This window comes from Enoplosus armatus, chromosome 23 (genome assembly GCF_043641665.1).
Source record: "Enoplosus armatus isolate fEnoArm2 chromosome 23, fEnoArm2.hap1, whole genome shotgun sequence".
Classification (NCBI taxonomy): domain Eukaryota; kingdom Metazoa; phylum Chordata; class Actinopteri; order Centrarchiformes; family Enoplosidae; genus Enoplosus; species Enoplosus armatus.
The window spans coordinates 12,118,186-12,262,364 of NC_092202.1; the positions used below are offsets into that span (position 1 = coordinate 12,118,186).

The 144,179-nt window shown below is 42.1% G+C and overlaps 1 protein-coding gene across 1 annotated transcript; it reads right to left on the reverse strand.

Annotated features, from left to right (window-relative positions):
* Positions 1-29,749: 29,749 nt before the first annotated feature.
* On the reverse strand, positions 29,750-88,338 carry dnah2 (dynein, axonemal, heavy chain 2). The gene is made up of 87 exons (XM_070929888.1): positions 88,306-88,338; positions 88,001-88,165; positions 87,504-87,738; positions 86,730-86,840; positions 86,085-86,323; positions 85,526-85,717; positions 84,401-84,558; positions 83,674-83,761; positions 82,803-83,008; positions 82,221-82,350; positions 81,667-81,849; positions 81,231-81,445; positions 80,783-80,929; positions 80,285-80,441; positions 79,641-79,750; positions 79,334-79,463; positions 78,831-79,019; positions 77,580-77,724; positions 77,198-77,390; positions 76,869-77,069; positions 76,336-76,492; positions 75,687-75,861; positions 74,521-74,684; positions 74,050-74,211; positions 73,671-73,774; positions 72,868-73,024; positions 71,953-72,035; positions 69,874-70,054; positions 68,952-69,090; positions 68,492-68,709; positions 67,638-67,730; positions 67,410-67,535; positions 67,005-67,115; positions 66,548-66,736; positions 65,905-66,008; positions 65,080-65,269; positions 64,408-64,588; positions 64,061-64,188; positions 61,226-61,378; positions 60,684-60,809; positions 59,068-59,286; positions 58,263-58,380; positions 57,428-57,564; positions 56,435-56,572; positions 56,162-56,320; positions 55,777-55,929; positions 55,183-55,274; positions 54,865-55,060; positions 52,904-53,128; positions 52,616-52,720; positions 51,807-51,995; positions 51,431-51,516; positions 51,105-51,235; positions 50,777-50,926; positions 49,848-50,015; positions 49,526-49,686; positions 48,761-48,900; positions 47,795-47,927; positions 47,076-47,215; positions 46,607-46,817; positions 46,278-46,394; positions 45,847-45,988; positions 45,440-45,609; positions 45,067-45,183; positions 44,809-44,973; positions 44,494-44,616; positions 44,177-44,325; positions 43,986-44,052; positions 42,631-42,781; positions 42,367-42,515; positions 42,049-42,182; positions 41,534-41,678; positions 41,084-41,283; positions 40,448-40,574; positions 39,995-40,181; positions 39,303-39,451; positions 38,900-39,083; positions 38,450-38,640; positions 38,147-38,338; positions 37,456-37,640; positions 36,380-36,614; positions 35,143-35,294; positions 34,627-34,741; positions 31,869-32,045; positions 31,304-31,378; positions 30,174-30,324; positions 29,750-29,904 (listed from the first exon to the last, which is right to left on the reverse strand). The coding sequence occupies exons 1-87, from the start codon at positions 88,336-88,338 to the stop codon at positions 29,750-29,752; spliced, it is 13,323 nt and encodes a 4,440-aa protein (XP_070785989.1).
* Positions 88,339-144,179: the final 55,841 nt, after the last annotated feature.

The window sequence follows — 144,179 nt, forward strand, 5'->3', positions numbered from 1 at the left end:
ACACAAAACAAGCTCCAAGCATAGGGGCCACCATGATGGGGGGGGGGACCTGGGCAGCTGCCTAGTTTGCCACACACACACACACACACACACACACACACACACACACACACACAAACACACATCTAGAAATGAACATAAATGCAGAAGCACAGAAAAGGTAGAATTCTGGGTCAGAGTATTGCAGGGAACCAAATTATTCCACTGTGCAAATATAGCCCGGCAAACAGAGTGGGAGATAGCTTTGTGTGAGTGTTTATAAGTGCGTGTGTGTCTGTGTGTGTGGTGTCATTCTGTCTTGCTAGCAGCAGACACAGGCTCGCTGGGGAGGCGTCACGCCTTTATTTATTCATCAACCTTCTGGGAACTGGCAAAGAGAGACAAGGTCAATACATTATTGCACACATGTGCGCACACACACCCCTTCAGTCCACCTACAGAATGACCAAATATTAGGGGAGTTAATGGTACACAAAATTCATGGTTCAGTATCTACAGTTTCAGTACAGCAGGGAAAACAAAGAAATATAGAAAAAAAGTATTTTTGTCATTTATTTTGAAAAATGTAAAGATTTAACTCCTTGGATGAATGATCGACATGTTACGAGAGGATCCTCCAGCTCAGGTCTCTCATTAGTGTTTGCCAGTCGGAGGCAGTGTCACAACATGAGCTTGGCTAACCTGGCTAACAGGGCTAAGCTGACTAGCATACTACAGCTGATGGACAGCAAATGGTGCACTGCCAAAATGGTCCGGGTAAAACTTGCGCTCTAAAATTTCTGTTCCATGCGTGTGAGTCGTCGAGATAAATAAACAATTCTGACAGAAGATGGAATCATGACTCGAGGCCGTTGACGTTTGGATTCTGTGTCGGTTTCAGATCCGTTACACCTCTACAGTTCATATTTTTCTAGGATACTTCTGTCAACACATATACTGTAATGACTCGTGTTAAAATGGTATCACAGTACACACACAAGCCACACACACTCACTGTTTTCAGAGACTCGTTGGCTGTGGGCCGTGAATCTGGGCCCAGAAAGCACACAGACCCTATTAAACGCTGCCGGATCTGCAACACACACCCTATTAAATGCTCCAGATCAGCTGAGTCAGCACGCCAAAAGAGAAAAGATTGGAGGTTTAGACAAAACAATGAGCCCTGTAACCAGGATACACAGAGCACACACACACACACACACACACACACACACACAAGCTCATGATTACGTACAGTATGTTCACATACTGCATGCCCACAAGTACAGAAACGTGCAAACAGTTAAAAGAAACACTCAGGAACAAAGAAAACCTACAAACACAAAGGAACAGGCACACACACACATATAAAATGCAGAATGACACAAGTACACACACACACACACAAGCATGTGCATGTGCTACTTCGCATCTGGCTCCTCTTAGACCAAGACACAAAAGAAGTAGTGTGTGTGTGTGTGTGTGTGTTCGTCATTTGGTCAGTGCTTTGATAGCTGGCGAATGAGGAGGAGGGCTCACCATGAGTCCAGACAGGAGAGAGAGAGGGGGGGGGGGGGGGGGGGGGGGGGGGGGGGGGGGGGGGGAGAGAGAGGGGCCAGCCACTGTCAGATACACAAACCACATGCAGCTGTTCATCGTCTACCTGAAAGGCACATGACACACACACACGCACACACACACACACACACACACAAAAAGACAACGTAGCAAAAGAGGCAAACATATATCTTTGTTACAAGTGTGCAAGACTTTTTCCCTGCCATGTGCATCTCAGTGGAAATCCTCAGGTTCTGTGTGTGTGTGTGTTTGGCTCGTAGTGACATGTGAGTCATCTAGCGGGTTGCGGGTCTGACTGTGGGGTAAAAATAGCCCTGTGTGTCAAGCATGGTTACAGAGTGATGATGAAACAACTGGCTGAACCAGCTGCTCACACACACATTGTTTTGGATGCATACAGCTCCATAAAGTCATTGTCTCAACTCACTGCACAAACACTGTTACTTGGCTGTGCCTCTCTAGTATCTGGGAGGTGTGTGTGTAAGGGCGTCAGTATGTCTAATCTTACTTGCCCCCACTTTATCTGCAGGACACTTCTGTGCTAGTCTCACCAGATCACAGAGAGAGAGAGAGAGGAGGGGGGTGACGGGAGGAGGAAGACGCAGAGATGAAGGGAGGGTGGGTGACCTGAGCGTTTGATGTTAAAGTTTGGAGCCGACCAAGGGAAAACTTCAAACACTGCATAGAATTAAAAAGATTACCTCCCTGTACACACACACTTCTCTCTCCACCAGTAGAGCACGTGCGCGCGCACACACACACACACACACACACACACACACACACACACACACACACACACACACACAGAAACTAGCAGTCCACAACAGGTCAGCATGCCCTTCAGTGAGAGACATAAAAAGAAAAAAGAAATTGATAGAAAGCCAGTTATCTGCCCCATAGTCACTCTCTCTTTTGTCTGTATAGGAACTTCAAAACTGATCCCAAGCCAGCGCCGTCTCAGTCAGCTTTGTAAAGACAGACTGACCTGAAGGGACAGAAAGTGATCCCATGTAAGTCAGTGAGGGCTGTAACAGAGACTCATGTCAGACTCATGTAATATGATGCACTACATTAGCCTCACCAGAATCCAACCGAAGCCTTTAATACAGAACCATATCATTCAATTCATTTGAACTATAATGCCATTTTACACCAGTACACCGTGAAGCTGTGGGTCTATGTGTTAATGTGTTAAGTGCTGATCAGCAGGCGTATTGTGACATGTATCTCGCACAGTAGCAATGGAAGAAACTGCCCAGTGTCCAAGTCAGACTGAGTTATGTGTGGCTTGGGTCTTATTTTTGTAGTTTTGGCCATCAACCCTGGTAATGTGAACCTTGTACTCATCAAGTGAATTCATTTCAAGTTAGACGAGAAAGAAACGTGAGTTAGATGATCAGACTTTTCTTATAACTTTCTTCGAGTTTGGCAATGAATCCCATCAGCAATAAAAACAAGCCCAACAGCACAAGGAGCTCAAGCAGTCAGACGATCATACAGGTTTTATACAAACTCCCAGGTTAAAACCTATTTGGCGGACATGCACAGGTAAACGGTAAAATTATTTCCCAAAAACATCCATCACAATTTACAGGCTAGCTGTGTGCACATTATTATTATTATTATTTCCTGTTATTATCGACATTTTGGTTTGCCATCCCTTTTTGATTTTACCTCCAAAATAAAGCGGTTTGGCTGAACTATTGAGCAGTTTTGTGAGAAGAAAAAGTAAAACAAAAGATTAAATTCATACTATGAGAGCAGGACCCACGTTTCTTTAAAGAAAGGCTGCTAAAGAAGCCTGTTTCTGGGTTAATTGGGAAGTCTGGTGTGAGGGTTAGAAGGGGTGAACAAGGTCGAGAGGTGAGGGTGAAGAGGCGAGGGGCAAATTCTGAAGGCCACATCAGTTCACAGCGAGGAATGCAGGTTTAGCAACGGTTGTGATGCCCCCATTTGTGTTTTGTGACTGAAGGAGTTTGTATGTGACCATGGTGTTTGTGTGTGTTAATCACACATCCACAAGGACGCACTCATTCACTTAAAATTACTATGTAGGACAGACGTAGCTACATCTTAAGAAGAATTCCAACATTTCCTATGTTTACATGGAAACATCAAATTATGTTTATATAAAGTAATGACTACTAAAATATGTACTTTGATGGGCTGTATCTAAAAAACAATTCTATATAGAATAACTAAAGGTTTTTTGGGTCATTTTGACCCACTATTTTGTCCACGGGACACTAACACTGCGTACAACAAGTTCACAAGTACAATGAAAAGTAGTTACGTGAAGATAAACATGTAACATGTCTATCGATAGATTACAGTTTCCTCTTTATGGACATTTTCTACAGTAACTCCTGGAGAATATGTTGCCAGATGAGGTGTTAAATGGTTAAAGCGAAAAAACACAATTCTACTGTCAAGCAGCCAGAGTCATGTATATATACTGTATATCAGTAGCCTGAGCAGAGAAAGTCAATCATGAATAGAAGAGACTCTGACACTGAAGAAGCATTTAAATCTAAAAAATACAATTCAGATTCTTGAAAAGTAGAGAGGGAATAAGGTTGTATACTGTGAGGTAGCTGTCGGTATGTGTACGCTCGTATATACAATATGGTTTGCACGCCAGCTTGAGTGCGTGCGTATTGTTGTTTCATGTGAGGTGTGAAGTTTGTGGTGGGGAGTCATTACGAGACCGGCAGAGTGACAGACAGAGAGGTGATTAGAAAGTTATGGAAAACACATAGAAAGAGAAAATGATGAGAATAAAAGAATAAAGAAGTGGAGGGTAAAAAAAAAGAGAGAAAAGAGAGTAAAGAAATGAAAGTTGAAAATGAGTGTGATGTGAAGGGAGAGTGCCAAAGCGACAGAGTGAGAAAGAACCACTCATCTCCCCATAAAGTCAACCAGAGTCGTTAGCAGCAGCACCGTGGGTGGTTGCAGAGGACTCACACTCAGTGAGTGATGCATGCTAGCCGGTCTGAGCCTGGTGGCTAGCACTAGCCTTTATTGGTTAGGCAGCTGGTTTGATGTGGAGCCCACACATGGCGACAGGATGACAGACGCACTGTAACACACACACCACAGAGAGAGGGAGGGGGTGAATGTGTGGGTGTGGGAAGGGGATGTGTTGAGTTGAGGCTATATGTGTGTTTATATGGGAAAACTGCAATAGTACATCTGTGTGTGTGTGTGTGTGTGTGTGTGGGGTGGCTTGAAGAAAATGTGTGTGCGAATGTAAAGTGGGTGGGAGAGTGAGTGAGTGAGTGAGTGAGTGAGTGAGTGAGTGAGTGTGTGTGTGTGTGCCTGTGCATAGCGGGATGGCTGATACCTGTAAATCTGTGTGTGTGTGTGTGTGTGTGTGTGTGTGTGTGTGTGTGTGTGTGTGTGTGTGTGTGTGTGTGTGTGTGTGTGTGTGTGTCTGTGCATAGCGGGATGGCTGATACCTGTAAATCTGTGTGTGTTTGGGTGTGTGGGTGTGGTGTGTGTGTGTGTGTGTGTGTGTGTGTGTGTGTGTGTGTGTGTGTGTGTGTGTAGAGGGGTTAAAGTTTGCCTATGAGCCTGTATATGTGTGCAGGTGTAAGGAACAATGACTGAGAGATTAGGAGCAGTGCACATATAGATAGAGGGAGATAGTGAGATAAACAAGACCAAGACATGAAAGACAGACATAACATGAATTTGTAAAGTAGAACAATAGTGAACGAAAGAAATAGAAATGTGGTGTACAGGCGGGAAAGATATGGGCCATTCTGTACCTTTTTTTCTTTCTGATTTTATTTCTTTATCACACAGACAGAAAAAAGGGACGGGATGACCCCTAATGATTGAGAAGGAAAAGGACAGAGAGTCTAGAGAGAAGGGGAATGATGGAGAGATAAACAGAGAGCGTGGAGTGTCTGGCCGTGTCCCAGCTTTGTCTTTGGTCTCCGGGGAGGGAGGCTGGCAGAGGCAGGCAGGCTGGCTGCTCTGGCCCAGGGCCAGGCCACACACTGTGCCACGCTGCCCAGGAAAAGCCCCGGCCTGAGAGGGACGGGGGGGTGGAGAGACCCAAAGTCCGGGCCCCCCCCGAGGCACTTCAACAGGCCCCGGGGGGCCCATTGTGACCCCGGCTCAACCACTTGACACATCTGGTCCCCTCAACCTGGTGAAGTCTTAGGACTGTGGGGCTACAAAGCTGTCTGCGGTCTAACCTGAGCTGGAGTGGCCTGGAGCTGACTATACAGACACAAGAATAAATAAATGCTGGGGCTAAAACAAACTTTTAGCACAGTATCACTATTGAAAGCTTAGGATCATGGGTGATTACTGGCTACTAAGTTAGGCAATGTTCAGAAAAGTCAAATTCAAAAAGGTATCCTGTGGAGTTTTCTTGTAAACAAACATGTTTACATTCAGTGTCTCATGCCTCTCCTTTTGCTGTGGTATTACTACATCCCCCACTGTCGGTGGAATAGCGTAAAACGTGTATTGCATCACCTGTGTACTTGTGTTTGGGTGATGCAATATATAAACAAGGACCCACTTATCAAAACATTGCTTCATGGTGCCACTGGTGGTCAAAATCTCCATGGTGCACAAGGGCTGCAACGAGCCCTTATTTTCATGATCAACTCATCTACAGACCATTTTTTCGATTGATGGTTTAGTCTGTAAAATGTCAGACAGCAGTAAGAAATATCCATCACAATTTCTCAGAGCTCATGGTGAAGTATTCAAATGTTTTATCCAACAGTCCAAAGCCAAAGTCTGTTCTGTAAACTGTTCTGTGATCATATGTGTGCACTACTTGGATATTTGGCATGCATCTCAGCCAATGAGAGCTGATCAACTGACTTCTAAATGCCTCCTGTGTCTGAGAATTATGCCAGTGTGTTCAACAGGTCACCAAGTTGAACCAACTCAAGGGAGCAGGACAGGCCGGGCCAACTCTGAGAAACTGGGTCAAGTTTTCTAAACTTCATGTTATACATCAGTGAAAAAGTGAAAAGGCAAAAGCCTCTGAATCAAAGCCTGAAAATAATCTTACTGGGATCAGTTCAGCAGTTCTGCAGCAGAGGCTGGAAAAGATCTGACTTTAGTTGAAAGTAACGTGAAGTCAAGAAAGAAAGTGCAGCATTGAGCCCAGAGCTGCTCACTAATGAACACTGCTTCACCATCACTTGCTATCACTGATTAAAACCCAATGAAAGCTCCCTTATATCAGTCCCTCTCTCTTTTTAGATTCCTCAAAGCTACACAATGCTTTCTGTATTCTTTCGGTCTCTTTTAACCTCTGTGTGTCTCAGTATCTCTCTGCCTTTCCTGTTTCTAATGAGTGAAGTCACTTTACTGGTATGCTTTTAAGCCACATTGCCAAAGCTGTGTGATGCCAAACCTTCCAAAAACAGACAAACAATCGTTTCATCCGTTCAAACCACGCTGAAAAGATTTATTATTTGGTTTGAAAACATGTAATAGTACATAATCCTCAACAGCCATAATAGCATCGAACAAAACTGAGATCATATGTTTCCAAAACTGAAAACATGCTGCTTTTTGCTTTGTTTGTTTCTACCCCTAATTATGAATCTCTCCATTTCCTTTTAGTCCTTCCTCCAGCTCATCTGTCTGTGTTGAGGCCATGTACTGTATGTATATTTGTGTGTGTGTGTGTGTGTGTGTGTGTTAGAGCATGGAGCAGCCCGAGGGAACAGAGCTGACTAAACTCCATTTTCCAGCTGCCTGGACAAGCCAATCAGCCACGAACCTCAGAGCCTCTGTTTCCGGAGGATGGGAGACGACAATCGCCACGGCGAGGTTGCACTGGGATTACATCACTGATAGGGCGAAGACATGATGCTTTTCAAATGTGTTTGTTAGACGTGTACATACGTTTTGGCACGGGGTGGAGACTGTTGAGTGTGTGTATGTGTGTATTCACTAATATCCAATGTCTCTAAAAATGACCTCTGTGTTGAATGCACAATCACTAAAGCTCAAGTTACTACCAACCCTTCCTCTGTCTTCCTCTCCCTCTCTCTCTGTTGAGATATAAGGTTACCACTGGCTCCAGACAGTGAAGCTAATACTCCTCCATCTCCTCCCTCTCACCTGACCGGAGGAAGGGAAGAAGGCAGGGAAAGTGGGACGAAATAAAAGGATGAGAGAGCAGAGACAGGAAGGGGGGGGGGTGAAGAAATTGAATGGGAGGGAGGGATAGTAGACACACACAGCCGGGCAGAGATTTATGGAGGGAGAAAGAGAGATGAGAATGAGTGATTGTCTTGTCCACCTGCGAGAGGAGAATGGACAGGAGATATAGACACTGCACACGCGCACACACGCGAGGAGACATGAGATCTGGGGTAGCCACAGCAGTCAATAGACGAAACCTAAGATGGCGGAAGATGGGGGGCCCATACAGCCCCTCCCTGCTTGTCTCCCCCTCTCTCAATCGAACTACGCTAGGGGCCCCATCAGGGTCATGCACACAAAAACACAGAGACACACACACACACATACACCCCTGACCCTGCCCGTCCCCCAAACGAGCCCCTTATTGATGAGGTTACTGGCCGAGAGGTCAAATCCCAGTGACAGAAAGAGATTGGAGAGTTTGAAAAAGTGGAGTACTGGGGGAGACAAAAGGAGGGAGAAGAAACTGCAAAAGCTGCTTCTATCTATCTGTTGAACTATCATGTACAGTTTCCAAAACATTTGTTATTAAGTATTGTTAAAAAAAATCTAGAAGTATATTTCCTGGATTCCTACATGTAACAATGGCCAACCTGAGGTTAACATGTGACAGCTGTCTCATATGAATGCATCTAACACGTGTTCAACAGACCTTCATCACATGTTCGTCTCCTATATGAAAGTGCTGTCAGACTGCTCACTGCCTTTAGCAATGAATGACTACTTCACGTGATGTCTTTGTGGTTCTCTTAGCTGAGAAAATAATCTCACCACAAGTTCCATATAGTAGCTTTTCTGGAGCTTTCAATCATATCACATGAGCTTCATCAGCAGATGGAGTTTGCCCAGGTGCAGTGGAATTGTGGATCATTTCTTTAAATGTGATATGATCAAAAGCGCCAGAACAGCTACAGCTGACAGTATTTCTCTCAGTTAATGCAAACAACATGTACTCCAATCTAAATTCCCCCAAACTATTGGCAAACAATGAGTTACATGATGGCCTCTCCAGCCTTGCTAATCTCTAGGCTGAAGGATTATATTTGTGGACGGCTGTGAATAAGGTGAATTGTTGCCCTTGATATCCTCTGCCCCTTAAACATCACATCTCAGTAACTCAGATGTCACAGAAACACTTCCACCTCCACAGTCCTATTTACTTCGTTTGTCTTCGTCTCATTCATGTGCAGTTCAACTTGTAATAATAATATTTTTGGCATATCAAAGGCGATCCAAAGTCTGAGTATTTTATCCTGTTTTATCTGCCTGCGCTTGAATTGAGAGTTTTTCCTTTTACTGAGACTTATTTGGGGGAAAAAAGAAAAGAATTGCCATCTACACCTTTATTATAAAATGTAGCTTGATACTTTCACAGGCAGCCAGACAGAAAGTCAGAGACAAAAATAACTCCATAACAGACACAGAGCAAGGGAAAGTAAAAGAGGCAAATGGGAGATGACAGAGAGAGAGTGCAGGTGGAGGAATAAAGAAAGAAAATTCATCTTTGTTGCCTTCCTCTTTCTTTACCTCCCTCTCTTCTCTCTTCAAAACCTGCATTATCTTAAACTGTATAATCATCTCCTCTCTCTCTCCTCCGCTTTCATCTTTCTCCTCCCTCTCTTTCCCTCATCGTCTCTGACATCAAATTTCTACTTCTTCATCACTCCTCCACCTCCCTCTCTCTGTGGAGGAGCAGTCAGCAGTGATCAGAGGGATAATAAACTGTCACTGTGCTGCATGGAAAACACACACACACACAAACAGAGGAGATGGAAAGAGGTGCAGAGTGGTGAGGGGAACTTTTCTGTGTAAACAGATAAATATTGGCAGTAACAGTGTGTTCTGTTATTCACCATGACACCTGCTCTATCCTCACACTAAATCTTTTACTTTTTCCTTCCGTTTTTTTCTGCCTCCATCTGACTTCATCAGAGAGAGAGATTACTGAAATTCTATCATCCAAAGTCTTGCTGTCGCTATCTACCACAGACGTTTCAATATATGCAGACTTTGCTGCTTAAACGCACACAACAACATGCTGAAGAGCATCAAACACGCACACACACACTTGCATGTGCCTATGACCCAAACACATGCACGTGGCGCTGCGGTGACGCAAACTTGGCATGTGTGATTCCCACGGCCGCTCGCTTTCATTTGAACACTTCTCTCTCGCTTTCGTGCTCACAGTGCTTTCTCTTACCTCGTCTTTGCTCTTTCTTCTCTGCTGTCTCCCTCTTTGTTTTCTGTCTGAGATGGAGTGTACAGCGAGTCGAGGGATTGAGGGGAACAAGCCAGAAAAGGACAGTTGAGACAGAAGGAAAAAGAAAAAACACAAAGAAAAAAAGAGAAAAAAGGGGGGAAAGAGACTGGGCTCGGCTACTTAGATGCTTTTTGCTTCTTCTATTTCTGAGCTGCAAGCCGAGTGTGTGTGCGAGTGTGTGTAAATGTGCGTGTGTGTGTGTGTATTATTTCTATTTTTAAACCGCTGCACAGAGTCTGGCTGCTTGATTCTCTTCCAATAAAGTCCCACTGACTGCACAAGTGCACACTAGGAAACTTTCTGAGTGAGTGTGCCCATACACATGTGTATAATGTTTTCCATTGTTACAGAGGTGGAAAACGTGCATGTGTGTAAGTGTGTTCTTAAAAACACACCTACATCCTGGCTATTTTTTGATTTTTGTGTTTCCATTACAAGTTGAACCTGCTATGTCAATGAGGAAGCACACATATATAACACACACACACACACACAGTATCAATAAGAAGATCATGGTGATAACCCAAATGAAACCAGTGGGAGAGCTAAGAGCCAGCTGGGACACACACACACACACACACACACACACACACACACACACACACACACACACACACACACACACACACACACACACACACACACACACACACACACACACACACACACACACACAGCTAACTCGACTAATAATGCCTGTAATTGCTTTGTTTTCACATGGAGTGAGCGAGTGCCACCCTCTCCCTCCCAATTTTTCACTCATCCCTCTTCTCCCTCCATCTCTCATTCTGAATAACTGATTATTATGAATGAATGATTGGGGGCTATGGGACGGTGTGTCTCTGTGTTATGTCATCTCAAAGCCAGCCATGCTCTATTAGTGGAGTTTGATTCATAAGTAGGAAGCCTCACTTCAGTGATTCCCCTGGCAGCCGTCGGCACAATAGATCCATTATACACACACACACACACACACACACACACACACAGAGTAGAAAAAAGAAATGACAGCGGAAGGAGAAAAAATGTACCCGTGAGAGAGAAAGCTGAACAAAGAGAGGATGAGAGCCAGGAAACAGGAAGTATTGAAGGAGGAAATGAGAGGAGGAAGGAAACAGGAGGGGCAGAGATAGAAAAATGTGTAGCAAGAGCGAATGCTTTGTTTCTGCTTCTGCCCACTTGTGGGATGACGTAAAATATTCCTGGCGTTCCAAAAACGAACAAAAAGGTCATTCTTTGGGTTGCTGCTGCCTCTTGGTAAAGTTTGATCATTGAGTATAACATGACTCAGTAACATACCTCAGATCTCCTTATTCTCCTAGCTTGATCATGTAAACTGCCTGGAGACCGACATGTGCTAATCAAATGCTGCAAAAATAATGTCGGACAGTTGACAACTCATCCATCAACTGTGTATAAATAAATAATTGATGATGACTCTATGTGACTGATGCTAACCCACTTTCTCATGAGTGCATGCACACGCAATACCTCAGCCAACTCCTAAACACAATGTGGGTCATTACCACACATAATGGCACTGGGGGCAAACAAAGTGACGTTAATAAAGTAGACAGATCTGACCCAGGCTACTGTTGATTTTATGTTCAATAGGTGGGAAATTAAACATTGAGAAGCTCGTTACAGCGGCATCAAGGCAATATATTTTCATTTATAAAGCTAAATATCACAAAATTGTCTTAGAGCTTTACCATCTGAACAATATATGACACTCTTATCCTTAAACCCTTGATTCATGTAAGGAAAATCTCCATTAGCAATAACAAAAACTACAAACCCACGTTGAAGTTATGACTTTAATACGCCACTTACTTATGCTTATGTACTGTGTATGTATACCAGTAAAGCTGTGGGCCAGGTTGCATGAAAAGCTTCAATAAATACCTGAGAAAATCAGCAAAGACACTTACACCTTGGTTGTAGAGTTGGCATGGCAACCACTAGAGCACACAAAGCCATGCATTATGGAAAGCATCAGCAACGAGTTGAAACGTGTCATTGACATGTCATCAGATTGCTTGAGACTAGCCATCCTGTACTGTATATCCAAGACACTTACATATCCTTGAAGCCACACTTTTACATGGAAGCTAAGAAATAAATATTATATATAGCTAAATATAGATTTTTCTGTTTTGCACAATTTATTATTTTGAATATTTCACATTGTGTTTATTTGTTTACGACACTGACGCAACATAACTTGTAGCAGAGGGGTCAGCAATTGTGTTGAGCAGGGTACAGATATAGGATGTGAAGTGAGTAGTGGTAATGGCCCAGCAGTTGGGTATGGGGTACTGAGAGAGTGGAGGGAAGGTGGTGGTGGTGGAGGAGGGGGTTCAGCCCTACGTGACGGCAGGCGCGTACCCAACGCTACCTGGCTCGCGTTCAAACACACCCCCACTTCAGCTGGAGAGCCCCAAGTCCCTGGAGAGCTCCCCGACATGAACCCACAGACATTAAACACACACAAAGACATGCTACCCCTTCACACACCTAGAAGACCAGAAAGATACTAACACTGAGAGCGAGAGACAGTATAAGTGCACATGAGAGCCCAAGCACATGAAGAAGGTACAAAGAAATAACACAAAATGAGCATGAACAAAAACACACAGACAAGGACAATCACACATTAACAAAAGCTCAGGCCAATGCACACACTCAGAAAACACACACACACACACACAATAAAATAAACAGTCACAAACATGCAAACTTCCATGCATGTAGGCAAACACACACACACTTTGTGTGCAGGGCTTCTTTGGATACGGACCCAGCCCCACACAACAAGCTGCATGAAATATTCAGTGAATTTTTCAACATGTGCTCTTTCCCCTTTTGCACGTGTAGAAGTGCAAGAAAAAAATGTAGGGGGAGAGGGATGGGGAGACGGGAAGGAGGGGGAGAAGGAGTCAATGAGGGCAAAGGCAGAGCGAGCAGCAGGAGAGAACGGACGAGCAAGCCAGAAACTGACTAGGAGACGCAGAGAGAGAGAGGAGAGAGAGAGAGAAAACCCAGCTGACTCTGTTCCAAGCTACTCCCCTTAGCAACAGCTCTGGCTCAGCCTGCGTCCCATTGGCCGGCTGACAGCATGCATCACAATCCCATGCATGGCTCCTCAGCCAATCAGGGGTTTCCTTGCAACTCTGCATTTTGGATTTCATTTTCACCATGGCAACACAACCCTGCTCTTGGCCCTGGATGTGGCCTATGTAGTGTATATACACACACACACACGCCATACTGTACATACAGTACAAAGTTGACCCACCCCTGATGAGCTCAGGCCAAGACAACTAGTCTGAAAGCACCACAGATATAAACACAACTCACATGGTAGGCAAGCTAACTCAAACACATCTGCTGCCTCTCCACTACTGTGAATGTGTAATCACATGTGCCTAAGTGTTACAGATAGTGAAGAACACTGGAGAGCAGGAGTAAGAGTTCATTCAACACAGACAACCCATGCTTGGATCAGTACCCTCCATCACTCATAATGAGGACAAGAAACACACTGTCACACTGTGTGTTCCTCCATCTGTCAGTCTGCATCCTCAAATAAAAGTAAACCCTCCTCACAGTCCTCACTCACATTCACTCTGAAGGTTGGAAGAGGAAGCATCAGTCTGAAGTTGCTTTCACGCATGTACATTGACTCTGTAAATCCTCTGGCATGTTGGTGTCATGCTTGAAAAGGGTCTAAAGTAGTTTTTCTATTTAAGTTCTGTTAGTTTGCCTTCCCAGGACCTGCTAACCTTTCAATAACTCGTTTTACTCTTTGCATAGGATAACTATTCTTTAACAATTTCTAAACAGCACGGCTACAAGGACACACATACAGTAAGTTCTGGTATGACGACTGCCTTTGATGAGTGCGTGTAAAATATATAAATCCCTGAAAATAAATAAGTGACAATAGAAGATAGAAATTGATATAAATTCACATTCTTTCAACAGCTTCAACTGTAGCTCAAGTGATCAGAAGTTGCTTGCTGAAAACACTTTTTGTTCAAACATTCTGGTAGTCTTTTTGTGTATATGTAATCTTCCTTGTACTTCTACTGCATGGCCTCGTTGATGAGATGCCATTATAGGAGTTGATATTAACTGAAGTGCTACAGCTACATAGCAGGTGTCTGTCCTGGCTTCTTAGACCTCTACAACACATAAAACACTAATAACTGTTCAAGTGATTTCTATGTCACTGCAGAAACTAGCTTATTGGGATGAGTCCTTAACAACGCACTTCATACAATTCAAAACACACACGCAGGCAGACAGACACAGGCAAGGTAACTCTTTGTTCTCTCAGTGAGGCGAGATATATAAAGGGTGCGAGAGAGGGAGGGAGAGTATCAAAGATATAAAGACAAGAGGAGAGAGGTGGAGGGGAGGCAGAAAGACAAAGAGAGGTGTAGCAAGAGAGGTAGAGAGATGTATGACACAGGCCGACTCCTGGAGGATAAGCAGGAGGAGAGACAATGAATAGCAGCTCCTCTACAGACAGACACATGATGAATGGGTCTGCTGCCTAAAAAGCCAGTGTGTGTCTGTTCACCCCACAGTGTGTGTGTGTGTGTGTGTGTGTGTTTGGAACTACAGAAGCGATCCATCTGGGCCACTGTGGCAGTGACCACACTGGAGGGTGATATCCAGTATCCCCTTCCCTTCCCACAAGACGAAACGCAACCATCCGCTCCACAAGCAGCACTCAGGGTCAGTTGTCAAACTTAACAGCAGGTAATTAAAAGTAATAGCAGAGCTTCCCCTTGGGTTCGACGATAGGCGATGTATGTATCCCACCAACAGCAATTAGTCAGCCAATTACCCCGGGGCCTAATTACAACTGCCATCCATAGGAAGGCTTTGGGAGGGACAATAATGGGTTCTTATGGTAGCCTGTATTTATCTAAGAGATCAATGATTAGCATGATCACTGGGAAAGGTCAGCACCTCACATGAAAGGCTGGCTGCCTAACTGGCATGTCTGCTTTGCTGCAGTTAATTGGTACAACAGTAGCTAAGTGCTGTTTTCTATTAACGGTTTGTAAGTACATATTAGGATGCCATCTCGCAGGCTACATTGGGTGTAATGACTTTAAAGGCCGACACACCGGACATTCCTAAAGACCTGATGTCATACTTTTCATGGTGTAATGTTTCTGAAATATGAATAATGAACCTATGTATTTTTATGGCCAAAGTGGCTAGCCAAGCTTGCTTTTTTTTTTTTTTTTTACATAATTCATTTGTATATTGCTGGGTTGAGCTTTTCTGGTTTTCTATATGTCTCAGGCAGCTTTCATATTATCAGTATAACATGTGACCACTGGAGCTTTATTGGCACAAGTGCAATGGTTATGATGTTGCATTAGTTGGAAATTCAATGTACTTTATTTTGGCTGATTCAATTAAATCTGGAGTAGGGGTCTTCCAATGTGTGTGCATGTGTGTGCGCATGTTACAGCTCTCAGAGCAGAGGGCTCGGCGGCAGAAGCTCCTCTAATCGAGTTAGCTGTGATAACAGGAGTGGCAGCTGGCTTTCCAGGAATATACTCTCCTACTGAGCATGCACTCCCTGCAAGTGGATTTCACACATACATATACACACACACACACACACACACACACACACACACACACACACACACACACACACACACAGATAAAGATGCGCACACACATGCAAATGCACCCAGCGTGACCTACCTTTCTGTTTCCTGGGTTTTAAAAATGCATGTGTGCTGCTGTGGGTCTTTGGATAGTAAATGCAAAATGCATGTACACATACTGAGACAAGCTTATTAACACATCTGTACATTCACACACCAGCTTCTATCTCTCTCTTGCTCCGTTCCACCCAAACACACAGACATGTCCCACATGAGCTTACAAATCACTATTTGTGTGTGCAGCTGCTGGCAGCTCTGGTAGATATTTAGGTAGGTCAGTAGGTGAATGACGCGTTCACTGTCTGGCCACCTTGTTTAGTTAACTGTGGATACACAAACCTTAAAACCCTCTTAGCCACACAATGGCCTATTTCCACTGTCTGAACTCAATGACCTGTGCCAAAGTGTGACATTGCGTTCATCAGTTCAGAATATGTTAATATACGGATATGACCTCAGGTATTTTTACAGCCCTACAATAGAATCTAAAAAATTAAGCAAGTCTACAGAGAGCTGGAACATCACATCAACAGCAGTTGCTCCAGCAGAAATAACCTCCTCCTTTTCCCACAATGCTTTTTAAAAATAGGTATTCTAACACAGTATGGTCATGTAAACAAATGGGCTGTTTGTGAATGAAGACCGCGCAAAGACACATTTAAAATTGGCCAAAATATTCCTTTTATACTCCTTTATTCAAAATATTTGATGGCATCCTTATAAGACAAATAAATGGTATTATAAAACGGATATTAGAACTTTCAGGTATGTAAGATTCTAGTTAGAAATACATATGGACAGACATACACAAGTTGTTCCCATAATATGTCATGCATGCGATGAACTGACTACACTGCTGTCAAATGTCCAATTATGCCATTAACATATAAACCTACTGTCTGTGTCCCTAGTATACAGGATCAGTATACTGTATCTGTGTCTGTACTGCTCTATATTGCCCCCTATTGAATCCTCCTTGGACATACATAAATACACTGGATATATATTCCCTCAACTACAGCTTGTCCATAGGTTCACTACAGCCAATCAGCTCTGTGTGTGTACAGTGTGTGTTTGCTTTACACAGGACACAGTAAGACCATTTTGTCTTTGCACGTGCTCTATGTTTGCAAAATACCACGTGAATGCACGCATTTAAAGTTAAACATGACATGTCAGTGCTATGTACACACCATCTGCAAATGTGGAAAATATGTGTGTATGATACAGCCTTATGTGTGTCTGCTTCAAAATAATCCTAAAGCATCTAAAGTATGTAGTATTGGTCTGTTTGGTCCTCACCTGCTCATTTGCCTGTGTAAAAATTGCATTCTCATTTCACAATCATTCCAACATTGTGTCCATTTTTCTCTGGTTTTGTAGTCCTCGACAGGACAGAACAAATACCTCTGATATAATTGAAATTGACGTATATGTAAAATTAAAGTTTACCACTTTACTTGTAGTCCTTTTGAAGGCCATTGGTTGATTCATAGTACAGTATACATCATTGTGAGGCCAATCAATTCAAATTACTGGAGCTGATGAGAAAACTATTACATTACTGTTCAGATGACTATGAAACAGGGAGAAAAGGACATTGACACGACTTCAGCCAGGTGAATGCATAGCCTTCACTCGATGTGCATAGCCACAAGTCAAGCAAGTTCATGTAAAAATAAAAGGCTACAGGCTCTAGTTTCACATGTGATCTATAAGATCCCTCTCTTCTAGCTGCTGTCTCTCACTCTCTCCTCCTCTGTAGCCTCCCTCTCCTCTCTCCCTTTGCTGGCCTCTCACACACACAAAGGCAGGGGGAGGTAGAGGGGGAGGAGGAGGGAGGGGGAGGAAGGCACAAAGGGGCTGGGAGCTGTGGGCTTGCCCTGGGGAGTGGGGGTGGATGGGGGGTAACAGGGGGTCAAAGGGGGGCCACGAGGGTGTAGAGGGCTGGGGGGGGGGTGGGGAGAAACCTGAGAATCAGAAAGCCAGAACAGGAGCTGGGGTAGAAAGATGGGGAGCAATGATGGGAAGGGAGGGTCTGAGGGTGAGAGACAGCTTATAGCTGCAGTGATTTTTTTTGTTTCCCCTTTGAAGGGGGGGGGGTTGGCAGTGGATTTGTTCAAGAAAGGGATTTAGTTTGGGACATGCACATCCACTATCTACCAAAGCCTGTGTAAGCGTTTTAGCCACATCTCTTTTTTTTAGGCAGACAGTGTTTACGTCTTGTGCCCTCTCAGCTTCAACGCAGGAACAACTGCGCCTACATTTTCAACCCATAACACAACATGTAGGCTGAAGGTGGTGACATGCTTACAGTGACAGACAAATGCGTGTGCACTTACAGCTTAGTATTTTTCTTGACTAAGGCAAATCTCTGAAAAAGCTGGGAAAACTGGTTTGTCTACGAGACAATACGACTGATCAAGCGATATTTGAGACCTATTAAAGATGATCACTGTGGGTGATGGTTTGTGAATTACTCCACTAGATTAGCCAGCACACTGCACATTGTGGAAGTCAATAGGTAAACTCAAAACCAAGTTTCAAGATGTACTTTTATGAACATGTACTATAGGTGAGACGTCATCAACTTTACATGTATGCTTCTCTACATCATGTGGAAGTCGCTGGAAGTTGTTTGGTGTTAATAACAAACCCTGCTTTAAAAAGGGATCAGGTATTATGGGTTTTAGGTCTCTCACACACCAAGCCAACTTCAAAGAACCAGTTCCAACAAGACAGACGGCTGCATTGCCTGAAGTCACCTCACGTCTTCAGTTAGAAGATGAATTTGAACACACTCTGCAAGGACTACAACTAGCCTCCATCTGGCCACTGACATGCATGTTTGCTTGTGCGTGTCTGAGAAGAAATTATGAGTCAGTAGTTTGTATTTGTCTTGTTTTTCTCTCTGCAATGTTCTTTGGATTACAAAGCCAACCATTTTTGCTCCACTATGAATCTGATTGTTTCCTGATATGCTCAGAATATAAAATGAAAAACTTTACCACGAAGCTAGCACTATAACAGTTTATTTTCTTGGTCTTTGACTTAGAAAAGAAGAAGAAAATAATAAAGGCCAACTAGAGCCAACCAGGGACACACACACACAAAAGATCAGCTGACGTTCTGCAATACTGCCATAAAGAAGACTCGTCATTATACCGGCTTTGCTTTTTTAAACTGAACCAAACAACGGCAGCATAATGCTGCCCCAGTGTGTGATTTTAGATAGCATGCCGGCACTCTGGAAGCAAAAAAGGCGTGACATGTAACAACAGCGATGGCATCTAGTGTGACTTGTAACATATGCGCCGTGTTAGGTGGATCTCGTGCCCTGCCTGAAGGGTAAGGAGCTCCCGGACGTCGTTGTCTCCTCAATTCACAGACATTTTCTGTAGGTTAGCTGCTAACTGCTGCTAGCTGCTTTTAAATCCACTGGTGGTGGGTCGCACACATAACACGTCATAAAAACGTCACACCCCTGTCCCGCCCTGCCGGCTCCCTCATTTTACGCAGCCGTCCATTTGACTTAGTTACTACCTCTGCTGCCGGCAAAACAGCGGAACAACAATGTCCCCCAATTCTATGTTTGTACGTTGTATACAACGACAGCAAGGCAGAATAAGGCTGTATAAAAGGTGCTAATGTATGTGTCAGGAAAATAATTTTTGGATGCATTTCTACAATTACAGAACACTGACTGTCTGGAACGTGATATGACTTCTGTGGGAACAGTATTACTATTCTATTACTTTTGTTTTCCTTCTAATATCACAGCTCTCCCAATTCATAACATTATTGTTTAATAAGGTTGTTTGGGGTCATAGTTGTTGTATGACATTTAAATAAGACAACTGCCTGCCCTCCATTGTTTTTTATATCAATGCACCCCTTCCACATCCCCACACTCCTCATTCCCTCCACCTCGCACTAATCTTACACCATCTAACCACCCCTAACTGCCTCCAAAACCACCGTGGGGCCTTAAGACGCAGGTGCACACATCAGCACTGAAACACTTCATAGTAACAGATGTCAGAGTATATACATAGCTACACTATTAAAACACAGTTACACACATTGGTGGATGTGCCAACACAGACACACACACACACACACACACACACACACACACACACACACACACGTTGCAAACACATAAATACAAGGCATACCAAGAGAGGCCTGTGACAGCTGGGTAACGCAGGCCAAACAACAAGCACAGCAGAGGACAGGAGGCATGTTGGGTATCTTCCTTTTTACAAACTCTGTCACCCGTACACACACACACACACACACAGACACAGACACAGACACACACACACACACACAGAGCCTACAAAGAGAGTTTACATGAGAACAAGCACGCACACACACAAACCCAATGCCCTCCTTCGCAGGAAAGTTATATAACCAGATAGGCAGAGGAGCTCTCTCTCCACACTTCTTTCTTTCATTACATCTTTCCATTCCTCTTGTCGTGAGCTCTGTTTGTTCTTCCATCCCTGCCTTTCTGTTCTTATATTCAGTGCCAGGTTTCTTTACATGGACTCAGCATTTCTTGAATGAGATTTTTTCCCCCTGCCAGCTGTTGTTTAAATGCATTAAAAGCCCTTTGATTGCATAAATGTGACTGTTAAAAGCTTTTATAGGGAGAATGTGGTAATACGCCCTCACAAACCTCCAGGAGGTGGATGATGTCAGCTCCACCTCTCCTCCTTCCCTCCCTACGCCACTCCTCCCTCGATGACACCGCTGATTATGACAGAGGAGGAGCACGATGAAGAGGAGCCTCCCCCACCTTCTCTTTCCTGTCCTCCTCCTCACCCACTGCTTCCTGCCATCACCCCCCCCCCCCCGGCATCCTGAGTCAGCTCTCACCAACTCTCTTCCTGAATCGCTCTCTACATCTTGCTCAAATCTGTTCTCCTTTGAACCAAAAGCATTTTTCTTTCTTTTCATCCTATGCCCGTCATTCTAAGGGTCTCAGATGATTTCACACTTTTTATTCACCATGAGGCAGCAGATAGAGGGAGACCGAGAGAATGAAGGAAAGAGGGGAAGTATTATGATAACTGATGTAACATCCACACTTCTTTATTACTGCTGTGACCGACAGAATTTAGAATTACATGAAAATTCGTATTTATTTAACTGTTATTTATTTAACACCTCTGAATGTTCTGAAAGCATAAACCCTTTCCTGTGCTGCCTCCACAGGGTGTGTGGCACACGTGGATGTAACATGGATTGGAGCATTCAGAAGAAAGAAGGAGGAGGAGGATGTAGTAGACAAAGGAGATGGGAAAAACAGATGCCAAATCCTAATGTCTTGTCTGACGCCCTGCACTGAACACTCACAAACTGTCACCTGCTTGTATGAAAGAGGGCATAATGCAAACTGGACAGTGTGTGGGACCAGTAAAGTGCAACTCATATATTCAAAGCTTAAATAACTGGAATGTTTACTATTAACTACAAAAAATTTTTTGAAAATCACCAGTTTTTATCTGTCAAGGCCGTCCCGTTTTTATATTAAATTTGTGGTTCACTCCTTCTATCAACATCTGCGGGACAGTATCCTTACTGTAGTCTATGGACTCCTACTGCTCTGCAAAGCAAAACTGTGCAGCTGAACATATGCCACTCATCTACCATGTCTTAAACTAGATCCCTGTCCGAATAAATCATCTGACAAAACTGGTCCCAGGTGCAGCATATGGAATTATTTCACTTACAAGCAGCCAACATCAAAACCCTGGTGTAAAGGGTGCTGCCAAGCTCTGCAAGTCAAGTAGGGTGACATCATCATAGCTTTAGATTTATTATTAGTATTAAAGTCAACGCTCTGGCATCGTAACAACACTAAAGGGAATGCCTCACATAAAGGCTGTGAATCGGACTCCAACCTACAACATTTAAGGTACATAATAAGCAACATATCTTACTCAACAGGATACAGTACTAGCCTTGTGGCATATGGCTAGCATTTATATCTGCAGCAGTGTATAAAAAAAGCTACAAGCTGTACTGATAGATGAGATACACTACGACAGTTGAACCCAAAGGGAAGGTGACACAAGTACCATGTCCAAGGGGGGAGAGTGTGCACATGTGTGTGTCTCAGAGACACGCTGATTGATGCCAATGCTCACAGTTTGTTTTACCAGAAAATGTACAGTAACACACTCTTTCTCTCTCAAACATATCAAGACATTCAGTCATTCAACATGGAGGTCATACAGATAAGGTATGACCTCCACAAGCTGTTTGTGTAAGAGACAGGCACCAACAGTGGGTGAGACACTACAGTTTCATTCACAAATCTCACTGACTTTTTAATATCCCCATAGAAAAAACGCATAATCAATGGATGGAATATAAACTACAAATTTTAAACTACATAGTATTGTAGTATATATAGTGTAGTATTGGACAAAAGGTTGTAGAGATTTGTAACAGAAGTGAAGACTGTAATGTAACGGTAAGTGTAATGTACATTCTTTTTACAGCCTCTTAGTCTTTTTCCAACAATCCCTCCACTCTCCCTCCTTCTTTCTGCTCAGCAACATCCCTTCTTAAAGAAAATCGTGCAGTCAAACTGTGCTTTATACGTATGTGTGTGTGTGTGTCCGTCTACTTGGTCTTGTGTGTATATGTGCATGTGCATTTATGTGTATAGTGGCTCTGATTCATGGCCAGCTGTAAATGTATGTAATAAAGCTGAGCAGGCTAAGTGATGGAAAACCCCAGGTGTGTGAGACCCGGCAGGGTCCTGGGAGACGCCGGCATTAGAGACAGAGTGTGTGTGTCTTTGTCCCTAAGAGGGAGATCAAAACAGTGAGTGAGAATGGTGCGGGGGTGTCTGAGATGTGTGTTAGAGAGTGTTTGAGGACCGCGTGTGTGAAAATGAAACAGAGCTGGTGTTAGGTTAGGTGTGTATACACCTAAGTAAGGGTGTTGAATGTGTACAGCTCAATTGAAGCGTGTGTGTGTGTGTGTGTGTGTGTGTGTGTGCGCTTGTGTCTGGCCCCAGTCCCAATCAATTTGGTAGCTGTGGTGAAAATGGCAACTCCTCTACTGAAACAGAGAAAGAGAAAAAAACAAAAACCTCAAAAAAACAGAGGTACATTTTGAACATTTAAAACCACAATCGTCAATAAGTCATGAATTTAATCCAACACCGCAGAGCCTTTATAGTATGGGACAACACTAATTCAACAGGTTGCATGAAAGCAGAGTAGCAGCTGGAATCAAACTGATTTGTGACATATAATGTTCGAGAAAGCATACAGCAGGCCAGCACAAACAGAAAATACAAGAAAACTTTGAATGTTCTACGTTTCTTTCAGGCCTCACAAGAAATCATCAGTCACAATGACTCTGGTTCAATCCATGAACATACTGTATCACAGAGGTAGTCTCTGTAGTCCAAACAAAACTACTAGCCAGTATTACAGACAGAACGGGTAAAAACAATAGTCTAACACGGTGCAAAATCATTGGAATTTCCATTCTAATGGTAACAGTCGAAGTGGATTTGCATCCCCTTCTTTGCTGAAACAGTAAGGAAAGCTGAGATGGAAATAGAGACGGGGAGCTTCTACAGTAATTTGATGTGCCTCAGTGAAAAGCTTCTAAACTGCAGATTGCACTACACAGTATCAGAGACTCCATGCGGAGCTAGTCAAACATTTCATAGCTCTGAAAGAAGCTCAGACAAACCAGGAATGACATACTGACTAAAAGGTCAAAGTCTGGGTAAGAGGTCAAATGTCTTACCTGGGCAGGTGGGTGCTTGCTGCAATATGCAGATGGCTCCCCTGCAGGAAAGGCAGTATGTAAACAATGGGTCTGATATGGATCAGTTTTGGGCTGCAAGTCAGTTGTGGGTTAGTACCTTTAAATGTTACTGAATTATGATGATGACACTGTGATAGAATACATGCAATTTTATTCAAAAAAATCAACTGCATTTCTGAGTGAAATGCCGTGAATTAAATACCGGGTCCAATGTAATGCATATTACAGTAGAGAGTTGTAACATTCAGTAAAGGCAACGCCATGGTGAAAAGTTAGTGGTACAGTAACCCATCCTGTTTCCACCTTAAATAACAAACCTAAAAATGAAGAAAGTCAAGGACCATGTCAGGGAATGACTGTGAAAGCTGTGTAAGAGCCTTGCTCTAAAATAAAACAATCACACATTAAAATATTAGTGGGCTATGTCCACCTTACCATCACTGGGAATGGCATCAGCGTTTTCCCAGGCTGTGCCGTCCATCTTGACAGGCTGTGCTGGTGATTCAACCTTGGCCCGTTCTTGCCCACCTCACTTAGTCCGGCGCTGGCGGTTCTTCAAACATAGCACAACAATGCTCGGCCATGTTCCTCACTGCTTCTCTGCGAATGGGAAAGATATATATTAACCTTTTTGATCAGGGATAAAAACAAATGAAGCACAAATCAAGTAGATCTGATAACACTCATCTACATGAAAAATAACTCAGTATGTCTGCCACGTGCATCTATGTGGCCATTTAGGTAATAATTTAATTGATGTTTTATCTACTGGTCAAATTTAGACAAGTGAACAACAATATATATTCACCACTGAACTGTGAGAAATCAGCAGCTGTTCACAAAGGACATACACAGACCAGGGTTGGACTGCAAGTGTGTCGCCATCTAGGGGAAAACACACACTCTTGCAATTTGTTATAATAGTTAATATAGCTTTGTCAACTAGTGCATATGCGTGGTGATAGAAAATCAGGTTAGTACTGGATACACTGCTTCAATATTGGCATGTAATTACTCCTGTCATGAAGTACATAGATGATGTCAATCTAGGTAAAAGGGTTATTACCTCATTGATTTCCCTCCTCAAATAAATGTATCATACAGATGAGGAGATGTAGATAAAGAGTAGCAGGCAAGTAACAGCTGGCCAGTATACAACTGAGGTGGGACAGGGAAAAGAAATCAGAAAATTGCTCACAGAATGCCAGCAAACCTTACAAGTGAGGTGATCAATGTATGTATGTACTGTCAAGAGGTGTGTTGCGTAGGTGCTCTTAAGTAATACTATTTACTTTCATGTGGACAAACAGTGCTTTTCCTTGTTGCATTTTCCTGACGCCACAGCAGGATAAGTGCCACTGTCAAATGTGACATGTTCATACTATACTGTAACTGTGTCGGCTGCATTTCATAGTGGTGTGACAGGAAACTATTTTGAAACAGGAAAAGGCCACAATTATTGTAGATATCAAATAGTGGGGAACTAGTGATGGAATATTGTTCCAGAGCCGCTTTGGCCGCAGAGGCATTGCTGTTGTTGCATTTAAACACAGCCAGTGTAACCTTAATAATTACTCAAGTACTACTTATATATATTACTTTAAGCTGCAACACGGGCCACGTATGTATAAACACAATTGTTCAGCATCACGCCTGGAAATATGTTGGCAGCAGACTTTCAAATACGTCCAAACGTGAACTCAACTGTATTCAGACCCGTATTATATCTTCAGCTGTGTACAGTAAAATGTTTGCTGTCATACTGACTTCACAGTTTTAGTGCAAGAAATAAATATTACCACTTTACCGTTTTGTCTAAACAGAAGGACTTCAAACTGCGACTTTGGAAAGATGTAAACCTCGGGAAATGACTGACAAAAATAAAATATATATTTATCCAAAAATGTATTGTTGTTTTGTTCTGCCCTCCCGGCGCTGTCCGGCCACTGTCTAATTAGTTTTATTTTTTGCAGCTGTGTGACTACCTCCTCGAGTTGCAATGCATTGTGGGAGAGGGATCCATCGACTTATTATCGACTTACGACTTATTATTCATACTGACATTTAAGTGGACTTGTTTTTGTCACTTTCTAATGACTCTAAAAGCAAAGTGTGACACATGAGATAGAGAGACCTGTTACTATCTGGATGACCTTGGTTCAACAGCCACGCCGCTGAAGTACTGCAAAGTCCTGAGCATACGTAGTCCGACCAATTCACTGTCCTGGGTCGCCACCTAGTGGCACAGCCCCCGAAGTGCTCCAGGATCAGCGAGCAGAGGGGTGGAGACAGAAAAAAAAACGAAGGGAAGAAAATTCAAACGCTCTTCCTGGAAATAGTAGAGAACCCGCCACAACTTCACCACATGACATTTCAGAAACAAAATGCGACACTCCTTCCTCCGACACCCGCGAGCCCACATTTCATTCAACAAGCCGCTATTCAGCCCCTAAACCTGCCACATAGCACGGCCACGCGCTGTGCAGCACGCCCACGGGCACGATCCGTCGCTTTCCGTGCGTTTAAAAACGCGTAACCCAGATCAACACGATGCGATTGCGACATCACCAACTCCCAAGACCTACCTTCCCGTAAACTATTCCTTCCTTACCGTAAAAAAACATGACATCACCGACACCAGTTTCACTGTGAATGTGGGGGAAACGGACAAAAACAGCTGTCAGCCAGGCAGAAATAAGAACCCGCTGCAGTGTCGAAACTTGTCGGCCCTATTCATGTAAAGTTGAGAGTTGTGTGGCCCATTACACTGTATTAGCAATTATATAATACGATCAAACCATCCCCTTAAAACCACACCAATATAACCTCCTGTTTTCATATAGATGCACAGTGTTTCTGCTCTTGAGTTTACTAGACTTACAATTGTCTCCCCGTGTCCATCGTGTCCTTTCAGATTTAAATTACAGGATGAGGATACTGTAGTTCAGCTTGTTTGCAATGGATCCTCATTGGTTCCTCTGTTACAATTAGGTAACAGGCTGCACAGCCTCACATGTCAGCATGATGACAGTCATACTAAGCGTTGTTGCTTACCTTTTTACGTGCAGTCCCCCAAAAAATCAGCCGGGGAGGTGCCGTGCCTGGCTCTCGCTGTAAATACAGTGGAATAGTGGAAAATCTGCAAAGCTGTCCATCTCCTCTCTCGCGGCGACGGATGACGCAGCCCCCTACAAGCCCTCTCCCCAAAAAAGACATGAAACCCCATTCAACATCCATAACGCGTTTAGGTGCAAACGTCGACACGGGGAGCTCTGTACACGCAGATAGATCACAGCCCGGGCTGTGTTCGCCCATGGGGGAAGGCATGACGGATAGACTCATCACTGATCTCGCATCTCTGCACAGTCATATCTTTCCAAAAGATTGCACAGCTCGTTTCTTCCTCTGAAGACCATCTGGTAGAAAAAATAAATTAAATAAAATCAAACCGCCAGTTCCGGTAGCCTCCGAGGCAGCGGGTGTTGCAATGGGCACGGATTCCTTAATCATCCAAAAAACCCAACTGATATCCATTTCCTAGAGAGGAACGGTCCGCCGCGATCAGAGCAGGCAGTCCTTAAAGAAATTGCGCAGTTTTTATTCCATTGAAACGGAGACTCTTTCCCTTCTGTCCCCGTTGAAAGGCTCTTTCCCTTCCTCCTCCCTCCCTCCCTCCCTCCTTTCCCTTTCTCTCTCTCCTTCTCTCTCTTCCCTCATGCAGGTTTATTTTCGGTGGAAGAGTCTTGGACATTAACTGCCCCGCCTCCATAGTCACTGGCAAACACACTGCACAACTTGCCCAAATTCCATTATTAACTACTACTGAATGGAGAACAACTGGACCCCAGGTTTCCCCCCAAGTACAAGTATTTGGTTCAAGGGTCGAGCTCTGGGTTTGGAGGTAGTTACTGAAGGAGCCGAGAGCCACTTGAGGAATCAAAAGTTGTGGCTTTGGAGGTGTCTGGTAATCTTGTCAGGTCCCTGTCATTTTCCAAGAAAATGAAAACTACATTTTCAGCATGTTGGGAAATGGAATGAAAGCAGGAGGCAAACCCATCAAAGCCAGTAGAGGTTCAGCGGGCTCCCCAGGGTGCTTGAGGTGCTGTCAGGGGGTCCCTAGTAAACTGCAGATTGATTCACTTTCACTGGTAATACATTCAATAGGAGACACTGTAATCTGATTAGACATTCCCCCATGGTTGTCTTCTAATGTGATAGACAACCTTTTCAAAGAGGGGTCTACAGGTCTGCAGAGAATAGTTTTCCTTGTAACATGAAAAACGGTTGGATTCCCTCCCTCCCAGATATTCAATAAATGTCCACATTTCTTCAAAATGTAGGAATTTAAGAAGCGGCTGTTTTACAGTTTCTAAGTGGATAAGCAGATGGAAGAAATTGGCTTCCAATGCCCTCAAGAAATGAATATTTCTGCGGACTGGGAGCTTTTGAAAACCTTGGCCCTAAAATAAGATATCCACCGTTATATCCAACACATAAATACCGCCTCTTACAAAATGATAAACACTTTATAAAAGCAGGGCAGCCACAAAACTTTGGATACTGTACTCCTGTGCTGCAATACGCAAATCCAATTCATGCATTAGACAGGAGGGTTAATTAGTTTCCACACCACATTTACATTCTAGTTCATTTCAGCTGAAGCTTTTATCCATAAAAACACCTCCCAAGTCTGATATTGTTGTTACAACCAGAATAAACCTATTTGAATTTGAATTCAGCATGTTGCTATGAGTGCCCCCCCCCATCTCCCACCCAGCCAGAGACCACCAGAGTACACACACACACACACACACACAGACCTGGGTCTGATAAAGAGGCTCTTAAACCCTGAGGAAGTCTGTGTTCAGTCTTTCAGGGGGACAATCCTTATGTCTGAATACAACCTTGAACTCAGGCCCCCCCCCTCTGGTTCCCCTCTCTCATTACTGGACCATTCTTCCTCCCGGCTCACTTTCTCCAGGGTCCTTCTCTTGTTTTTCTCTCCCTCCCTTTCAGGAGTTTGGGCCGAGTCCTTTCCAGCGGGGAAGTCCGGGCCTTCTCTCTCACGAAGCCGACGACTCCAAACGTCTCGCCTGCGAAAGCTTCATTAGAATTCATTTGTTTGAATAGCTTCATTTCTCCTTCAGTCGCTCCCTCCCTCCGCACTCTTTTCCAGCTTGGGGGAAACGTCTATTAGCATAAAAATATCCTTTACCCCACCTTGATTAACTGCATTGTTTGCATGTGTGCCTGCATGTGTGTGTGTGTGTCGTTACTGTGTCAAAGTATTTGCGTATGTGAGTGTGTCGAACCACGGATGAATCTAATTTTCACAAAATCAAAATATTATTCTTTGGTTTAAAGATGTAAAACTATCAGTAACTGTTCACACTACTACTACTACTACTTCAGAAAGATTTTAATTGATTTGTATTTCCAGGACTGCCAATAAGAGCACAAAGCCAGGAAGTGATATATTAACGGGTTTCATAAAAATACTGGAAATTCAGTGTATTCCAAAACTAAAGCACTCATTTCCTATTCTGTTATTTAGCACATATTCTTTATAGCCCAGGACTGTCTTCATGCAAGTGCTTTGTCAATTCTGTTACACAAAATAGATGACAATGCATAACAGCTCATCAGATTACCAGGGAATTAAATGAGCACAGCAGACACTTACATGACCAGACAGTCACTCGATCCAGATGTTGCAAAGAAGCAAGTTTCCAGTAAAACACAACGCTTCTCAGTAGGAGACTATTCCCTGTCTGTGTGTGTGTGGGTGTGTAAGTGTCTATGTTTGAGCAGGGTAAAAGGGGGTCAGCATGGAAAGACTGATGCAGGTCTGTGAAGAGGAGTGAATAATCGCTCAGCTGACAGCGAAGAAAGGAGGCAAAAAAGAAAGAGAAGAGAAAGGGAGCTTACCAGAATTGTGTCAGACCAACTTCAAAGTGTCAAAGAATGATTCAGTAGGTTTATTGTTAAGCCCCAGGTGTGAAAACTGGCTTTATAGAACGCAATACATTTGAGAAGTAACACAGTGTTGAAATTTAAGGCGTCCATTGTAGCCTTGTGGCCTTTAAAACATGAAGGTCACAAATATCAAATTCCATAAACAGCATATACAGTAATAAACAGCTTAAAAAATAAATAATAAATATCAGTAGAAACAAAGTGTCAGAATCAGTGTGTGAGTGTGTGTGTGTGTGTGTGTGTGTTAAGGCCTTTAGTTGTCCAGGCTCATGAGGAGAGCAGTCCCTCTCTTGATCCAGTGGTCTGGGGTCACAGCTCCGGATTTGAGTTCCACACCGACCACAAAAGACGCTCGGCCTGCCCCGCCCGAACGCACCGGGAAGTAGTAGCACGGACACAGGTACATGCCTACACACACACACACACACACACACACACACACACACACGCACACACAGAGACACACAGAGACACAGGGTTGAGACAGTGAAACCATGGAGCACGACATCACAAACTACATACAAACAGACAGAGAAAACAAGAAACCAAAGATGAATCATCCAAAATAAAATAAAACAAAAGAGGAGAATGTAAAAACAAGGAGAGGAAGACTGAAAGACAGTCTGTGGGATGGTTGGAGTCAGGAAATCCCTGACAAAAAGTCCCAAACAACTCACTCTTGGCCGTCTTCTTGCGGTTTTCCACAGGTTTGAAGTGGATGGTGGGGATGGGGCAGACCATCTGCATGGGTTCAGCTTCCACCAGACAGGAGTTCTTCTTGTCCCAACCAGCCCCCTCCAGGTACAAACCTCGGACAAACACTCCATCCTGAAAGGGGGGTTGGCAGAAATGGAAGGGGTAATCAGGGAAGGGTAAGGCGAGACATACAAACACTTGTTTGGAGGTGACATGCATTTGTATGCAGCTTTGAAAAAACATGTATATGACAAACAGCCATGCCAATTAGGTAATGAAACTGAGAAAGGAGAGATGAGGGAGGGCTGAAAACAAGGGAAAGGGGAGGTCTGCAGGGGAAAAGAAGGAGGGAGGAGAGAGGGAAGAGGCAAAGAGGCAAAGAGGAAGAGAGAAGGTAGAAGGAAGGAAAGGGGAGAGGAAAAAAAGTGGCATAAAAAAGGAGAACAGAATGGGACGCAGTAGGTCATGAGGGAGAGAGTAAGGGAAGGGGGCAAAAACTGCCAAGGGGAAAAGATGGTGGGGAGAAGAGTTGTTAGAGGAGGGAGGAGAGACAGGACATAGGAAGACAGAGGGAGGGAAGGAGGAGAAAGTCAGAGACGAAGGAAGAGAGGCAAAAAAAGATCAGTTTGGACAGAAGGAAATAGAGTCAGAAGCGAGAGGGAAGCAGCACAAAAGACAGGAAGGGCTGGAAGTGTGCATTCGTTTAGGAGTAGCATAGAGAGGTAAAATGGAGAGAGAAGGGAGGCACAGAGAGGTTGATACAGACAGGAGAGTAAAAAAAGATGAAGTGAGTGAGAAATAAAGAGTTACAATGAGTGGCAGCAATCTGACAAATGAAAACATTTTCCATCAATGTCAAAATCTGAATTGTAGCTTTTATTATTTGCTTTGTAAAAAGAAAATGTAAATGCAAGAGCAGATTTGAGGAATGGGAAGAGAGAGGTGCAAAGTTGCATCCTTGCTTGGAATGAAAATAACTTTTTTCATTAAAAACAAAACACAGTCAATGTTTGAGTAGAAATGATAAATGAGATGGAAAGTGGTGATGACAGCAGAAAGCTAATGGCTCAGAAAATGGCAAGTTTATGGAAATGTGTGCATAGGGAGTCACCTTGGGCGGGTAAAGAAGGTTGCTGTCGTCTACGGTGGACACTATAAACTCCCAAGACAACGTGTCCACTGATATCTGCGAGAGCACAACTGTTGTTATTATTACCGGTCCAAAGGTCAAACAAGGACACTTACATTTATTGCAGTTTTTTCCAAATAAACAGTGTAACTGACAGGTATGAATGCATATCTGTTAGATATGTTTCTTAATGTACAACATTAAGTGCGGTGGTTGTTGGCTGTGAGGTGCTGAGAGGCTGAGATTTATGAATGGACTCAAGAGAAAAGAGTGTTCAGCAAGTTGGGTTTGCCAAACCAGCACGGGGGGGGGGTGCTGCAGTGTATGTCTGAAAACCAGTGTGTTTCCCAGGGTGTGATTTATGTGTGTATTATGTGTGCTGTGAAATTTAAACAGAACAGAAACAGCTGTTGTGATGCAAACATATTGTAGTTGTGATTTTGTTCATTTTTCGCTGTTTGATCTTCAGTTGGAGAATCACATAGTTAACTGGGTTTGGCTTATGAGACCCTTTCAAGCATGTGCATGTGGTTGTGTGAACTCTCACGTTGTGCTGTCGAGCAGAGGACTGCAGCACAGCGGTGAGGAAACCGTTGGGAAAGGTGAAGCTGGAGAGCCAGAACAAGTTGGGGGGCTGGGCCGTCTCTGCCCAGCTCGCAAACTGATTGACTCGCTGGCAAAGATCCCTGGTCCACGCTGCCAGGGGCTTCAGTGAGGGGTACGCCTAGTGGACAGAGAGTGACGCAGAGAGAGAGTGAGAGAGAGACATGGCGAATCTACAGTCATTTCATGCTTCCAGCTGTTGGCAGCTATTCATAATGGGAGAAAGTTAAGTACAGTGCAGCAGCACAGAGGTCTTATCAACACACGTATAGGGATGCAGGGAGAATTGTGTCAAATGTTCTCACCTTGCTTTCTAATAAGACAACTTTTACTTCCTCTGGTTGATTTGACATTGACATGATTTGTAGAGAACCACAGAAGATTAACAAGAATAACAAATAATCTACCATCACAATCATGATGAAAGATTATAGGTAACAATTAGTGGTACCAATCATATCTACATAAAAGTAAAACAACAATGAACAATTCTTTTCATTATCAGTTAATCCATACATTCAGATTACATTTTCAAGTAACTGATTACCCACTTAGTCTATAATTCCCAAAACATTCCCACACAGTTCCCCACAGTTCTCTATTGTTTGAGTACAAAAATATAAATGTGATCACAACATAAATCATAGCTGCCATAAATCTGCCAGTAGGTCTATACTGGTCCAGTAGGTCTATACTGGTCCAGTAGGTCTATACTGGTCCCTCGTCACACAAACATTTGTAGGGGAAGTCATGTAGATTCCCAGAGTGGAGTCATTTCAGTGTTTATGTTGAACCATTTTAGAAATATGAAAACAAATTGGACAAATACTGAGTTTATCCTTATTATTTGATTATTTGTCACTTGCTTTCATCACATCTTAATTGTTGTATATCACTAGGCTCCCTTTAAAAAATGAAAACAGACTTCAAAATGCAAAATGTTGCCGCTATGCACTAATTAAAAGAACAGATCAGGTCATGTCACTGCCGTTTGCCACCCAGGAGGGAATGATCATGGCATCAGTGACATGTCATTACCCTTTATACATTCACATAACTGATATGTACATCTCTTTCAAATGCTTTACATGCACATATGCAATACAGGCCCTACAGACAAACACACACACACACACACTGAGGAGCGAAGCCCTGTGAAGAAACCAAATACAAAATGGCCGGAGACAGAGAGGCAGGCAGGCCAAAAATTAGAGCCATGAGTCTGTGAGCTCAGAACTAATGACAGGCTGCCATGCCAAGGAGGGGCGGAGAAGAGAGGGATGAAGGGATGGAGGGATAACTGAGCAGGACAGAGAGTCTATGAGGGGCTGTTGTTGCTGCTTAGACCAGATGAGGCACGAGGAGAGAGCAGAAAGGAGGGAACACTAGATGGAAGATAAAAAAGGAATGAGATACAGTCGAAGATGAAGTGGAGAGTGAGTAAACCAAAGTACGCAAAAAGAGAAGCAGAGCAAGTGGTCACTAGAATAGAGAAGCTCAGCTGGAGGCAGCAGCCCTAATAGCTGTCCAATACTCCTATAAAAGGAAATAGATACACACACACACACACATTCCACTCACTCATACACTACACACACTCACACACACACTCACACACACACACACACACACACACACACACACACACACACACACACACACACACAAAGATACATGCACACACACTTGTAGCCAGAATCTTTTCTAGCCCCTTGACCCAGTCTGACAGCACCCTGTGTTCTCTCCCCACTGTAAAGAGAGGTCCAGTGATAATGAAGCCAGAATGGAGAGTTCGGACAGAATTACAGCTGGCATGCTGCCAGAGCCCCATCACTCTGTGTGTGTGTGTGTGTGTGTGTGTGTGTGTGTGTGTGTGTGTCTGCGGTTGGAAAGAGGAGAACAATAAGTGTGTGTCTGTGCAGCCAGGCAGAGTGATGAATAAATACACCTTTAATAACAGATCAGTGAGTCAGTACAGAGACAGGCCTGCAGCAGCTTGACTGGCTGAAGGGAGCAGAATAGATTAGCGCTGATCAGATCACAGTCACAGAGATCAATACACAAAGAGTCCCAAGTGAAAATCGGAACGGTCTCTGATCAATCTGCAGCACACCATCATATCTGTAAGTGACGGAAAAATAAACATCGCTGTCTGTATTGAAACATTATCTGTGACCCTCACAACGAAATGTTTGGTCAATGCTTGATTATCCAGTACAGCACAGCCAAACCAATAAAGGCTATATTTGTTTCACTGTTTACCTTGGCTGTTTTCATGCTTGGCTACCTTTTTCAAAGCATTCTTTTTATAATTTGAATCCTCACTGAGCATGAATCGTTTTGTCTTATGTTATTCAAGTCCACTCAATTCTCCAAAGAGCAGCTGTCTCAATATTATTGATCCTGGCAACACTTTAGTCTGTCTGCCCACTTGAAGTAAGATAGAAAGAAGAAAAGGAAGGAAGCAGGTGCAGTCTCACTTCACAAGGTCTCACCTCTCATACTGCATCAGCATGTGTACTGCATGTGCATCATCTATACATTACAAGAAGTTGAGAATTACGTCTCAAGCAGCAGAGAATGAAGAGAATAAATTGAGACAGTAAAGCATATTTTTTTCCTGTAACCTCAAAACAACTTGTTTTGGAGGAAGACTAGAGAAAATTGTGTGGGTTATTGTGGGTGCTATGTGTGTCTGGCACCTTCTCCCACAGTGGTGGTACACGGGCGTCATAGATGCAGTGGAAGGTCTCCTCCAAACTGGATGACATCACCACTAAGCCTTTGATCCCTTTCTCCAGCTCCACCAGAGACGAACTAACACACAAACATACACAGTTACAGCAACAAATCATCATTTTTACCCCCTATTACTGAAGGCGTTTATATGCACTCAGACATAGCGGTACAAACAAACAAAAATGACTGGTTTCTTTTGATTTTTTATCACTGCAATCAGATACACTTGTGTGATTGGTTTAATCACCCAAATCTGACCACCACATCAGGGCAAGAAACAACTCAGCCCTCTTTTCCTTGAGAGTTGCATCATTTCTAATTAATAGCATATGACAAACACAGCCCTATACTGTTAGTTTCAAATTACATACACATTGAGGTACAATACCTATGACACACATAGCCAACTGAGACAAAGAAACACGCACACATACACACACACACACACACACACACACACACACACACAGAGTTCATACATGATGGTGTCTAGCAGAGCGTTGTATCTCTGGATCTCTTGCAGCAGGACCACATTAAGAGGTGAAGGGTTGTCCTGGAGGAGGGACCGGGTGCCCTCGTAGTCAATCAATGCTGGGATCTTCCCACGAATGTCTGCCAAGAGCTCTAATACCTGGAAGCACAGATGGAACGTTGTACGAAAGCAGATGAGACAGGTTAACTTACAAAGGCACTGCACACAAGTATTTGCAGTGAAGAAACTGCAGAGACAGATCATGGAGCTGCGTACAAGTGGGGGACTTAGAATAGTTCAGGCTAAGTGATCCTTTCCGTAACACACACATATTACAACAACCACAATGATAATTTCTGGCTTAACTGCAGTGGTTATAAGCTCAGGGATATATCTTTTTTTGAATTTAAGACAAAGTCAGGACAAATTCCTAATAGAAACAAAAAAGATTCAGTTCTGAAGAATCCACGCCTAAACATGAAAAACATGTGGCTCACTTCAAGTCGCAGCTGAGTGCAATTATGTTGCAGAAATGTACGGTATGATCCGGAAAAGGGTTGGGTGATACACACCATCAACCATCAGAGCTTTCGTCATACCGTTTATACCAATGTAGCTATAGCTTCAATACCTCAGGGTGTATTAGCCCGTTGTTGCCAATGTTTGAAATAAAACAAGTCTGGTTGTTTTATCCACAAACATTTTTTTTCATTGATTTTCCAGAAAACTTACTGTATCAGAATCACAGATTGGTGAACACGTTGGAAATAACCACAAATGCCATAGGTCAGGACTAATTTAACGGACAGAAGCGAAAAGGACAACAGCGTCAGGCACACTGGTGACAAAACAAGCCACTTTGTAGTTGTAGAGCAATCGGCGTATTGTTACATATTAAACTATATACTTGTGTATACTGGTAAGTGTACTGGTATGCCTATCAGAGCATGCAGGAAGATGGGGGCTGAGCTGCATAGCATGATATTACAATATATCCATTCTTGTTACAATTGTATACAATATACGTCTTGGGCAGTTAAATACTTGAAAAACTGGTGAGTTTTTTGATAATCTAATAATGATTTGTATTTTTATGGAGATGATTTAGTTATATTTTCTTCATGCAGTGCTGATCTTCAACAGTTATTTTGCATATGCTTCCAATATGTATATAATATTGTTGTGTACTTCCACTCAACTAGTCATCTCTGCCCTCCTCTTCTCCCACCTTGCTCCCCCCTCACCTTATCTTCTCTACTGGGCATGGCCCCCGCAGCAGTGGGACTGGTGACCTGGGGCTGCAGGGAGAGCAGGGTGTCAAACAGCGTCCTGGTCTCAGCGATCTGGCTGGCAATGTCGGCATTAGAGTGCTGGCCAAACACCTCGGGGTGCTCTGTGGACGGCAGCATTGTGATATATTCCTTGTATGAGGACTGGGGACCGTCACGGGGGATGTAATAGGAGGTTAAGGAGGACAACCTGACAGACAAAGGGGGTATGACAGAATACAAAGTCAGTGCTATATATCGGTATTTATAAACACTGGTTACTTTGGCAATAACACAATAGAAAATGAAAAATCTGCATGTTCTAGACTTACTTTATCTGCATATATCATTTTATTTCCTGCTAGTACAATGAACCATGACCCAATTTCCCCGTAGAGATTATTTTCATCTCATCTAATGTAATTTGATGCAATATGTAATAATAATTCAATACAAAACCCTTACAATATAAAAGACAAAAATATACTGTTAGTGTATTGACAATATCTAAATGAATGTTGTATTTGGGAGCAGCTGCTGGAAGTGGTGGTGTACCGCAGGACAATTACTGTCCCTCACCACAAACACCGCTTAAATACTTTGAGAGTGGTTGGTTGGTTATGTGAAATGAAGGGAGTGGACACAGCACAAGTAATAAAGCAAACAAAAACAAAAACTGAGGACTAAGGGTCCTTCACAGTGTTCAAGTGCAACAATGTGTCTGCATTTCTTCAATTGTAATAATCTGATTGTCCACTTGGTGGTGCTGGGTCTCTGCGAACTGCGAGGATCTTTAGCAGGGAGTTGAAGTGGCCTCTGCCAATTTGCTTCCACCAGGGAAAGTGTCTTTTCATATCGACTGTATGCTTTTGAAGACTAAAACACGAAAACGTCATCATTCGCCATCATGTGTACATCTACAATACATACTTTTATTTAATGAAACTTAATAAATAATTTGCAGCATGCGCTTGAATTTATATAGCTTATTTAGTACTAGTACACAAAGATGTGGCAGAGTAAATGTGTGTGTGTGTGTTACAGTGTCTCACTTGAAGAAGGGCTGGTTTATGGCAGCGTCACAGAAGTAGTCATTTATATATGAGGTTAGAAGACGTCTGTCCCAGTCGTCTGTGACATGACCTCCATAGTTGACCCCAGCAATGAGGTACTTCAGTGCATCCCAGGGAATCTCCTCATACTCATCCAGGTACAGACTCAGCAGACTCTCACTCACCTAGGGGGGCATCAAGACCATAATCTTAACAGACTGACTTTGAAAGGCCAGACAGCGCACCAAGGGCAAGTACAAAATATCTACTGCAGAAAGTAGACAGTAAAAATACTTGACTGGAGACTGGAGAGGTAGAAATGTTAACAAATGCAACAAGTCGGATACAGTTTCATGCATTTGAACTAGATTGTCATTATTCATCAGTCTAACTGGCCCCCACTCTGACAGGGTATAAAAGGGCCTTTCTGATCGAGTTAAGTCTATATTTGTAACTTAGAGCAGATTACTGACGAAGAAAACATCGACCTTAACACAGCATACATTCCAGTCAATCAATAATTTCCATCATAACCACAACCACATCATGGCCATCTATCTTCACTGCACCATCCACGAAATGTCACCACCAACATCTTCACTGCGCTGTACAAGAGAGTCATCTTTCTGTTTTTGCTCTGTTCTTTTCATCAGCTGTAACTGTTTCATTCAGGATCAGATGAGGCCCTGACCTCAAAGTCAGCATCGTTGAAGCCATAGACAATATTCCAGCCCAGCTGTAAAAACTTCTTCCTTTCCAACAGGATGCTGTGAAAAAAGCAGAGGGAGAAGAGCAGCTTCCTGTAGAACACGGGCCTTGAGCAGCGGTTGAACTGAGCCTCCGTCACCAGCTGGTACAGACGCTTCATGTTGGCTTTCACACCCTGAGGACAACAGGGGACAGTGTTAACACTATGGAGGGTGTTACATGTAGGATGTAAAATAAAATAAAATAAAACTCAATATACAAAGAAAATGTGTGAAAGCACACGCACTTTTGGTGGTTCAGTGGTCATCTTGATGCCCGCCTGCAGGATGGTAATGGGAAATTCGGGGTGTGGTGAAGAGCTGAGCCAGAGTCTGAAGTTTGATTGGGGCTTCTGCACCTGTAGCTGCTCCACCAGCTTGTCCAGATCAGGCATCCATGAGAGAGAGAGGTGACAGTTGGCAAGGAACACCCAGTGCCCTGGGCAGAGAAAAAGAGGGCTTGAGATAAGCTGATAACTTGTTTAGATTTGTTACGTCATGTTGAGTTGTTTTTGTGTGTTTGGGTAATCTTGTGGTGACCATAGGAGGAAGAAAATGCATAATTCAAGTACTTTGACAAGCACAAGTCACTTTAGAAACTAGAAGAATCAGTCGTGGGAGAAAAAATACCACTGCTAAGAAACAGAATGATTCAGAGACAGAAGAGCAAAAAGAAAAAAGAGCAGTTGGTGTTGTACCGTTCTTGACGCCCTCCTCTATCATGCTCTTGGCAATGGGGGCCTGTCCTTGGCCCAGAGAGAGAGCATGGAAGTGCTTGCTCATGCCAGAGGCCTCAGCCAGCTGCAGCAGGGCTCCTGTGGGGTCCACCCCAGGAGACAGAACAAAGATGAGAGGAGTCCTGCAGGTGGATTCCTCCACAACCTGAGGAGAGGACAGAGAAAGTGAGAATGGATGAGCCAACACAGTGTAACTCACTGGACACCTAATCGAAACACTGTGGTGGGCTTTGTGAAAGTGAGCTACAATCAAATAGAATTACACAAATGATACGTATGGAACACTTATTTCATTCAAATTCAAAGCTTCAAAACTAATACTCAAGACAGAAGAAGCAACATGGACTAAACAGCTGACACTCACAGCCTTCATGTCGAGAACAGGCGGCTCCACAAAGCGAGAGCCGAGGTTGCTAACAATAAAGGAGGTGACACACAAGGAGACACGGTCCTGACGCAGGGAGCGTACTATCAGCATCTTCTGGAGCTCATTGCAGTTATTCTCCCAATCACCTAGAAGGGATAACAGAGAGGAAGGGTAAAACCAGGGAATTCAGGGGTGAAGGGGGGCAGTTTGGAAATGAGAAGGGGAGATGTGTGATTAACATGATGCGGAGTATTAAGAGAGTTGAGTAAAAAAGCCCTGAACAGGGGCTGTAGCAAAATCCTCCTCTTATCATATTCATACTGAGCCAAACTGAAATAAAGCAACAGAAGACACACATAAATACACACACATGCAAACCCACACACCCTCTTGCTCTCTTCTATCTCCTTAGTGAACCAACCATTAATAGATTTGTCTCATTTGTCATAAATAGCAGAGAGGCCACATATTCATCATCACATTATATACTGTATACACACACACACAAATCAATTACAGAAAGCATCTCAAGGTTCTCTATTGTCACAGTGTCATACAAGTAAAAGCTTGAAACACGTCAATGCACAGCGGCATAAACAAGCTGCCTTTCTCACACACCAATACACCCATCCAGACGCTTCAACATCATTGTTCCTCGTGGGAAGCAAAGTCCCATAACACATACAGACCTGGTAGTGTGGCATTCTCTGGTTCAGTGCTGGTGAACCAAAGGTTCCACTCTCTGGGAGACTGCTCAAATGAGGCCATGATCCCATGGAAGTTGGGCAGCTTATCCAGCTCTGTGATGTTGTCCCAGCTGGAGTCTGCCAGCCAACTGGTACAGGGGTTGTCCATCTGATCCTCTTTATCAAGTACCTACAAACACACCCATCAATAAATCAGTAGACAAACTATCCCTCCATCAGTGTATCAATAAATGGGCCAAACAACCCATAAACACATGAATCATACAGTATCAGGCATGTCTCTGAGATATTAAGAAATTAACTGGCAAAGAAAGGTAGTAAAAAAAATGAAAAATGTATTTCCTAATGGCTCTTGGACGTGTCCTTGTTCCAAGCCTTTGAAAATAAAAGCTTTGACCTGTTGGATTATCTTAAATCAAATAAGGTGTTTCTTACGAGTCCTCCTCGGAGGAAGAAGCTGTACTCATCCATGTTGAGTTTGCCAGCCACCTCCAGGATTTTGGCACACATCTGGAAGCTGAAGAGCAGCTTGTGGACCTCAAACAGACCACGACACGTGTACCTGCAGAGGATAAGACACTGAGTTATTGAGCGTAACCCCACAGTTAGTGCATGTTTCTGATCATATCAGATCATATCTTCTTTGTACATCATAAAAAGGCTCCAGCAGCTGGCTCAGGAAGTAAATTGGGTTATCAACTATATGCAAGGCTGGCGGTTCGATCCCTGGCTCCTCCTGTCCACATCAAAGTGTCCTTGAGCAAGACATTGAACTCCCAAGTTACTCCCAATGGGCAGGCCAGCGTCTTGCATGGCAACTCTGGTGCCATCAGTGTGTCAATGTGTGTGTGTGTGAATGGGTGAATGAGAGGCAAATTGTAAAGCGCTTTGTCTGTTGAGGTAGAAAAGCGCTATATAAATGCAGTCCATCCATTTACCATTTTATACAGCTTCTTTGTACATAAAAAAAAAGCCCATGGTCTTTCTCTGTCCATACAAAACATACGAATACTTGCATACAAACAGAACATGATTCATGAAAAGGGCCTCTCTTGATTCATCCTTGCTTACTTGTATACTGCGTATGTGTGGTAGTCATTGAGGTTGGTGATCCTTTCCTCCAGCTTGTGGCTGCGTTTGCTCTTTTCTATGCTGAGGTTGAACAGGTTAATGTAGGCATCCAGTGAAAACTGGTACATTGGGTCAATTCGGCCCATGTTGTTTAGAATGAAGAAGAGAATGGAGGCTCGTTGGGCACATGGGCGGTAGGCCTGTTAAGAGAGAGCACCTTAAATTAAATACATATACTGTATGCACTGTAACTGCAAATTAACCATTTTCATTATCAATTACTCATTAAATATGTAGTCTAATGCACAAACAAATGCCCTTCACAACTTTCCAGAAACCCCAGTGATGGCTTATAACTGCTTACATTGTTTTATCAATGGTCCAAAACCCTAAAGGTATTCAATTTATCATAAGACCCAAATCCCCAATCCCTTCATCCATACACCTGACCTCTCTAGCAGAGTCGATCTTAATCTCGGTCTGTTCGCTGCTCTCCAGCTGCTCTGAGACCTCAGTGGCTGTCACTTTGGATGTCTGCAGGGTGTTTACCAGCTGCACATCATCCAGCAGTGAGCCGGTCGCCTCATTCAGCAGCCTGGAAGGGTAGACACACATGCATATACAAGATAAAAAAGCCTATATACATAAATCCAAAAAACACTGCCACACTATTCTTAAATATCTATTCTTTTGGGCCTTTAATAAATCGTCAATACATTTAACCACTGGTTCTTTGCGAGGTGGGTCTTGCTGCTATCACTACTGCTACTTGTAATGTGCTTACCAGTACCAGGACGACAACCAACGCTACTACCGTTACTCTTATAGCAGTAACAGTATTAATTCTATACTACTAAAATTAAGAAAAGATTGGATCTTTCACCTTAATTGCAATTTGTCCACTGTGTGAAGACAATATGTGTGAAAAAAGGGAAAGGTCACAATGTCTGAAACAGCTAAACAACCTGAGGATCTCATCCTCCAGCTCCTGCAGGCTTCTCTTGCCAGAGGCAATGCTGATCACCAAAGAGTCCTTCTGTTCTTCCAGCTCTGGACGCTCCTTACGCACCACAGTTCCCAGTAGTTGGGCTTCCAGACCCTGCACATACATACATGCGCACACATAACAAACAATCCCATACACAAACAATTTAAGACAGCGGCTCATAGGACAAAAATGAGGATATGAACTCACAAAGAGAAGTAGAGTCAAAACATGCAGAGGACACACATTTATTCACACACACACACACACACACACACACACACACACACACTCCGACCTGCTCCTTGACGGCAAAGTTGACTATGGTGGTCTTTGTAGAAATCTCTGGTGTGTAATGGGGGTTAGACAGCTTGGTGGTGATGTAGAAACGAAACTCTGGACTGTACTCCACCTCCTTGTCACCCAGCTTCAGCAGCAGCCTGCCACCTGGAAAAAGCACACACAAGTGCACAACCACACACACAATGGATTCAGACACCCCTCATATTTAGCTGAAGATTTACTTTAACAGTTGTTATTTTAATTTGTGTGTGTGTCTGACCTATCCGTGTCAGGGACTTGTTAAGAATTGGGTTGAGAGAGGGGTCCAACTCCTCCTGGACATTCTGCAGCAAAACAGGATTCCCAAACTGGATGGCATTCTCCAGCACCCGCAGGTAGTCTGGCATTTGGAAGTCAATTACTTTCAGACCCTGCACATGTGGACACACACACACACACAGGTTTATATATCAAGATTATATATCGCCTTTATTTAATCAGTAGTCTCATTGAGATCAAGATCTCTTTTGCGGGAGAGACCTGAGTACAGCTGGAGAAACAGAACAGAGATAAGACACACAGCAAAACACAGCCTATCACACACAGGTACATACAAACAATACCATAAACAATCACACACATCGCTAATGATGTTCAAAATGTCATCTGAAGTTCAACTTATATTGTACAAAGTCAGTAATAAGGAACTGGTCAGAAAAAGCAAAGGACAGAGAGGAGAGGTGAAGTCTGACGTTCAGTCACAGTAGTTTAGGGAAAACAGTATATATGATCATGGGAGGTGCAAAGGTATAGTCACATTATCATGGAAAAACAGCCAATCGCTGTTCACCCCTGCTTGAACTGAAATGTGGATGAAAATCTAATCACTTGTGTTTCTGAATGTCCAGAACTGCCGTCATATTAAGACCAGGCAAAAAAGATATTCACTTGGTGAAATATCAGCATGTAGATGCAGCTACCAGGTTTGTTACAAAAACACTGTTTGAGTCTGAAATGTAGCGAACTACTGCTAGCAATGTTAGCATTGTAGCTCAGGTGGCGCCATTGAGTACAGCGCCATCAGGAGTTCTGGAATGGGAAATATTGCGTCCATGAACATGCAGTGCAAGACCTTTGTTTTTCTGCTGTAATGTGAACATGACTTCAGGCAGAAAAGCAGAAGTTAGTATGATGTTAAATTGTATGATGTCCTTTGGGACAACAAAGAAATGTTTCCTCCCAATTATGAAATACATTTACAGCACCATCTGCATAACATTGCTGAGTACAACCCAAATCAAGTCTTTCCAGAGGGTTTTCAGGGTTTTACACACCAAACATTTCAAGATAACTCTGGATAAACCTGCTTCTTAGAACCAGTAACCTGGTGTGTTTGTGATGTACTTTATCTCTTTGCTATATTTTAAGTTGAGGTAGCAACTTACCACATGCACATAGTAAACGCTACCTGTGTTGCTCTGTATTTACTACTCAGTGTACAGAAATCTGCCATTTATCATCAGTGGCACTCAAATACCCATGATTGTTCCAGACATTTAACTCTCCAACAGTAAAGACACAATAAGAATGAATAAGAAACAGAACAAGATTGGCCAAGACTTAGTCAAGACTTACTCTCTTCATCTCCATATTCTTGATCCACTTCAGAGCTTGGCCTTGAGGGTCCACCATCAGCGGCCATCTTGAAAGAAGTCAACTTGTATTTACAGTTTGAAACACATGTGTGAACAAAAACAAACCAATAGTATTTACTGGGCGACAGTTCATCTTAGTTAATAAAATCTTGAATAACAAATTGTGTCTACCGGTTGCCACGGGTGACGATAACTCCATTCTCAGTAGAGAATGCATCAGAGGGAAGGCCCTGAATGTTCCAGTCCCTCACTGCTGTAGGTTTGGACAGAAAAACTGCAAAACTGAACCCTGGTGTGCATGGGATCTCCAAGTCCCGTACCTGGGGGGGGGGGGGGGGGGGGGGGGGGCGCACCAGGGAAAGAAAGAGAAAAAAAGAGTGGGGTAAAACACAACCATAAAATTGTACACTTCAATTTCAGTTTAACATTTTAAGAGGACACTTCTCCTTCACGACTTGCTTTATGAGGGGTGTGTGTGTGTGTCTCACCTCCTTCATCCAGATGGCAAGCAGCTCGTCTCTATAGTTGGAAAGGAAAGGTCCCATGTAGGACAGGAAAGACGCTGCTAACAAACAGTCTCCTACCAGGTATCCCATGTTTTCTTCAAGACCCTGAAGCACACACCCAGATTACATAGGTACGTGTGTGTGAGTTATGAATTGTACGATCTTTTTGTTTCTAAATTACCCCAAACAAACCCCCAGAAAGATGGTGACTTCAAAGGACCAATTTTCAGGCCTGAGTAGGACAGGGGTTATTATTTTTGTTGTGTATCTGTGTGTGTGTGCATGTGTTTGGCCTACAGCAACTCTCTCCTCCCAGCGGACCCTTTCTCCAGCAAGTCCAGTCACCAGTTTGTCAGCTCGGTCCAGTTTCACCTCCATCTCATCTGATTTCTTCCTCAAACTCTCCTTTGTGGCCAGCTTCTCACCATGCTGCTTTTTCAGCTGGTCTAGCTTCTCCCCAACCTGCTCACACACAGGCACAGCAATTATATTAAATTATCATATTGATCTTGTCATATTGATCAGGCAGGCTGCTAGATGCTCTGGGGTCTGTACCTCTTGTAGTTTGTTCTGGGCCTCAGCCAGTGCAGCCTGTTTCTCTGCTAGCTGGGCCATGGCAGTGTTCAGTTGGGCCCGCTTCGGCTCCACCACCCTGTAGATACGCCCATAAACCTGGAGGAACAGAGTACACATCCATGGATTTAATTTTGTGTCATATTTTCCTGTTAATATAATGACTTAACAAATAGAAGTCTTATTGTTTTGTGATTGCTCTTTTGCTGTGCTCATTTTTTGGTGAACACTGTCGTGTGTGTGTACACTGTGCCAAAATGAGTACCGTAGTCTGCATGCAACTATTCAAACAATAATTAATGACTAACTACTATTCATATCTGTAAGCATGTGTGAGAGTGTGACACCCTCTTACCTCCATGGCTCTGACCCACATGCAGAGGGACTTGGCAGCCAGTGACACTTTGCCGATGATCTCTGGCTGGAAGTCTACCTGTCTGCAGTACTGGCCGATCTTCTTCAACACTCGGTCCGATATATTGTCCTTATCAAAGTGAACTAATGTTTTGATGAAGTTGGACTCACCTGCCAGAAACATTTCAAGGTCATATAAGTCAGAAAACCATGATAATCATACTTTTTTCAATTCCTCTTATATACAGTTTGGCTCTCAGTTTGTACAATTTCCACCCGGGGATCAATGAAGTATTTCTGATTCTGATACATTTCCTAATCATCATTTTCAAAGGGAAAGAAGTGCTGTCCTGTTTTGCACCTTTGTTTTCCCAACAAAAAGAACTCTGCCCTGCTGCAGTCTCTCACCCAGCTGTCTCTTGGCCTCTGCCCAGGTAGGCTCTTTGCCCTGAAGGGTCATGACAGCCTGCATCACTGTCTCCACCAGAGTTGGGGGGCGGCCATACGACTTGATCTCTGTCATGTCCTTCTTATTCAGAGACTCCAGAGCCTATGTGCAAAAAGAGGAGGGAATAGAGATTGTGTGAGAATGTGTAGTCATGTTTAATTCAAATTTAGACAGACAGAAAGCACACATTCAAATGACAAGGTGCTCACATCAGTGCAGAAGAGAAGTAGAGTGGTCAAATATACTGTCAAGGATCATTACTCATCAAACATCAAGGAAATAATTCAACCAGACATAATAATGAAGAAAGAGAGAACATAGAGTAAAGACAAAATGACCAACACAAAGAGGGACTGGCAGGATTCAAACAGTCAACAGGACAGAGATCTACCTTCATGGCCTCTTCCAGGGCAGGCAGGGCCTCGTCCAGGTCTCTCTGTGCATTTTCAGCCATGGCTTTACACTGTAACTCTTCTGCCCCAATTTTGTCACTGTTAGCACTGACCGCCTTAAGACAAACACACACAAACATACACCAAAGTGTCATTGACTATTATATGCCTCCTTCCTATTAATCAACTACCACACACCCTTCCAAACATTAACCACTTATGTAATCTATCTAACCCAATAGGATTATTGGGTAAGTCAGATGGATGTGAATCATGTAAATGCCTTGATGAAATCAATACTTTGTGTGCATGTAAACATGGTGCTTACCTTCTGCTGCTTGTCAGCCTCTATCTTCTGCTGTACGATGACGGACAGGTACTCGTCACACTGTTTCTGGAACTCGGCCACCTGCTTCTTGGCCTCCTCTAGCTCTACAGACATGGCCTCCACCTTCTCCCGTGTGTCACTGATCTTGAAAAGGCCGTTACGCAGCTTGCTCACCTGCTCCCCCAATTCACGGTGTTTCTCTGCCAACAGCCTGGATGGACACACACAATAAGAAGAGTGACATAGTGATGGTAACAGAGGCAGGTGTTTAGTGAATTGAATAGAAAATTAGACTATTATAGATGCACACATGCATATGTTAAGTGTGACTCAGGACACAGCTTAGTGGGTCTTTGTTAACCTTCTACATGTGGCCCTCAAGACACATCTCAAGTGTTTGAAGATGGTGTGAAAAGAGAAGAAAAACAGAAGCAAGCATAATTGAAGGAGAACGTTATATGGTGCCTACTTCTTGTATCCAGACACCAGCTCCAGGTAATTGGTGGGTGTCACATAATTATGTCTCTTCAGCTCCAACTTCATCCTTTGGGAGACCTGTGCAACCGACTGGTGTGTGGTCACAAAAACACTGGCAACCTTCGTCTGGATCTACAACATGATGCAGCATATGTAAAAATGTTGATCTTCAAACAAAAATCAAACCATAGAACTTCCAGAGTCAAATTATTTCATTGATGGAGTGATTGATATACTGCAAAGTCCAGTGCAGTTCATGGTAAAAAGTATAGATTTTAATTTTCTAAACTTGTAACTTTCTCAGTTTCAAGAGTACTATCAAACATTTTGGAAAGACTTGGAAATACTAATAATATGGAACCAGCTGTTTAAATTCACATTTTAAATGATACTGAAGGGGTATCAAGTTAAATCAATCCTCTAGAAAAGGATTAGAAAACCCAGTGTGAATGAGGTCTGGTTTCGAAGCTTGTACTGTAAATTCAATTTGGGGTGGACAATGTTTAGTGGGCACAAAAATTAAGACTTTAATGTGAAAAACTGGAAAATAAAGCTCTCTGTCACTCTTCAGTAATGTTCAGGTGTCTGCCTTCATTCCAAACAGCCATCCATTCCCCTCTATTTTTCCCACGTGTGAGACTGCATCACAGTGTTGGACACCAGTGTGAAGTGACAAAAATGTGTGTTTATGCATGTGCGTGCATGCCTCACCCCCTCCAAGGAGCCCAGCTCCAGTCCATCCAAGTACCTCTCAGCTACCTCCAGCAGAGCATCTCTGGGCCACTCACAGAACCAGTCAATGGAGGTGCAATTGACGAGTGCTGGGTACTGGAGGATGCGGTTCCTGTTGGCAAACAACCATTTATGAATTTTATCCAGATATAATTTGTTGAAATAATGATCCCTGTTATAGGCCTGTGGACTAGGTCTGTAAACTGGTGCATATATTTTGAGTTGCAGTTGGTTAGGAAAAAACTACTTATAGAATAATGAAGCAATTGTGCACCCGGGACACATTCAAAATCATGCTGTTTTTGTAGCAAAGGCTGTCTTTTCAGATGGGTACCTTAAAACAGATAAGTGTAAATAACACTGGCTAGCTTTAGGCAGTATGACTCAAAAGCACTTAACAGACCCATTTTGAAAGAACCTCCTACAGTAAGGTAGAGCAGAGTATGCTTGAGAGCTCCAGTATGAGTCAGTGAGTTTGGCTGGTTAATTGGTGCAGCAGGGCTCCCAGAGCTCTGGCAATGTGATATGGATCCTGCTAGCAGCTAGTGGTCAGAGGGCCAGGACGCCTCATCACCCAGAGAATGGTGATTAGCTCTGGGTAATGGTGCCTGCCAGCCCAATTAGCAGCATTATGTGTGACCACTACCCTGTGCCACTAATTACAACCAGGCCATCAATGCTTGAGGGAGAAGCTTGAGGTGTTTTTGTGAGATGTGTGTGTGTGTGTGTTCATGTGTGAATGTATGTGACAAGGAAAAGAGAGAATGAGGAAGAGAAAATGTGTGTCCATCTGTGTACACACTATATCTGTGTGTGTGCAGACAGCCGGTCCTCTCTGTAACAGCATCCACGCTGTTTGTAAAGCCTCAGGTCATTGCTACAGAATCGCCCGTTACTAGACCTCACAGCACACAGTGTGCTGCAGGAAACAGTATCAGAATCTACCTGAAGGGCTCTCCCACTGGGCTCATACAGAGAACTATGTGCAGGTTGTTCCTCACTCGCTCTATCAGGTAGCTGAACAGGGAGTCAGGAGTCTCCACCACATTGTCTTTCCTGGCAGACTCTGACAGAGCATTGCATACCTAGAGGTAGAACGACAACAGCTACATGTTATGAGAATTGGAATCAAGTTGGAGCTGACTTGAGACATGTTTTTAATATAAACTATAATGATCTATAGATGTACATGATCCTGCAGTATGCGAGTTAAATACATATCGGAGCATATTGAACATCTGCAATAATAAAATGAACAAAAAAATAAACAGTTTCTGATTCTGATTCTGATTCTGCAAACATTCAGAATTTGGATATTTTACCAAGTCGCAAAATCTGGATTGCCATGATAAAATCAATCTTAACTTTACACATAATTCATATTTAGGGCTTAAATATAGATATATATCTAAGAACTAAGAACACTGCAACATGTTAAATGAGCTGCTTTGACCATAAAACCTTGCCTTTGTCCAGCAAAGATGTCACTAATTTGACAAAGTATAACACTTTTGAAGGAACCAATGCATTTCAAGTATGTTCAACCCTCAAACCTTGACTACCTTTGGATTGAAATTGAGTTAATTTATACCACCTGTGTGTTAACTAAAATAAATATGCAAGTATACCAATAGACATGAAAACAGACAGAAAATAGAGTTAGATAGTTGGACAGACAGGAGGCCAAAAATATTTGAAGACAATGCAGACCTCAACAAACTCATCCTGCTTGTAGAGGTTTGGCACCTCTCCAGAGCTGAGGATGTTATTGATGTCCTCAAGGAAGGACTCGTCTACAATCTGGGTGTCATTGAACAGGAAGACTGTGGGCTTGTTGTCCACACCGGTCAAACGGTACAGCCTCTTCATGTCTGAGAGCAAGGACAGAAAAATGACTGTAATGTAGCTGACTGAAGATGGGATGAGAAGAACTGACTCCAGACGACAGGATTACTTCCAGAGTGGATGGCTTTGGATACAGTCATACTTTCCCTTTCTCAAACATCTGTTATTGTAGTGTGTTTGATCTCACCTTCTCTAAACTCCTGTTTGCGGTACTGCTTGGTAACTTCCACCTGGAATACCTGGTACTCACAGATGGAGGCAGCCATCTTAGACAGGCTCTGTCTACCAGAGCCCCCAACACCCACCAGCAGCATGTTGCCCCTGAGCTGACTGATCACCCGAACTGCACGGGTTACTGTGGAGGGAACACAATGATAATACATTTAATCGGAAATCCTTTATTTACAGTATTCTTACAATTGCCCCGTGTGGTTTATACATCTGATTAGAAATATTCAGATACTTAGTCCTCATCATTTCAGCTGCTGCTACACTGCTGGAACATTCTTATTCTGCAAGTGACAAAATCTTCAGCCATGCAGTTTTTTATTTCCACTACCTTTTGATAATGTGCAGTCTGTTCTAATATTGACATAGAGCTTCAAGGAGCCTCTGTGTGCCTGGAAATCCCTGCACACATGTATAAACCAACAATACATAGTGTTGATCCATGTTGTTTCTATAGCAATGTAGTGCTACTGATTTGCAATGGCATGTGGTAAAGTGGCACATTGACAGCAGCGTGTAGAGAGCTGAGTCTGGTGCTGAGAGGCCTTCTCTCTTTCAGCTACAGGGTAGCTTTCAGTTGCGCCTCATGCTGTGTTTTTCAAAGGAGCTTCAAACTGGGCCTGAATCTTGAAACTGGCAAACAGTGAACACAGCAAAGACACATCAGAGTACAGCAGATGAGGACCTCTTATGTTGACTGTGTTAATGTACTGCATTGACTGGACAAAATGGAGTGGAATTGACGCTGTGGGTTGTTCGATGGCCCAGTCTATATATTGACTGGACAAAATGGAGTGTAATTGACGCTGTGGGTTGATGTGTCAGGGGAATTTTCTGCACTGTGTCAGTTTAAATGTGTATGAGAGTGTGTGTTGTGTTCAGACGCACTGTGTTCGATGGCGTCTCGGAAGAGCACCAGGCTCATGGGCACCACGCCCGGTGTCATGTTGTAGTCCTCCAGCTGGGTTTCCATGAACTTCTTGAGGCCCTTCATGTCCAGTAGGTCCTCATACACAGAAGACTCACTCAGGAAATCACCTGACCCACACCCAGAGAAATAAACCCACGTAAACACATTCATATCCTCTAGTGTAGTCTATCAGTTTCATAATGCTTAAACCATAGTCCATTACCAATCCATTAACTTAACTACACTCATTGTTGTGACATTGACATTGCTGTGTGCTTGTATGTGTGTGTACAGTAATAAATGTACCAAATATTGGCAGTTGTTTGTTGGGGCAGATGTTGTGGAACGTGAGGTCAAAGAGTGAGGCCAGTTTGTCCCCCAGCAAAGCAACAAAGGCCTCCATGTCACTGTGATCCACAAGCCGGTCTGAGAAAACCCTGAAATCATCCAGTATATACACAAATGGTATGGTGGCTAATGTAAAATAAAGTAGAAAACCATTCACAACTGATATCCTTGGCTTCAGCTAAGGGATAATCATGCATAATAACATTGCCATAATGAGGCTATGGTAAATATGCTATACGACTGTGAGAAGGTCAAAGATTTGGTGAAAAAATGTCCTTAGTTACCTGAAGCTCTCATGGATCCACAGTCTAGTGATGTTGTTCTTGGTATCATGGAAGTCTGGATGAGCTCTTAGCAGACCCTGAAACACCTAGAAAAATATATTTTAATTTGCAGATTACTTAAGTATTAGAAATAGAAATCTACATAACCTAATAACCCTTGTGTGAAATCGCATAACTAAACTGGTCAAGTTACATAAGCCTTCAGTTCATTTCAAGGAAATTTATGACCATAGCCAGTGATACTGGTTATGTGAGGCTCATTATAGAGTGCTTTCCTAAGTTGAACTCCCTTTGTGAATTTTCTTGAAAACATATCTTAGTACTGTACGTATGTGTGTGCCGTGGGTTTACTCGTAGTGATCTAATAATTGCATACCTTGGAGATATCCCTGAGGTTGAAGAGGTAGTGTATCTTGGCTGGAGTGGGTAGAAAACGAGCTGAAACAGCATAATACAGTTCTAAGGTGGCCTGAGTCAGAATCTCTCCAATGGGCTTCACCTCCTCCTTAAAACCTTGTAGCTTTTGGTTGATCATAGTGCTGTAGATCCGCCTGATCTGGGACTCCTGCGTGCAGAGAGAACAGGTCTGTTCTAGTTTGGTACACTGTGTAAATGATACAGCCATGTCAATAAGATACTGGTCAAGAGAAATAAAAACAGAATAGGAATTTTCTAAAGGGTGTAACAATTCAATTTCATGTTGTCCACTTCACACATTCAAGAGTCAAGGAAACAATAAAGTGTCACATTTTCACAACCCGAATGCAATATGTTTGTTTGTCTGAATGGAGCACAATAGAGATGAAAAACGTCCAGATAACTGAAAAAGACAGAAGAGGTGATCTGGAGAGAGAGTGAACGAGTGGCGAGAGTACAAAGTACAAAAATGCCAAATAATATAAAACAAGACAGAGAAAAACAAAAACAGCATTGCTAAAATGGGTGTGAGTATCTTGAGTCAAAACTACACAATTTATCAATTCTGGGTATTTGTATTGAATTTCTTATTTATCTATGAACATTTTCATTGCATGTTTAATATATTTCAATGCCTCTTTAAGTAAAAATCTATTCATTATTATAATGTTGTCACATTTAGTCCTCAGTGGTAAAGGATAAAAGTCAGACAGGACAGGACAGAACAGGAGAAAGGACAGGAGAGGAAAAATAGGCAGCAGGACTTACATTAGGGAAGGTCATATTGATGAGGTTGAATCGTCTCTGTAAGCGACCAGAGATGTGAGTCCTCCCTCCACCAGGGGGCCCCATGGACGCCAACAAGAACATGTCCTAACAGACAGACACACACACGCACACACAAACAAACAGCAGTTTTACGGCCTCTAAGTAACACACACCTATGAAATGAAATGTATTTGTAAAGCTTGTCTCACAAACTGAAAAAGAATGGTAATTAAGAGGTAATTATGAAGGAGGCAATAAGAAGGCATTCATTAAAATGCCCTTTCTCACCTTGACAAACTTAAGGGTCTGTTTCTGGCGGTCATACCAGAAGCCATAGTCAATCCAGAGGCGCAGCAGTTCCAGTGGTGGCTGGGAGCCAAAGAGGTCATGGGCTGGCATGTTGAGGTCGTCCAGGAAGCACAGCAGGCGCTTCCCACCTGCTGGCACAAACACGCCTTTGGTTCTCTTCTCAATGCGGCTCTCCACAATGGCCTGAATGTTATTAGAGGTGGTCTGGACAGTGACGGAGACACAGAGAGAAAGACAAAAGATACAGAAAAGATAAAATGGTATGTTTCATCATGTACCTTTGAAATGTGGCTATGTTATGAAACAAGCTAAACAATGTGGCAATACTGAGAAAATATATCAAAAAGTTCATTAAAAAATGTGTGAATGTGTGTACAATTATGTATTTGCGTAGGTGATTTCAGCTTATCAAGCAAATTAGACAGTACTGTGGCCTGTTAGCTTGAAACGACGACATCTACTGTATCTGTATAATACACTTCATGTGACTGAGACAAAATAGGGAGGAAAATCTTTACACTTACCCAGTGATACCAAAATCAGTCAATCAGTTTTGCTGGTGTCAAATGTATTGTAGGGTGAACGATGGAATTTAGCAAGTAGATTCATAATAAGACAAACTGTTTTGAGAACTAATGGCATTTTGGACTACTGTTTTACATCTATTCCTCCCCTGAGAATGTTGAAATCCTGCTATGGAGAAGAGAATCAACTTTGCTGGTAATTTTTTTGTTACAAGTTCGTGAAATATTGACACGAAAATGATTTAATGATGATAATGATCAATGTGGCAATAAACTGTCCACTGACAGAAAAAGAGAAAGATGGGGGACAGTCATCCGTGCATAGGCTATTGAACATTATAGATGTTTTATATATGAATATATATATTTTATATATGATTATATATATATATGAATCAATTAATATCGTAGGGAATGGGACAGATGCAGAGGAGAGAGGAGGGAAAAATGGTGGAGAGAGAGCTGCCAGGTTAGAGCCGTGCAGTGGGGGTGATGGTTATGGTGGTGAAAGGTGGGAGGGCGATGAGTGCCTCCATCATCTCTGGCTCTCTAATAGCCCTTCATCACTGCTATCCAGCACTGATGTCTGCCTTGTGGCAACGCAGCACTTCTAGTCTAATTGTAGTGAAGGCCAGATGGAGGCTATTCAAAGCCATGATGTGGTGGGATGGAGGCAGCTGCACTCACACAACACAGAAACATACACAAGCACATGCACACTCAACACCTGCACTCAATCTCTCGACATGACTGCATCTCATGCTGCGAGTGAGGGCGGTTTGTCCAAAATTATATTTAGCTTACAGATGAGATGTATGTGCTAGCCTGTGCATATGGGGGTGAATTTTGTGCATGTGTGTCATCTCTTGAATATACTCTATGACAGCATGTGTGTTGCAGTCTGGTGGACGAACAGGACATTTAATATATAAATCCATATCCTGGTAGTCTCCTCTCTTTAATGAGAGCAAGACAAGGGGTAGGAATGTCTGGCACAGGAGGACAAACCTGGGCTACTCCAATTATAACTTTAAGCTTCATGGAAAGACAAGAGGGCAGACCCACATGCTAATAAAGAGGGACAAAAAAAAAGACCTAATTCAACCACTTACTCCGTCTCTGCTATAAAATACACAAGTTTACTATTCTTTTAACGACACTTACTTACTGTAAGTCCCTATTGCCTATACCTAACTTTAACCCTCATGACTATATGCCTTTATTCTATCTAAACCTAAGTCTAATGCTAATGATATTTCTAACCTATGTGTTAATCACTACTGGGACCTTGAAAAAACGGAGCATCAGCATCTAATGCTTTTGTTTCTAAAGGCAATCTGGTTTTTACAATAACAGAAGAACAAGTATACGTACCTGACATACACAAACACTCACAGACCATGCGAAGGCACCAACCTGTGAAGACATGTTGATGGTGAGGGCAGTCCACTTGTTATCCAAGCCCTGCAGGACGCTCTGGGCCACTGAGGTTTTACCAGTGCCCACTGGCCCGGTGAGCAGCACCGGGTACCGACCCGACACGAGAGCCTTAACCAGGAAGTTGTAGCGAAATGTGTCCATGGTAGGAACCATAATCTTATAGAATGGAGCACTGCAGGAGAGAGCAGAGGGAGACATATTGCTGTATTTTTAGACAAAGTGGATAAAACATTTCACACAAACAGTATATGCATACAACAGCTGTCAGGTACATAAGACCACCGGGTTACTTACTTGGCATTGTAGCGCCAGCCCTTCTGCAGCTTATCTTCAAAAGAAGCCCAATTTTTGTTCTTGGTGTCCACATAGTACTCATAAACCGAGTGCTGAAAGAGTTTACATAAAACGTTCAGAGAATGTTGGTGCCTGCTAAGACAGATTCATTCAGTTTGCTGATGGAAAGTGGGGGTGTACAGTATAATTGTAGAACCATTTGCACATCATATTGATAGTGTAGTGGTTTGTCTTAGGGTACGACAGCACAAAATGTGACTAACTTCCTAAACTCTCATGGTATCAAGCTATGTTTGCAATAAAATCTGTTGTAGCTGAATTTTTGTAGTTGTGGATGCTCAGAAGAAAAGCATCTTTCACCTTGTCTTTCAGTCTAATAAATGCCCCCTAGCTTGCCAAACGCTACTCAAACATAATTAACTCTTGTAGCCTGACCTGTATACGTTTTTGCAAAACATAGATTAGTCACAGCAGTTGCAACCTACAGTATACTTAACACTGGTCAAGCAAGCCACCTAGTGAAGAGAGGGAGTGCCATTTGACTGACTGTGCAGGTCATGAGTGTGTAAACCAATATTATGCTCTTCAGAGGACCTTGATGGGGAAGGTGCCCTCCATCTCCCGTAGGAAGTTGTCCATCTTCTTGCGTCCATCCTCGTCAACACAGGCACAGATGGACCAGATGAGGCTGAAGATGAACCAGAGCTCCACCATCCTACCCAAGTTTTCTGTGTCTGAAGTATTCACCTGGAGAAAGGGAGAGAAAGACAGTTATATTGGTTGTCATACTGGGGATGCTAGATAATGTATGTTTGGGGTGGAGTGGGTTAATTTATGGCTTCATTTCAGTCACACGTCTTAAGTCAGTTACACCAAATGCCACTAAGGATCAACATTTAAGGTGGGTTGGAAAATGGTTATCCATGGGAGGGATTAAAATGTGCAGTGAAGGTTACAGATTGTACTTGACTTGTCATACCCCATTGCTGGATGTGGCCAGGGAGTCATAGAGGCGGCAGAGAGAAGTTACTCCATTAAGCTCAGTGATGGGAATCAGCTCCTTACAGTTGTTCTTCTTAAAGTTCAGTGTGCTCTCTATATATTTCTCAATCAAATGCTTTAAATGGTCCACTTCAGCCTGTGGAGAAATGGGGAAATGGAGAGATCAATAGATGGAGGATCATTCAGGATGGTTTTCTTATGTTCCTCTTATGTATTATTAACTATAACTATGATTATTAGTGCATTGTACCTTGGGTCGCTTGTCCAGCCAGGACTGAACAAAAGGCTTCCAGCCCAGATCAGTATAATCGTTGTAGACCATCCCACAGCGAGACACTGTTGCTGGAGAGGCCATTGCCAGGTTCTCCACTTCAAACAGCAGAGACACCTGTTGTATATATACAGTACAATACATGACTGACTACGATACAGTAACATATGGTAATTAATTGGATTTATCCGGGACCATAAACAACATCATATTACACCAGATTACTGCCATTGTAAAAAGTACATTTCAGTGTTACTATGTTATGTTCTCAGGAGACAGAATGCTGACCTCAATTTCAAAGAGGTAATTAACGTTAAACAACGACTTTTTGATCATGCACATCAATGCTTATTGTCAGTATGTCTAGAGAGGACAATTGTGCTTTTCAGCTCATTAGCTTGTACAGAGCTCCTTGCCACTTTTAATCAAGTAAAGCACACAAACATGTTGGTGATTTGTTGGCTGTCACTTTTCTTATGTGAGCCAGACTAAATGGATCAAGCCACTTGAATGCCCCACTCCCTCTCAGTTTTAAGCTATTAATCTTACCCTCTCATTTATTTCCTTCGGGGAACGTTTATTTGCGGCCCAGAACTGAAGACATTGTAGTCATTGCATATTCACTGCTTTCCATTTGGAAACTGGTGAAAATTGGCAATGCCATGTTCCCTCTTGTTCCCTACGTGTTCACCATAAAACCACTGTAATACTTAACACCATGCGTACATGTTTCTACATTAAAAAGTCTTTTTAATGGAAGACATTTTGAGATATAATAGTAGGAAAAGCACAGGTTAAAATAATAAAATTATTGATGCCTGATTTAATTTTAGCTGCTTCAGATTCAGGCTTCCGGTATTGGCTCACTGTCACACTGTCATGGCTTACTGAGACACGAATAGAATGAAGCCATCGTGAACTATGAAAAGTCAAAATGTCTGCTGTGTAAAATGCCCATGAGTCTGTTCTCACCTGTTCAGGCATGGAGATTCTCTCTCCATTGATAAGTGTGAGCACCTTGTTGTCGTCCATAACCGAGTTCATACTCTCTATCCACAGTGTGTCAACAGGCCCGTCAAACACAATCCACTTCTCATCTGGTTTCTCATCTAAAGAATGGAGAGGAGGTACAGAGGAGGTGTGTTTACTGCATGGCAAAGTAATGCTGTGTACAAACATTTTGGAACTACAGTGTTGTGTGCTGGATCAAATGAAACTATTTTCCCAGTAGCTGTACTACAACAGCCAAAAAGCCTGGCGAGGTCACAATTTAGTCAGAATATAAAAAGAGCCTTACAATTGTGGGCAAAAGAGGCCTGAGGGGCTAGTGCCATCACGACAAGTGAAATCCCATATCTGTTTGTAATTCAGTAAACCTTGGGTAAGAAGGATTCATTCACAGCACAGCAACATATAGCTTCCCTGTACTCCATGATGTCAGCTTCCCAAAGCAGCAGCATGCATAGTATTTTTATAGTTTTTTATGATAACAATTTTAGATGTACTGTCTGAAGTAACTGCTTACTAAGTGAAAGGCTGTAGTCCGGGCATAGTAAGAAGACAAAGAAGTTTTGTTCCATATTAAGATGCTCTTTTCACACTACACGTTTACCTTTTCATTATTACCTCTTTTTTTAAATAAAGCTTGTACACAAATGAATGCTCTATGAGATGTGATTCAGTTGAGCTGGAGTTTAGAAATGGGAATGGGGTACGGCCAGAGGAAGAATCACCAGTCCCTAGTGTGTGTTCACTTATATATACAACATGTAGTATGAACAGCAATGTGTGTTTTTAGTGTCAGCACCTGCGCAGGCTGATCTCATGAGGGAAGACAGCACTCCGTCAGTCCACTCATTGGTGGAGAGGTCATTTTCTCCATACAGCTCTCCCAGACTCATCGCCTTGGGGTTCAGAGGATACTCCTGTTGTGCCGCAAGGAACGAGGCATGAAAGGGAAGATAATAAAAAGATGACAAAAAGCACATTATAATGGATCATAGGTCATAATTACTGGAGGCTGTTTGTCAGCTACAAAGCTTAAAATGATGAGAACACATGAGAACAGTAGCTTGCGTGCATGCATCTTGTCCGTATGTGTGTGTGTGTGTATCTCTTTGTCAGTGCATGTGTTTGCATGAACATGTAGGTGGGACAAAATCAAGAATAGAAGGTACAGTATCTCAGTGGAGACAGGCTATAGAGAGGAACAGAGGGACAGATAATGAGAAACAGGCAGAGGTGAGATTGGCACGAGGAGAGACACCAGAAATAGACATGCAAAGAGCACTGAGGGAAAAGAGAGAGCAAGTGGTAAAAACAGAGACAAATAAGTAGGAAGAAAGCGAGATGAAAAGGAATAAGTAAGGACAGAGAGGGCAGTAAGAGGGAAACATGACTATGATTCTGACTGTTTTTTTTAAATGAAATGGTGCTGGATGAAAACAGAAACTATGTTTGGCTCTGGGTGCAAATACAAAGAAGTAAATAGAAAAAAAAGATGGAAAGGCAGACAGTAGGGCGGTTGCAATTTGGTGGCAAGTGCACCTAAATAAGAGCAGCAGTATTAGCCAATAAATTATTACAGTTTATTCTAGTCTATCGACACCCACCTGGACCAGCTGGAAGCCAGGCACTCCCTTGTGGTGCAGGGCAGTGAGGGCCCTCTGCAGGGTCGTCCAGGTAACACTCTTGGCGCTGCCTGTCTTGCCCACCAGCATGGAGGAGTGTCGAGAGTTTTTGGTCTCATAAAGTTGGATGACTTTGGTCATAGTAAAAGGAGTCACCTGCAAACCGCTCTGACGAAGCTCCACCTCTATAGCCTCCTTCAACTGCAACAAAGTGACAGCAAATATAGTCAGATAGTCAGTGATGGTGATACCCTGTGTGATACTGTAAAGATACAGAAACTTATAATATACTGACCACGATGTACCAGGGTTAAGTTGTGTTGGTCAAGTTTTCTTATTTGATCAACACACAAAGAAATTGAACAGATGATCTGTTCTCTAATCATAAACACCCCCACACTGCAAGATTAGAAAATAATGGCGCATCAAATTCTACTGAGATTATCTTGTCTGTACCTTTAGTTTTCTCTTGCACACATCGACAAAGACAAACAGCCTAAGATATTCTTGCCACATTTCCACTTTTATTTCAGTTGTCCATCTAACCCATAGGCTACACAAAATCTAGCTCCTTTCACTGGCGATTGTAGATACTCTCAGAAAGCATTAGTGTTACTGTCCAGAAGTTCAATAATAACTTTCAGACACAAAAACACTGACAAATTGAAATAGATTGTTGAGATTCTACAAATGTTATGAGAGGAGGCTGCAGGCAAGCAAACCAAAAACAGTGGAGAAGGTAATGATGAAAGGTAAGAAGGATAGAGTAACAAATATCTGTATTTGTTAAAAGAGATGCCGACTGAGGTACAAAAGTGACCGTAGATATAGACAGGCTGATGACGGACAGTGAGCCAGACAAACAGACAGGAGGAGTTGAACCATACAGCAGCAAGGGATGAACCCCTCCCAGAGCCTCCACACAGAGTGGAAAGATGTCTCCGCTCGACATGGAAATGGGTAACCAGTGGAGTCAGTCAGAGCAGATGGCTGAGAATCCATTAGCTACTAATGGAGGAGTCTCCCAGCCAAACTAATGAAACCCTCGTGACTACACCGCATGTACTCCCGCCCAGCCAATGGACTGCACCGGGATGCACAAACAGGAGAACACACATTCACAGACACATGGCAAATATGCATGCAAACACAGACACAGACGCATAGGAAAGGGCAGAGAAAGCATTTGAGGCACAAACCTTAGACCCTAAAGACTAAAAATACATAAAATATGTGTAGCAAGACAGTATCATATCCATCTTCTTTCCAAATGACCGTAATCTGTAGTAGGCCACAGAGTTGTTGTCTAAATGTTGTCCAACCTTGCTGGGCATTCCGGTTTCGATATTGGTAAGAGCTGTTTATGCATATACTGGTGCTACAATGAATATCAAGAGCAGCTGACCGTTCTTAGGACAACCTCTGAGGCAAATGAACTACAGTTGAACTAAACTTCTTTCTGCATCTACTTTCACAGATAGGAAATAAATGTTTTGGTATTTGGGGATCAAAGAAGAAGGAACACTGTCATACATTCAGTGCAAACATTACAAAACCCTGGCCCTCTGCAGGAATGCTGATCTGGACTATTGACTTACCTGGCCGTAGTCTATAATGGGTGTTTCCACAGCAGGGAACAAGTCCTGGGTGATCCCATTGAACAGTGGCACGTCAGTCGAGGTCAGCTTAGCGATGTTCATATCCTTCATAGCCATTAGCAGGATCTGAGGACAGAAATACAAAGGCAGGTTCACTCACAAATACACTTCCTATTGAAGAGTTTAGTTCATTTGAAAGGGACAGTTAAATGTAAAGGTGTTGGTTTGGTTCTCCTATGATTTGACATCGTAGTTAGACAGGACGCGAGCGGGAGACAACAGCTCCCTCTTTGGGAGATTCCCACTAAATCATGTGACTCTGTAGTCTGACTAACTCAGACTGCTGAAGCCTCACACTAGCGTCATATAAACCTTTGAATACTTTAGGATTTTGAATAAATGTTCATATGGACACCTGACTGATATAATGAGCCCTTAGCAAGTCCTCAAACCTATTTTGTGTGTGTGAGAAAGTGAGATAAATAGAGAGAGAGAGAGAGAGAGAGAGAGAGAGAGAGAGAGAGAGAGAGAGAGAGACCTACTTCTTCATCAGGAACGTTGGGGCAAGAGCGGCGCTTCTTTCCGGCATAGCGAAGCAAGGAGGTGAGAGCGCGCAGGCCAAAATCATAGTGGTCCTGTTTAGACAGCTGCTGCACTGCCAGGGAGTACAGGGTGAACACTTTCTTAGCCAGGAGCTATGAGGACAAAGACAGAGACAGAGATGGAGTGACATAGAGTAACATAAAGACAGAGACAGAAAAGGAAGAGACCAAGAAGAAGGACAGAGGGAGAGGGGTGAAAGTCAGCTTCAATAGGATTCAAATTTGCAATGTAAAAACCAGAGATGAGCCAGGGTGATTTAGCAGGGCAGTGTGCCAGTAAAGCATGTCACTGAGCATAAATCCATCACTTCCCATTCCCTGCCTCTGTGGACATCAAAGACTCAAATCATACATCCGTTCACCCATACAGCATAGGGTGTAACACAGTGTATGAACGTCTACTGAAGTAGTCCCAACCTGCTGTAGCTTTTTTTGGGCAGGTTTAGTGTCTATGTGTGTGTATCTACTGTACAGCATCTGAACATTCATAGAGGAATATTCACAGCTAATGGCCGTTATAATACTTTAGTTGACGTTGTTTTGAACATTACTTATTTCTCTATATATTATATACTTTTTGCAATTTCAACAATTTAAAATTCATCTACCCTTCATTAACATTATTAAGTTATGAACCATTTCAAATATTTTCCCTACATATTAAATCTACAACTTCAGAAAGCAACTGCAGTGGGCAAAATCCATAGTCCCAGAGTAAACATTAAAAGTCTACTAAGTGCATGTTTTATGCATTGCTCTTTCAAAATACAGAAAATCAAAAAGAGGAGACAAAAGGGGTTAGATTCAGAGCTTAACAAATTTTACTAACTTGGAACCAACAATGTTGTGGTTCTTCATGTATTTGCAATCCTTTTATTGCATAATTCTTGTAGCATTCTAATGTATGCTGGTGTCTTTTATGTATATATATCTGTCCATCTTCAAAAGCATTGCAAATACACAGCAACATTGGGTACTGAGAGGCTGTGTTGTTTCAGTCTTAATCCCCTTGCACCGCTGCTTGGTTAACACTTCTAATTCTCTTTCTGGCACATAATTATGGGATTCAGCATGGCAAGGAAACCACTGAGCCTAGTATGTGTGTGTAAGTGTCTGTCAGTGTTGGCAGCAGTGTTGGATTTTGCTGAAGTAGAAGCATGTTCATGTTCAAGTGCAAGACAGCGTTAGGATCTTCTTAAACACGCGCAGGTTAAAAGCACACACACCATTATCACTGAGTCTGTAGCAAGCAAATGCTGCTTGCACACTAACGCGCACCAACTCTGCCACCCCCTCACAATAAACACACATATATAGTGGAGTGAAGCTGCAAGAGCTCCCTTGTGAGTCAGCAGTAATTCAGCTCCAGATCTGGTCACCACCCACCACTGATCAATGTTCAGCTGAGGCTCCAGATACTCACATTTTCCAACAAGATCACTTTAAATGGCACATACAGTACAATAAAAAATCTCTAGGTTTGTAACTTTGACATGAAAAGGCAAGATTCTTTTTATGGGTTTTTTTTGCCTTTAATTGACAGAGAGATAGAGGGGGTGACATGCAGAAAAGGGCCCCAGGCCGGAACCGAACCCAGGGCCGCTGCAGCAAGGATTCAGCGTTTATACATGGGACACCTGTTCCACCAAGTGAGCTACAGGGCACCCCAAGCAGGGTATTTCTAATTGAATCCATCCGATTGATTGGATGATATTGCATCTCTATCAGTGCAGAAGAACTCAGTCTCATCTGCTGATTGCCTGAGCTCTTCACATAAAGGAAGCGAGAATGTTTCATTAAAGCTGCGACAATTCAACAAGATATACTTTAGAAATCAGTGTGTATTCAGAGCTGTGTACAGGGTAAAAATAGCACCCACACGGAATTTATAAATGGATACATCCACTATACAGACAAGTCCTTGTTACTGAGAAGTGAGAGAGTTGAAGTGAGGTTTCCCTATAGTTACATAGAGTAATACAACATCTCCATGTTCCTGAATAAATTGCAACTCTACAACTAGCAGACCAATCCTGACTACAGAAGTCAGTGACTGCGTTTACATGCGCACTCATCCTGTCCTGGTTTTGATCACATTTGGGATATGGCGTTTACATGGATCATATGAAACCTGGTTATTCATATACCTGTATACATGATCATATCAGTATCTGGGTTTCTGATCTGTGTGTAGTTGTGTCTTTATTTCAGCCACTATGTTCTGTACCAACCAAGAGTGTCCAGAACCCTAGAGAAGGTGTTTACATACCACAGTGTCCTGGTTTCTATCAAAGTACTCCAGGTAATATATCCAGGTTTCTCAAAAACGAGATAAGGCCTTATCCAGATTTCTGAAACCAGAATAGGATGTTTACATGCTCAACACATTACCGAGATACACCAAAAGTCCAATCACAACCAGGATACTTGTGAACGCACTCTGCTGTTCAGGGTTTTGCACAGCATCACCATAACACTACACTTGTGTTTCTCAAACAACTTCAAAAGCACTTACAGATGAATAGAACGCAATAAAACATTTTAGCAAGCAACAAACACACCGTACCTAGATCAACAATTCAGTTTATTTAAAAGATGATAATTCTGTATCACCTGTAGCTGAAAATGTCTACTGTCTTCAACTTAGAACACTCTCAAGTCTTTACCCCAACACTAAGACGAAACTTACTGCTGTTTTTTTGTTTCATCTGTTCCATTTCATTCTTTTTTTCCCCCAGCACACTACCAGTATAACATTTCATTGAGTGGTAGTACCTTGCAGTTGTTGAAGCCCTCTCCAAACAAAATGATCTCAGCGATTAGAGTAGAGTCTGGCACCACCATGGAGATAGGTCTGAACATGGACTTGAGGTTGTCTGGAAGCTCAGTACGACCAGCGTAACCTAAGAAAAATACAAATGGAGAGAAAAGATAATAATTACAAACACTGAAAGAGCCAATTATAACAATATATTTCACAAATATCTCAAACTATTTCCGCATCATAATCCACTTTTCTTATGTCTAATCACATGCTTCGTATGATTCAAATGTTAATATTTCCACCTACATATGGTGACATAAAATGCAGTGTATGCATTTGCACCTTTGTGTTGACCTACCAGGATTCATGGTGATAAAGATGCCACATGACCAGATCAGACGTATGTGCTGTCCGTCAAAATGGAACTTGGATAGTCCAGCTGAGAGGGCGGACAGGATGGAGAGGATCTGCTGGGCCACTACCGACAACACCTCGATGTTGATACGGTTGAACTCGTCGAAGCACCCCCATGCTCCTGTCTGTTCAGGGTGGACACAATGAAATACATGCAAATTTGAAAGTTAAATCACGCAAGAAAAATCCACTCCAGCGAAAAAAGACATGCGATTTTAGACCAAATGTTTTGTATAGCTTATTTTTTCCCGAGCTGAATCACTAATCATTTTACCATGTCTTTAACACAGGCTTGTTGACTATCCTTAAAATGTGCACACACGTCAATCAACACACACAAATAGAGAGAGGAGGCAACCCACTACTTACTAACCCAGAAAAGGTTTCAGTCTAAATGAAGTGTTTTTGACCTTGGCTAGCATGAGAGCAGTGTTTGAATAACAACAAATATCATCCGTAACATACACACACCCAACTCATGTGTCTGGATATAATGTTGTCTCTCAAAGGTATGAAAACTACTATTGTGCCTCTTGTTATTTAGGTTGACATCATCATAATTATTATGATTTTATTTATAGTCGTCATCATCATCATCATCATCCTAATCCCATACCTGTGCCAGGCCAGAATACATGCGTCCCATGGATTTGTAGTCCAGTCCTTCAGAGCAGTTGACTACAATAACATACATGCCGAGAGCTTTGCCTAAGTCCTTGACTGTCTCCGTCTTCCCAGTACCAGCTGGGCCTTTAGGAGAGCCCCCCCGATGGAGATGGAGCGCCGTGGTCAGGGTCATGTAACACCTGGACAGAGTCAAACATTGACATTTAATCATACAGAGAATCTGTATAGAAAGATATATTCACTATATGCATACACATATGATCAGAATATCTTTGGTATTAAAGCAATATTAAACAAATTACATAAACATATACTATAACTTTGAAAAACAATGGACTTGGATGTAATATCCGTCCAAAACAGAAATACAGTACGTTTGTTAGCTTTGTATGCCGTACCTTAAAAATGGGTTCCAATGTGAACTTATATAATAAGACATACAACATACAATAACATAGTTTTATACATTGCAGTCACTATTCAACCCAGTGCGATAACCATCAACACAATAACTGGCACTAATCATTTTATCCGTAAATATACGAAGAGCCAAGGTGTAACCTAGTGATTATACTAGCGTAACAATGCTAATGGTAGCTTCTGTCTGCTCTGATGTATTTTATTTTACATTTAATTACACAAGATACTGACACAGTGAAAATCTGTCCTCAGTATGCAGGAAGGGGGGGGGGGGGATATAAAAATACACAAAATTGGATTAATTACTAATTAATTAGTAATTAGTGACAGATTGATTGATGTGTTGAAGCATTTGTTGGTTGGAGCACTTGCTGACTGAATGATTGATTGCGACCTGTCAGTAAGTGGAGTGATGACGAGACGTCCAGAGTTGCCCAGGTACTCGTAGCCATACTTAAAACGTGTGTTGGTCTGTCGGATAATGCAATCATTCACATCCTATAGAGAGAACAAACAAAACAGGAAATAAAGACGTTTATTGGATGTTTTCTTGGTCTCGTTCCACCTCATCTCAGCAAAATTGATCTATCGCTGCCATTAGACAGGTCAGCAAACTGAGTGGTGGAGAGTGAGAAGTACTGATAATGTGGACAAAATGTGGAACAGAGAAGAGAGGGTATATGTACTGCAGAAGTCTTGTAAAGTGTTCCTTTAACTGCCACAAACTAGAGAATAACTAAAAGCTATTTATCTATAACCATTTGTTCTATCACAGATTTGCTCTCAGCTTTTTAACTTAGAGTAAATTTAATTCTGTGATGGGAATGCTCTCATGGAGAGGATAAGATGTATTAAGGTGTATTTCCTCTGCCGGGATCCCTGCCCTCATCATACAAACCACATGGAAACAGCCACGAAAGAAATGTTACTGAAATTGTGGCTTGATGAAACTTATCTTATGTGCTCTTCTTTTTTCCAAACTGTCCCTTCTCCATACTGTGTCCTGTCTGTTGTTACTTGCCTCTCTCAGAGCATACCTTTTCCCAGTATAGTCGCAGCTGGGAGAGCCACTCAAAGGCATTGATGTCATTGCAGCCTGCCTTGGCCAGCTTATCTATGACATCCCGAGCATGAACCTCCACTGTGACCAGCGCTACAATCTTCAGACGTAGGACTTTGGACAGGTTGCCACGGATGGCCTCTGAATAGCTGTGAAGCATGGAGACCTGAGAAACAAAGACAGTTATAGAAAATGCTCAGGTGTTTATTAGAAGCCTGTTAATATATTGAAATACATACAATTCTAACCCTATCAGACACAGATGACACTAGACACATTCTACAGGCTTAGAATCATCATGCTGAGTACAGAGCGTTCAGCTTGCTGTATGGAGACATACTGATGTGTTAACAAATCATCAAATGAGTACACAAAAATATTTTAAAAAATTAGTTCCAGAAAAGTTTTGTTAAGTGACAAAACGTCAATCAAACCTGTTTCTTCTTCATGGACTTAAGTGAGGACTTGTCAGCTCTCTCCTTGCTGGTAATGAGAGATTTAGTGACATCAGTGGTCCACTGGATCTGACTGGCTGTGATCAGCATCTAAAACGAAAAGAATACACATTCAAGATATAACTGAATCCTTGAGTTTAAAGAACATAGTAACTTCGTTTTAATTGTATTTCAACATCAAGATACTACTGTTTCCACTCCACAAACAGGAGGAGATTCTATGAATTTGATGTTAGGGAATATACAGCTTGTGTTCCTTAAAGCAAGATATTAACACAACAACCCAATGACATGGACTGAGTAAAAACCCAGTGAAATTGAAAAGGGTCGTTTTGAGTCAGCAGGATGGGCAATCAAAGAAAGGAAAGCCAAAGACAACTGTACCTGTCCTGGCCAATCTCTGACCCATTTGTCTCTCTGTCCCGTCATCCTCTTCAGTGCTACAAGGCAGTCGTTCAGACAGTTCTTTAGTGTACTACGCATGGTCTTCTCCACATCACACAGCCAAACCTACATACACACAAAACAAAACCAATGCTATCATGACTACACTCATTTATCAACATAACACCCATATCAACATGATCATGGTCATAATCATCACTGCTGTACCTCCACAGGTCTGTCCAGTTGCACTGGCTGGATGAATGGAATAAGCTCCCCATCAGCAGAAGACATCTCGACAGCGTCTGGCTTACCGCCGACCTATAGAAGACATACATACACAGTGGCAGCTTTCTGTATGTACTGGTCCATCCCAGTCTGATTCTGTATAATCTGAAAACAGTGTTTTGAGCCCAGTTCAACCTGAACATTTGACTTTTTAAGTAGTTTTCTGAACCAAGGCAATAAATGTAGCAAAATGTAACCCAATCAATGTAGCCTCCAGCTATTTTTGCAGATAAACGCTACCATCTAAGATGTTTCAGTCACTTAGCACAAGGTTCAGTTTGAAAAGATGTTTCCACAGCACATAAGGTGGTTTCATAAGCGTAAAGCAGGTCTGGTGTACCAGTGGATTGCACACCTTATTATGTCTTGTTTGAGGACTCTGAAAGATTAAAATGGGATGTAACAAATGAACCTGCATTGAAAAAAAGAAACATCTCATCTTCGTATCTGGCCTGATACCTACTTTGAAAGCATTTTTTATTTATATTACCTACTAACGCACAGGGCACACTTAGCCCACAGTAAGAATACATTCACACTATTAAAGCATTTCAAATATGCTTGACAACTGAAAAAAATGAAATAAACAAAGAAAATATAGCCTGCATAATAGCTTTTCTATATTTTGTGTCCCATTATACCCATAAAGTAAAACTTCAGGTACAGAAACACCAGTCATGTAAATGTATCATGTTTAGTAATCTAATCTTGACTAAATGACCTGAAATAACTCTCAGTAGTAGTGTAGCACTGGCCTCTGAGTGTATGTGTGCCTGTGATTGATTTTTCCCTGCCTTTTCAATGCGCAGGCTCTTGATGTTGTCGAAACACTTCTTCAGGTGGGGTTGCATGGCTTGTGGGTTCTGTGACTGCCCCAGAATCTCCAGCACATCATCATTGGACAGGAAGTAGAATCGTGGGAAGATCTGTCTCTTGGTCTCCAGGTACATGTCCAGGGCCTTCTGGATCTCCTCCAGCTTGGCACTCATCTCTGACAGCTTCGCCGGCAAGCCTGAAAGACAGAGCAGAGAGGCTGATTGAAGACTTTACTAAATTCTGAATATTGTTTTTATTCATTTATATAAATAATGTATATTTAATTATAATTCATGAATAAAAAGTCACTTGGTGCTGATGTTATCATCATAGGTTTGTTTCTTATCACACTAAAATTCTGTTCTTTAACGTGCGACTCCATGTATGGTTTTGTTAACAGCATGATTTTTTAAAGAAACATGAAGTAGGTTATCATACCGGGGTGGTGTGTTCCCTGCAAGGCGTTGTTATCCTTGTGGAGTCGGCCCATGATGGTCTTCCAGCTAAAACTAACGTCTTCAAACTCTTTGCACTCACGAGGCAGCTGCTCCCTGATGTCCTTTCCTTGGAAAATGTTCTAGAGGGGTAAAAAAATAAAAATGGAGAGTGACAGAGAAAGATGGTAGCAAAAAGAGGTCAACTGTATAAGAGGTGGAAAAAAGGAGGTGATGGTGTATTAAAATTGATAACAGTAAGAAAGCAGAGGTGAGAAAACCAACACCAGAGAGAGACAGACATCAATTTAGTAGGACTGCACTCAAACTTAATGACACTTTAATCAATGTATGAACTTTTCAGCCAGATGCCCCAAGTTCATAACGGCATGTCTACACAGGACGCGTTCCAGACGTACTTTTCAGTCGTCTGTCTCGTGCACGTCTGACAGAACAGATCTATTTTAATCAATCTAGTCGTCTACACAGGCCGCGGAGCACTTCCTCTGTTTTATGTGTGTAACTACAGTAATTGTGTATTGGGCTCTGAGTGCTGCCAAATGCGAGTGACCTTCACTCAATACTGTTGAGCTGCTGCTGGTCTGCTAGCGTGCTGCTCACGCTATGCCTCCTGTGTAGACGTGGTGTAACACTGAAAAGCAACAATGATGCCAACAGGGGGTAACACACTGTGTGATAATTGTGCTCCAATAGAATTTACTGTATATTGTGCCAGAATCCAACAATTAATCATCACGTCTACTGAAATAAACTCAAACTGTCCAAAACAGATAATAAATGTGCACTCCATGAAATGATGAATCATCACAGACAATAATGAAGAGCCAACCATAAAGCAATGAATATCCATCTATAATAATGAATCCTATGACTTAGTACAGTATATGAGTGAGTGTTTCCTGTACCTCCAGGTAAATCCACTGACGTTGCACAGTGAGGATCATCTCAATGACTTCCAGCACCTGGGACAGCTGGCGTTCCCAGCAATCCACCTCGCGCTCAAAGGCTTTGACAAACCGAGAAGCCTTCATCGTGGACAGAATAACCTGATTGTCCTCCAGGGCCTGGAAAACCTCCTCTGTGCCCCTGGGAGAGAGAGGAAGGGGAAATTAAACATGACTGCTGATGATTGCTTATAATGGACTCCAATAGTGACACATCTTCACAGTTGAAAAAGTCAGTAAAGCATACAGTGAAGTTACCAGTTTATCAGGTAAGCCTGTACATTTTATTGTAATCCAATGTAGTTGCATAATTTCTGCAATAAATCCCATTTTTGTGAGGATTATTATGTTCTATTAGGTTTTAATTCACCTGGCAGTTTTTGAGGCTTTAGTTATTGTTACATATTTTGACTGCATAATATCGGGAGGTATTTGACAACACAATTGCACTGTACAAGAAGGGCCAGAGCAGACTCTATCTGCTCAGGAGACTCAGGTCTTTTGGAGTGCAGGGGGCACTCTTGAAGACCTTCTTTGACTCGGTGGTGGCATCAGCCATCTTTTATGGAGTGGTCTGCTGGGGCAGCAGCATCTCAGCTGCTGACAAACAACTGGAACAAACTGGACAGAGTGATTAAGAAGGCCAGCTCTGTTCTGGGATGCCCCCTAGACTCAGTGGAAGTGGTGGGAGAAAGGCGGATGATGGCTAAGCTATCATCTCTGAGGGAGAACAGGTCCCACCCCATACAGGACACTCTGGCAGCACTAGGCAGCTCCTTCAGTGACAGGCAGCTTCACCCACAGTGTGTGAAGGAGAGGTACCGCAGTTCTTTCCTCCCGGCTGCTGTCAGGCTCTACAATCAGCACTGCTCCCGATAGACCACGCACACCGAAATGGACAATCCACATATTTCTGAATATATAACGAATGGTTCAATATCTACATCTCTCTATGTGCAATACAGTATAATTCCCTTACCTTTATTTCTTTCGTTCTGTGAATTTGTAAATTTGTAAATTATAGTTGTTATTTAGTTTTAGTAGCTTTTTTACAACAGTCTTTATTGTTTTTATTTATTATATCTTGATTTTCTACTTATGTCTCTTGTTACTGCAATACCCTGTATGCTGCTGTAAGAATGCAAATTTCCCCGCTGAGGGATTAATAAAGGATTATCTTATCTTATTTTGTCTTATTTGTAATATTCACTCCCCCTTGAAAACATGATGGGAGGCTATTTATTAGATGTTTCAGCGCTGTTGTTGCATGACTGTGCTGGCCTACTTTGTATCAGCCATAGTCTGAGTAGGCCCAATTCATGGAAAAAAAATCTGGTGTGCTCACCCACAAGATTGCTGGATACATTTCTCATGTGACCTCAGCCATATACGCCAGCCAATATGGTTATTTATATTTCGTTTTCTGACATTCGTATTCTGTGTATTGTTAAGCTCTTTTTCATTTGTGGTTAATTTCTCAAAATAATTTATTTGTTTATTATGTGTTTTCTGTACCTTTCACTCATTCTCTCTATGTCTCTCTCCCTCCCTGCCTCTCTCCATCATGTTTACTGTGGGCCAGTGGCTGGCTGTAGCCTTCCCTCCTCTGTCAAATCAGTGGTAATGGCTCGGGTGGCTAATTAGACTGGGCCTGAGGACTGACTATATTCACTTTTATATGCAGCAAACGGCATGGGCATTCCTGCTTTCCCCAGCCAGGCTGTCACTTGCTTAACTCTGTTCTGCTCACTGCTCACGACAAACAAACACACTCATTCCCTTTTTCTAACTTCTTCAACAAGGCTGTTAAAAGACAAATCATTCTAGCATCAATGCCATATATGCTTTCTACAATACATTACATTTATCTATATACAAACAAAGCCAGATTGAGACGTCACCGGATGGCAGTATTGAGCTGTATTGAGCTGTGGGATCCAACGATGCAGGTAAATAAGACATAATGAAGACACAAACCTATGAATACGTTGGAGTGAGTTTCAGCCTGGGTTACTATACAGTTATAACTCGCTTTCTCACCTCAGCCTGTAGTGGCCTTCATCTTTGTAAGGTTCTATTTCCAGGAATGTTTCCTCCCATGTCTTGGTAATGTCCTCCAGACCCTTAAATATCAAACACAAAGAGTAAGGTTGACAGACAGAACACACCACTGAAAGGTGGCAAAATGAGGGGGCAACGTTTCTATTATTTGTCTTTTCCACAAGCTTACATTGTCATCTTCTACTGCTTGCTCTCTACACAACAAGACTTGTCTTTGCCTGATCTTTTGTGCTCTTATGCTTCTTTTCATGTTATTCTACATTTTCTGTTTTCATTCATGGGCGTTTGTATAAGAACTAATACAGTATATACAATATACTGTATTTACAAACATGTCTGTAAAATGATAGTTTTATATCAAAAGTCATTTTCCAATAGGCACGGCCAGACACCACTTATTTTTGTGAAACCTTGTCGAGTATTCAACTGAAGAATCTGACCCACCACATGGGTCACCTTTCAGGCTCTCCTTCACTCACAGAATGTGCTTAGAATGCATTCAGTTTCTAATTGCACAATAACCTGCTGTTTAGTAAATTGGCTGCTAATCACATGCAGATTGCAAGTGCAAATTGAATGAAAGGCACAAAATACATTTGCACTGTGCTTCCATGTGCATTCATCTGGTCCTAAAGCTGCCCTGATGTAACCTCTGTGAGTGCTGAGGTGCATGGTAAGGAAGTATGTAGGGGCTAGGGGCAGGATTGATGCTGACAATGGTTGAGAGGGAGACACTTCTGCTCCATGAGCTGGCAGCGCTGCCGAAGAACAGCAGGCCTGAAGGCAGGATGGAAGGGAGCCAGTCAGTTACACTTCCGACTGTGCTTACCAATTTCCTGGGCGAGACCCTAGTTAGAATGAATAGAGGCAAGGACAAGCTACAAAAATGCCCACCTGTTCTATGGAGAGTTCCTTGCTGGCGGCTCCAGAGATCTCACAGATCTTGTCAGCATACATGTCAAGGCCCAGTGATATGATCTTCTCCAGGGTGAATTCAGTGCTGGTTTGGTCAAAAGAGCACTGCAGCTCTTCACAGATCTGCTTCCAATGCCTGAAAGAAGGGTGGTATTGAAAGTCGGGTATGTCTTAGTCTCAAATTTGCCAGCTTAAAAAAAAAGTAAGGGTGAATGCTTACCAAGTTAAGTCAAATCAATTTTATTTATGTAGCCCAAAATCATTTACTAGATACTAATACTTTGAACAGTTCTCAAAGTAAAACACAATAGTACAACTTTAGAATATTTATTTCTATTCATTAGACAGTGCTCCACTACATTATAACTCAAACATTGTTTGTACAAGTTTGATAGCATCCAGGAATGCACAACTGACCTTCTTATTGCCTAGTGAAGGACATAAACAAAGGACATGTCTCTCTTAATGACTGTGGCAAGAGTGATGTACTGAAGCGAATGCCTCATGTGTGTTTTTCTTGTCTAAAACGTATACAAAACTAGGATATTTGTGGACTGCTTACACATAAATACAGATATATCTGGGCATGAAAGATGTTTCACTGCGCTCTGAGCTTTGGCTTCTTTCCGTTTGTTGTTTCATGATTCAAGGATTCAACGTCCATCTTTTTAGTTAAACTTCTTAACACTCCCCTGTACAACAAACTATTGCAAGACAACAGTTCCAAGATATACTGAAATGACAAGTGTCATATGACAAATAAATACATGTAGATACAGTACCTGTCTCTCATGGCTGGGCTCCTCAGATCAGCAATGAGAGGGATAATCCGCTTGAACTGCTCAGTCTTGTTCTTGGAGAAATCTACTATGTCCCACTCCTTATCCTGCAATCATACAAAGATTAGGTCCTCTCTACTGTGTAATGTAAATGCTGTGTATCCTGAGGGAAAGCCATACATTTAGCTGAAATGCATTTCAGTTAAAGTTTGTGGGTCTGAAGCTAAAAAATACCTAATGATTAAATGTATTGTTTGGACAATGTATTTGGATGAAACAAAACCTATACAGGAAATACATTACAGCTAAATTGTGACTGTCTCACCGTAACAGGAAGCCAAAATCTGCACCTATTTAATCAACTCTGTGTGGCAGAACTGACCTTTAATTCTCTCTGGAGTTTGTGGAGTTTTTTGAACATGTCCTGTGCGGTGCTCTCCATGCTCTCCGTCTGCAGCGTTGCAAACTGACCAACCTTCCAGATCTCCCAATTGGCATTCCATTCCTGTGTGATCTCCCAGACCTGCTGCAGGTGGTCTATGTCCTGTAAAACATACAGACATAAACAAACATGTGGGCAAACAAAACCTCAGTTATTAAATGCGCCTTGCATTACTGTTAGGCTAGCATTTGCAACAAAAAATATTCCTTTAAAATCCATCACAACATTGTGGTTTGAATTCAGTGTAGGACCTTTGATGCATGTCATGCCCTCTCTCTCATGCCCTGTCAATTTCCTACTACTATATACGACCAAATACTTGTAAAACCTTCTCTTGATTAATTATTATAATCATTATGTTGAGTTTATATAAGCTTATGGCAAGACAACAGTATGTTAGAACTATGAGACCTTCTCCAGCATCCGGATGCTTTTGTAGGGGGGCTGTTCTATTTTGAAGAAGCCCAGCCCATGAAGGATGGTGCCCTCTTCCTGTTTCAGAGCCTCCAGTTGGCTGCGATTCCCTGCTATCTGCTTTAAAGCCAACTCAGTGCTCAGCACACTGTCAAATGGACCTGGATATACACAAGCAAAAATGTAGGGAGATACACACATGAAAAAACATACACATTCATATGTCCACGCACAAAAACAAAGGGCAACATATTATACAATGCCTACTGTATCTTCAGCAAGAAAACACACTGATTTGAATATATTGTGAAATCATCGACCAAATCATGGATGGCCAACTGACAGCTCTGTAATACAGATATAAAAAAACAAATATAAAACACAGGTCATTACTTCCAACACACTCAGGTTGGTATATGCCTTTAGAAAGTAGAGATTTGTTAACCATTAAAACATTTAATTATACTGTTTCTACAAAGGTAATATCAGTAATATCTGTCATATCTCTGGTTATATAAGTTGATAGGCTGTTTAATGGATTTTTTTTTACATTTACAGGATTATAGATTTTTGCATTCATGTTACCAAGCCCCTTTGTTTGGTATTTAATTCACTGTATTGGCAAAAAAATTAATTCCCATCTTGTTTTCTTATGCATAAAACACTAGTGTATATTCAATATTCAATACATGTCGTAGATATAAAGAGACAATTGCCGTTGTTATGTAAAATGACATATATTTTGATAGAAGGTTTAATCATATCAGCCACCCCTATAACACAATAACGTGAAGGGGGAAGTAAGGGACAGAGGGGAAGGAAAGATGGTAGAACCCAAAAACAGAAGGGAAATGATGGGAGTGAAAAGGAGTGGGAAAGGCAGAGAGAAGGCAGAGAGGAACAAGTGGTGGTGATGATGATGATGGGGCAGGAAATCAGTCATTATGTGTCTTCCAGTCAGGGACATCAGTTTTTGCATCAGGGGCAGGAACAGATTAGACACAGGCTATTGGTTCTAGAGAGGCTTTGTATAGATCAGTAACAGCTCAGTAGAGGCAGAAAGAAACAGAGAGAGCAACAGTAAGGTGCACACACCATGGTGATGAAACACTTGGTGATAATATTCATGAGTGTGTAAAAGAGAGAGTAAGAGAGAGTATGACCTGTGCTGTTGAACTCCAGCAAAGTGGTCTGGATCTTCTTCTTGAACTCCTCAGAGGACAGGATGAGGCTGTTCTTAAACTTCTCTTTGTGCTTCTGCAGCATGACGTCACTGTCAATCAACACCTGCTGGAACCACACCCACTCCCCATTCAGCACCTGACACAGATCCTGCACCTGTGGGTCAACCAAATGTCAGGAGAGGAATGATGAGGAGGAATATTCTGAGTTTGTTTATGTGTAGATATGCAGTGTCCATGAATACCAGAGAAGTCAGAGTTTTGACCATGTCTGTATCCTGCTGACACCCTGAAGGTATACAAAAATCCCACAGATTTCATTATTTTACTTCAGGGAGGGTGAACAATTGACACGTAGATGCATCTTTGTTTATAAACTCTTTATCAAGTGAGCAAATTTCTCTCTCTGCATATCAGCACAATTATTGTAACCTGTAACAAACCTGTAAAGACATGATGAGTATTTTACTTGTTGCTCCATGAACAAATTACAACAACAGTAGTAGGCATCTTCTTTCACTAACTGAGAGGTATTACAGGGGTGCAGACACAAGGATAAAGCCACTGTAGTTCTGCATTGTGTTCACTGTATATATGTATGCATGCGCTTATTAGTGAGCAAGGTGCTTACAGCCTGTTCCACTGGGACCTCATATTTGTCCAGGATAGAAAACTGATCATGGATGAGAGGAATCTGAGCCTCTGTCTTGGCCAAATCGCCCTGGAGAGTCTCCAAGAGCTTCAGGCTCTCACCAAGCTCCACCAGTGTCTGGGGGGGTTGTCTTAGCCTAAACACACACATACAAACAAAAAAAAGTGACGCAACCTTAAGCACAATATATATATCAAATGTTTACAGGATCAAAACCTTCCTTTCCCCTCTCCTCTTCCCTTCATCTTCCCTCAATGACTGAAGACATCAGGATGGGTAAAATCAATAATTCATATTTTTCACCTGAATTCACCTTGTTAGTCAGCCAGTGTGGGCTGGCCTGTAGTCCCACAACACCTGCAGGCCTTGCGCTGGCAAGCACTGACAATCATGCAGTAATTTATGGTCAAGGTGCGGGCTGGATAGATTTTTTAAATGATCTTTTTCACAAATTATAAACTAAATACAGTAGGTTTATGTGACAAATGAAGTCCTGTCACTTGACTCCCCACCTGTTTGCATTGTCTTGCAGTGAGGCATGAAGTTCTTTTAGGCGAGTGGTGGCCATGTGGCTGAGCAGCTGGGTGGACTTGGTTTGCCACTCGCTGCAGTGCTGCCCCAAAGAGGATTTGAGTGGTGAACAGTCCAGCATGACAAACCGGATATTCAGTACTGTCTCTTCCTGTTGAACACTGTTGGCCTTTTCTGTGTACCTGGAGGGGAACCAGAGAATGGACATTGTGCAGAAATGCAGAAAAGGGAGATTAATGTGCCTGCATGCTTCATTATTAGTAATATATTACTAAGATATTATATATTATTAGTTTTTATTGCACAGTGCCTGTGTATATCTGCATCAAAAGTTGTGACTGGTGGGTTTTGTCTCTGGTAGCGTTGTATAAAGGAGTCCTTGTTGATCTCCCAGATATCCCTGTATTTGTCCCAGGCCTTCAGATAGGCCTGCAGGTGGCTGGCATTGGCTGTCATCCCTGTGGAAACTGCCGCCTGAATCTTCCTTATCTCCTCGTCTTGCTCTGAAGGATCAAAAAGGACAGGGTGACAAAAGTAGAAGCTCAGACAGATACCCATGGTCACATACTGCACACATACACTCATATACAACTGCTTGATAATCACGGTCTGTAGTAATGTACAAGGATTTTATATATATACATGCAAAAACAAGTAAAATGAAAGAAAGCTTTTTAAAAAATAGCTCTAACCTATGTTGATGTGTATGGGATTCCCCTGGGAGCGTTTGCAGGAGAGAAGTTCAGGCAGTCGTTTAAATTCTGAGATTGTGTTGATGAGCTGAGGCAAAACGTTCACAATCTGAGCAAGCTTTCCAAGCGTCGGCGAGAACTCGATCTGTCAAAACAGAGGCACACACACACACACACACACACACACATTTTAACATAAACAAACACACAGACACTCACTTTTAACAAATCACCAGCCAATAAATTGTGAATTGAAATGAACTGCTGCAAGGGCAATTTACATACCTGTGTGTGGGTGAGTGTGTTAACGCAAGTGTGCACCAAAATAAAAGTCATACCATAACCATGCAGCGGAGCCTCACAGCAAGTGCACAGTGAACACCATGCTTCAGAATATGATATATAGTGTGTTGTCATGGTCACAGGTTGTAATTTGTCTGATTCATTGATTGCTGAAAGTTAAGAAGGTGGATCTTATCTGATATGAGCCTGTCAAGGAAAAGATACCAGGGGAAAGAAGAGGAAGAGAGAGGAGGAGGAGGAAGTACACACAAATGGCAAGCTGCAGAGGAGCCCTTTTGTTAAGACTGTGATGGATAATGAATAATAACCCACATCCCTTTTGGTTTAATTTCTGTTTGTGTTTATGAGTTAACCTAAATAAACAGAACCAACACTGAGGAGTACTCCCAGTATTCAAGTAAGATAGAAGTAAGCATCCCTTCTCTGGCATTGGCAACCAAAGCCACTCAATCTATGTTGTGGCCTGTTAGTAACCACAAAGCCTAGTGTTAATTAATTCCCCTAGACATAACAACAAATAATTTATCCAGTAATAGATGCCATGATAGTATGTGACAAAGAAGGGTTAGAGAGAGATAACCAAACATTTATGTTGGTTGCAAACCTCCTGAGTAGAGCATGTGTGCATGTGTTTGTGTGTGTGTGTGTTCTATGCTGTTTGATGTCTGCATGGAAATCTCTGATTGATCCAGATGGGGGAGCAGAACAATGAGAGGATGGATGGCTGTGTGTGTGTGTGTGTGTGTGTGTGTGTGTGTGTGTGTGTGTGTGTGTGTGTGTGTGCGTGTGCGTGTCTGAGTAAGAATAAGATTAGCTTCCTACATCAGTGAGCACATGCCAGTTCATGTGATACAACTTTGCCATGCGTGCAAAGCCGGTCAGCAGGTCAACATATGTGGACATATCATTATCACATGACCTAATTGGATTAAGAGAGGTTGCTGGTACCTTTGGTGTGGATTGGGGAGTTGCCTGGCGCAGTGCTACCAGGACTTTGAACAAGGGATTGGGCGATGTCTTGCTGTCTCCATTGATGGCCTTGGATAGCTTTTTCATGGAGCGCTTGATGTTGCTCCTAAGAGCTTCCTCTACCATGTGGTCCACCTTCTCTGTGTAGATCACCCAGTGCTCCTGGACCTTAAACACCATGGTAAAAATGAACAATGTGTTTTTACTAGTTTAACCACTAGTTAAACAACTTATGTGGGTCAATACATATATTTTATCCAGCAATGTTTTGTACTGCTTTAAACTTCATCTCCAGAAAATGAACTAAACTACTGACCACTTAACAGCTGCAAGTGCTTGCGTCTCTATCCTCTAAGCTTCTGCCTCAACCTTGGACATTTACAGTATATCAAGTCTAAAATAACAATCTTATAAAATGAGCCAGATTACAATTTTCTTAAAGTGCAGGAACATTTCTGATGACAGAAAAAGGAAGCACAGACCTCGGGTCCATCATTAGAGAAGGTGTTGTGGATGCGGGTCATGATATCAACAATTTCCTGGTGTGCTGAGCGCAGTATTTGGAGATGGCTCTGCTGATGAGCCTTCTGGCCATCCTCGAACTCCAGGTTCCTAAGAAATTAATAATGAAGAATGAATAAGAATGAATGTCATAAGAAGTGACTATAATAAATATTATCTGCACTTTATGTGTATATAAATATCTACACACTTTATATTATTTATTTTGTGTATTTACTGTTCTAGACATCCCATGCAATGAGGAAGAAATCACATATCTGTCGTTACCTGTACACAGTCTTTCCATCCAGTCTGACCAGTAATGCTTCACTCATCTGGCGACAGAGGGTGGAGATGGATAGATTGGATACTTTGTATCCATCAACTATCAACTGAACCTGGAGTGTAATGAAGAGGACAGGAGAGAGTACAATCCAATGCGTTCTTTGTTCTGGACAAAAAATAGGTTCAAGATCTGTTGAGAGCGCCTTTAGTTACTTTGGTATGTTCTCTGAAACATATTGCCTGATGAACTAAAATCCGTCACACTTTGTCCATGTTCTAAATTAAACTGAAGGGAGTAGAAAAGTGTTGCACACTCTGGCTCCATATGCCTTAACTAATGCATTATGCATGAATGCACATGGGGCCAGAGTGTGCAACACTTTTTTTTCTACTCTCACGTCTACTTCCAGTGATCAGCACCTGTGTGTTATTTTTTCTTCTAAATTAAACTGAAAACAACTATTGCTGAACACATTTTGCAAGCCAGTCAGGGGATTGAATCCACACCACTCTCCATTCACCCACATTTCTAACCTATAGGCCACCACAGCCGCCTGTCTGAATCCCAAAAGACAGGAAAAAAAGTTAATACAGTAACAATAATACTGTACACATGCCCATATCAGTAAGTGGTGAACTGTGTCAACCTTGTCAACGTGCAAGAGACAGTCACGGATGAAGATGTTAGAAGCTCCTTTAGACAGCCACAGGAGCTTGGTCAGCCCTGGCTGAATCTTCTTATCCATGAAACGAATTCGCTCCTGAAACAGACCCAACTCGTCAGGAGACAGCCCTCCAATGATCCTGAAACACACACACACACAGATGAGAAGGGCATTAATTAAATACTGGCGTGTTTACTGGGTGAGTACTCATGGAGCAGGCAAAATCATGAGTGTGTGTGAGTTTTCATTTTAAAGTCCACTGTAAAGTCTTGCCATTGCCAAGTTCCTACAATAACAATGTCATTTGATTTTTTTGGGGAAAAGTACCAAGTACAGAAGGAAGTTAAAGGCACAGTATCTTCCCAAAAATACATTTGGATGATTACGATACAACCATACATCAGGCCCCTGATATCGGAAATCATTATTCAGTTAGCATGCATGTTTGTTCTCCTCTGTGTGTGTGTGTGTGTATAAGACCTGTTATAGTCCCTGATCAGCAGCAGTGATCTCTCCCTCAGGCCTCTGAGGTCCTCCCTGTCCTGGTAAACGTCAGACACAGACTGGGGGATCTCAAACTTTAGTCTATCCCAGTAGTGGATCTCAGAGAACAGGGTCAATAGGTTGCTGGAAAAGAAAACGCATAAAAAACACAAAATAAATAATAAGCACATTTATGTATATCTTTGTGTTTGAGTCGAATTGTTTTGGTTCTTCATGAATATATTGAGTAAGAGCATATCTCTGTATCAAGCTAATGGTGAGAGTGTATCTATACCTCTGAATGCAGAGTTAACACACAAAGTATGGGTTTGTGTGTGTCTCAAGTACACAGACACCAATATACAGTGTAAGACACTACATGTACGTATACTTTAATGTGAATGACTTGTGTCTCTTGTGTGTGAGTCGTGTTTGTGTAACCCACTTGTCAAAGTTGATGTCCAGCTTGGCGGTCTTGTCCTTGCAGCGCGCCATGAGTGGCTGCTCCAGTCTCTTGAGGTACTGTCCGTCCAGGTTCTGGCTCCACTCGCTGAAGTTCTTCCTCACCATCTCATCCAAAACCTGGATCGTCTGGCCATAGGTGAAAACTACCTGCTTACGGCTGTATGACTCAGGCATGAAGTGGGCCTTCTGAAGCACCTGGACAGGAAGGAAAGGGGACAAAGGAGGAAGAAGTCAAGGAAGGAGCTCCAGGAGGAGGGTTCACTTGAGACCATGAATACTACTTGTTAAAAACAAAAGTGTGGACAGAGTTCTTACTACTACTCTTTACTTTGCACACTGCTTATGTGATGGCGTGAAGTAACTGGTATGTAAGAAGACTAAAAGGAATAGATTACTGTGTAGCCAAATGGACTCACCTCCATGGGTCTCTCTAAGCGATGTCTGAGGGCCCTCACCCAGTGAGCCTGGCCTGCTATCCGTGGCATATGGTCAGGGGAAGACCTTGTCCTCTGGTTCAGCTCCTTGTTGACCATTTTGAGCTCCTTGTTAAAGATGTTGTACACTTCCTCCACCTTCTCTTCTGTGGTGCGCTTAATGGCCTGGGATGGAGAAGATGGGAGGGAAGACACAAATGTGAAACAAATGTGGGGGCTCTCAAAGATATCCAACAAAAATAAACTACACACAAAGCCTAATATGGAAAATCATTTTGTTCTCAATGGATTCAAGTAATAGAAGAGGAGTTCTCTATGAACTTAGGGGAGGGATATTGACTTTGGTGTGGGTTAGCCATAGCGAACTGCAGAGACCCCAGGCATCCAACAATGAACCTATATAGCAATATGAACTGTAAAGGTTTAGTAAATAGGAGGCAAGAGAATGTGTTTAATCAAGTAGTGCATGTTTATTAAGTGTTGTAAAAGCAAATTGAGGACTTGAATGTGTGTGTGTATGTTTGTGAGAGAGACACCTCTCGAGTGGACATAGGCCTAAAAATGTCCAGAAGCCGAACTCCTTCCTCCACTGTGTTCACCGTCTTAAACACTGAACTGATCAGGTTCTGCATCATCATTTCCAGATCCTTTATCAATGCACGAAACCTGTGTACGCACACACAGCAGAACATATCCACACATGAAAACCCATATGCATGATGATCAGCTGATAAATACACACTGCATTTGTGCCTTATGCGCATGAAAGCGGGTCCATATAATCAGTACCACCACAAAATGATCCATCCTACATGCCGCGAACAAATAAATAATGTTAGCATGTATTAAGATAGCAAGCATGTACAGGTAACATCAGAACAGCTGATACATTTTCAGGTATCAGTGGATTCTTTCATTAGGACATTGTATTTTTGTTTGTATTTGTGTAACTTTGTGGAGTGCGATAGACCATACATCAACTGCATCATGACAATTAATCAACATTTCATTGCTTTATACCAAACTGAAAACATTTTTGGCTTTTTAAATCATGCCAAATACTTTGATTCTATTATATTTAGTCTTAGTTTGAATGTGTTCAAGAGCAATAGACCTACCTGTTGAATTCATTGCACCATGAGGTGTTCTCGACATCAAGGATGCCCTTGTCAACAGAGCGCAGGTTCTGTAGGCCACGGTGGAAGGTGCCTTCTATCTCCAGAAGGGAGCGAGTGAACTCTGGTCCCTGGCAACTGCTGAAGCATGGCAGGGCCCTCTGCTGACCATCCTTCCAACGGGCAAACTGATGCTGGCAGTCACATACCTGAGAGAAGGAAGAGAAAATAATATCCCAAATAGCAAAAATGCATACTGTATCACCACGCAAGAAAAGGATTTAGTGAAATGAATGTACGGTTTGAAGACTTAATATATTGGAAGTCATATGCCATTGATTTACAGAGGACAATATCCACAAAGAGGCTTGGTCAACAATAGCAGGGATAGAGGTAAAGATATGAATACAAAGTGGAACAAAATGGGAAAAGAAAGCCACCCTTACAGTATACTGTATTTGACTCCAATCTGTTTAAATCACAATGAAAACAACACATACTAGAAGCCACTACAAGCGCAGGAAAGCACCATGTGGCCTCCATTCCATTTGTAAACTTCTGCATGACAATCCTGTGTGTAATCTCTTTAGTATTGTTCTGTTGCACAGGAAGGTTGACATGATATCATTTATTGGCAACAATAAAAAACATTATTTACAGGCAGCATCCTTACTTCATAAGGAACGCTTGCATTGGCTATAGCCAGTCATACCCTGTATGATTATATGTGACAAATAAAGTTGTATTTGCTTACAGGGGTGGTTACTTGGTCTGACATGGATTTCAACAGCATGAATTTACAGAGTTGTAGTGTGCAGATGTATGTCTGTACATTTGTTAATGTCTCTGTATGTATGACTAAGGGAAAACTCACCTCAAGTAGGTCTCTGAACCTCTGAATGAAGGCATCAATCACCACAAAAAAGCTGGTTTGGTCCAGGACCCAGCCTTTTGGAGAATACCTGATGTAAAAATAGAGGGGGAACAAGAGAGACAAAAAGAGGAGGACAGAGAAAGGGGAAGGTGGTAGAGAGTCGGAAACATAAATGAAGATTCAGATGAGCACCTCGGTATTATGGAACTGGGTCTACAGCGGTAACTTAATTGTAAAATGTTCAAAACCAAAAAAGCAGGTTGTTACAGTAGCAAACAACCATCCATTCAGGCTAAGCCCTAATCACACAGGACATATCTGATCTGCTTCTGAGTTAAAAACCCTCCAAATCTCTCAGGTTTTCTGGGATTGTTTTGCGTACTGTTCCAAGGTTGAAGCATGGTGAAACAGCTTTCAGTTAATTGCAACACATATCTGGAACAAACTTCCAGAAGATCTGAGATCACCTCCAGCCTAAACTCTATCAAATCAAGGCTTTTCTGTTTAACAATGCTCTTAAAGGGTCGATATATTTCTGCATTGAAACCACAATGACATTTTGACCAACTTAATATCAATTCAGTTTTACACTAAACCCACATAAAGCAGTGAATGACGATAGTTAAAATCAAACACATTCACTTTTGATAATTTAAGACTTTTAAAGTCCCCAGGGGTACCCAGATGACAATATACTGAGTCCCTAAACAGGTGCGATTTCTCCTACTTGTGCTGAATCTGTGAGGCATGCAGGTAAATTTCCTTCCAGGATAGGCAGCACTGGATACAGTCGGTGAGGTTTTGCTTGCTGGATAACACATAGCCCTCAAAGATCCTGTCCAGACAGATGCTTTGGAAGCACTGGCGGATGATCTCATTACTCATCTGCAACACAGCAGAAAACAAACACATTGTCACAAATATAGTATCGGGAGACCAAGTTATAGACACTCATATTCATCTTCTGCAGATGTGAAGGCAAAGGATATCAGACTGCTTGTAATACTGTATTAAACAGAACAAAGACAACATCAGCTGCAGCTACAGACATCACAGAGGCAACTGACTGCAGAATGGTCACTACAGCAGGTATCACCCGCTAGGGTCATTATTTTCTCTCCCCTCTCTTTGATATTAGCTGGAGCAGCCCAGTCAAAAGTCCTTGCCCTGCAGCCTTCAGAGATTGGAAAATGATATTAAACCAGACATTGTGTTCCCCAGTGATCTACATTGTAGTTGTGTGGGTTAAAGGTGCAGCATTAAATCCAGCACTACACAGGTCTGAAGAAACACCAGCCGCTCTGAAGGGAGCACCACTGCTTTTGCTGTCAGATCACTGCAGCCACAGGTACACACTCGAACAATAGACCTAATGTTTTGTCAGAGCAAGTAATGTTCATGTAATATCAAAGGCATAAGACAGAGTGTGTGTGTGTGAGAGAGAAAGAGAGAGAGAGAGAGAGAGAGAGAGAGAGAGAGAGAGAGAGAGAGAGAGAGAGAGAAGATGAAGAACATTAGGAAAATATCAAAATATAGGGACACAAAAAAGTGTAAGAAAAACAAAAGTAATGCAGTGAGTGGTGATGATGATGCCTTATCAGAAAAAGACAATGTAATCCAACTGGAGAGCTGATCTACAACTGAAAGGATATTCTGACAGCAAAAGGTTATCTGTTAATGTTGCTCCACTTATCTGTGGAATACATGATTGCTTGTGTAAAGGAACGAAAAGTAGTTTGCAGCATGTGTCTGTGTATGCACAGTAACCGAGACAGAGCAAAGGAGGTCAATAAAAGAAACCAGGTGAGAGTACACTAGTCCCTGTTACTCTGATGTAGTGAAATGCATGTACCTTGCGGAAGAGACCAGTGATGCTCTCACTGGTATTGTAGTGGAAGGAGTTGACCCAGATGATACGAATGAGACTGACAATGTGTCGCAGCTTAGGAGCAACTTGGCTAGGCTTGAGCTGGGCAAGCTCTTCACAGGGCTCCTTCAGTATGGACAGGTAGGACAGGTTGGATTGGGCCTGCAGAGAGCAATCCTGAGAAACACACACACACACACACACACACACACACACACACACAAAGGAAAGATGATAATATTGTGGTTATTATTACGATTTTCCAACTTTCTAGCTAAGAAGCTAGTGGGTCGCACAGATGCAGTAATGTTGCAATAATGCACCATTGAGTAGCACTCAAATCCCTGAGTAAGGGAGTAAGAAATGATCAAGACTACTGAGTAAAATGGAATTCTACCATACTCCATCAGAGTATACATATGTTTGGTGGCATGGAACTGCAACATATTGCAACAATACACAGTATTGTTCTTTAATCTAAAGAGTAACATTATACCTTTGTAAAGAGATGATTTCAGACGTGAGACTTGCAGACTTCCTGTACCTGTATTTCCTTGGCCAGTTTGCAGAAGCGCTGTACATAAGGAGACTTGGAGAGCTGCAGGATATTCTGGATGTGCCTGACCCCTGGCTTTTGCAGCTGCTGGCTGATGTCCAACAGCTTGGCAGAGCGACTCTTCCAGAAGGTTATCTCCTGCAGCGGGCCACAGTTGTCCATCATCTTCATTATTCCTTGGGCATTCAGAAGCTCCTTGATCTGATCTGTCCAGTTGATCATAACAGCTAAAACAGGAAGAACAAGTGAGTGGATGAAAAGGGAAATAGGGGAAAAGAGAAAAAAAGAAAAGGACAGAGGGGTGCAGAGAGCAAAGGTTGGAATGATGTGAAAACCACTAAGTATGACAAGGAAATGTTGGAATAAAATTATGGAATTGAGGAGAAAAAGGAATTGAAGGGAGAAATTGCATAGAATACAAAAAACAATAAACAATTTGAATGGATGCAGGTGAGAGGTTATGAGCCCAATGCTTCATTAAATAAAATCTCTAAAGAGTGTGTGTCTTTTTAAGAGAAACTCACAGACCAAAAGTCTGTGAATGTGACCTATTAGATACAGACCCAACAGAGACAGATGGAAAGATAGAAAGGCACCCACACCCCCCATGCATATAGAGCTCCTCAGGCTTACTCTCCATTCTCTGTACCAGCTTCTTGTCCTTGCTGGCGCTCTCAGGGCTGCACTGTAGGCCTTCCATTGGGATGTATAGAACTGTGTTGCCCACCTTCTTATACACATCATCTGTTCAAAAATAAAATTATATAAAATATTACACGGCAGCAAATGTGTATGTGTATCGTGCTTCTTATGATTCTTACTGCACCTTCCTGGCATAGAGCGCAACCTGCATACCAGGGCCTATAAAATACCTTAGTCCACCATTTATATATGTATACTGTAAACTCATGATTTGCCATCATAGAGGAGCTTCACTGTTACTGAATGAAATCTTCTTGCTACACAAGAGAGATGTGGGAGTCTAGGAATTGATTCTTGGTGGATTGACTGACTAATAGTTGTGTGGTAAAATGAAAAAATAATGGCAAAGCACACTTCAGGCTCCAGGCTGACTAATACCAGAAAATCCCAAATCTACTGGTCTATCTAGGTGTGTACTCTCTCTGCATTGGTATAAAGTGACAAATTTGTAGAAATAGAAGTGTTTCTGACACAGTGAGGGACATCTAAAATGCTTTAAACGCACCTCACAAACACTGTATGTGTAGATAGCTCTTTATTGATGTATTGTATAGAGGAGGCTCCTATAGGGTCTCAAAGTCAAATCATAGTCAGGAAGGCAAAGATAACACCTTTACAGGAGTCAAGAAGTTTCTTAGAACTACTATCTTGTGTAATGCTGTTAACTGTTCACTGTCTCTCTCTCTTTTCCCCCGAGGTACCCACCTGTGAGGCTGGCAAGATAGCAATGCATGTTGTTGGTATAGTTGTCCTTGATGCTCTTCTCCCTGTATGTACTGAGGGCAACGGAGGGGGCATGCAAACAGGTCATGTCATGAAGCAGCCTCTGGGTGGGGTCGCCCCGCACTGTGCCAAACTGTACGGCAGCATCGAACGTCTCTGCTGTGATTATGGCTCCTGGCATGCGGCTGAAATAGGACAGCTGCTCTCCCACCTGTCCCTATAAATGCATTTTAGATATGGAGGTCAAGAGAGATAGAAAAATAATACAGTGAGGGTTAGATTAAAAAAATGAAACATACTGTAAGAGAGGAGAAGAGAGTATACCAGCTCTGCCGACAAGGTGGACAATGATGCTTTTTAGGAGTGTGAACAATTGCATTTGAACACATCTCTCTGACAGGATCGTGCAAATACCTGTACATTAAACTAATCAAAATTAGGATTTTAGGATTGAGAGTGGAGAGGAAAGTGTGCTGTACCGGTAAAGGCATGGAGTACTCCACCCGCAGGCTGCCGTAGGTATCCACATAGACCACAATGGTTGTGATAGACGTGTCCACAATAAATTGATCCACAGCCCTCTCATTCTCCTCTGTCCACAACTCTTCAGTTACACCAGAAAGAACCACACACCGGATAAACAACTTCCAGTAGATGGAGAGATGAAAGCAGGGGTCCAAGGAGAAAAGAAGGGAGGGAAAGAGAGAAAGGTGGTTATTTAGAGGGATAATGGAATGGTAATAGAAGTAAAAATTACAAATTACAATCAATGACCCAGTCTTACCAGACGAATGGTCTTGGAGTATTCCTCTTCCATTTCATCCACAGCTTCCACCTCCAAGCTTTCTTCTTTCTCTATGGTCATTGAAGCACTTAAAGCACACACAGACACAAACACACTGAAATGCAGTGACATATAAAGACACCAATATACAATTTTAAACTTCAACGTCAATATAACTACCTGTGTCCTGTTGTTTACTGTTAAAAAAGACAAAACGTTAATTATAAAGTTATTTTAAGTTTAACTATCCGAATTAACTTAGTAAATCAACCTTTGTATGTAGACTGGGTAACGTTAACGTCAGAGGAAACGGCTAACGTGGCTCTCGGGTGTTACCATTGACTATATCTAAAGATATAGCTCTTTAATATATCAAGTCTATGGGTGTTGCAGACTAACGATAGCTTAAAATACTGTTACGTTAGCGAGCTAGCTAGCAAACTTTTAGCAACTAACATTAGGTTAACATTACTTACTCTCAAGTAAAACGCAGACGTTAAGTCCCTTCGAGCTGAAATACACGCCAACAGCAAAAGTCTTTATTCTTTTACTACTTTTTACAGGTCGGCTAAAACAAATGTATGCGACTATTTATTCAAGTCATTCTTTGCCATAGCTACGTTACTTTTCTTTCATGGGTTCCTTTACATCCTTTCAGTCAAACCTTGGGGCAGAGTGTGTATGTCTCCATGGAAACGTTTGGTTGCCTGGGTAACCCCGGAGTGGGGTTGGGCTTGATACGAGCTCGTTCACGTGAGCGACAAGGGTTATGACGCACGAGTGGTTTGTGGAGTTTTTGAGGAAGTTTTAGATCCATTACTACAGATACATTTTGAAGTGAGAAGCTAATATTTTTTAAACCCTGCCATGACTTACTCACTTTCTTCAACATTTCTCTTTTATTTAGTCGTCATACGGTTTCATGGCATCTTTCACAGTATTCAAGCACATACAGTGACTGAGGGAAATGCCATCTACAAATAAATCGCCCCTGCTCCAGTCTGTCAATCTATCCGTCACTGTAGTCATCTGCAGTGCATTTGATGTGCATTTGATGCAACTGAAGTATGTTGTTAATATTTAATAGGTGTACCATAGATTTCCCCACGTGCTGCTGACCTTCCCCGGGCTTTGATCCAGGCCCGAGCCACCCCGACACAGATGGTTTCCCGGAGCATGATGTCCCAAGGCAGTGGTCTGGGGTGTGAGGAGGCTCTGCGGTTTCATGGATCCAGTGTTGCAGAGAGCCAGACGCCGCACTGTGTGGTCGCTCCCACGCTGCAGTGTGAATGATGGAAAGTGCTTGTAAAAGCACCAATTACGAGCGGAAATAGATTTGAATGCACACTTACTGATTTACTCACTTGAATCTGAATGTCATCGTTGATACAGAGATGGATTTGAAGATATTTTGATTCATTCCACACTATATGTTCACTCTAAAATCACATGTAAAATACAGAAAACATAGAAACAAGAAAGATAGCAGGTGCTTAACATCACATTTTATTAAGAAATTCACCACAGAAATACTGATTTTCAAAAAATCAACACAAAACATTTTCAGTATATATATGTACATATATATATATATGTACATTACACATTCATAAAAAAAAAAATCTTGAATTAAATCGGTTGAATTTGAAGTTATCATCGCACACCCATCTTTCTGCAGTCTTCCAATCTCAACGTCAGCAAACAGCAGTTGTCCTGGGTCGCCCTCCAGCGGCAGAAGGACTGAAATGCTGCAGGGACATAAGGGGAAAGAAGTGGTGAGAAGACAAAAAGTGAACTTTACCATCTACTGTACATTTCAGAAAGGAAATGGGACACTCTTCTCGCACCACTTAACAACTATCTCATTCAGTAGCCTACATATATGAAAGTTAAGTATATAATATAATATATAATCATTACTGTGTGGTCGCATGGTGTTTCTCTGCTTTAGGTTTATCTTACCTTTCATGTGCAATGCAAAATCTTCCGGGGGAAATCTTCTGGCTCTCGCTGTAAATACAGTGGAATAGTGGAACATCTGCAAAGCTGTCCATCTCCTCTCTCGCAGCCACGGATATAAAAATACATGAAACCCCATTCAACATCCATAACGCGTTTAGGTGCAAACACGGGGAGCTCTGTACACGCAGATAGATCACAGCCCGGGCTGACAAAATGTGACCCTATTGAATGACTCTTTGCCTTTCCACTCCCTCTCTCCTCACGCATTTATGTTTGGTCTTGGACATTAACTGCCCCGCCTCCATAGTCACTGGCAAACACACTGCACAACTTGCCAAAACTACTATTCAGTGGAGAACAAGTGGGCCCCAGGTTTCCCCCCCAGTAGGTTCAAGAGTACAGACGGTGGTGACTGTGAGCCAAGAGTCACTTGAGGAATCAAAAGTTGTTCTTTGAAGATGTCTGGTAATCTTGTCAGGTCCCTGTCATCTCCCTAGAAACTGAAAACTGGAGCAAGAGCATGTTGGGTAAAACTGGGTTGGTTCAAAAATGAAAGCACATGGAAAACCCATCAAGTAGCTCCAAAACAGAGATTCATTTGGCTCCTAGGGGTGCCTAAGGGTGATGTCAGGGGGACTACCAGAAAACTGCAGACTGGTTTAATTTCAGTGATCAACCCTTCAGTAGGAGACAGTATAATAACGATTACCCTACTTTTCCACTGAAGTTATCGACAACATTTGCATCTAAAGGTCGGAAAACATATTAATCATACAGTATTCTTGTACTGGGACACACAATTCATATTCACTTATTACACATGAGTGTAAGTTAATTACTACCCCATTATAAATAACACGTTTTAAATGTTTCCACACCACATTTACATACTAGTTCATTTCAGGTGAAGCTTTTATCCATAAAAACACCTCCCAAGTCTGATATTGTTGTTACAACCAGAATAAGCCTATTTGAATTTGAATTCAGCATGTTGGTATGAGTACCCCCCCGCCAATCTCCCACCCAGCCAGAGACCACCAGAGAACACACACACACACACAGACCTGGGTCTGATAAAGAGGCTCTTAAACCCTGAGGAAGTCTGTGTTCAGTCTTTCAGGGGGACAATCCTTATGTCTGAATACAACCTTGAACTCAGGCCCCCCCCCTCTGGTTCCCCTCTCTCATTACTGGACCATTCTTCCTCCCGGCTCACTTTCTCCAGGGTCCTTCTCTTGTTTTTCTCTCCCTCCCTTTCAGGAGTTTGGGCCGAGTCCTTTCCAGCGGGGAAGTCCGGGCCTTCTCTCTCACGAAGCCGACGACTCCAAACGTCTCGCCTGCGAAAGCTTCATTAGAATTCATTTGTTTGAATAGCTTCATTTCTCCTTCAGTCGCTCCCTCCCTCCACACTCTTTTCCAGCTTGGGGGAAACGTGTATTAGCATAAAAATACCCTTTACCCCACCTTGATTAACTGCATAGTTTGCATGTGTGTGTTTCTTACTGTGTGCAAGTTTCTGTGTATCTGAGTGTCAAATCAAGCCGATGAAAATATTCCTCTGTGGTTCAGACATTCAAAATTACTAGTAACAGAAACGTTCTTGTTGACATCAAGTGGCGGCAGTGAATTGCCTACCCAGCGAGCAAACTGTTACCCTGATCAATGATGCCTGCCATACGGTGAAAAAATGATGGTGTGAGAGTGGAATAGAGGCGTGCAGGTATCTGGTCACTGGACAGATGCACAGCCAGGACTGAGGTCAGCACATGGATACATGTGTGGACAAGAGGGAAGAAAGCACCTATGCATGCAATACAGCCATAATGGTTATGCCACATAACTACTGAACACACACACACACACTGAGGAGCGAAGCCTTGTGAAGAAACCAAATACAAAATGGCCGGAGACAGAGAGGCAGGCAGGCCAAAAATTAGAGCCATGAGTCTGTGAGCTCAGAACTAATGACAGGCTGCCATGCCAAGGAGGGGCGGAGAAGAGAGGGATGAAGGGATGGAGGGATAACTGAGCAGGACAGAGAGTCTATGAGGGGCTGTTGTTGCTGCTTAGACCAGATGAGGCATGAAGATATACAGTAACAGTATCACTTACTAAAATGAGAAAAGATGGGGGGATTTTAAAAAGACACAGAGAAACAGAGAGTCGTCTAGTTTAGGAGTGGTGAGTACAAAAGAGAAGCTCAGCTGGAGGCAGCAGCCCTAATAGCTGTCCAATACTCGACTACAAAAAGGAAATAGATACATACACACACACACACACACAGACACACACACACACACACACACAGTACATCGAGCAGTAATAAGCCTCGGGCTAGAGCACAATGAGCTCAGGGTCTTTTCAGGAAAGTGGAGCAGGCCTTGGTAGGTTTACTTTGCTTATTACACTACGATTAGTCCACAGACGCTGGCTTTGTTAATCCACCCGAGGGCCAAGGCGTGCTCCACCTGACGAACAGCTACACACAAATACACGCATGCACAAAGACACACATGCAACTGCGTACATGCTTTCATGCACAGCCCATAATGAGGACAGAATCAGACACTTGAAGATAAACATGAACTTCCCTGAATGACCCCTGCTCACACACACACACACACACACACACACACACACACACACACACACACACACAAGATACATGCACACACACTTGTAGCCAGAATCTTTTCTAGCCCCTTGACCCAGTCTGACAGCACCCTGTGTTCTCTCCCCACTGTAAAGAGAGGTCCAGTGATAATGAAGCCAGAATGGAGAGTTCGGACAGAATTACAGCTGGCATGCTGCCAGAGCCCCATCACTCTGTGTGTGTGTGTGTGTGTGTGTGTGTGTGTGTGTGTGTCTGCGGTTGGAAAGAGGAGAACAATAAGTGTGTGTCTGTGCAGCCAGGCAGAGTGATGAATAAATACACCTTTAATAACAGATCAGTGAGTCAGTACAGAGACAGGCCTGCAGCAGCTTGACTGGCTGAAGGGAGCAGAATAGATTAGCGCTGATCAGATCACAGTTACAGAGATCAATACACAAAGAGTCCTGAATATTTAAGGATAACATAATGTATAACTGAATGTAAAATGGTGGTTGAATCGGTTGTACTTCAATGAAGTGTAAGTGGTCAGGTGGGTAGTGTGTTGCAAAAACAACAACATGAGGGTAGAGGAGGGTTTAGGTGTAAATGAAGAACTTCTCATGCTTTACTACCTCTTTAAAAGCATTGTTTCTTTATACTTCTCATCCTGACTCAGCACTGGCTTTTTTTTTTTTTGGTCTCGTTTTATTCAATGCTACTCATTCTCCAAAGAGTAGCTGTCTCAATATTATTGATCCAAGCACTTCTTCATTGTAGTCTGTGTCTGCCCACTTTATGAAGTGAGGGAGAAAAAAAGAAAGGCAGCACGTATTCATCTCCACAGCTTCTCATCAGGGATTCCTCTGAAGCATGGACTGCAGGAGTGCATCAGTGTGATAAGTGAGAAGTTGAGAATTACATGCTGTGATTTGGAAAAGAATTAATTCAAACACAAGAGCAGTCGTAGCCTTGAAAAAACTTGGAAGATGACGTTAGAGGAATGTATGCGTGCTGTGTGTAGTGGGTGTTTGGCACCTTCTCCCACAGGGTTGGGATGCAGTAGAAGGTCTCCTCCAAACTGGATGACGTCACCACTAAGCCTTTGATTACTTCTCTTCTCCAACTCCACCAGGGACGAACTAACACAAACACATACTTCAGCACACTTGTAATGGAAATGTGGTTGCGACCTTGTCTAATCTGGATCTAATGGAATTGTACAGTGATTCATTAATGTCTTATTATAAAGGAAAAAGTCAAAGCAGAAATGGGGAATATGGTCTATGCCACTCAGGTAACTTGGCAGTTCTTAGGCACACAATCACATATCCAACTATTTCCTGGGCTATTATATGTTTATTAATAATGTTGTTTGTTTTTATTTATGTAAACCGACCTTTGAGTATTCCATCAGTCTTCAGATTTCTTAACTTACTTGACAGCATGTAGCACACACACATCCAAGGATAACTTTCAAATATTTCAAACTTTACACCTGAATAGACAAATGTATGTTTGCAAAGTTCAGATTCGATATTGGCCGTAGCCTCTTCATTCAAGAAGAGGAAGCACACGGTTGTCTACATCCTCCTCGGCCAATAGAGCTAGTTAGGAGCAAAAACACCTGTGATACATGAGGAATTTGTGGATGACATTAATATATTTATGTTTCGAGATATCCCTCCACCTGGATGACTAAGGGTCTTCACTTCATCTATTTTGTTCTGGTAAAAAATACATAATACAGTAGAATGAGAATATGTTAAAAAAAGTATGTCAAATGAATAACTAGTTGCCGTGGTTCCATCCAAATATCATGGTGTGCTTTATGAGGTGTTTTTAGTGTTTTAGGAGCCAAGTCATTAATATGGCTTCACACCGTCATTGTGTCTTTACAGCTGGATCAAATGACAAAAAAAATCCTGAAGACTTCATTTCGCTGTTTTTTTTGTAAATAACAAATTGCATTTTATCTGCTCTACCACCAGCATGTCTCAGCCTGAAGTCTTTTGAGAGTGGTTGTTTAGAAATAAAGTGAGTGGACACGGGTGCCTGTGTGCATTTATGTAAGTGATTAAATGAAAAAAAGCAAGGACTAAGTGTTCCTGTCAGTATTCATCAGGGTGCCACTGTGTCTACATTTCCCAGGCTGTAATTATCTGATTGTCCACTTGGTGGTGCTGGCACTCTGCGACCATGAGCGGCTTCAGCAGGCAGTTGAAGCAGCCAGCTAAGTGCAGCCAGCTAAGTGCAGCCGCAGTGCGCTTCCTCAGAAGAAAATGTGTTTTTACGCCAGTGCACTTTATGTATTTGGACACAAATACATACTTTGGTTTATTTAAAGTAAAGCAGTGTACATTTTAAATATAGTACCTTTATACTGGGTATTTCTATTGTAATATAGTTTCAGTCTAAAGGCACAGTTCATCATTTCTTCACATGTGACTATGTATGTCTACATGCCCATATTTGCTGACTTGAAGAGGGACTGACTGTAGATAAACAATACACTAGCAGAATAAATGTGTGTCTGTGTGTGTGTTACAGTGTCTCACTTGAAGAAGGGCTGGTTTATGGCAGCGTCACAGAAGTAGTCATTTATATATGAGTTTAGAAGACGTCTGTCCCAGTCGTCTGTGGCATGACCTCCAAAGCAATGAGGTACTTCAGTGCATCCCAGGGAATCTCCTCATACTCATCCAGAACCAGACTCAGCAGACTCGCCTCGGGGGGCATCAAGACGACAATCTTAGACTGACTTTGAAATGTAAGATACAGTCCAAGGGCAAGTAAAAAGTCTCTATGGGAGAAAGTAGACAGAAACAGTCAAATGTAGGAATTCAGTCTCATACATTTGAACTAGATTGTCATTATTCATCAGTCTAACTGGCCCTCACTCTGGCAGGCTATAAAATGGCCTTTCTGATTGAGTTAAGTCTATATTTGTGCTTTAGACCAGATTACTGACAAAGAAAGCGTCAGCTGTGAATAAAATCCCCTCAGTCATCACTGCCATAACTCCAACTACATCATAGTCATCGCCACTCGATCATTCAGTAGATGTCACCTCCAACATCTTCACTGCGCTGATGGCAGTCCATCTGATGGCACATATGCCAATAACCGTCACTGTTTAACTGTTTCTGTCAGTGTCAGATGAGGCTCTGACCTCAAAGTCAGAATCGCTGAAGCCATTGACGATGTTCCAGCCCAGCTGTAGAAACGTCTTCCCTTCCAGAAGGATGCAGAGAAGGAGACGGTCATGTTCATTCACATTGGCTTGGTAAGAGGCAGCGTTAATACTATGGGGGTAGTTTTGTTTGGGATTGGATTTCTGTCTTCCATAAATGTACATGTTTCAGTTTAAGTTTTCACATGTTCATGAGGGTTTTTATTTGGGCCTCAAGACCATAAAAACATATACGTAAATATAATGGTTTGTGGACACCTTGATGTCCCCTGGCTGAAGTCTAAGAGGGGCTTTTGCACCTTTAGCTGATCAACCAGCTTGAGAGAGAGGTGTCTGGTCTCAGTATGGACAGCTTCTAGTGCTTAAATGATGTCTAATATACACATAGCAGACGAATAACAGATGAAAAATGGGAAACATGGGGAGCAAGAGAGAGGTACGACCGCTCCTGCCTATTTTCATGCATATTTTTGAGCAACATGAGGTACTTTATCTTAAGTAGGTGCTGGCTTTGACTGTATCCAAGCTTAATGAGAGACCTAATGAATCAATCAAGCGTATAATGTACAGTATATTACAGAGTGTAGCTACGCAGGGTTACTCCACATGCCATGACTTGTATTACAAATCTGGCCATTTTCTTTCAAGCTGTGTAGCCAAAAGAATTCAAAAGAGCTGTGTCTGTAGTGCATGTGCATTGGCACACTAACCAGTGAGGCGCTGGCCCTTGGCTGGACCAGCCCTTGCCTTACAGACATGAAAGAAAAAGTGAGAAAGAGTCAGGAATTTGGATGTGTAGTGTGTGGTTTTAGTGGGAGGCCCAAACCCCAGCTACATCGACGTTTGTATGCTGCCTTTCTGCAGAAGCATACTTCATTAAATCAGTATAAAACAATTTATTTTGAATCATAATTCTATATGAAAACACAGTAAAGTAACAATAAAGGATTTGTTTCTTACATGGTAGTAGCTATGAAGTTGGCAGTTGGTTGTGTGCCACTTGTACCCAGACTGTTATGACTGTTATGCATCTGCATAAGGCAAAGAAGAGGGATGACATGGAAGGGTGAAAATGAATCAAAGGAAAAACAATAAAAATCGACTTCCCCAAACAAACAAATTGCTTGATGTATAACAGTGACATTTCCCTAGTTACAGAGAGGCGGGTCTGAAAAGCAACAAACCATAGAAACTGACAGTCAGGCCTCCACTGGTATAATAAATAGCTGCAAATCATGCTGATGCGCATGAGAGAGTAGGGAAACAGTGGGTCGATACGGGGAGTGAAAGATTCATCTGAATAAACCAAATCAATCAAATATTCATCAAGTATTTTGTGCACTTTGTCAAGCACAAATGACACTTGAGCCTAAAAGAAACAGTTGTGGGAGAAAACAAAACACTGCTGAGCAACAGAACAAATCAGAGACAGAAGAGCAAAAAGAAAGACAGAGCAGTTGGTGTTGTACCGTTCTTGACGCCTTCCTCTATCATGCTCTTGGTGATGGGGGCCTGTCCCTGGCCCAGAGAGAGAGCATGGAAGTGCTTGCTCATGCCAGAGGCCTCAGCCAGCTGCAGCAGGGCTCCTATGGGGTCCACCCCAGGAGACAGAACAAAGATGAGAGGAATCCTGCAGGTGGATTCCTCCACAACCTGAGGAGAGGACAGAGAAAGTGAGAATGGATGAGCCAACACAGTGTAACTCACTGGACACCTAATCGAAACACTGTGGTGGGATTGTGAGGTTTTCAAATGAGCTGCAATTCAGCAGAAAGATGCATGAAACATTTGTTCAATTTAAAGTCGATACAGTTCCCAACTTAAACTCAATAACTGAGAATTACAGCTCCATTGTGGCGTTGCCTCAGTCTCTGGTGGCCATTTTAGCCATCAGAGTCAATCAAAGGGGGGCTTATGATGGAGTGTGGGTGGGTGGGAGGGAGGGCTCCATCAGACAGCCAGAAACAGAGAGAGAAAGAGAGGGAGAGAGACAGCCACATGGATAGAGAAGAAGAACAAGACAGAAGAAGCAACAGTGAGATTGAGCAGGGCGGGAAAGAGCGGGTGTTGTTAACAATAGCGGAGGTGATGCAGAAGGAGATGCGGCTCTGGCGCAGGAGCTCACAACATCAACATCTACTGCAGCTCATTACAGCTTTCCTCCCAATCACCTAGACGGAGGAGCAACAGAGAGGAAGGGGAAAGCAGGGAATTCAGGGCAGTTGGGAAATAAGAGGGAAACATGGATGGTGAGAGAGGGCAGGTGAGAAATTACTGTGGAAAGTGGAAAGAAATAGGTAGTTGGGCTTATTGTATGTTTTCATTAACAATATGTATCAGTTAATACGAGCCATGAATCATGGCCCTACATCATTAACTCAGCTACATAAACACTAGACTCTACTCCAAGCTGAGGGGAGAAGGAATCTTGGCAGCAGCAAAATCCTCCTGTGATCACATTAATATTGAGCTCAACTTTGTCAAATCTAATTCCCGCTGACGGAATAAAGCAACGGAAGTGAGTGACAGATATCCACAAACCCACACACTCTCTTGCTCTCCTCTCTCTTCAGCCGAGCAGCCTTGAATAGATCCTCAGTTGTCAGAAAAAGCAGGAGGAGAAAGACTTGTATTCATTATCACCAGGGTATAATACAGAATAGACACACTGCTGTTTTCTTAATCAAATACAGAAAGCATACAGTTCTTCTTAAATGTCAGCAAAAGCAAAACCTTGAAACTTTTCAGTACACAGCAGGAAAAGCGTGATGAAGACTCCAACACGCACTTTAACACTCACACACCTGACTTCACTTCAACTTTATTGTTACAAGGGGGAAGAATATTCTCGTTGCAGCAGTTTAACAGTAACAAGAGACCTGGTGTATGGTCACCATTACGAGTGTGGTCAATGTGCTATATTGTGGCCAATTTGTTACACGTATAGTCAGTGGAAGTGTCTATAATGTGAATCCCTGGATATTAAATGTTCTCCAATAATACTTCCTCTTAAAGTGCACTGAGGTAGCATATCACATGACATGGTGAACATTTGAGCTATAAATGCACTTGCAAAAACAAAACATTCCTCTCATATCTTAAGATGTTTGAGTTGAAATAGAACTTATTGTAATTATAACTATTCTAATTCTCTATTAACTCCCCCTGCTCCTCCATTAATTTCTATCTGCGGGATTTCTCGTTTTTCTATGACTCACTCTGTTTTGAGTGTTTTGTCAGAGTGATTGTTCTTTGGGTTTTAACTGTGCGCTCTCCCTCATGCCTCTCGACGCAGGGAGAGCCGTCACCATCGTCTCTACTTCTCACAGCAGTAGGTTTTATGTTGTTTTCCAGTTTCATTCCCTCGTGGTGAAAACCCAGTACTGTACCGTCTCTGTGCCATCTGTGCGCGTATGATATATCCAGAGGTTTGGACTGGTTCTTTTTTTTCTCGTGAAATGAGTATGTGTTTGTGCTTGTAGGGTCGGGACAGACCCAGTTGGGCATGGACCACATCCTGCCACTAGCGATAGCCTATACTCAAAGAATCTGGAGTTACGGTACGTTACTAACATTCGCGCCTATTCAACGGCCAATGGGGAAACAGCGACACTCGACCAACCAATGGTGTAATGGTGTAACTCTGGAGTTTAGAGGGTTGGTCCCCACTTTGTTTGGCAAAGCACAGCTCTATGATGTTGTCCCAGCTCGTTGTCCATCTGAACTGCTTCATCAAGCATCAAGCGTGTGATCCGGACAATCCATCCATCAGTTTATCAATGAAGCGACCAAACAAACAACACACCAGTCATCCAGCATACTAATGGCTATGACACAGACTCACTTTGGCAAAAACAGTGTGACTGAAGGGGCTGTCTTTGAGGGGAAGCATAACTTCTGCACAGTTCCACATTTGAATTCACAGTGGAATGCCTTTTGGGGCATTAAGTGTGTTCCAAGCCTTTGAAAATAAAAGGTTTGTTCTGTTGGATTATCTCAAACCAAATAAGATGAAAACAAGATGCTTGTGTGTGTTCTGTGTTTTCTTATGAGTCCTCCTTGGAGGGAGAAGCTGGACTCATCCATGTTGAGTTGGCACACATCTGGAAGCTGAAGAGCAGCTTGTGGACCCCAAACAGACCACTGTACGTGTACCTGCAGAATATAAACACACACACACTGTTGCCTACAGCGACTCCAAAGAATCACAATGTTCCCAACGTGAATCTGAACAGTCGAGATATGTTAAACTTTTCGAAGAATGTACAAAAAAACCCATCATTCTGTTAGTGTTCTCCTCCATGAATAATTGGATCATTTTCATAACTTTAATCTTCAGGCCTCTAAACACTATTGAAATAAAACAAAGGAACTTTGGTTGAACTGCTTACAACTCACTGACATATGCAACCAGTAATGAGGGGTCCCAAGTAGACATTTCTTCATTTTAAGGTCACAAGCCAAAACGGTTGGGAACCAGTGTCCTAGAATGACATGCATCTCTTCCAAAGGCAGTTATTTTTCAGCCTGCTATAGCTCCAAACATACACTGAATACTCTGTAACTGTAAAGGCACATGGTGCCGTCTTTCCAAGATCAAAGGATAAGTTATGCTGCACAGTTCTAAGGTTATATCTGAAACCACTTAATTTCATGTGACTCCTTGTCTTCCTACAGCGTTAAGTCATAATTCATGTTGTCAAAGACACAATCCTTTGCTACTGCATCAAGAGTACACGAGGCGGCTGTTCATAGTACTCAGTCTATAGTACATTTTGCAATTGTTTAAGCAATCTTAAACAATAAATCAAACGTTTTCAAGTTCGACTGCTTATGTTACTGGATATTTTATTGTTTTTTTAATAAATACCATCCAGGCCAAACCTAAAGCTAAATCAACAAAACTGAACCCAGCGACACAACACAACCCAGCACAATACAAACACCAAAATAAACCAGGGCAAGTCTCTGTCTTAAACAATATTACTGAGTTTTACGCCTGATACTGTAATTGCCCCCAGACATGTTGCTTCTAATGGGGCATGTAATACTTCAACACATGCAGTTTGGTTATTAGTACGGACCGAGGTTTATTCACGGTGCTCTTTGTGGGTGCAAGCTCATACTGGGAGTGCCAAAGCCTTTTTCTGTGATTTTAAGAACAAGCTGACTTGGAACAAAGTCAGAGCTACTCCAAAAGTTTGATCCCAGCAGAGAGCTTAGGAGAGGTTGAGTGAGGGGAAAGAAAGGTAGAGAGGCAGAGGAAAAGAACAAAGGGGAAGCAGCTAATAGTTTGGAGGATCTAGGAATAAAAAATTTATAGGGTAAAATAAGGTTCCTTTAGTCCATCCGTCAGCATTTCTGCAGTGGAAATTAGTCTTGCTCTAGTCTACTCTCCACCTCCACAGTGCACTTCTACAATACCCAGCTGTGTTAAATAGTCATTCTCTTCTGAATCTTTGGTCTGTATTCTTGGGTTGTATTCTCTGCATGCCTTTTTCATTTTGTGTCAATATTTCCTACTGCTTTTATGTGGGTTTTTTTTAAGTCTGTATAACAATTCACAAGTGAATTACTGTTACTATTTTATAGTGTGAGTTTGGGAAATGTATCTATGTTGAGCAGTCTATAAAAAGAAAGAGTACAAAGAGAACCATGTGAGTTCATTTGTCTCGAGATTTACATTTATGTCTTACAAATGTATTATCAAATGTTTACAGATCCCTCAGCTCTCCCCTTCCTCCTCGTCTCGGTCCTTAGCTTTTTAAACTATTTTTCCTCTGACCCCAGCACTCCTTTTCATCTTCAATCAGTTCCCCTTTGCTTTTCTCTTCACTCATCCCTCTTCCTGATTCTCATGGCGTCCTGCTATAGCTCCTTGCCATCCCTCGACCTCTGTCCTCCTTCACGTATTTGTTTTCTTTCTCCCTTACCTTATTTCTCCTCTTTTCTCCCACTCCTTACATGCTCACCCCTCTTTCAGCCCTGCCCTTCTTTTGTTAATTCGCCCTTCATCTTTCCCTGTCCTCCTACCGTCTCTTACTAAGATCATCATCTCCCTATACTCCCACACTTTGTCCCATCTTCCTCTTCATCTCTCAGCATCAACCCAGTACAACTCAGAGCAACAGACAAAAAAGTAAATAAATAGATAGATAATTACAAACATTAAGAGCAATCAATAATCATCAGCACTACTATCAATTACCCATTCCCAGAATGAAGACAGGTCAGAGCTGCCACATATCCTAATTACAACATGTGTAGCTTTTTGATAGGATTAACAAATACCATTAATTACACTTGTATATCTATAAATAAGGTGCCTTATCCTGACATGTGGGTACGTATATGCTGACAAACATATGACTTTCCCTATTAAATCATGGTACATACAAATCATAACATAACTATAATCCATTAACTCATTTGTACCATGATAGTTTACCTCACTTACTTTAAAGCTACATTAACAGATTTTTTATATGATTATTCTCTGTGGGTCCTCGACTATGAGCAACCACTTTCACATTAAACAAAGTCACTTGACCCATTGCTAATATAAAAATTTTGATTATATCAGCTTTAAGAAATACTCATTTTCTATCCTCTTTGCATCCAATTACCACTTAAAAACTTACATTACTCTTTGTAGCATTCGGTCTGATGTCACAGGCAGCACTATGGCGGCAGCATATACTCCTGAGCATACTCAACTGTTGCAGACCAGCACTGCAGGGGGAAAATATCACTAAATCATCCATCTAACTTTTCCCTCAGGTCATCCAATAACTTGACATTTTTTATTAACTCCCCCCTCCCCCACTCCCTTCTCCTGCTCCTATTTCCACTCCTTTTTGCAGCTTTCCCTCCCTTCAATCGGCCAACCTTCTCTCTTCTTCTGCCCTCTTCCTGCCCTCTCTGCAACCTTTCCAGAACTCCTCCTTTCCCTTCCTTGTCATCCACCCTCAATCCCTCCATTCTTGCACCTGACCTCTCTAAGTTGATCTCAATGTGTTTGTTGTTCTTCAGCTGCTCTGACACCTCAGTGTGAGCCAGACGCCTCTTTCAGCATGGCTAACACACACCAGACATTTCAGACCCATACAAATGTCCCATGTTTTTAATATACGTACAGTGGTGACAAAAAAAATGATTTAAAAAAGCTATTTACAACGTGTTTGCTTTAGTTCAAGTACTGAAAAAAGGGTGGAGTGTGTTCTTTTTTATAATCACGAGTTGGCTTGGACTTGTACGTATTTATTTATATTCTGGGTAAACATGTTATTTTAAATGAACTTTGTTGCATTTTATGGGCGTTGTAGTAACACTTCTACTACTACTCTAAGTGCAACGGATGGAGAGGGTTATTGATTATTGGTAAGTCAGAAGGAACAGACGCCCGGGCTATTAGACAAATACGTCACTCTGAAACGCTGCAGTCGCAGTCTGCAACTGCCACAACTCAATTGTCCCTAAATGTCACGCTGTGGCTACATTGTGAACTGGCAGCTGAATGAAGTGGGAGCAATGAAGCAGAGCAAAGACCTAGACAGAGAGAGAGAGAGAGAGAGAGCGAGACAGAGAGAGAGAGAGAGAGAGAGAGAGAGAGAGAGCGAGACAGAGAGAGAGAGAGAGAGAATGAAAGGTCAGAAAGGCGAAAGAGGAAGGAACTGTCTGAATGGCAGACACTGGGAAGACATTGGCCAGAGAAAAGAAAGAGAGGTTCTGTGGAGACATTTGGAAAAGAGGGAGGAGGATGAGAACAATGACGACCTAAAGACTGGGATGGAAAAATAGTGAGGTGACTTACTCACCCACTCTCCTTTGCCCAACCCTCTAACTCTCTCTCTTTGAAGGTACATAAGTCTATGTGGCCACCTCTCTCTCATACGACACATTCAGGGCTTAAAGGAATACACAGAATGTCAGTCCCTTTGTTGACAAAATGTAACTTCTTCCCAAATTAAATTTCTTAATTAAAAATTAATTAATTTTCTTGCTATGTACATCTCAGCTAAATTTACCCAAGTCAAGTGTCTGACTTAAAGGTAAAACAATGATTGTTTAGTGTTTGTTAACCTGATTTATGAGTAAATAAGTACACTTTTCTCGTGTTAAGAGAGCTGTAAATCAATTTGACAGTGACAGAAGGTTTCAATCTTTCATTTTGGATCACAGTTTGTGCCTTTAAAGTGGTCTGTTTACTTGTCCCACAGTCAGTAATCAGAAGGATCTGTCGAGCGTGTCAGCAATCCACCTAAATGAACAGCAAACTAATGACAAAGATGGCGTTGGATGCTTGACACATTGTTTTATCGCTTTGGTATTAACAGTTACATTATTTGAAAATCTTCCAAAAAGTGACGATACATTTTTGGGAGGGGGGGGGATTACATAATTACATTTGTTATACTAATTGTGAAATCTTTAAACCAGCCATTTCAAAATGAGCTAATTTCATTCAATGAGGCTTTTTTATTCTGATTGAGCTCTTGTTCAGATTAAACTGCTCCATGTGAATGCAGCTACAGACTAGAGGAGAGGACATAAAAATGCCCCACAGACCATACACACACACACACACACACACACACACACACACGAAAAGAGTTAAGTTGAGAAAGAGTTCAGAGAGAAAGGGAAAACAGAAGTCCCAGTAGTTTTGGAAAACAGGAAGGATATGTTAGCTCCTGTAAACTTTCTTTGTAGCTTTTGCTGGCTTTCCGCTACTGATGGCTTATCTGATATTCAGTCAAAGTAAATCCCTTCAAATATCAAGAGCCTTCATCAAATATGGCCATAATGCACTTCACTGCAATGCCTCAGTTGATAACAGTCCAAGACAATCTGTTTTCCATTCCAAAAATCTGTATATGGGCTCATGTTCTCATGTCAGGCAACATGTTTTCAATACACTGATTTACTTTCCTCATCCTGTTAATGTTTGCGGCTCAACTGCTTTAAAGAGAGAATGTGGAAAGTGTGGTGAAAGAACATGGGAGGTAGCCAGTGGCATAGGCAACATGGGTGATTGCCTAGAGTGGCAAATGGAGGTCGGGTGGCATGTACAAATAGAATGAAGCCAATGTCCTCAATGTAAAAAATAAAAAATAAAAAATACATTTCCTATGTGGCTTTTGCTCCAGAAATGTAACTTTGCAACAGTACAGACAGAACAATAGTAACGTCTTGACTGGCCTAATTAGCAGGCTGGCTGAGCCAAGACTCACTGTTTTCATCTCAGCATTCTTGATCCACTTCAGAGTTTGGCCTTGAGGGTCCACCATCAGTGGCCATCTTGAAGGAGGAGAAAGCTACATAACTTGATCGAGGCAAACTATGTTTGAGTGTAACACAGAGCGCACAATAGCAATAAATGAAAAACAAAGCCAAATACAAAATACAAACTGCAGAGAGAAAAGCACACATATAGACATCAGAGAACAGAGAATGATCCAAACCTGAATGTATAGACATTGAGATGAGTGGGCATTTACCAAAAAGACATTTGAATTAAGCTTCATAATAAATAAAAGCTTAAAATGTTTTATCCACCTCTTCTACTTGCTGCCACTCAGAAGGACAGAACGTAATATAATGGAGTATATTTCGAGGACTCTGATGCGTACCGTAGTGAAGCTGTACCTGTGTTTGCTCTAATGATAACTGTTTGACATCGATTGAGTCATATTGTTAACAGCAAACGCAGGAAGGCCAAAGTCACCTCGAGTGCAACAGTAGATGCTCTGTTTGCTTAATTTCCAAGTGTCTTTGCTTCAGTGTGCTCACTGGACTACAGCTAATCTCAGTCAATAGACCTTTAATAACAACTTGTGTGTAAATGTACCTGAGGAGAGGGCGGCCAGAGAGCAAAGGGCAGTTACATAGGTGTGTCTTTTACGTCCTACAATAACTATAATAGTTTGAGCTCATAAGGAAAGACGTGTTTCCTTGTTTTCTGACCTTCCGCGTGATCTTCTCTGCTTTGTGTTTTATGTGTTTTTGTCTGTTTTTTCCCGACGGCTCTACCGTTACAGGACTGTGATCATCTAGATGAAAATTTAGCTCAGTGAGTCAGAGGGGAGACATTTCACCTGTACACTAGCGCACTTCATTGCACTTCACAGCACTTGAGGAAATGATTTTCCACAAATCACATCTCTTCTTTTGTAAGCAGCATCTAATTAAAAAAAATGAATTTACGGTGATGTTATTGTGAACGTGTGACTTTGAATCTCGGCTTCTTTGCGGGGAATTTTCACCTGCTATAATCCTCTTTGAAAAGCCCTCCAAAAAATAAATATACATCGGCAATTAAAAATAAGCGTGGTTCCAATCCACAGACAAGAGGAAGGAAGGGAGCATTTTTGAGATTCAAAACAAATATGTCAGATGTGTGGGAGGTGTGTACAGAGGAGGTTATAGCATTCAGGGTAACTTGAGGGCTACCCATAAAAAATGCATTGGCACACAAATGTTTTTTTAGTCTCTTTTATTCATTGTTTTGTCTTTCATAAACTGACGGATTTGTTTTTTAATGACAGCTGACACTTTGATTAAGTCCAAGAAATGCAGGTACACTGTTTATTTTGCATCCAATACAATCGCACCAATATTCCAAAGCTCAACTCACATTCTGACCTGCACCTCTTGAACCTCTTCATCTATCGACAAATTGCTTGGGTTGAGAGGAGCTCAATGAATGCAATCCTAATTTTAGCCAATCATTCAGCTGACATTTTTGCCTCTACTCCCACAGAGATAATGGCCTCAATTCAACAATTTGGCCGTGGTATGCAAATGAAGATGGCAAAAAAATAAACCCCAGGTTGAAGATACTACAAATGATCCTAACCCCCCCCCCCCCCCGCCCGTTTCTCTCTATGCATGGTGTGACTGTACACAATCTGTACTTGTCAGGTTTTAGTCGGCTCATTTTTGGGGCACTTTAGTTCTCCCATTTTCTCTGTGTTTCTTTGCCACACTCCCAATCTCCTCTCTGTCAGGCCCAAATGGCTCTGTCTCCCTGCATCCATCCTTTCAATTTCCTTCCCTTATTCATCCCTTCATCCTGCTGCTGTCTCTCTCCCAGCTGGCTCTTGGCCTCCGCCCAGGTGGGCTCTTTGCCCTAGAGGACCATGATGGCCTGCATCACTGTCTCCACCAGAGCTGGGGGACAGCCATGAGACTTGATCTTTGTCATTTTCTTTTCCTTCAGAAGCTCCGTAGCCAATGAGACAGGACATAAGATAGTTGAATGGATGACGACAGGGTATGCTTCCTGGTGAGTTACATATTAATTCATGAACTTTTTTTCTAGTAAAAGGAGGGCCAGACACTTAGAGATTAACAAATTCTGCTGGCTGATCTTTACATTTTGGCTTCTTTGACCTCTGAAGAGGACATCCACTTATCAATAGCAATAGGAAATCTTCGCCATTCGTGATTGTATCAGTAAGACTTGATCTGTCTGAATGCTGAAAGGATTCTCCCGAAATATATTTCACTGCAACGTTGGCTAAATGCTTCGTTAATATGCTAACATGCTCACAATGCTAACATGCTGATGTTTAGCAGGTATAATGTTTACTATGTTAGCCATCTTAGTTTAGAGTGTTAGCATGCTAACATTTGCCAATTAGCACTAAACACAAAGTTAAGCTGAGGCTGAATGTCATACACAACCTAGTAGTTTATGCAGCAAGTATTTGGTCATAAACCAAGTTAGAATTCTGACCTGATGAAGGTGCTGCATGAAAAGTTAAGGGAACCAAAGTTATTACAATTTATTCTGTTGGGAACATACATGTCTACGTAGCCATCCTGTAGTTTTTGAGATATTTCACTAAAAAAATACAAACATTAACCTCATTGTCATGCTAGAGGACACAAAAATAATTAGCATACATCATCTGGGAATCATGAATGTCTATACTTGTCTATACTAAACTTTTTGTGTCAATACATCCAGTAGATGTTGAAATATTTCACTGGATGAGTGTAACTTTTGACTTCCTGGTTGTGCTGGATAAAACATCAGGGGATCACCAAGGTCATCAGGATTTATCCTCTGGAGACGACGGATATCAAAATGCAAAATATCACTGCCATCCATCCAGCACTTGTTGAGATATTTCAGCGAGGAACAAAGTGATGATCCAACAGACAAACTACTGCTAGTGTGGCTGAAAGCCATCCAGACATATACAATGTTCTTACCAGTGAGCACTTTTTCGGAACAGTACATAATAGGTTCTTCATAGTTACCAATGCAATGCTATGCAATGATATGTCACTATATAGCTGTCTTTCTTTTGCCAGAAAGGTCATGGGTAAAGTGAATGCCCAACGGCGTTTTGTCATAAAAAAGTTGGTGCTATCTGAGGCTTACCTTCTGCTGCTTGTCAGCCTCTATCTTCTGCTGTACGATGACGGACAGGTACTTGTCACACTGTTTCTGGAACTCGGCCACCTGCTTCTTGGCCTCCTCTAGCTCTACAGACATGGCCTCCACCTTCTCCCGTGTGTCACTGATCTTGAAAAGGCCGTTACGTAGCTTGCTCACCTGCTCCCCCAATTCACGGTGTTTCTCTGCCAACAGCCTGGATGGACACACACAATAAGAAGAGTGACATAGTGATGGTAACAGAGGCAGGCGTTTAGTGCAATGAATAGAGTCAGACAGAGCCATTTATCCACAGAGGAAGATTAGTAGAAGTCAGACAGGTGGCAACGGCAAAGGGCCAGAGAAAAGAGACCTTAAGAAGAGATTTTTTCCTGATTTTTCTCAATTCTTTCTCCTTCAGAGTTTGACAAAAGGTCATCCCATTATCTACAAATGATGAATAACAACCACACTAGAATTGAACAGGCAAGTTAAGCTAAACTAAGTTCCAGTCTGATATATCTAACACCCAAAGTACATCACAGAACAAAAGTTGGTTGAGGACAGAGGACAGTTTTCCCAAAATACTGTATGGCTAATTTGATCATTAAAAACTTTCTATATATCTTCTTACATTTGCAGGGTGTTTCCAAAAAGCGGAGTAAATTTTGAGCGCTTTCACAAAATATCACGAGGCACTTGTTAAACAAGTGCCTCGTGCCCTATTATAGAAGGCTAAGAGCATCTTAAAGGATACAGTAGGTTTGGATTTTTCAAGTCTGTCTTAATACAATACTTACATGCCCATATGTACGTTGAAAGAAACAACGTTGATACATAATGGCCATGTAGTATAGTGTCCCTTCCTCACATACGCGGAGGAGAGGCAGAGCATTGGCAATGTGCTCTTCTTTAAAACAATGAAATAGAAATGAAATAATTATAAGTATGCAATTGACACCATCCTGCTGATATTAAAATTGAAGTCTAGCTGATCAATATCTCCACTATAAGAACAGTTAAATGAGCCGAGTTACTCCAAACATAATTTCATCATACTTTCCAGCACCACGGACAGGGCTCTTTAATGCTGTTTTGAAAGACTGTGAGTGTTTGTGGAAATGCTTTCAAATAAAAACTGATGTTGGGAAACAGGGCCCAGGAAACGTACTCGCTAACTGCTCGTAAATCAGGTGGTCACTTGGGTAACAATAACAAATGGAAAGTCCCACAACTGATTGTAAAAGCAAACACAGCCCATCTTTAGTAAATGAACATGTTTGTAGAAAAATACTCTTTGCAAAGAGCATATCAAATTATGATAAACCATTATGAGAACAATAAAAAAATAGATGGCTACTGCTCTCTGACATTACAAGACAGCCGAGGCTAAATCAAGCACGGTGGAAAAGGGCTACAAAACCCTAATTTGAAATGAGGTCTGGTCGAGAGGCTTGCAAATGCAATTAAAGTCAGGTCATGTTTAATGGGCACAAAAATGAAAGCCTCCTGATGTGGAAAGCTGAAAAAAAAAGCTCTGTTCCTGTTAAGCCACGTTCAAGTTGCTGCCTTGATTCAAGACAGCAACCCTCTGCCCTCCCTCTCTCTCTCTCTCCCATTCAAAGGCTGCTGCACTTACAGGTTGGCCAGCCTCGAGGCTCTGATGTGCCAGATGCATTTGATAGGGCTCTTAAAGACCTCAGAGGGAGGATGAGGAGACTCTAGTCATACTGGAGGTAGGAGACACCAGAAACACCAGCCACTAAATCCTGCAGGACACCCGCTGGACTTCAGAACCAGTATGGTGCAGTTGACAAGCACTGGCTACTGAAGGAGGTGATTCTTGTTAGCAAATACACATCTAATCCGATCCCCATTATAGCTCTGTGAGTCTGTCAAGTGGTGCAGGTGTGCGTGTCTTACTCAAGGATACTTTCAGACAGTCCGTCCTGCAGCTGGTTAGATGTCACAGATGAGTAAGAACATTGGCTAGCCTTAAGCAGCATGACTCAATTCAAAAGCACATAACAAAACATGGTAAATCAGAGAAGCTCGAGAGCTCCAGTGTGAGTCGGTGAGTTTCACTGGTTAATTGGTGCAGCAGGGCTCCCTGAGCTCTGGCAATGTGATATGGATCCTGCTAGCAGCTAGTGGTCAGAGGGCCAGGACGCCTCGTCACCCAGAGAATGGTGATTAGCTCTGGGTAATGGTGCCTGCCAGCCCAATTAGCAGCATTATGTGTGACCACTACCCTGTGCTGCTAATTACAACCCGTGAGTGTGAGTGAGTGAATCAGGAAAAAGACAGAGGGAAAGAGGTGTGAGAAGGCATGTGTGTGTGTGACACCAGAAAGAGAGAGAATGAAGAATGACAAACGTGTGTGCATGCGTGCTACGTCTGTGTTTGCAGACAGCTGACCCTCTCCGCCACAGCTTCCACCCTGCCATTTCCAATTACAGCGAGCTTCAGGTCTTTGCTACAGCATCACCCAGCTTACTAGACCTCATTTGTTCGACACCAAGCGTCAATCAGCCATTAACACACTGATTCACGGTGAGACGCGGCCCACTGTCCTCAGTGTAATATTGAGGAGCTGCTGGGAGGAACTGCAGGGCACAATTAAATGTATCTGAGGGATGTAAGACTACTACTGTATTTCAATTGACTCTCTTTTTACATCATTAAAAAGGGATATTATTATTATTACAGTGGACCCAATGAGAAAAATCACTAACAGGGACAGTGCTGCAAATATAGCACATAGCGAAACACATACAAAAGGCAAGTTGAAGTATAGCATGCAGCTAAACTTCAATGAACCACTGTTTCCACTTAAAAACTGTTGCTATGTTTTGTGCAACACAATCATGTTCCTGTTGATGTTTACCAAATTTCCACAGAAAATACTGCTTTACACGACAGCGTATTCCCCTCAATTTAACAAATTAATCTGAATTAAAAAAGCGAATAAATTGGCCATTACTAACATTAAAAATCAATAAAAGTGACCCGTTCCTGTGGAAAAAAAAACGTAGCTTTGGTTTATTCAAATTTAAATAGATTTGACTTATTTAATTACCAGTACTGGCGAGTCATAGTCTACTGCAGGAACACACACAGACAAAATTACAGTGACAACAGTGCTGCTCTTTCACTTTAATTTTCCTCCCTTTTGAAATTCCCTACACACAGATTTAAATTCTAATTTATACACACAGGTTCACTTTTGAACATGCACTAATTTGAATGTACAACAGGTAAAATTGGCTTTTTGAATTACATAAATAATAATAATAATACTTGTCTGCTGTAGACCGTTGCTTTTTACAACTAGAACCAACTTCACCACAACAATGGCGAGAGTGACGTGAGGTGGCAGACATCATTCAGCCTCCTTGCAAGCAACAGTTCACATCCAGCTGCTGGAGGGAAGCTGAAGAGTGCCATTAAGTGCTGAGACTCTTCAACTTAGAAGCACTGCAACATGATTCATACTGTGCTCCTTTTCATAAACCTGTGTGTTCGACGGCTTGGAAGTTGGTGTATGTGCACAGCGAGTACCTAGCCAAACACATTAGCAGATGAAATTTTCTGCTCTAATTATGATTGTACAAGCAGGGCTATTCATCTCTGTTAATGTACTCATTGAGGACTACGGGTCAGAACAGTGTGAAACAAGAGAGAACAGGATTCTCAAAGGGAGGAGCAGATAAGAGAGGAAAGGGGAGGCAGGAAAATAGTGTTCCAGGCAGACCTGTTTTTTTTTTCATTAATCATTAAAAGTGATAATGTGAAATAATGGAAATGTTGTCGATATTTACTCTTGAAATCAGGGAGGAGTTGATGAAGCTAATTTAATTTTATGAGAGGCTGTTGCATTATGATCCTCATGCAAGATTCACAATATTATAATATGTGATTTCCTCCGTTTATGCACGCAATACATTTGTAATTTAGCCAATAAAACCACAGCAATACAGTTAGACTTAATCACACTTTTGTGCAGAAGACTTTCATAATCTGCTTGCAGCATTGTAAATCATTTCTTTACAGCACCATATGGTCACCGTAGCAATATGACAGTATGGAAACAGCATGGTTAAGAAACGTAGGCTACTCTAACCATCAGTATAAATATACTGAAAGCACAGTCCTCACTCATGACAAAACCACATTTTTTAAGTGCTGCTATTGGTTGAAAGCTGCATTTGAACCGTATTTTGGTCATGTTAGACAGACTGTCTGAATCCAATCAAAACCTTCCTGCCACAGCAGATCAATAGGCCTGCAGACAAATGACTACAGGACACTTGACAAATAAAAACATCAGGAAAGCTTGCGCTGCTTGCAATAAGTAACAATGCGCCATGCCCTCCTTGGCAAAAGGGTCCGGTACCAACTGATATAGGACAGAGTGCGCTGCAAGAAACAATGTCAGAATGTATCTGAAGGGCTCTCCCACTGGGCGCATACAGAGAACTATGTGCAGGTTGTTTCTGACTCGCTCTATCAGGTAGCCGAACAAGGAGTCTCCACTGTATTGTTTTTCCTGGCAGACTCAGGACAGACCTGACAGAGCATTGCATACCTAGAGGTAGAACCACAACAAAAACATGTGCTGCAAATTAGGATTAATATATTTTTCTAAATGATCTCCTCAAAGATTCACTAAGAGCTTGCCACAACCTTTAGTCAGCCATTAAGCTCTGGCTATATGCTGCTGGACCTAACGGTAGACAAATGCAGCATCGGCTGTGTATAAAACTCAGCTGTAAAACATTTTGGCCCATGATATGTAGCTCACCGTGTCAAGATGAGTCACACCTGCGTCTATTAATTTTCATCACTTAGTACTGCTCACTGCTTTGAATTTCTGGAAAACACAGTGTTAGTCTGAAGTCCCACATGAAATGGATTGGTTATATCTTTAATTTGTGAATAATGATGTAACTGTGTTCTGCATGATTTGTTGAGTGAAGTCAAATTCTGGCATGTTGTGTGCCTCCATAGCATTCAGTTAAATTAAATCTTTGTTGTTCAAAATTCAGAATTGCTATCCAAAATCATTGAGCCTGGTTTAGTTTACAGCATCAGAGTGATTGATTCTGACTGACTTCTGACTTTGCATTTGATTTTAGTCACTTTTGTCTTACTTGTTGATGCTTCTTGATGTGTAAAGGCATGGACAGAAAAAAAACAACACCTTCTTTAAAAAGGCTGACTGAAGAGGATGAAAGGAACTAACTGTACAAAGGCAGAGGTAATTCATCAAAATGGTAATTAAGGTCACTGAGTCAGGAGCCAAACTTCTTTATCCTGTTTTTCACAGAATAATTTAGGAAGTCATTAACTACAAATTGTGTCCATTGTCTATTGAGCAGGTCTTTTATGGACCTTTCAGCTTGGAGAAAAAATTTAATTTGGGCTTTGGACTAGACAGTCTGCACCTTGAACCAGCTGGGCAAATCTGAGTAAGATTTTCTCCTCCTGCTTATACACTACTGTAGTGTCTTTGAGCAAGGTACTCAGGCTGCAACTGCTAATGGAGCTAATGGAACTGCTAATGGTCACCTCCGATAGTAGAACAGGGTTTTCCCTGCCATTATGCAGCTTAGGCGCATAATATTGCAGTCGAGAGCGAATCTTCTACCAGTCTTTCCATTAGAATGCTGGGTCGGAAGTGGTTGTTTACTAATGTGAGATGATAAGCACTGATAAAACGATATTCATCAAACTAATTGAGTGCCAAATAGCTACCTCGTAAGCGAATAAGTACAAGAAGACTGTTGCTTAAGTACTATGCCTGTATTATATATACTGTGAGTTTTCGTGGCAGTCCATCTATCATCCCATCACCGCTGTCCTCAGTTTATTTGCCCGGACCAGTGGAAAATAAATCAATAACACAGCGACAGTGGTTAGTAACATACTCATCATGTTATGTTTTGAACACACCTGATGCACCTTACAGTTGGATCAGGGCTTGAGCATCAGCTGGTTCAGGTGTGCTCGAGCAGAGAGAAGTGGAAAATGGGCAGATGGGGTGGAGGTCTGGACCATTCCATGTTGTGTGTTATTGATTTATTTTCCACTGGTCAGGGGAACACAGAGTGCTATTATTTTTTTTATTTTGTAAAATAATAACATGTTAAAATAATTAGAGTAATTGCTGTGATATGTGTAAATAATATTATAATCATTTATCAACAGCAAGTTTGTCTTTAAGCTTTTTGAGCATTATCTATGGTAATAATAATGGTCCAAAATTATGTTAAATTTCTTAGTCAAAATCCAGTCCCCCCCAACCTCAACGACTGCACAGCACCTAAGCCCTCTAAAAACCAAGGGAAAACCCTGGTAGAAAAGTTTGCTTGTACAAGGTACGGTAGTTCTCTGCTGTGGATATGAACAAGAGTTTGAAAGTGTAGCCTCGTACTGCTGTACAGCAGGAGTGTGCTCAGTCAACCTTTCCTGGATAAATAAAAGTTGAAGGAAAACAGAAAGCTTGATTATCTCAAAGAGGTTAATAAATAAAAATTACCTCTGCCTTCACATTCAAAATGTCACTTTGTTGATATTGGAGTCTTGAACAAAGATGCAGTTAGAAGGGAGTTTCTTTCAGCAGAGACCAAATATGAGATGACAGCAAATAACTGTGACAAATGGCGTCTGTGTAAAGTGTTCCATTTAGTGGAGATCAGCAACATAAGGGCGGCAATCTGAGACAATTAATATTTAATGTTCAGACAGTCACGGCAATATAATTCACTGCAATTATGTGCAAATGAACTTCTCTTACACATTCTGAGGCACAACAATCTCTAGCCCTCTGCTATATTGTCATTTTGATGATTCCACTCTCTTTTAAGGGAACTATAGCAGTTCTATAGCAGTTGAATCTGTAGTGAAGAAGCAGCAGCATGAAGATTGTCTGTAACAGAAGACTTATGGAAGCTTTATGAGCCCATGGTTTGATCTAATCTTGTTTCATTTCCGTCTTTGGTTCCAGTTTTCCTTGTTTTAATTTCTTAGAGGTTAGGGTGGTTTCCTCACTATAAAGGCATCAGATATAGTCATGTTCTTTCTCAAACATCAGGGAATGTGCAACACTGATGTAGTATCAGTGTGTGTGTGTGTGTGTGTGCTCTCACCTTGTCTGAACTCCTGCTTGCCGTACTGCTTGGTGTCTTCCACCTGGAATATCTGGTACTCAGATATTGGCGGCCATCTTAGACAGGCTCTGGCTCCCTAACTGAGGGAAAAACACACACAAAGACGTGGCTAAATACACACTTACACACAGGTGGTCATGGAACACAGCATGGAAAGAAAACGAAACACTTGCACACTAACTCATGCTCAGGGATATTTTCCAAGAGAGGCTTATCAGCAAGTGCCTTTCTGCCTTTCATGCTGTGGTTGGAGACTGAATACTTAAAGAACACATAATACTACTTATTCATAGCCCTTGTGCATGGACAACATACTAAGTAGTAGTATAAAGACAGCTTGCAAGGCTGACAAAGGGTTCTTACAAACATTATAGATGCTGGAAGATTATTTTGCACGTGATCAAACCTGCTAGACTGCAGTCATACAGTTTTGATAAACTGCCAAATACCTTAATTTTTCCTTAATCATTGGAGCATCTGATTAGCATTGTCACCAACCTTTCTCCCTTTGTCAGAAAAAAAAGGTTCAGATTTCTTATGTTTTAGAAGAGCGTTGTCAATGTTAATGGAAATTAACACCTATGAAAACCCACAATACCCACAGCCACATAAAAACTAATTGTGTGACAACACAATGAGTGTTGATCCATGTTGTTTCTATAGTAATGTAGTGCCATTGATTTGCAATGGCATGTGGTAAAGTGGCACATTGACAGCAGCGTGTAGAGAGCTGAGTCTGGTGCTGAGAGGCCTTCTCTCTTTCAGCTACAGGGTAGCTTTTAGCTGCGCCTCATGCTGTGTTTTTCAAAGGAGCTTCAAACTGGGCCTGAATCATGAAACTGGCAAACAGTGAACACAGCAAAGACACATCAGAGTACAGCAGATGAGGACCTCTAATGTTGATTGTGGTAATGTACTGGATTGACTGGACAGAATGTGACGAGTGGAATTGACGCTGTGGGTTGATGGATCAGGGGGATTTTCTGCACTGTGTCAATTTAAATGTGTATGAGAATGTGTGTGTTGTGTTCACGGACACACTGTGCACAATGGTGTCTCGGAAGAGCACCAGGCTCGTGGGCACTACGACAGGTGTCATGTTGTAGTCCTCCAGCTGGGTTTCCATGAATTTCTTGAGACCCTTTTTGTCCGGTAGGTCCTCATACACAGAAGAAATTACCTGAACCACGCAAACACATATCTCCTGCTGTATTCATCAATCTGTCAGTTAAGATATTACAATTGATTGATTCCTCAAATGATTATTAAACCATAGTCCATCGTCTAATCCATCATCTTAACTGTGAGGCCATCTCACAGGCCATGTCACAACATGACATTACTGTGTATATAAATATTGGCAGTTGTTTGTTGGGGCAGTGAGCCAAGTTTCTCTACCAGCAAAGCAAAAAAGGCCTCTATGTCACTGTGATCTGCAAGCCGGTCTGAGAAAACCCTGAAATCAACAACAAAAACAAAGATCATCCAGTATATATACAACATAAGTGTCTGTATGTTTTGGATGATGTTCCCATATTGTTAAATCGTGAAAATAGAAAATATAAGGAACTGGACAATGTTGGGCTGTCTTGGTTGACAAGAGTATCGCATGGAGGTACGGGACAGTGCCTGTGGAGTGGAAGACTGGGGTGGTGGTTCCTGGAATGTGCTCCAATTATCGGGGCATCACACTGCTCAGCCTCCCCAGGAATGTTTATTCCAGGGTGCTGGAAAGGAGGCTCCGATCGATTGTCGAACCTCGGATACAGGAGGAACACTGTGGTTTCCGTCCTGTGGACAGAACAGTGGACCTGCTCTTTAGGGTTAGTGGAGGGGGGTCTACATATGTTTTGTGGACTTGGAGAAGGCTTACAACCACGTCGACCATGAGTATGGGGCCGTTGCTTCGAGCCATACGGTCCTTATATGACCGGAGCGTCATGGTGAAGAGGGAGCTGAGCTGGAAGGCAAAGCTTTCGATTTACCACTCGATCTACGTTCCAACCCTCACCTATGGTCATGAGCTTTGGGTAGTGACCGAAAGAATGAGATCGAGGACACAAGCGACCGAAATGAGTTTCCTCCGCAGGGTGGCTGGGCTCAGCCTTAGAGATAGGCTGAGGAGCTCAGACACCCAGAGGTGTTGAAAGGAGCCAGTTGAGGTGGTTAGGGCATCTGATCAGGATGCCTCCTGGGCATCTTCCCTTGGAGGTTTTCACCCCGGAGTAGATCCAGAACACACTGGGGGGTTTACTCTTCTGGCCGTGGAATGTCTCGGGATCCTCCAGGAGGAGTTGGAAAACGTTGCTGGGGAGAGGGATGTCTGGACTACCTTACTTAATGGATGGATGATAAACCCCTTGAAATGTACCATGTTGCTTTCGAGGAGGTACCTATGCAACTCTGCATGGTGCCGGTTGCCAATGGCAGCAAGAGGTACATGAATTATTTAACTTCATAAAACTCAGAAACCTTGAAAAATGACATCAGTAAACTGCACACAGCAGACTAATGTTACCAGCTGAGTTAGTTGGTTGGTCACTCATTGCTGCATAGGAATCACTTTTAGATTTCAATCTTGTGTTTTACTTTGTCCACCAATAAAAAATATCTTCCACCTACAAAGAGCCACAAACCTGACAGCAGAATTCCATTTGGTAATCAGGGTGAATACAGGCCATTTCAATTTGAGAATTGGATGTTCTTCTCTGTTGCAACCCTGTTCCTGATTTAGACTGATAAAGTGGGTTTATTTTTGCATTACGATCTTGCCTACTGCAGCTTGAAATTTATTTGCACAACATTAGCACTTAAGTGGAATGATAAAAAATATGATAGTAGAAAAAAAGAGATATGAGAGAGATATGCAATTAATAATATGCAGCTCAGATAAAAATGCCTAAGAGGCTTATATCAACTTCTCACCTCAAGACAAATGACAACAAATCAAAATGAAACGCTACTACTGTCACTACTCACACAGACAACCAAAACCAAATGACAATCCAAAAACAAGAGAATACCAACAGTATCCATAAAACAACTAAAGTAATTACTTGTAAATCATCACAAAGGAAAAATGGTCATACAAGTGATATTGCATGTTTTAGCCAAATATGCACCTGTACAGCCGTTCTGCACGGCAAAGGCATTAATAAATTAGACTATTTAATGGTTTGAGATCTCTATAAACTAGAATAAGCAGCTTGAGAAAACTGGAGCAGGGAGGACATTTATATTCCTGCTTTAAAAACAATCTGACATTTACAAAGAATGACATTCATCTTGCTAATGCAGCACAATTAATACGGTAGCCTGCGTTCAGCACTTTAAAACGACCACACATCTCTCCAGTCACCAGATCCAAACTGGTCCAACTAGACAGTGGAGTTGGAGGAGCATGAGGTAAAGACAGGTTAACATCCATTAAAACTGCCCTGTTTGTGCTATGCTTGCTTTATATTATTGTATTTGTATGTTTTTTTTTCTAACACAGATTGACAAAAAGCATCCTATCATCTAATTGACAGCAGATGAGCAAATGAACATTAATTCACACCATTTTCTGCCTCTTTATTATTATTGATTTGACCGTGACAACGTACACTGTAATTATGTGAAAAATATAATAACTTTTCAATGGATTTCAATTGAGTCATTAGATTTCATCCACAGATTTCCATAAATAAGTCATCCCAGTTCTGATGTATTCTCTACATATTGATCAATAACACTTCTATGTGTGGAAACCCTCCCATGAATATCATGCTCATATCAAGATTTATCTACGTGTTATTGTAGTGGTAGAAAATATGTGTAATCTATGCTTATAGAGTGGATAATACCTGGGATATTACACACAAGATCAATGGGACTACACTGCTCACAAAGTATTGATATTCAAATATCCAGCTGATAATATCTGGAGGGAAAAGCAAGTGGAGGGAGCGGTAAGACAACTTGAGCGAGTGAGAGAAGAAAGATACACAAAAGAGAGAGACAGAGATGCTGGTTACCTGAAGCACTAATGGATCCAGTCTGTGGATGTTTTAATGTTATTAGGGAGGTCTGGGTGAGATCTCAGCACACCCTGAAGGAGATGGGGAGGTTGACAAAGAATAAAAACAGATGCACAGTTGAGTGTTATTTGATATCTAGCATACACTACTTTTTTTTATCCTTATAAATAATAACATCTCACCATAGTGAAAAATTACACTAAATAGCATATTGAGATGGATGGTTTCTATTTTGTAAGTCCACATTTGTTAAATATAACCCAAATAAACTCAGACTGTATATCCTCTCCAGGCTGAAGGTTCACTACATGGAATGGAAATAATAGTCGGACTATAGAAACACTGGAGTACAGTACCATTTGTGTGTAAATTTAGACCAGTACTTGATGTTGATGACCAAACCCATCGGGACGTAACTTGGCCTGATGGGTTCTGCTCGGGCTGAGGACTGAGAGAGACTCAGTTTTGTATTGAGGCTTATTGGCTGGCCGCCTGGAGAACTGCAGACTCTGTGTCATCTACAGTATACAAAAATGTACAAGGGTAGTTTCCCTTTCAACTGGTCATATTTATCGGACTATTTTCAGCTCAGGTTTGAAGTCTCCAAACCGTACACTGCCACTGCAGAATGAGGGTTCAAACACCCCTTATGCTCATGATGTGGCAGAAGAAAAAGTTATGAAAACAAGTCATGCTGCTTTTAGCCCATCAAAATCCTTGATTACTGTGTGTATAATACTGAAAAATATAGAAAGATATTTATGCAAAACAAAAGTACTTGATGAATAAGAACACATTATCATGGATTTCGAAGAGCCAGAAGCAGATCTATTTCTACTAACTTTTAGTTTAATGTGGCAAATGCTTCCTCAGTCTATGGCAGTAGTGAAGTATGTGGAGTTCAAGCCTAAAAAGCAAATAGCTAACAAACCCATATAACGTTTTGTATAGGACTGATATGACACAGATGCAACCAGGCAAGCAGGAACTGCTATCTTTACAGGCTGGGGCAGACTTGAGTTCAGACATTATGAAAAATACTGTGATTACTGAGCATTTTTTGTTCAGTAAGTTCAGGGTTAAAAAGCCCTCAAATTTCCAAGATTTCTATAACCATTTGTACTTCATTTTTCTTGAACAAATGTTTGAGGTATTGTACAGTATGTATGTGTACGCTATGTGTGTACCTGTATCCATCTAAGCCATCATCACGTGTTCTTGCGTGAAATACTCCCTGAGGTTGAAAAGGTAGTGTATCTTGGTTGGAATAGGAGGAAAACGGGCTCTAACAGCATAATACAGTTCTAAGGTGACCTCAGTCCGAATCTCTCCAATGGGCTTCGCCTCCTCCTTAAACCCCATATAGCTTCTGGTTGATCATGGTACTGTAGATCCACCTGATCTGGGACTCCTGCATGTGGAGAGAAGACAGGTCTGTTATGGTTTTGTACATCTTGTAAATGACACAGCCATGTCATGTCAATGAGATAAATGGATTTCAAGGAAGAAAGAACAGGAAATGCATACAAAAGGGGACACATTGATGAAAGACGAAGGAGAGGAACAAAGCCATTTCATGTTGTCCACTTCACATATTCAGGAGGCAAGGCAACTCTATAATTATTTCCTGAATGCAATATGGCTAAAAAGCAAATTTATCTTGTTTCTTTTGTGGCGGAGAGAGGGAGAAGAGAACAAATAACGGAAAACCAGGACTGAGAAAGGAGAGCTGGGGACAAGTGGCGGAGGTAAGATGGACCAGAAAAGGTTGAAAGGAGCACAACAACAGAGATGAAAGACTGCCAGAAAATTGAAAAAGACTGAAAAGAGACAAGAGGTGAGCTGGAGAGCGAGCGGGGCAATGAGTGGAGAGAGAAAGTAAAGTATGAAAAGCCAAATAAAACAAAAAAAAAGGAAAGAAACAAAGAGAGACTGAGGAAAGCTGAAAAAAAAAATGAGACGGGGGAAACATTTGCAGGCAGCCTCTCAGTCAATCATAATCTCCTGGGTGTTGGATATGAGAGAGAGAGAGTGCAATTTTGCAGTGGTTATCATTATCATCACGGCTATAATCATAATCAGGGTAATTCCAGTGTGGGGAGATGGAAAGGCGGATGGCAAAGGGTGATGGAGGAGGATAAAATGTCAGATAGGAGGAACAAGGACATTACCAGGTGTAACCATGGTGAAATGCACAGAGGCAGTGATACAGTAGGTGGATGAGAGTGAAAGAAGGACAGAGGGTGTAGAAAATAGACAGATTGCTAAAATGAGTATCAGCCTCTTTTAATTAAATCAGACACTCACAATTACCAGGTTTACAAAGCCTGTGTTGATAATAATAATGTTAGTTTTCAGGGCAACACAAAGCACTGGCAATGTAATGAAAGAATAATATAATAAGGATTTTTTGGTATATATCAGAGAGGTCTGAAACCCTTTCAATTCAATGGCCCTGTTGAAACAACCCCTTTATTAAAACTGTGGCTGTCTGCTGTTTAGATACCTCTACTACTACTACTACTTCTACTAGTACTACTATTGCTAACAAAATATTAAGTCAAAAAAAGTGGAGCAAATGGTACAGGAGAACTTTTAAGGCCATGACTTTATATGTAATCTAAACAGTATAATACTTACAGCCATCTGAAATTATGGCTGTAATAGGGCACATCGCTAAATAGGAAAAGTGGATATTTAAGTGAAGGAGAGGATAAAGTTACAATAGCACGGAGAGGAGAGGAGATGACTTACATAATGGAAGGTCATATTGACAAGATATGCGAGTCCTCCCTCCACCAGGGACGCCAGCAATAACATGTCCTAACAGTTCAGATACACACACACGAACCAGCAGGACTCTATCGGGAACAACCACATACACACCAAGGTTTATGCAAATGTAAAGATACAGGAAATGTAACTTGTAAGCATACTTGTATAATCAGTATCACACACCTTTGAAAATAAATCAGCACACTAGGTTCTTGTATACAATTAGTCCCACACACTGAAAAAGAAAAGCGATTAAGAGGTAATTATAGGGGAGACACTAAGGAGGCCGAACATTGATAATCTCACACACCTACAGGCTGGCCACACTTGCTCCCTGACCAAAATGCGCTCTCTTACATTGACAGACTTAAAGATCTGTTCATGGAGGCGACAGCAGAAGCTGTAGTCCAGCGGTGGCCGGGAGCCAAAGTGGTCAGGTGCCGGTATGTTAAGGTCATCCAGGAAGCACAGCAGGTGTTTCCTGCCTGCTGGCACAAACACAAACCGTTGGTTCTCTTTTCTATTCTGCTCTGCACTATGGATAATGTTATTATAGGTGGACTGGACAGTGGTGGAGACACGAGGGGAGAGAAGGAGAGATCCAGAGAGGAACAGATACTTTATAGTGTTTTTCATTGTGTAACCAAGCAGCCGGTTGCACCAGCTCTTTAAACTCGGCCTATGATGAAGTGGATTGGCAGCTAAGATTATTTTGCTGCTCGGCCTGGTGAGACTTATTTCTGGAATTGTTTTGATTCTTTCAGTGATTTTTGTGTTTACGTTGTTTGTTTTATGATGGTAGGCAGCTAAAATGTTTTTTGGAAACTGATCTACACTTATGGTTATGATGACTGAATTTATGATCATTTGATTAAACTCCTCTGTTTGTGCACCTTATGGTTGACTCACCTAAAAACATGTTAATTAATGCTTAAGTGGCATTATAGTTTCTTGTGCGCATGTTGCTAAAACAGATTAATTCCTTTTTTTGTGCATGTAATTATATTTGTAACACCACAAATGTCAAATAATCAAGTCAGTAAAACTCTCCTTTAAACATAATACCAAATCGCCGTAACAGCAGCAAACTATTTGAGCTAAAACTAACTGAATTCAAATAAATATTAAAGAGTCAAAAACAGCATTTAATCCATGAGGCGTTAAATTGTTTAGTTACACTGAAATGTCACTACATGAAAATAATTTTTCAGATCAACTACAGTAAATAACTGAAAGATTGATTTTTTTTCACAGAGCTAACACAATTCTTACTCAGTTCCACCATACCATACAGTACCTCCAAACTCTCTATTTAAAATAATACCTTTTGGAGTTCCTAGAAGCCACACACAAGATTCATTTTCAGAGACAAATAGAGGCTTCGGAGTAAGGTATTAAAATAGGTGTGAGAGTAAAAGTGTGAGGGAGGAGGAGATGGATTGATACGGGCAAAATGATTCAAGCCAGGTGAAATGCATCAAATTGGAGAAGATAAGGGTAGAATAAGAGAAATTGAGCTATTAAAAGAGGTGCATGACTGAGAAAAAAAAAAGACGGAAGGAAGAGGGAGAGTGAAGCACTCACGGAGGCTAGAGGGAGAAAGATGAATAGACGTGCGGATGAACAGAAGGAAGGAGAGTGGATGAAGGATAGAAAGTTGGAAAAGGCAGAGAGAGAGAGAGAGAGAGAGAGAGAGAGAGAAAGCAGGTGTAAGATTCATGGAGAGCACTTATCCCGAAATATATATGAATCCGTGGCAGGAAATGAGACAGATGCAGAAAAGAGAGGAGGGAAAAATGGCAGGGAGAGAGCTGCCAGGTTAGAATGACTCTTGCTCAGAGTAGTTGCCTTGGAAAGTTTGGTGGTAATGGTGATGGATGTGGAGGAGGAGAAGGGTTGGGGGGAGCACGCGGTGGGGGTTGTGGTGACGGATGGTGATGGTGGTGATGGTGGTAAAGGTGGGGGGGGGGTGAAGAGTGCCTCCATCATCCCCGGCTCTCTAACAGCCCTTCATCAGAGCTGTCCGGTGCTGACGTGACTCAGCCTAATTGCGGCGCCTTGGAGCTACGCGTCACTTTTACTCTAATTGTAGTGAAGCCGAGATGGAGGCTACTCAGAGTTGCCACGTGGTCGGGTGGAGGCAGATGCTCTCTCTCTCACACACACACACACAAAGAGGACTAGCACGTGCACACCCAACACCTGTACTCATCCACCTTTGCCTGGCCGCATCTCATGCTGTGACTGAGGTTATATTTAGCTGACAGGTGAAATGTGTCTGCTATAGCTGTGCATATGTGGGCGAATTCATGTGCATGTGTGGGGATCTATACATTTGTCCATGACTGTGTGTGTGTGTGTGTGTGTGTGTGTTGCCTTTTGGACATATTGAATACATAACATCCATGTAGTGGTACTACAGGAAAGAGAAGGACACACACACATGCTGAGGGACAAGCACTAAGAGCTAATTTAATGGACACATGATACTATCGAATAAAATTGAAGCGAAAGACGACAAGACATCCTGACTTTTCCCAGGTGTTTGTAAAGCTCCAATATATCCCATAATGCATCCAATACCATCATTTTGTTTGAGCCTCCCTGTCTGGTAAACCACATTCCCCAAGTTTGTAAAACAAGCTTTCTATTTACATATTTTTAGTTCTCAACTAAAAACCGAGACAACCCTGATGACATCATCAGGTTACCCCTTAAAGGTGCCCTGTGGAGTTTTGTTTACATACTGTGTATCTTTGAGGTATAACACAGGTCTTCTTTTGCACTGCCTTTGTTGGCACATCGATAAATTTGTTAGCATGTTACCACCAAATGTCGATCAGCGGAATAGCATGAAACCAATGATGGATGTGAATCGCACCATCATTGTACTCGTGCATGTGCATCCTCGTGCATGATACAAATGAAAAACATAGCGCTACTAGTGGTCAAAACCTCCATAAAGGTGTAAGTTGTCCAGCTCTAACAGGTGCAATAAAGCTAACAGGACAGTAGGGGACATGCCAATCAAGTTTGCACACACCCACACAGACCTGTATGTCCTCTGTCCTTGGAAAGATGTCCTCAATCTAAAAAGACAGGCTCTTGCAAGGATAGAAGAACAAGAGCACAGACCTGACAGACAGATAGACACACACACACACACCTCATGCACAGGCACCAACCTGTGAAGACATAGTTATCCAAGCCCTGCAGGACACCCTGGAACACTGACGTTTTACCAGTGCCCACGGGCGCAGTGAGTGGCACTGGGTACTGACCCAACACCAGAGCCTTAACAAAGGAGATGTAGTGAACGGTGTCCACTTCAATCTAATAGATCACAGTACATTCATAATCTTACAGGACGGAGCGCTGCAGCTGAAATAGATGTGCTGCACATATTAGTGATTAGATGTTATCACATCATATGTACACCTTCCATTTCAATTTAGGAACTCAATGTGGTTTGACTGTAGAAACTGTTGCTTGTTGGTTGAAAGAAGACATTTTGGAAAGTGACATTTTGTACACTGTTTAGGCAAAACTGTCTCTGATAAGCAGTCAGTAAAGTAACTGAACTGACAGACGTGGAAATGGATGAAAGGATGAGCGGAAAGTGGGATGAGATGAGACAGACAGGATAAGAGGGGAGGGATGAAAGCATGACAGGAGAGAGAAAGACGGAGATATGAGATAAGGGATGAAGGGTAAGAATAAGAGAGACAGATGAAAGCATGAGGGGTAACGGGGGTGACACGGTGACGTGAGAGGTGAGGTGGAATGACAAAAAAGGGAAAGATAACGGGAGAAGAGACGCGGGGGTGGGGAGGTGAGCGTGACACATGGGGATGAGAGAGGAATGGGTAAACTGGGGTGAAAGGGGGAGGAAGAAAACTTATTAAGTATTATAACATTTGACACACTGTATGATAAACAAAATGCATGCTTCTTTTTGCCATTTTCCATGTAGACATAGGTATAAAAAAGACGCCTTTTCCCCACTGAAGATGGCTAATCAAAGTCTTTAAACTATATCACAGGAAAAATTGAAACAAAAACATAGCTGGAAAATAATTAAGTATCAAGGCTTTTCTACAGACATAATGAAAAAACAATTTCTTAACTTGAGTGTCCACAATTTCAGTTACGTTCTTCAGATTCTTCACCTACACGTGCCTGGTAACAAAATATTCTTTATTCTGTCGGAGCCCCACAGCACATTAGAAATTAGACATGCAGGTCTAACCGCCAATCTTTATTATCTTAAATTAACCAAAATGTAAGTGTTATATAATAAACTATACTAAAACAACACTTGGAAGAGGTTCTTCATACAGCAAACACAAGTATGGAAGCGATTCTGTGTGTGGAGGTGAGCTTGGTGACTGAAGGCAAGCAAGCCTGGCAGCAGGTGGCTGGCAGGTTGTATATAGTGTCAGATGCACATATACACACAGACTCACACATACACGCATACATCACCTGGGGTCAGGTACACAAGGCCAGACAGCTACTCACTTGGCAGCGCAGCACCAGCCCTTTGGCAGCTTATCTTCAAAAGGAGACCAGGTTTTGTTCTTGGTGTCCACATAATTTGGGCAAAATAGTGTCCTGAAAGAGTTCAGAATGAAAGAGTTCAATGCATAAAAAGGTTCAGACAATGTTGGTGCCTGCAGAGAGAGGGATTTCAGTTTGTCGACAAATAGGCAGCAGGAAAGCTACAGTATATTATTCTCAGCCTGTGGTGCATTTACAGGTAAGATGTTATTCCTCTGTAACCTTCAAGACTTGTCTCTTTCTTCAGAATGCCCAATTAGAGGAGGGAAAGCACAAACGTTCTTTCTATGTAATCCAAAAACACCAACAGAATGCGTGTATGCTGTGTGTGTATTAATGTTAACGCTTGTGCAACGTAGGAGGATTCAATGGTCCGCAGTTCTTGGCAGCCATGGAAGACAGTCCTATACAGAGCATGAAACCTAAATGAGCAGATGAGCCAGTACTACAGGCCAACTATGGTAATCAAAGCACTGATCCCAACTATTATGAAGCACCTTTCCTTTCTCATGATTAAGATATATTTAGCAGCTTCATCATATTGGCTTTTGTGTTCTGTTTCCTTCAGTACATTTGCCACAGGTTTAGTGCAATTGTTGAATCCTGTGGATCCAATGTTCCCACCTGGTACTTGACTCTAGTACTGGAGGACATTTGTAGGCTCTTGGTTGCACCTTTGGACTCTGTAGATCTCTGGTTTGTATTATAAGTGTTGTAATCTCTTCCTCTCTTTAACAGCGCAGTACTGTATCAGTACTGAATATCATGTCTGTATGTTTCTGAAGAGAAATGAGGAAATTAAATTAGCATTAACTGATTTTCACCTTTTAAGTTCATATGGCAAACTTGTTGGCAAAACATTGCTTATTTAAACATCCATCGGATATGGAGTAACATTAGCATTCATTTGGAGTGCTTCTGGCGACCTGGTGGATGTAATTAAAATATGAACTGTGCTGTTAGCTCTGTTTTGGTCTACACCAACTCCTGCTGGATATATCCAGCAATGTATCTGCTAAATGCTCCACTATGTTCACCAGCTAGTTGCTAGCTTTGTCTGTCTGCCATTTGGTGCTCAGCAGGTAGTGTACAGTGGGTGTATCTGAGCTTTTCCCACTGAAATAGCTGCCTGCTGTGGCTGGTGAGACACAGTAAAGATGCAGGCTGGAAGACCAAAACAATGAGCTGAGAGATGATGAAAACCTCCTTAGAACTGAGGGTATCTGCAGAATCCGGTGATATTTCTCTGTGGGTTAATAACTACAAGCAACCCTTTTCACGTACACATTTGACCCATTGTTAATACAAAAACATTGATTATAGCAGCTTTAAGTACTGCTTGCAGTGCTGCTGCAATGTGAATCATCTTGCCAGATCCATGCAAACAGAGCACCTCATGTAGAGAGAAAAGTGAAAACCTGAGAAGTTCAGAGTTTCAACATGCCTTTGTTGAAGTGCCAAAGTATGCAGACTTCTACTAACCCACTGATGGGATCAAAGACACACAACACATGGAAACAAAGCAACGCATGGCTGTGAAGCAAAAAAAGTATCTCCTCATGTGCTCTGCTTAACTTAACCACAAAACAAGTTGAACTTCTCTCCAAGTTTTCAACTAAAGGAAGCAGACAGCGATATGAGAGTGACAATAATAGCAGAAAAGATGGACTGCAAACATTTGATGTTCATGTTATTTCCACTTCACAGACATAACAAGGGAAAGCTATTCAGCATGACGCAAATGATAAAGTCATGGAGTGGAATGGGATAAAGTCAGTCACAACATTTCATGTTCCTGATTCAGGTATATGAAACGCCATCTGGGTAGCAGACAGATGACTCCACAGAGCTTGGTGATGGGGACCAAATTAAAGTTCAAGTCTGAACATTTCTCAAACGTTTTACAGGGTCAACCTCAGCCTGTACAGCGAGCGACAGAGAGAGGAACTGATGGAAAGGGGAGAGCAAGGACACCAAGGAAAAGGAATATATATATATATATATATATATATATATATATATATATATTGCATAGGCAATATGTATTTTACAAATAAACATATTCATTATATTCACTGCACTAAATTCCAGTAAAGCACATCCCATAGCACACTTTATACATTTTATTCATTTTTCTACATTTTTTCAAAATCTTAGTGTTGCTTTACTTGTGCTAGCTGTAGCCCTGATGTTAAACTATAGTGTAGTTTCAAACAACATTCATACAAATCAAGACTAAACATAATCAACTGGGAATAATGTGATTATCCTGGATACTAAATATGTGGATTATATAATGGCATAGGTGCAAAAGTGGCTGTGTTGCTGATATAAACAAGCCAGCACAGTACGCTGATATACCGTCCAAACAGGATGACTTTCAAAGAAACTGCCAACTTATCAATAAAACGTGTGGTCATCAAGGAATGGATTGGCGTTTTAAACAATGAATGCTCACTCATGTGGAGAAATTGTTATTGTATTCAGAACGGAGAGTCTTTAAGCCAGTGAGTTTGTGAGGCAGCCTAAGTTTGATTTAATACTCCCTCCATCATTTAATCATGTAAAACACACAAACAGGGTGGTGATTTGTTGCCTGTCACTTCGTTCCATTTCTAATGTGAGCCAGACTGTCAGCTAAATGGATCAAGCCACTTGGATGTTCCGGCTCCTTTTCCGTTTTTAAGCTATTAATCCTGGCCTGTCTTTGTGCTTCTGCCTTGTTGGATTTGCAAGACAGAAACCAAAACTGCTTCAGTTTGTTTCCTTTGGAGAAGTTTTACTTGCTGCCCAGAAGAAAACAACTTCTAGTCAATGTATACTCACTTTGACAAAGTGTTTTCCATTTGGAAATGTGGTGGCTAAACCTGGCACTGGTCAGGTTTCCATTGTCACCTGTTCAGGCGAGGAGATTTTCCCTCTGTTGATGAACGTGGGAACCTTGTTGTCATCCGTGATGGAGTTGTCATACCCACAGTGTGTCTCGAGTTTTGTCAAACACAATCAACTGGATCCTAAAGAATAAAGAGGAGAAGCAGAGTGTGTGTGGAGAAGAGGCGAGGTAAAGTGCAATGATAAAAGACTACCCACACACACTCTAATTTGCCTTATACTTCTCTCTCCATAGTCTCTCCATTTCTTAGTCTTCTTTCCTGTTTCTTCCTTCATTCTATGTTGACAAGAATATTTTACTTTGCACAATACTTTGACCCTTTTCTACTTCTTAGTAGGGCTCACCTGCAATGCTGATAATCGAGAAATTACCAAAATGTCAATAGAAATTGAAGTCCTCCCCTGCTTAACATTTCGAAGCATGTTTGCAGTATTCATGCAACTTTGGACGTCTACAAATGTTAACTCTTTTTTCAAACGTGGCATGACATTTCCATATTTTAGTGTCCCCCCAAAACAGGACCAAAATGTTGCTGTCCGATGTCCTTAATAACAGGGTCCCTTTTCTTAATTTTGTCCATGTTACTTCACTCCCTGCTCATTTATCAGTCCCCCCACACTGACATTTGTTCCATTCCAAACCGCGGTGTAACAAGTCACAGTAACTTTTAAATGTGACCGAGACCAAACCAACAAGAGGGAGAGACACACAGACACACAGACACACAGAGGAGGAAATGCAAACACACGTTTGACAAGTAAAACTGTCACAAGCCTTCTGGGATTGAGCCTTTTGGCAAATAAAGGTAGGAGGGAAAGATAAACAAGTCAAGCTGAAAGGAGGAGCAGTCAAGCGCTCAAGCAGACATACGCAATCACAGACTCACACACACACACATTCACATACACTCATGCGTCTGCTGATGCACCTGCATGCATGTTCACATAAGGACAGACGCAACAACAAAGCAGATGGTAAACTAAGGAGACCACACTACTCCACAAACCCTAACGGAGTTAGATTTCAGTAAAGGGGGAAATAAAAGACGATATTGAGGAAAAATGGAGGCAAATGGAAGTCGTGCCCATGAATGCAAGCGTACAAACACACACACGTATACACACAGAAGTGCCAGCAGGTGATAGCATGATTGATTTATGGATTGATTGGTGGTTGTGTCTCAGCTGCTCGAGCCATCTCGTCTCAGTGCATGGACTGCAATGCACAAACACAGCTGGGAGCAGGCAGAGGGGAACAGGTGATCAGAGCGAGAACAGTGCAGAGATAAATATCAAGTCACTGTGATAAGAAGTGGAAGGCATGAAAGGCAATGAATTTGAAAGAAGAGAAACCGGCAGAGCAATTAGAGGTGGGGAAATGGAACAGAGGAAAGGAGGGAGGAAATAAGGGGCGTTCAGGGGATGAATACGATGAATGGATGCAGTGAAAATGGATGGCTGTGCGTGTGTGTGTGTCTGCAAAAGCTACGGAGTATGTTTTCATTTGCTCTAGTATGATGGTTACGATCAGATTTTGTCCTGGTTGTGTGTTTACACATGTAAACATCATAACACCAAAGGTCCAGCAGAAGGCCCTCCGTGCACTGGTAGCACATATCTGTCTGCTCGCTCCCAGGGCCAATGGTGGAGCTACGTAGCAGTGACACAGGCCAGAACGCATAGGAAACTGGTCATTTGGGGAAACATAAAATTGTACTTCATCTTTATCATTTGCCCCCTCCCATATGACAGTACATGATTGTCTTTTTGCTTGCTGATTGGGTCCACTCAGAAAGCCTGGTGAGTCTGGCAGCAATTCTGGAGAGTTCAGATCTGATCTGTGAGTCTTTTTTTTCTTTGTCAAGGGGTGAATTGAGGCTACAAAGTCATTTGTAATCTGAGTGGTGGAATAATAAAGAAAGGATCAATAAACACACTCAGCATATCTATTTACAAGTTTCCATTTACTGCTCCAAAGGAAAGCCCTGAAAGGGCATGAATATTTCAGTCATGCATATACAGTAAACCTACATTTTCTTGCAACTTACCCTTCCATGTTTGCTTTAAAAGATGAACTGAGGCAGATAAAATTTAAACATTATTTTGTGACTACATTTTCTTGACTTATACCCATTGACCTGCAGTATATGGCCCACATAACAATTTGTGGTCTTAATTGAAGGGTGAACACTGCAGTATTATGTAGCTGCAAGCAATATGGCAGACGTTACTACCAAGCTAGCAGGTGTCTTTTGGTAAACGCCCTTTTTTGTGCTTTCCCTCCTTTTTAGAGTTTGAACGTTCTCATTCACATCAATTCTTTTGATGCTGAATCCACCTGATGGTGTAAGAATAATAATACACTGCAGAGCAGAGCTAAAAGAACATGGATGTGATTCAGCAATCACACCGAATTGAGAGAACATGAGAGTGAGAACAAGAGAGTTCACTGAAGCATTTGCTGTATTGTAAGTAGTGTGCCTTATACTGGCTACATTCTGAAGACATTTAATTACATTAACATGTTACAGGTACATGGTACATTATAGTGTAATTCAATAAAACATGGCCGAAATCTACAGCCTCAGAACCTACTAGAGCTGATTCATCTCACTGTAGACTGAGCACCACCATGTGATAATGATTCAAATTGATCATTTTGATTATTAACCTTATTAACCTCAACATAAATGCGAATGACAAACTATTAACAATTAATTTGCATCCCTGGAGGGTTACATCCCTTCTACAGATGGCAGAATATTATACAGATTTGTCCACCAGAAGCATATAAACATTTTAAACATCTGGTCAACTCTCCAAAAAATGGAGAGATGAAAAGTATGTAAAGCAAAAATAATCTGCGTGGTTGTGCATCAAGGTGAGTGCAGCACCACCGTGAACAGAAGCCTGCAGTGGTAAAGGGGGAGCAAACAAGCTGAGAACACATGCGTCAGAGTCCACAAACAGCGACCAGGTCCAAAATGTGGGCTACAACAAACCAATCTGATAGAGGCTCAAAGAATCTCCACCAAACAAACTGAAACAAGAGGGAACAGAGAGATTGGAGCTGCTGTCCCAAAGGCCAACTAGACAGGATGAATGCTTGATGAAAAATAAAAAACGCACATGAAACAAGAGCAAGGCATAAACAAAGCATTGTTTACTCTCAGTGGGCTCTTTGGTGTGTGTTATGTGCATCTGTATATATTGTTATGAGTGTGTGAGTGAATATGTGGCCATAGCAGCCTATGTGTTTGTGAGTGGTGCCCCAGCAGGAGAGCTCTGCGTGCCAGCACTGCGCTGGTTGGAAGACCTGGACAAAGCCTGGACTGCAGTGGAAACTCTGGCTGGGAGGGGCGTTAGATGAAATGAAAGGGAAATGTTTAGGAGCATAAAAAGAAAATGTGATGGACAATGACAGTGGAAGAGAAAAGATGAGAAGAACAAGTGCACGAATGATAGGAAGAGCAGAAGAGGAGGAGAGATGGGGGGGATCTGGCTGTCCTCCGTGGGTCTTGGTATCTCCAGCGAGCAGCACTGGGCATCAACAGGCCACAGAGAGAGAGAGGTGGATGGGAAGGAAACACAGGAGGTAGTGGATGAGAAATTTCTTGAGCTGGCTGGCTGTCAGACACCTGCTTCTGACTCACCAACCTCCTGCTACTCTCCCCCTCTCTGTCCAGTAAGGGGGGTGCTGAGTTTGGGCAAAAAGAGAAGCTGTTAAGAAAGAAAGGGCTCAGGAGAAAGCAATGGGGTTTCCAGCTAATGATGTGTGAGGGCTAAACAGAGACATGGTTTTAGAGAGAAAGAGAGCGGGAGGGGGCAGATAGCTCTGATGGGCAACAGGACACAGCTGTATAAGAGATGCCTCCCCTCCACACACTCTCCACCTGATTGTCAGACGATGACAATGTGTGTGTGTGTGTGTGTCCAAAGTACTGCAGATACTTCACTTCCAATTTCAGTCGACATGCCACTTCTATCACAATCCATCTCTCTGTCTGCCTCTTTCCACCTTTCTCAAAATCTCTTAATCTTTTCAGAAGAGCTCCTAGGCCTTCTCTCTCGCTCTCTCTCTCTCTCTCTCAAATGTCACCATGTCCCCCACAGCATTATTGGTTCACAATAAACTACTATGAAAACATCTCTATTTGAACTCTGCTCTCCTCTCCGACACACTGGAGTTCTGACCTCTTTTCTTTTCAACATTGGGTCAAGGCTTGCAACGATTCTTTTTTTAATTTTTTTTTTATGTAGTTGTCCTCAACAGATTTCAAACAGCATTGTGTCCATTTTCCATCCCAACACTGCAGAGCGTATCTATTTCTCAAGCGCCTGAGTGACAGGTGTTTTATTTTTTATTTATTACCTTAGTAAACATTTTCCTGATGAGTTTATGGTCTCAGTCTCTAGTTTCAAGTCTTCTTCAACGCAGCATGATGTTCATTTTGATGGTCTCATTTAGAGTAAAATAGAAGATAAAGTGGGGTATGGTTTAGGGAGTAAGTTACTTCGCATGGTGGAGCCAGGAGCCAGGTGTAGTCAGTATAGGTGGGTGTGCATATTGTTTTCAGGTTCTCGGATCCCCAGCTTCATCCTCTTGTCCAAATATGGTCACTTCTGGTTCCAAAAAAACAAGATGGCGACGGCCAAAATGCAGATCTTGAGGCTTCAAAACAGTAGTCCACAAACTATGATGACGTCACGGTGGCTAGATCCACTTGTTTCATACAGTCTATGGTCTCCACCAACTCCTGCGGGAAATATCCGGCTCTTTAGCAGAGCTTTTTCAGCTGAAAACAGCTGACTGCTGCAACTATTCTGACTGCATCGCATTCATGTAGGTGAGAAGTTAATATTACTGCCTGCATTACTTCTAACTGAGGTCATCATTTTTTGTAATTGACGTCTGGACCAGTTTATTTAATATCTTACAACTGGGCTTTCAACTGGCCTATAAGGGCTACCACTGTATCACAGGCATGTCACACATGCACTATTCAGCACGGACCTATTGAAAATCCCATCATCTCTAAGCCTCTACAGCAGCTGTAGAGGCATCTACAAGCAGGCGGAAAAATGAATACCATATCTTTTTTTTTATGTGTAGCATTGTGTGTATTGAATGGTAAACTTACACAGTGTAAAAACCATATTAGAGCTACAATATTGTGTGCTGGATCAAATCAATCCGTTTTCACAGCAGCTTTACTTGCAGAGCCTACAAGCCTGACAAGGAAATGCTACTGAACCAGTAGCCCACTTTTCTGCTTGGACTTTTACTTTTATTTTTTTCCTTCTCAGATTCTGAATGTAATCATAATAGTCGTGACAACAAAAGCCCTGTGAGTCTAGTGCCAAAAACAAACTGCTATCCCGGTGTGCACAGTGAAACAAAGAGAATTAGGTTCTGTAGACGATCATTTTAGATGCGCTGATTACACAGTGAAAGGCTGTGCCTAATGTGTGCCATAAAAGCTGAATAAATGTGTGTGAACATAAGGTGCCTGCCACAGATTACTTTAATTTCTCACGTAAATTTTACATTAATTTTTACTGTTTTCCACTACTTCTACTACTAATTGCTTTATGAGACGAAGTATGAGAGAGAAGAGCCTGAGTTGTGTATATACATGTGAATGGGGGTACTGCCACTGAAAGAGTGTTTGTTCAGTTAGACTACATGTACTGTGGTGTGAGCCGTGCTGTGTGTCTCTAGTATCTGTAGCTGTGCAGGCTGTTCTCATGAGGGGAGAAAGCACTCAGTCAGTTAACTCGCTGGTGGAGTGGTCGTTTTCTCCATACAGCTTCCCAAGACTCATTGCCATGGAGTTCAGAGGATACTTCCATTGTCCCACTGGGGATTAAGGCAAAGGTGAGACGGAAAAGAACTACAGTGCAAAGTGGAAAACTGTCGACAGGAGGGAGGGCGCAGAAATGAAATACTAACTAGAAACAGATGAGGATGACATTGTAATTACTAACAATGATACAAACGCTCATTACTGGCAGATCATATCACAAATGTCTTTCTTGTTTGCCAGCTATCAAGGTAGCTTTTCAATAAACAGCTGCTCCATTTTGGGAGAGGGTAGCAGGGGGTGTGCATGTTAACACTTCAAGTGACAAAAAAAAGAAAATGAGGGCACAGTAACAATGTGCAAAACAAAAGCAGTGCAAACTGAGAGAGAGAGAAAAAGTCACAAGGTGTAGAGACATTTACACAAATGCTCGTTGCAGTCTGATCATATCACTGATGACTGGCTTATTTTGTTAGCGACTAAGGTTTGAATGACAAAAAATATAATGCGCTGTAATTTAACAGCAGCTATTTGAGGAACATCTGCTGTGCTTTGTCTGGAAGTTGCACTGAGTGGGGATCATTAGTGACAAAAACATGGTAAAAAAACAAGGACAGCAAGAGAGAATAATATAATTCAGATTTATAATGACACATTGTCTTTTTCAGATCATGTTGCTGATTACTCGCTTCAAATGGAAAAAAAAAAAGACATTCCACGAACAGATGCTTTACTTTATTGGCAGATTGCTGTCTGGAGTAGATAATATTTTTTTACCCACTTGTATGTACATTTGAGTTAAATGTTTATATTTACCCATCTTTGCTCAGCTTTGTTCTCCTTGTTTTTATCTATATGTCTATTTCGCTCTGCCTGTAAATTGTTCTTGGAACTGTGTCTAAGTACATTGAAAGCAACAAAACCAGACTTAAATTCCTTGTATGTGTACACATAATTGGCCAATAGTGCCAATTCTGACTCCTATAGTATACAGATGATGTGATGACAATTTCTTTAATTTCTTAATCACTTAATATGTGAATTTCAAAAGTGTTTCAGAGCTCTGTAAATAACCTCATAGACCTACTCTGCTTCCAGCTCTATCAAGTGTAATCCTAGAGGAAGCCCATCTTTGATGAGGCTCGTCTTGATTTTGCAGTTACCTTTTCTTTTAACAAGTAGTTTAGCATGTTTCTCATGTTCCCAGAGGCAAAAAAGGAATACAGAAGAAAATGACTGGTCCGAGGATGCAGTGCCTTTAAAAATGTGCATTTGTGTGTGTGCACACATGCACATGTGGGTGGGACAGGTTTGGGAATAGAAAGTATCTAAGCAGAGACAGAGGCAGGAGAGAGGAAGAGAGGGAGACAGATAATGAGAACCAGGGGGAGGTGATGCTGGCATGGGGAGAGGAAGATAGAGACCAGAAATAGACATGCAAAGAGCAAGGTGTTGAGTCAGAAAATGAAAGAAGAGATGGCAGGCATGGAAGGAGGAGGGGAGGGAGAGAGAAAGAGAGTGAAGTAAGGAGAAAGTGAGAGGAGGGGGTGAAAATGCGTAAGGAAGACGGTGGGACAGAGAGAGGAGGAAGAGGAGAAAATGTGAGATGAAATGTGGAAAGAAAAAAGAGATAGAGTGGGAAATAAAGCAGGATAGAGAGAGAAAACACAGGGAAAAAATGTTAGAGAATGAAAGCAAGGAAGAGTTACTAAGAGCAAGATGTAGGGAGTAAGAAGACAGAGAGAGAGAGGGAGAAAGAGACACAAATAGACATGTGAGGTTGACTCACACTGGGAACCTAGAACAGGCTGAAAGCATACAGAATTACAGCAGGAACCACAGGGTGCATCACACACACACACACACACACACACACACACACACACACACACACACACACACACACACAATCCCTTTGCATATGTGATGTAGCGATGCACTTCACAAGTGTGGAATGAGAAAGCAAAGGGAAAGAGTGCTTATGAAAGGCTCAAAGATAAAAAGAAGGAATAAGAAGAGACGAAGATGGAGGTGGAGGTTAAGCACAACATGAGAGAGGTGAGCTTGGCAATGCATACTAGATGTGTACAAACACACACACACACACACACACACACCCCCACACACTTTTAAAAGGAGGTTAATCTTTCCCTTCTTATCCGTCTTCGTTTTTTCCCCACCTACCCCCCTTCTGAACCCCATTCCCTATTTAGAACAGCATCTGGAGTTGCTACAAGAGTGACACACAGAGTGAGAAAGACAGAGTTGAAGAAGAGAAGGAGACAGTGATGATGGCCATGGAGGAATGAGGAGAGTAAGACCACAGTGTGAGTGTGTGTGTGTGTGTGTGTGCGTTTATGCCCTAGAGAGGCACCAGCCAGCACCAGCAGCCGGCTGCGGCGACAACAAGCGGCATAGTTCAGTCTGATGCACCGTCACAAACATACTGTCACTAGAAAGCACCGGTAAGCAGCGGCAATTAGCGCTGCCTTCCCTGTCCACAGGCGTGTGAGGACGTGTGCGAGTGACAACCGCCAGTTAATACAGTAATGGGCGCGTGACAGTGAGAAAGTGAGCGAGAGAGGGGAGAGTCATTTGCAAACTAAATGAGGTCTGCTAGATACGTGTTTCAGTACACTTGAGTGTGTTTGTGTGTATAGATTCATACAAGGCCGGTGCATAAGCATGCATATTTACGGACTAAATTTGTTTATTTCTGTGTGTGTGTGTGTGTGTGTGTGTGTTTGTGTATATATCTGTTTATGCATATGATGATTGGTAAAGTGTGTCTGCCTGTACAATATCTCTGGGGTCCATTTAAAACACTGCAAGGCATCACTGTCATTCAGTCAAGTGTATCTGTGTGTGACTTGATTGTCTCAGGGCCCAAAGAGACAAAACACCCAGATAAAGCTGGATCAACATATGTGACTATCATACCAGAGAAGAAAAGAGTGTGGGAAGACGAGGGAGGGGAGTGAAAGAAAGCATGAAAGAGCCACAATGTGAGAGAGGAAAGAGACAAAAGAGAAACAAAGCAGGTGCACAGCACAGCGTAGTCAGAAAGTACAGTCATGTTTTTTCATTGGGTTTCAACTGAAACTACGAGTTTATTGGGTGAACAGTGACTCATTGCTCTTTTTGTACATAGTCCCCAAACAAGAACAATGCAGCGCACTAGTGACCCTAGTGATAATTTATTTCTATGTTAACTTCATTTTTGTCCACTAAAATTGGAGAACTAAAGGACTACAATTCCCACATGGTTCATGCGATGGGGACTTGAAAGTCGGCAAGCTCACAGTAAGTGTTTCATTTGAAATCCAAAGTGCTGAAGTGAGAGTCAACACAACTATTATACTATTGATTCTAAACTGCATTTGAACTTTACAATTTAGTAATAAGATGCAGAGAGGACGTCCAGCTTCTCTACAACAGCTCCACACTAAAAGTCTGCTTCCTCAGAAAATACACAAAACACTAAAGGGACCACACTTCTTTACAGAAACCAGGAACCAGCAAACATTCCTCTCCCACTGGATGTGAGATGTTAAGGAGTCATTGATATCCTCCTACAAAGCAACAAAAATCTTCAAAAACCCTTCCTCTGACTGTAACATCGCACGGTGTGTATCATGACACTCGTCTCAGGTTCAGGGTGTACGTCTGTACGTCAGGGTGTGCCACTTCCTCGTCTGTCTCTCTCATTTGGACTTTCTTAGACTCCATGTCAACAAGGCGATTCGCATTGGTGCTTTAATCCTCCCCACTTAGCCCACCCAATCTGTTAAAAACACTCTCAGATACTCTCTCACACACACACACACACACACACACACACACACACAGTGCTACACTCCCTTGAAGTGCAAAGGGTGGTAGAAAGCAAAAGGAGCTCTTAAAACTCATTAAGGGGGGGGGGCACTGCAGATGATGAGATACACTCAATTAAACAGGATAGGGTTCTACTGTGCCCACGGGGGCCATGCTAAACCAGTAGGAAGAGAAAACCATGAGAGAGAAGATTTGTAATATCTGTGGTATATGTGTGGGTGCCTGTGTGTGTGTGAGAGAGACATGCATGTCATAGAGTTGACAGATACATCTGGATGTTTGGCAGTCTGTGTATGAAGAGTGTGTGCTGGATGAGCTATACCCCCCCCCCCCCCCCCCCAACAGAGACAACGGATGTGATCATATGTTGACGACACATCCTGATAGGTGTGATAAATGCTTCAACACGTCTGTGTCAGAGCGAAGGGTGTGTAATTTCTTGGAAGGGCCCCTCAGGGATGGATATTGTGATATTCATAGTAAATGAGAAATGGATGGACAGTGTAAGAGAGAAAGAAAGAGGATCACGGGGAATTGGGAATACAGGCAGATAAAAACAAATAGAGACTATTAGTCAAACAGACAGACGCTTACTCTGAGCTAATGACAGCAAGTTGGAATCTACAGCCTAACGGCATGGCAGAGTGGATGCAGATCAATACTGAATGTGTATGTATATTGTATAAGGACGTGTATTGTCTGACTTTGTGTTCCACTGACTGTGACATCCTGGTGGCCTTGTTTCAATATGTTTGAAAACCCTGAAATTGCCAACATATGTCACTCAAAATGATGACTTAATAAAGAAAATAAAGTGTGTTTGGTCTTTCAAACCTTTTCAAAATATGTTGCAATGGATAGAATGCAATAGGGAAAACATTATACATTGGGGTAACTGTAGCAATTGGTACTACTCCCTTACAAATGTGTGTATTGTGTTCACTTATGTTCATATTTCCAACATGACCTTAGAGTGGAAATACTGTAAGATACTACTGTTTGATAAAAATTGTTTTGGTCAAAAATCCCTCAGCTTTATTAGAGTTTTATTAGAGCTAAAACTCTCTATTTCCCTTTTTGTTTGACATTCTGCTGAGGAAGATGATTAATTTGGTTCAACCCAACTGATGAAAATGTGGCTGATTGGCATTTCATGTTTGTGGCGTTTCAAAAACTTGTATTAAAGCGACAACTGAGTGAAAGCACAGAATCAGCAAGAGAGAGAGACTGACGTAGAATCCTGAGTGGTACACAGACGGTGGCCGAGAAAGTCTTCAGATCCTACACTTAAGTAAAAACACTCCATTACAAGTAAAAGTCCTGCATTGAAAATGTTACTTAATTAAAAGCATGCCGGTATAATCAGGAAAACATACTTAAAAGTGTGAAAAGTAAAAGCAATCAATGCAGAAAAATCTCTCGTGTTATATCATTCCAATGTCTAAGCAGCATTTTACAGTTGAGGTGGAGCTGATTTTTAACTATTTTGTATAGGACTGCAACTAATTATTATCCTCATGGATTGATCTCCCAATTATCTTCTTAACCAATAGTCCAAACCTCAAAATTATGAAAATTAAATTTAACTTATTTAAATAATTACCAGGAAAAGCAGTACATCCTCACAATTGAGAAGCTGGAATGATGGAATGTTTTTACAGGAAAAAATGAACCAGACTTTCAGCTCTGCTTGTATATATCTTTAGGTGCAGTAGTTAATTTAAAGAATATGATGTTTTGTATGTAAAAAGCTTAATCTGCAAAGTAACTCGTAACTAAAGCTGTCAAATAAATGGGGTGCAGTAAAAAGTACAATATTTCCCTCTGAAAAAAAGTGGAGTAGAAGTAGCATGAAACAAAATACTCAAATTACCTCAAATTTATACAGTGCTTGAGTAAATGTACTTCCACCAATGCACACAGCAGGTAAATAGACCAGGTTTTCATACGCATTTTCCAAAAGGGTGGCAGGTTTTGTCTCCAGCCCTGGGAGCCAGTCTGTTTAAAATCTATTACAGCTTGTGTCCTGTGGAGACCCACCAGCAATAGGCCTACAAACTATTTCTGGATCCAGCCCGAGTGGAAGAAAGAGGTCAGCTCCCAGTGAAGTCGACAAGATAGGTCACACATTGTCTTTTACAGGAACTTGTTGTTTTCCCCCAGGCAGAAACCTTGGCTTTTAAAATGCTTTTTTTTTTTTGGTGATTGTATCATTATTCGGCCACCGCTCTGCACTTTATACTGGCCGGTTGCCTATTTGCATACTTTTAACATCCTCTGGTGTACTTTACCATGACCTGGTAAATTGGAGACAACAGAAAAGAAGCTGGCTAAACACACAACTCCACTCAATGACTTTATTATAATAGACACACTAAGGTCTTTCTCAAGGTCCTTGAGAAACAAATCCTAAGTCTGGTTGAAACAATTCCCTGAGGTGTAATCTTATTTTTGTGGTGGACCTTTGTGATGCCATACAGATGCCATACAGTATGTATACAAGTATCTATACGAAATCTTCAGTCAAGCAAACCGACAAGAGAGGAGGGGATAAGTGAAAAAGGAAGAAGAGGAGAAAGAGTTAAAATGTCAAGTGAAAAAATAAATGGTACAGATGATGACTGAGGTACAAATACGACCATAGAGAGACAGACGGCTGGCTGGCTGACAGTGAGCCAGATAAACAGACAGGAGGAGTTGAACCACACAGCAGGAGGGGTTCAGCCTCTCCCAGAGCCTCCACACAGAGAGAGGAAAGACATCTCCAGTAGCACACTCTGATCGAGGTGGAAATGAGTAACCAGTGGAGCCTGTCAGAGCAGATGGCTGAGAATCCATTAGCTAATAGTGGAGGAGCCTCCCAGCCAAACTAATGACGCCTTCATTACTACGCTGCACGCGCTCCCGCCCAGCCAATGGTCTCTAGCTGGGCCTTTGTGTGGACCAGGATGCACAAATGCACACACATTAGATGAGCATGCATCTGCACAAATGTATACAGACATGATCACACACACACACACGTGCCCTCTCACACACTCCAAGGAGTGCGTGCAAGCACGTACACACCAGTGGTGTGATGTGTGCAGGGAGGGGCTGACTTTGGTGAGAGAGAAAAAGGCAAAAATGTGTGGACTGAGAGACTATCCCATCCATCTATCCATCCTTCTGCACACATGACTGCCACCTCAAAATATGCCATCTGCTTTTCACAGCACAGAGAGATGAGAAACGAAGCAGAGATGAAAAACGCAATATCACAGCTGCATAAATAATTTAGCCTGTGTGTGCTCTGCATGTGATAATGCACAGCTACTCGTTCATCTGTTTGTTATTATCACCTGTGCTTATAAACACGCTCATGGGCATGCAGACACAAGCAGATCACATGGCCCTCTGTAAGCTAAAGAAGCAACCATGTAGAGAGGTAGGCAAAGAGACAAGGACAAAGGCTAGACAGCAAATGCAGTAAATGTTTTGTTCTAAACTGCAGTTTCAGAAATGGTAAGAGGCGTTTATATATATTTTAGTACTACAATGAATACTAAGAGGAGCTGACAGCTCTCAGGACCCTCGCCGGGGCAAATGAACTACATCTGAACTGTGTTCATGTTGCAGCTACCTTCTCAGAAGAGGATTCACCTTCTTGGTATCTTGCAGTCAAAGAGAGAATAACACTGGCATACAGTCAGAACACAACAACACAGTAGTTCTCTGCAGGAATGCTGATCTCGACTGCTGACCTAGATCGGTTTACCTTGCCGTAGTCTATAATGGGTGTTTCCACAGCAGGGAACAAGTCCTGGGTGATCCCATTGAACAGTGGCAGGTCAGCAAAGGTCAGCTTAGCGATGTTCACGTCTTTCAAAGCCATTAACAGGTTCTGAGGACAGAGAGACAAGTATCCCGTTGTTTGACCAGTGCTTGGGTCATTCATAAGACCACAAAAGAGGTTAGTGAAGCTACTGCAGGTTTAAAAGGTGCTGCTTCACCTATATTTGCATTTTGAAGTGTAGACAGACGGGGAACTAAAAGAGAGATGACAGCACAGCTTGGGTTCACGTTCCAGCTAATGCAGTCATGGCAACTGCCTGCTATTCCCATGCAAGTTTGTCCTAGACCACTCAGCCATCAGGGCAACCCCACAGAGAGAAAGCTGACAGCAGCTTGCATGACTGATATTACTTTGAAATGCAAGCTAATAGGCTTTTAAACAATGGCGACATTTTGGGGTAAAAACTGAGCAAGGTGACAACCAGTGTCTGTCATCAGTTAACGACTGGCTTACGTTGCCCCGAAAAACCTGAAGAAGAGATTTTGTGATCAGGTACAAAATGATGAGGTCTTTTCAAGTTTGCTGTTTCAAGTTTTCTCCGCTCTTTGATACATTTTTGATCACAGCCAGATCCCCTGTGGGGCGTTAGACACACATTTTCCTGGTGTCAAGCCTTCATCTACAGTCACTGTCTCATCAACTACGAGCGAGTGTGCACAACAATGTGCGTGTGTATGTTAGTATGCGTGTGTGGAGGCGGGCCACTTTCCCAACAGAGGCTGGAGGACAAGCAGAAGCAGAGAGGGGGGACTGTAGTCCTGTCGTAGAGAGTCTGACTGGCAAAAGATGAGAATATGAGGTCAGGTAAGAGATGAGTAGAGATGCACACTGCTTTCTGCAGGTGCCAATT

What these genes read in the sequence shown, in the direction of transcription:
- dnah2 (XM_070929888.1), bottom strand. Translation starts at nt 88,338, where the DNA reads ATGGAAGAGGAATACTCCAAGACCATTCGTCTG. An exon ending in GTCAGTGGATTTACCTGGAG is followed by an intron (nt 69,091 to 69,873) that starts GTACAGGAAACA and finishes TTACCCCTCTAG; the next exon opens with AACATTTTCCAAGGAAAGGA. An exon ending in TGCCCAGTAGAGAAGATAAG is followed by an intron (nt 35,295 to 36,379) that starts GTGAGGGGGGAG and finishes CTGTGCTTCCAG; the next exon opens with GTATTAGAGCTCTTGGCAGA.